Genomic DNA, 120,838 nt, shown 5'->3' with positions numbered 1-120,838 from the left:
TGGTAGTGTTTTGGCCGAAAATCATGATGAACTAGGTTTGGATTTGGGGCTTTTGATCTCTGCGTGTTTAGTAATGATCTTGAGTTGTTTCTGAGATTGTTTAAAGCTTGGGTGATGATTAGAGGGCCTGTTTTAATTTTATGAGAATTTTTGGACGAATTTTCATTGAAATTGTTATCTTGGCCGTGTGAGTTTTTAAGACGTGTTTTCAGATTTGTTATTAGTTCGTTGAGGCTGTGATGATAAGTTTGAGACTCTGGAAGTTTGGATTGAGTGGTTATTTTGGCTAAGTATATTGTTGGCCGTGTGATTAGTTTGGTTTGAAAGTTTGATGGTTGTTGTTTGGTTTGGTTCTGTGTTTTGCCGTGAGCTATATTGAAACATGTGAAATGTTGAGACTGTCTTGTGATGATGATTTCTGAGCCTCCGTTTGAGTTTTTGTGATCGTTGTTGTGTTAGGACGGTTCCGGTTAATTGGATTTGTGTTGAGTTTGTTTGATTTGGTTATGGGTTCGGGTTTTGAGTTGTAATATCGGGATTTGGATTCTGAAACTGATAAGGGTTTGGAATTTAAGATATTAACTCGTTATCGGGTTCCAGGTTTGGATTACAGATCTTGATGGACGAACGGGAACCAGACGAGTCAAGAGCGACGAGATCAGTTTCTGAAGATATCAAGTGGAAGAGTTATCGAAATAAAGCTCGATTACTCGTGAGTTTTAAATCGCTTATAGCGTTTAAATACTCTTAGATATGTACTTTCAGTATTTAAATAAATAATTTATAAATTATTTATTTAATGATGCTTATGAATTTAATTTAATTATTCATTTGGAATTCTCGGTTATTTTAATTTCGGATTATTTAATTTATTTAAGACTCATGATTACTCGTTGAACATTATTTCGTATCACTCTCGATATGAGGATACGTGAGTCTTGAATAAACTTCCGAAAAACCGGGGAATAATAAATTAAATTCCCGAATTCCGAACCAACTCTAATCCCGACAATGAACCCTATCCTCTTTAAGTAAGCTCGAATCCATTAACTAACAGATGTTCAACTCCGGATGCTAGTTCTCTCGACGTTCGACAAGTGCCAAGTGTCTCGAAAAACGTGTGAAGCAAGACATCTTCGGGAATCGTCAAGCTTTCTGCCGAACAATTCCGGGTAAGTGTGGAGACATAAGTCAACTACTTACCAAGGGTATAACCCTGTTTGTTTGTGCATTTGCTTGCTAGTAAACAAGAGTAGGTAAAAGCCTAAAAATGAATAAACTCGAAAGTTAAGGCTTCGGCCACTCTTGCTTGAAAACTTAGCTCGGGTTCGCCCGTTAGGTTCAAACGCTAACTTGAACCAGCCATGTTTGCTTTGTGTGTGGTTAGACATCTCTTCTAACTCTAGGAAGTAGGTTAGAATCGAGAGGACGGAAGAGCGATAGACTCTCAAATTCAATCGAGAGTAGAGAGTTCGAAAGTCACATTTCGAGCTTTCAACTTAAAACACTAAACGAGCTTCAAAGGGAAACAATAATTTCTTTCGGGGTTTATCCCGTCACGCTCTTCCGTATATAAGTTTAACGTGTACGCTGCTAGCTGCAGTGTACCCAAACTTTAAACTCGTGTCGGTGGTACTCACAAGTCCCTGACTTGTGCTTGGCGGGCCATGCCGGTCCGTGCGCCGAGTACTCGAAGCAATGGGTGAAGGTCGCGCATCGCGAGCTCATTGCTTGCTGGAAGACTCACCGGGAGCTGCCTTGAGCACACCGGGGCGTAGTGGGTGAAGGTCGCGGTTCGCGAGCTCACTATGCCAGAGACCAGTGGCGCTGACGTCATGATGAAAGAAGTACCACTAGTGGATCCCAGACATGTGTTAAAACTTAGATCAGTTGACGACTGCTGCTCAAAGTTGGAAGCTGGTCTCTAGTCGGACCGGAGGTTATAGCAGTGAGGAGTGTATAACCTTGCGGGACGGCTAGTATTCTAGGATGCACGCTCATTAGTCACTTGTAGGTGATAGCTGCATCCTGCATTCTTGTTTGTTTGTTCGCACGTCACATGCTTTGCATTAGCTGCTTTTCTTTCATAGGCTAGACTCCCGCTTGCTGAGTCATTCGACTCATAGTTTTATGTCCCTTGGTAATGTAGATAAGGGCAAGGCGGCAATGTAGACGATCGAGAAGGAAACTGAGACGGGACGCGTATCTCTTGACCTACGGGCTATGGGTTCTGGCTCGGGAAGTAGACCTCTATATATATAATGTTTTGAATAATATCGACTCTTCCTTAAATAATATCCCGTGTATATATGTAAAGTCGGGAGCTTCTATGTACATATATATGTATGTATAAGGGTCGATATACGACTTCTAGTTCTGAAAGATAAAACGAAAAATTTCCCGAGATTTCCGATAACCACTTTTGTTGTAAACGTTTCCGCACTTTTAATAATATTGTATTTCGGATATCATATGTTTCATAAATTATATATTTACTTTAAATGTCTTGTTTACATTTCATTATTCATATATGATATGCTCCCGCTACGTGATGTTGGTTCCGTCGAGTCGCGGCTTGCGGGCGAGGTGACGACGCTCGCGGGTCGTGACAACGTCTGACGCACATAAGATGTCAAAGTGGCCCACTTAACCTAAGGAGCCCATGTGGCGCATTAAAGATGCCTAATGGCGCACGTCGTAAGACGTCAATGCGGCACTCGCAGCGCACGCAACGTGTCCACGCCACACACATAAAATCCATGCGGTGCACCTAAACTCGCAGCACACGCAACGTGGCTTCAAGGATACAAATTACATTATATAATATTAAACCTCGCGGTCTATTCCGTATATTCCTCCAATATGCACTGCCTCTTGTACCGTCTCGACAATCAAAGCAAGAAAAGTAGTCACGTTAACCAATATTTGATATTTCAAGTGAAAATAAAAATAAAAATAAAAAACTATTGCCTCTATTATATCAACATAATGGAAAGAAATACAATGAAAAATAAAAGACTTTCCATTTTGGTAAGACTCTATTAAGCTAGTAAATAAAGATAAGAGAAGACTAATGAAGAAGAAACGTATGTGTTTGAGTGACGAAATAGAGTATTTATATTGTTATAGAATATTTACCTTATAAATATCTAAGGGCTTTCAAAATGAAACATTTATATCTCTCAAATAGAGAAGACTTTAATTCATTGCATAAGATACCTTATCAAATAGTAAAAAATAGCAACAAAAACACGATCTCCGGACTTAATGATGCTTGTTTATATCTCTCAAACTAATACAATATAGGTGAATGAGAGAGAGGTAGTTTGACCATACTGAAATATGAGAAAGAGATTGTGTGTAACGAGGTTCGTCTACCGTATGTAATTTCTCTCTTCTTGAGTACTCTGATTCTCCCTCGTGATGTTGAACACGCTATGATCTACCATAGTGTCATTGATATTGAACACAATTTATAACAGCGTTAGAGCTTTTCCAATCACACGACATCTCACTATATTTTCCGTGTAATTTGCTCCAATTGTACTCTATATGTAAAAACATATTTAGTATTTGATATAGTATCACGCTATATTTGTTGTGATACTGCATCACACATAATTTATTTATTTATTAATTTCTTTCATTAACACATTAAAATATATATATATATATATATATATATATATAACCTTATAAATATTTACAAAACACCAAAACTCAGGAATTGACTACAAAAACATATTAAAACAAAGTTCAATTAAAATATAAAAAATTTAAACATAGATTACAAAACCAAAAGTAAATACACAAAATAAACATAAAGCTATCACAATAACAATAAAGTAAGACGTCTACCCGGCGCACCTAAAACACACATGCGGTACACTTAAGACTCTCAAGCGCCGCACGTAAAACGCCCAAAAGGCGCACGTAAAACACTCAAGCGCACCAATTAATATAAGGCGTACGTGTGACGCATAGTAGACATGTGGGTACATACACAAATCATACATTTGTTGTAATTTCTACTAGTATAATGAATGTGTGCACTCAACGAGTTTTATCCAGTCCTTGGTTGATAATAATATGGATGCGTATTATATAATAAAATTAGGTTTTTCTTTCGTCAACTTTAACCAGTGCTCACACTCTTCAAGTCAAAAACACTATCCAAATTCTACATTCCTCACCGAGCTCCGAATCTGATCTTCCTTTCGACAAGCATTGGGCTTTGAAGTAAGCTTTTGATCAACCATATACTTCTCTTAGTTTTCCTCTCATATTGCAAATACTCATCCAATTTATTTGATGTGTTATATTATGTTATGATTCGGACCATAAATGGAAGGTTCGTCGTCGTCGGAGCTACTTATTGCTACTCGCAAACGAGATTTGGAAGCAAATACAAGTATTTAATCAACCATATGCTTCTCTTTGTTTTCCTCTCACATTGTAAATACTCATCCAATTGATTTGATGTGTTATAAGATGTTTTGATTCGGACAAAAAATGGAAGGTTCGTCGTCGTCGGAGCCACTTATTGCTACTCGCGAACGTGATTTGGAAGCAAATATAGGTATTTACTGATTATTATTTGTGCATGCTTAAGATCACTTTTTAATTCTATTGATTGACTTCTATGGACCTGTTGGATATGATTATGAATCTCAAAGACAACTTTTTTTTTTTCAATATATAGAGTATGTGAGACATATATATATATATATATATATATATATATATATATATATATATATGTATTAGGATGCTTCTAGGCCCAAAATTATTGGCATATATTTTGCTCACATGATATGTGATGGTATGTATTCTTAATGGTTTTTTTGAAAAACAAGTAATGATCTAGTGGCATAATACAAAGAAGCGGTTAAGTGGGATAAAGATGAAGGAAAATCTACTATCACTCGAAATGCGAATGTGATAAACTCATATGTTCAGTCGTCAACAAGTGATGCGGCTCTTCACGTTGCGACCATGAATGGACATGCTGAATTGTTGAAATGCTCTTAAGCTTAGGTGATGATGCTAAGTGGATATTTATAATTGGAAAAACACATTTGTGTTTAGTACTTGAAGTAGAAGAGTCAAAAGTCGCAAAGGAGCTCAGCTCTCACCTTTTGAGAGATCACTTTATGGCAGATTACTGGTAGATCACACCAATATATTTTGTCTTTAATATAGCCGAACATTTGTCTTATATATTTTGCTTTGTTCACAAAATATTTGGTTTGTCATTTATGTAATTTATAAGACATCCAAATGGTGACGCAAAACGCCAAGGCGACACACGTAAGATGTCCAACTAGCGCACCAAGACTCTCATGCGGCGCATATAAAACGCCTTTGTTGCACACGTAAGACGCCCATGCAGCGTTCTTATGACTATCATGCATGCGTCATGACTCACACAAAGGCGTCTCTCATGACACACACACAGCCGATTCTCACGACAAACACAAATTTGTCTATTATGATCATGTAAGTCGTCTCATCCGTGACAATCATTCGCCGCATACGCCATAGAACTAGCCGCCGGTAAACAACCATGTGCTTATGTTCATCCACAAGATCATGTGTCAATGTTCAACCATATGCGCTGCAGATGCAATAAAACTTGTAGACGAAGTACGCTCCGCATTTGCATGTACAACGTGTTTGAGAACTATTGTTTGGATGTCGTAGCGAAGTTAGCTTTAAATGGATTATCACACTTTTTCTTCTTTTTTTTTTGCTCTATTGTTATTTTATGTGAGATTAATCTAATACTAATACATAAATAAAAGTAGAGCAAGAAGACAAATTTGTTTAACTTCATTTAAAGCAAGCCCTATTATGACATCCAAAATACGTATTTTTAAGGAAAAAAAATTGTTGCACTCCATTTCCCTATGGACCGTTCTCTATGTTATTTTTCAAGTATGAATTCGGAGGTCTAAGGTCTAATTAAGATAAGTGCTCTCTTCATTATTACTCATCTTCTATCTGAATTTCTCAAACATTATCTACCATAATTATACTTAGCCCATCTATATCTCTCACCATGGAGCCGAAAGAAAGATTGTGCGATTTCATCGTCCTTTGTTATTTGATGTTATACCATGTAGTCGCCATTGACCTAGTACGCGATCTCAAGGCGGAAGAAATACATTTCATCATTGTAACTGGTCTTACCGCCATTGCCTTGACCGTCGAGAGTTATTTCGTTGTATAATTCTCATTCTAGTCCATATGAGTAGCAGACCGACTAATGTATATGAAAAAAAAAATAGTTTGGTTTTACTATTGTTTTTGCGATTGTTATCTCATACGTCTATTCACTTGTGTTCACGAACATGATAAAACACTTAGTAGAATCAAGGTAGATCAGTCTGTGTGCGCGTGTGAAGTTTTTGCGAAGCCTAATAGAAAATAATATGTAGAATCGTAAAGTCTCAGTGCATGTATTTAGTATTTATTGATGTTACTTTTATTAAGTATACACTAGAATGGTTGAGTTGCGACGGGAAATTAGGGAAATGCTAACTATGTCCTAACGTTTGTTGCCTTTTCAAACTTATCATCGAGTTGTAAACCATACTCTTAGAGGTGGAGCTCGAAGTAACCGTCATGAACCTATGCCGTCGTGGACCGTACTCTTGGATGTCGCAGTGGCTTAGCTTTAAATGAAGTTCCACATTTTTTTTCTTTGTTTTGCTCTAATATGAATTATGTAAGATTAATCTAATACAATTTTAGCTAATACATAAATAAAAGTAGAGCAAAGAAGGAAAAAAAAGTTGAACTTCATTTTAAAGCAAGCCTCACTATGACATCCAAACAATGTTTCGTTAAACTCTATTTAAAGCAAGCCCCATAGGATAAAGCATACGTACTCCGTTTACAAATTTTGTTGCATCTACATCCAATGGTTGAACATCGGCAGTTGGTTCTGTCGCATCTGCGGCGCATGGTTGGTTGGTTCGCGTGACACTTGCGCCGAATGGTTGTACTCCTCCAGCTGTTGGTTTTGTTGCCCATGCGGCACATGGTTGACCTCCGGTGGTTAGTTCCAATACCTAAGTTCATCATCCACTCGCTCACTTAAAAAAACTAAAACATATTACTTTACAAGTCCAAAGAAAAATGAAATTCTAAAATGTAAACAAAAAAAAATTATTTCATATGTGGTTCGAGTCCATAGTTTTCGAAAAGACATGAGATTCTCTAGACACAGTGTTGAAATGTCACCAATTACCGGAGATGAAGGTAAAAGAATGGCTATGGTTTACAAAGATAGGTGTCTATTATTACGTCCTCAAGCAACTTCAATACAACGCCGTACTCGACCTTTTGTCGTTGTTGTTGATCACGTAGCTCCATTGGACTAGACATTTGGTGATATTTATAATTTTATACATGATATGAATGATAACAGTAATAATAACCATAACAAGTGGGGTAAATCTCACGCAATGTAATTTTTTTTTTTCTGGTGCGTCGCTTATATTTGACCTCGACGTTCTACGTCTATTTTAGCCGAACGCGCTTGTCAAATTCCATTTGAAGTTTTATCTAACTCTTCTTATAGCTTCAAAGATTTTTTGAACAACTCGTGTTTGCTGATTTAAGCTCCAAACTCTTAAATTTAGCAAAAAACTACATAAGATATTAACAAAAACATTTAAAAACTAACCACTAATCAAGCTTAAAAGCAAGTGTTAAGTGAGAAATACTTGTCAAAATGCACACATTTTGAACTATGTTTTAAGTATTTTGCTATTTTTTATTGCTTTATATTTTGTACTCTTAAATTAAAGACCGGTAATTATTTCGTTTTAACGAGTTTATGACATTTTGCAATTTGACTTAAATATTTATTATTTTTTAACTCATATGTTTTTATTTGGTTACTTAGTTAGAGAGCCCTATTAAAATTAACAAATCATTCAATTTATATAAATTATTTAAGTTGTCAAAAACTCTAAATTTCATAAATAAATAAATGCAGAATTGATCATAATAGTACTCCGATTTTGTAATCAACGCACTAGAAAAAAAATATGAAGAGACGTTAATTAATAGATTAACGTGAAGGACTTTAGTCATTCTAGATAGCTGATTGCTAACTAAAGCGTTTTGACTATTTATTTCACATTTTCTAAATGTTGGCTACAATGAAAATTCAAAGTTTCATGTGGACTTGATTAGAAAATTCTTAATTAAATATCTAAAAACAATTAAACTCGAATAAGTATAAAGTAATTTCAGGGCCTCCAATTGGGCCCACCGTGACGTGAATCTTCTACGACGCAGGCGAAGGCCTTTAATTTGAAATGAATGGCTCAGATCATGTCACGTCATTAGAACCCGCCCGACGATAAAACGCCGTCGTGTTTTGCTCACGTCAGCTAAAAGCATAACATGAAGCCTGGAACTAAAACGGCATCGTCTGTTGGGCTTCGGTCAAAACGTCATCGTTTGAGTGGACCACCAAGCGTATATTTGCCGTCTAAATAAAGTTAACAAACAGTTCACTCATGTTCTCTCTCCTCTTGATTGGATTTGGGCTCTTTTATTTTTATAATTGTTTTTTTGTTTTGGTTTTTAATTTTCATTCTCTTTCTTTCCCTCTTCACCAACACAGAAGATATACACAGAAGAATAATTAAAAACAAAAAAGAACGAAAACAAAACTCTATCAGTTACAGAGAGAAAGAGAGCGTTAGGTTTCGAAAAGCTTCGTGCTCGAATCGGATCTAAAGCTCTGGATCTTGAAAACTCTGTGCCGTTTCGCTCAATCGGCTTCGTTGCACTGGCATTTCGTCGTAGAGATCCGATCGTTAGGGTTTAGAATCGGGACATGTCGTCGGAGGAAGAGAAACTTTTGAAGGAGGCAAAGAAGCTTCCGTGGGATGATCGTCTGTTTCACAAGAACTGGAAGGTGAGGAATGAGGCTAATATCGACCTCGCCGCCGTCTGCGACTCCATTTCCGATCCCAAGGACGCTAGGCTCCGCGAGTTTGGTGAGTCATGACTGTCATGTCGGTTTTAACGTCCTCGTGTTTGGCGGAGTTAGATTTTCGGAGCTCTCTCCGGCCACGAAATGCCAGTTTCGAGGGCATGCATTGAGGTGTGAATTATTTTTTGTGTGTGGATTTTCAGGTTCGTACTTTAGAAAGACGGTGGTGGATTCTAACGCGCCGGTGCAAGAGAAGGCATTGGACGCCGTGATTGCCTTCCTACGAGCCGCCGACGCCGACGCTGGAAGGTGAGTTTGTTTTTTGTGTTTCAGGTGTTTTGATGGTGAAATGATGTATTGTGTTTGGGTTTGGTATTGAGAAGTGCTGTTTCTTTTTGGTAGATATGGGAAGGAAGTGTGTGATGCGATTATAACAAAATGCCTCACGGGTAGGCCCAAGACAGTGGAGAAGGCTCAAGCTATTTTTATGCTTTGGGTTGAATTAGAGGCAGTGGAGGCTTTCTTGGTACCGCATTTTCTTTTATTACCTTTTTATGTTTATTTTCTGCTTTGGGAATGGTTATCGGCCTTGGTTTCAATTGCAGTGAGATTAAATTGTTTTTTTTTCTTCTTTGTATCTTAGTTTATTGGTCTTGTATTTACTATGGTGTTCTATCCAGGATGCAATGGAGAAGGCAATTAAAAACAAAGTAGCTAAAGCTGTGGTACCTGCAATTGATGTCATGTATCAAGCCTTAAGGTTTGTATCTAAGATTTCTTGATGTAAAGTGAGCTGCACTTTTTATTTATTTATTTGTGTTTTCTTTTTTATTATCACAATGGTGTAATTGGTATACATAATGTTATTTTGATTAGTGAGTTCGGGTCGAAAATTGTTCCACCGAAGAGGATTTTGAAGATGTTACCAGAACTATTCGACCATCAAGATCAAAACGTTCGTGCATCTTCCAAGGGTCTTACTCTTGAGCTTTGTCGTTGGATAGGAAAAGACCCCGTGAAATCAATATTGTTTGAGAAGATGCGGGATACAATGGTATGTTATATTTTTTTCTTCTATATGCACCATGTTTAATGCAAGTTTCTGTGTTGGTGCTGGAATCATATTCTACTTTATTTACTATTTTTTTTAACTCAATTGTGAAGAAAAAAGAGTTGGAGGCTGAGCTTGTCAATGTAACTGGGGGAGCTAAGCCTACTCGCAAAATAAGGTGAAAATTAGGTCTTTTAGTTTCAAAAGCAGGATAACAAAAATTGGTGGTCTTATTTTTTATGTCCAAGGTATTAATTTCTGTGTATCGTCAAGGTCTGAGCAAGACAAAGAACCAGAACAGGAAGCCACATTAGAAGTTGCAGGCCCTGGCCCAGTTGAAGAATCTGCAGATGACGGTATGTGATTTCGAGTTAAAAATGCAGTGGGGTTTTTTTTTTTTTTTTTTTTCCCCATTGAATGATGGACAATGGAATCCTTTTAACTATTTGTCTTTTCTATTAACACGTCAATCTTGCGTATCTCGGGGTGCAGTTCCCCAAGAAGTAGACGAATATGAACTTGTTGATCCAGTTGACATATTGACTCCTTTGGAGAAATCTGGATTTTGGGACGGAGTGGTCAGTATTCTTTTACCTTCCCTACACGTTTGAGGATACCATTTAATCAGTTTTTGGTTACCAGAATATTATTAATATTATCGCTCACATATAACAGTAAATAAACAAAATATTTTGCGGTGATCTCTTTGTTTATTGTTTTTATTCATTTTGTTATATCATCGTTTGTTTCAGAAAGCAACAAAGTGGTCCGAAAGAAAAGAGGCTGTTGCAGAGCTGACCAAGCTTGCTTCAACCAAAAGAATAGCACCTGGTGATTTTTCAGAAATTTGCAGGACCCTAAAAAAGGTAAGTTTTTTTTTGTAGTGTTTTAAGTTTAGATTACAAGCTGAATAGGAAAAGACCGGGTATGACGATTCACCTTCACAGCTTATTACAGATGTCAACATTGCTGTAGCAGTTGAGGCTATCCAAGCCCTTGGCAATCTTGCTCGGGGACTAAGAACTAACTTTTCTTCGAGTTCACGTTTCTTATTGCCTGTATTGCTTGTAAGTTCGATATAATCTTGTTAAGATTGATATGTTTTACTTTAATTGAATAGACTATATTTCTTCTTTTTTATAATATTTTATAACTTAAATGCGGATTCAACTCATAATATGATTCTAATAGTTCATTTCTTTACCAAAAGGAAAAATTGAAAGAGAAAAAACCTACTTCGACTGAGGCGCTATCTCAAACACTTCAAGCAATGCATAAAGCTGGTTGCTTGAATCTAGTTGACATTGTGGAAGGCAAGTATATATTTTCGCCAACCTCGAAGTTTTGAGAATCCTCAGACTTCAAAATTTTGATATTTTGGGTCTGAAATATATCTTGTTTATTGCAGATATCAAGACGGCTGTAAAAAATAAAGTCCCGCTTGTGAGGTCACTGACTTTGAACTGGGTGACCTTTTGTATTGAAACGAGTAGCAAGGCTATTATTCTCAAGGCTCACAAGGATTATGTCCCTATCTTTATGGAGGTAGGTGCTTAATTGTTAGGAGTAGTGTTGTATGTTGTAACTTCTTCACAGTAGAATCAAAATAATTTTTGCAACTTCCCGTTTATATAATCAGTAAAGCACTTGAATAACTAACAAAAAAAAAATAAGAAAATCAGTTCAAGCACTAGCTAACTAGTTAATATCATTCTTGGCTGCAGCATTTTAATGAATAAAATAATATGTGAAATTATGCAGAACTTCTTGTCGTTGCATATTCCACTCTTGACTCTGTATTATAACTATAACTAGTTTCCGAGGTCATAGAACTTATGCGTTATGTACCTTCTATGTGGATTATATAAACTATTTAATATTATTTTCACCAGTGTCTCAATGACGGGACCCCAGATGTCAGGGATGCATCATTTTCAGCGCTGGCAGCAGTAGCTAAGGTGGTGTTATGATTTGTCTTCTTTTATTGAATGCAGAAATTTGATGTCTCAAATGTGTTTACTAATTTCCGAATTCTTTATTTCTATTTCATGCACTTCGTTTAGTTGGTTGGTATGAGACCATTGGAACGATCAATTGAGAAACTTGATGATGTGAGGAGAAAAAAGCTCTCTGAAATGATCACAGGGGACGAAGCTGGGACATCCACCAGTGGAAGTACAGGTTTCTAGTTTATTTTTGTTCAAATTGTTATTAATGTTACTAATTTACCTAGTTCACAAGAGTTGTCATAAATTCATGCAGAGTTACCGGCTTTTTTTTTTCTTTATGAAATTTACTTACTATATTGTTCTACTAGGTACAGTACAAACTGCTGGTGCAACTGTGTCATCTCATGAGGTAAGTCCCCACAGCATTTTTCTTATATAGGAAGATGGAAATGGAATGTCTGTTTCCTACCGTTTGTGAATTAGTTCTTTGGGTTTTTTTTTTTATAGCGGGTCACATAACTAGGCGCATATAATTATGCAAGAATATTAAGTTAATATTTACGTCGGTGTTTGTTAGAGGTTTAATGAGTAGGTGTTTTTTTTTTTATACTGCAGACATCAGAAGGCTCGTTTGTTAAAAGGTCCGCAGCAAGTCTGCTTAGTGGAAAGAGGCCTGTTCAAGCAGCTGTAAGTCTTGATGTACTTTTTTCATTAATGTTTCCCATGCTCACTTTGCTAGAATCATATGGATCATAATTACTTTTATTCTCAGCCTTCCAACAAAAAAAGCACTACAGCCAAACCAGGTGGGAACAAAAAGAGCGATGCACCTGCGCAACAAAAGGCTTCGAAAATGGAAGCACCTGAGGATGTTGAGGTATGCCTTAATTTATTGACACAATTAACTCGCTAGACATCATTTGCTTCAACCTTCATATATGTTGACCTTTTCTGCTTGGAATATTTTCAGCCATCAGAAATGGGTCTTGAAGAGATTGAAAGCAGATTAGGTTCTCTAATCCAAGTTGATACCATTTCCCAATTGAAGAGCGCTGTATGGAAAGACCGACTCGAAGGTTTGTTCTGAATTTGATGCGTATTTATTATTTCAATTACTATATATGATTGTTTACGGCTAAGAATGTTTGGTGGATATGCGCGATCTTGCTATTTGCTGTCAATGTTGTGATTCGCATGTTTCGCATATTTATTATTTCAATTACCATATATGATTGTTTAGGGCTTATAATGTTTGGTGGATATGCATTATTTTTCTTTTTGCTGTGAATGTTGTGTTTTGCATGTTTCATGGTTATCTAATTGGCTAATGTTTTCACAGCTATAACGTCATTTAAACAGCAAGTGGAAGCTATACCTATTCCGGACATTCAACAGTGGACTGAGTTATTAGTTCGTTTGCTATGTACTGTACCTGGCTGGAATGAGAAAAATGTTCAGGTATTAAAAGTTTCATCCACACCTAGAGGTTTTGTGGTTCTTTTAGTTGCTTTGTTGCCCTTTGCCAATTTCCTTAGTTCTACATTTCCACTCTTACCCTTGTCAGAACAATCTCGAAACTAGTTTAATGCATCATAGCTTGATCTTTCTTTAGCCCATGTAAAGCTTTCTTTCCCTTTTTTTTTTTTTTTTTTTTTTTTCTTTCATATATGTATTGAGTTTCTTAAAAAAAAAGATACTAAGCATAGTTCAAAAAGTGCAGGTTCAACAGCAGGTTATTGAAGTTATTACCTTAATAGCCTCCGCTCCACGAATATTTCCGAAGAAGTGTGTCGTTCTTTGCCTTCTTGGTGAGTGACATTCTTTGGTTCGATTTTACAGCAAGGTCCTCTCTGGTTTTGTTTGCTTGAAACCATGATCTGTCGTGGTATGATTGTTGCAATCTCTTAATTGACCCATTCCTGAATTGGCAGGCATAAGCGAGCGGGTTGCAGACATTAAGACCCGTATTCATGCCATGAAGTGCCTTACCAATTTCTCTGAAGCTGTAGGTCCTGGATTTATTTTTGGAAGAGTAAGTGCTTAGTTTTCATTTCCACGTCTATATGTTAAAATGCTTTCTGTTACTCATTCAAACTAAACTAGAAATTTTTTTGTTTTTGTTTTTATAGCTTTATAAAATCATGAAAGAGCATAAGAATCCCAAGGTTCTCAGTGAGGGATTATTGTGGATGGTTTCAACAATAGAAGATTTCGGGATTTCAGACTTGAAACTCAAGGTATTCAAGTTCTTGCGTGTGCATTTCTCAATTTTTTTAATTCATTATTGATCAGTTGTTTCAAAAAGTTATATATATATATATATATATAATATTGTTCAAGGAAATTTAATACGTTGTCTTACAGGATTTGATTGATTTTTCCAAAGACACTGGACTGCAGTCTAGTACACCAGCGACCAGGAATGCTACTGTCAAGCTTTTAGGTGTTGTACATAAATATGTTGGTCCAGGTAATGCTCTGCAACTATGGTATATAGTGAAACAAAGGGTTTCTAGAAGTACGAGAATCTAAAAAATTCTCATCTTTTACAGATATCAAAGGGTTTCTTACTGATGTTAAACCTGCATTACTCAGCGCACTTGACACAGAGTATGAAAAAAATCCGTTTGAGGTATGCAACGTTGATGATTCAAGTTTGCACTGATTTTTCTTTATTTGCATATGATTAACCGATGCGCTCCTCTTTTTATTAAATTTAGGGTGCTTCAGTTGCTATCAAGAGAACTGTGAGATCATTAGAACCTACTTCATCAGCACCTTCTGGGGGTCTAGATGGCCTGCCTCGTGAAGATATAAGTGGGAAGGTCACACCTGCTTTATTGAAAGGTCTGGAAAGCACAGATTGGAAGGTGATGCTCTGAACTTGCATAGAGAAAATTTGTTTTTTTCAGAATAATTATCTGTACAAGTATGTGAACTTTGTTAGTTCCCACATTCTAGGTTCGCTTAGAATCAATTGAAGGTGTAAATAAAATATTGGAAGAGGCTAACAAGCGCATCCAACCAAATGGGACTGGTATGTACTCTTTCTTAGTAGATAAGTTTGAGTTTAGTTTTCTGGTTCCTTATGCATTGCAGATCCTCCTTGTTTCTATTTCCTACTTTGTTGATCAATCTTGTATGTCTCTTTCAGCTGAACTGTTTGGTGCCTTAAGGGGGCGTCTTAGTGACAGCAACAAGAATTTGGTCATGTCAACCTTAACATGTGTTGGTAATGTTGCAACTGCAATGGGTCCCGCTGTGGAGAAGGCAAGCAAGGTTGTTGATTCAAACTAAGGAAATTCTTAAAAGAAATGTAATATATGAAAAGTTTTTTATGCTTACGTTGGTCCATAATTTCAGGGATTTCTATCAGATGTTCTTAAATGTCTTGGTGACAATAAGAAGCATATGAGAGAATGCACATTGACCACTTTAGACTCTTGGCTCGCAGCTGCTCATCTGGACAAAATGGTAACATCCCAACTTTGCATTTAGGAACCTTAAATGTTTGGCATCATAAACCACGACAATATGTTCTTGTAGGTTCCGTATATCGCAGCCGCTTTGACGGACACCAAGCACGGTGCAGAAGGGCGCAAGGATCTTTTTGAGTGGGTGTCAAAGCAGCTCTCTGGGTTGAATGAGTTTCCTGATGCTGTTCTTTTGCTTAAACCGGCTGCCTCGGCTATGGCGGTTAGTTTTTCTATTCTTTAAAAGAGACTACATATGTTGTTTAATAGATCTTAGAGCGAAAAAAATGCTGAGAAGCTTTCCAATCAAAGAACAACCATAAGACTAGATCACTGTGCCCTTTATTTTATGTACCATACAAAAATGTAAATGATCAAGATTTTAGATACATAACTGCATCAAGTGCGTCCAAGCACAGAACTATAGGGTTGCGTGACTCGTGTTTGCTTTTTACAGGACAAATCCTCCGATGTTCGTAAAGCAGCTGAGGCGTGTATTACTGAAATTTTGAGAGTTAGCGGGCAAGAATCTGTGAGTGAGCTAGTAATGACTTGCTTATCTGCTGTTTCTCTGCCATTTGGTTAGTTTGTGAACATATTTGTGAAATATGAAATTCAGGTTGAAAAGATCGCCAGAGATATTCAAGGGCCGGCTTTAGCTCTTGTGCTTGAACGGTTGAGGCCTAATGGTTCTTTTCAAGGTGAGCTCGATTGGTATATTCATATTAGTGTTTTTCATGGCTTTTTGTATACTCATTTTTTTTCTTCTTCCAGAATCTTTTGAATCTGCCAAGACAAATGCAACCAGCACCACAAAATCCATATCCAAAGCGGGAAAATCAGCATCTAATGGTGTTTCGAAGCATGGAAGTAAAGCTATGTCTTCGGTATGTTCTTATTCGATAGCTTCTATTGTTTTTTTTACACTAACCACTTTACAGAAGAGTTAACTTCCCCCACTTATGCGATCGTTATTTGTGAAGAGAGTTGCTGTTACGAAGGCATCAAGATCTGAATCAATTATGTCTGTGCAAGATATAGCTGTTCAATCGCAAACTTTGCTGAATGTAAAAGATTCAAATAAGGTATTGGCCGCAGAAGCAGAAATTTTCAAGATTTATGTAATGCTATGGACAACTTAATAACCTATTATTGCGCCGACACGTATGCAGGAAGAGAGGGAAAGGATGGTTGTGCGCAGGTTTAAATTTGAAGAGCCACGGATTGAACAGATTCAAGATCTCGAGGTTTGTTATGGATTGAAGATAGACTAGTTTCTTGGGCTGCCTCGTGTTATACAAATATTTTTTTAATAACAGATGTACAAGTTATCTTATGAAAAAAATCAAACTTCCACTCAATGCAGACCGATATGATGAAGTACTTCAGGGAAGATTTGCATAAACGACTTCTAAGCACAGATTTTAAGAAGCAAGTCGATGGGCTTGAGATACTGCAAAAGGTTTTTCTCTTGTTACGCTGTTGATCAATTTCCTTGAATATCTCGTCTACTACTTTTCTAAAGACAACAATTGTACCATAGGCGCTCCCAACCTTTGGCAAGGAAATTGTTGAAGTTCTGGATATACTGCTTAGGTGGTTTGTTTTGCAGTTCTGTAAATCCAACACAACGTGCTTGCTGAAGGTCTCTCTCTCTCTTTCTCTCTCTCTCACACACACACATACAATTTATATTTAGTTTGCTGATCATCCTCAACGTGTTCTCCCTTAATAACAGGTGCTGGATTTTCTTCCTGAGCTTTTTGAAACATTAAAGGAGGAGGGGCACTCTTTGACTGAGTCAGAAGCAGCCATATTTCTTCCGTGCTTGTCTGAGAAGGTTCTTTTATAGTTTTAATCACCAGCGCTAAATCACCACCACTACCATCCATTTTTTTATTATTGATATTAAAGAATACATATATATATATTTTTTTTTTCACGCAATATGAATTGAAGTACATAGTGACTTTTGTATATTCCAACAGCTGGGGCATAATATAGAAAAGGTTCGAGAAAAGATGCGAGAGCTAACCAAACAAATCATCCAAACATATTCTGCTGGAAAAAGCTTTCCCTATCTTTTGGAGGCTTTGCGTTCTAAAAACAATCGTACACGAATTGAGTGTGTTGATCTTATTGGTTGGTTAATAGATCATCATAGTGCTGAGGTAAAAGTGTAGACCTTGTGTTAATTTTGTTGGATTTGCATAGCACAGAATTTATTGGGTGATACTTACGTGCACTATCATACAGATCAGTGGACAATTGAAATCCTTGCAAATTGTTGCAAGCTTGACAGCAGAAAGAGATGGTGAAATAAGGAAAGCTGCGTTAAATACTCTAGCTACCGGTTATAAAATTCTTGGTATGTTGCAATTTGAGTTGAGCACTGTGAAGTGTTCTTTTGTAATGTTTAGTACATTCATGCTGTTTTCTCCAATGAGTTCTGGATGCGTGATATTTGCTTAAACTTTGGTGCCAATGTTTAGAGTTGATGGTTTAGAAATGGTTTTTGATTGTCATTTCAACATACAATTCTATTAGCTCTGCTTCACAGTTACACAGCTTGGTTTATATTGTGTCTTTTTCATCCCAATTTACTGACCTTCGATGGCTTTCTATTGTCAGGTGAGGATATATGGAGATACGTTGGGAAGCTTACGGATGCTCAAAAAAGCATGTTAGATGATAGATTTAAATGGAAGGTGGGTGTGTATGTATGATTTGTCTTACAAGTTACAAGAGTTTCTAGTTTAGTTTACTTTACCTGCCTCTGCTTTCCTCATATATTCATATAATCTCTAATTTAGGTTCGAGAGATGGAAAAAAGAAAGGAAGGAAAGCCTGGAGAAGCTAGAGCCGCTTTGAGACGTTCAGTCAGGGAAATTGGGTATGATGTTTAAAGTGTCTTTCACACCATACTAAAGAATTGTTTATTCGTTACTTACTGCTTTTCATGCGATATTTATTTGTGATCATTGGGAGCTTTACATCCCATGCATTGATGCCAATATATGGATGTTGTTAGTTTCCTTGGATGTGTATTTAGAAATTAAATAAGTATGGTGATACAATGATATGAACAAAGGTCACAGTTGGTGTTGCTTATAACTTTTACAATTCAGCAAATTGATTGGCTAGTAACTGGAACACATTTCCTTTCTATTGTAGCTCCGATGCAGCTGAACAAAGTGGGGAGGTCATGCGATCAATCTCTGGGCCAATAGTTGCAAGGTATTGAGAGTACAGACTGCTTAATATAATTTGCATTGGTGTGAATAACAACTGTTGCTTCCAAAGTCATACTGTTCTGACCTAGGAATAACAACACTTCAGGAAAAATTATGGGAATGCCGAGCAACCCATGGAGAGACAACAAATGATGCCGCGTCCCTTTGCTGGTGCAAGCAGTCCCACTGACTGGAACGAAGCCTTGGATATTATTTCTTTTGGTTCCCCTGAGCAGGTGGATTGACTGATTTTAATTCTATCCTCATCCTTGACAAATTAATATAGACAATACTGAGAAACTGACTCCTAGTTATGTGACTTTTTTTTTTTTTTTTTTTTTTTTTTTTTTTTTTTTTTTTTTTTTTTTCAGTCTGTTGAAGGAATGAAAGTTGTTTGTCATGAGTTGGCGCAAGCTACCAATGATCCAGAAAGCAGTGCATTGGATGAGCTTGTCAAGGATGCCGATAGGCTTGTTTCATGCTTGGCAAACAAGGTAAACCACCGTAGCTTCATTCTAATGCTTAGTTCAGAAGTCATTTTTGAAACCCATTGTCTGACTATGTCCTTGATCCATTTTCCCTCAATTAGGTGGCCAAGACTTTTGACTTCAGCTTGTCTGGTGCTTCATCTAGATCTTGTAAATATGTCCTTAACACCCTCATGCAGGTCAAAATTTCTTCCCTTTAATTATTATTTTTTTCTGTACTAAAGCTTTTTTTGTCATGTTGTCAGTGAATTCAGTTTAAAGTCCATAGGCTGCAGTCAAAATTAATGATGTTTACGTGCTGTTAGCAGACATTTCAGAACAAGAGACTTGCTTATGCTGTAAAAGAGAGTACGCTTGACAGTCTGATCACCGAGCTCCTTCTCTGGCTCCTGGATGAGAGGGTTCCCCACATGGATGATGGCAGCCAGCTCTTGAAAGCGTTGAACGTTCTGATGTTGAAGATTCTGGTTAGATTTTACTTGCTATTTTGTTTTGTTTCATCTGCTCTTTTATTTCCTACTTTTGCTGTTCATTTTTGTCATGTTTTACTTAGTTTCCATTGGTTATTTAATGTGCAGGATAATGCAGATCGAACATCTTCCTTTGTTGTTCTCATTAAACTATTGCGCCCACTTGATCCCTCGAGATGGCCTGCGCCCTCATCAAATGAGACATTTGCTGTCAGAAATCAGAAGTTCTCTGACCTGGTTGTAAAATGCTTAATTAAACTCACCAAGGTAAATTGCTGTCTATCGTCTTTTTTTTTTCTTCTTTCTTTACAGTCTTAAGGATTTTGGTAGAGGATTTAGTAATGCATACGGAAGTTGGCGGCGGGGTTGAAAATTTTACTGAGTTGGGTGGATACATTTAATAAAGTGCACCTTTTTTTGGTTGACTTGTTTATAGCCGAGAATTGGAATCGTTTGTTATACTGTCTTGAAATGTTGGTCTTTACTCAATGTAACCCATTCCAAGATAGTTGCAATCATTAGAAAAATATGGCACATAATTATATTTGAATGTGAAGTCGTGAACCAACATGTCTAGATTTGAAAACGAATCATTTTTAATCTGGGTCTTCATTTTCTTAGGTTCTTCAAAGCACCATATATGATGTCGATCTTGACCGAATCCTGCAAAGCATCCATTTGTACCTGCAAGACTTGGGCATGGAAGAAATCAGAAGACGGTATATCTCTTTGTTTCAATGTGCTCTAAAGCAAATAGTTACTTCCTTTTTGCCCCCATCAGCCTTATATTCTTGTTATCTGATCTTCCCTTGTTTGTGGGTATTCTCTCCAGTGCTGGCGCTGATGACAAACCATTAAGGATGGTAAAAACTGTTCTTCATGAACTTGTGAAGCTTCGTGGAGCTGCGGTCAAGGGACACCTTTCAATGGTTCCCATAGACATGAAGCCCCAGCCAATTATTCTTGCCTACATTGATCTCAACTTAGAGGTGGAAAAATGAGTTCACCAATTCAGTTTTTTTGTTTTTTTGTATATTTATTCTTCAACCTCTAATTTAACATTAATATATCCTGTAATTTGCAGACTTTGGCTGCGGCTAGAATGTTGACAGCAACTGGACCGGTGGGCCAAACTCATTGGGGTGATTCAACCAACAACGCATCATCTGCCACACATTCTGCTGATTCTCAGTTGAAGGTACTAATATGATTCCTAATACTTAATCCCCGTCCTTATGATACATTGATTTCTTAATATTATTGGTTTTGTCCTCTTAATATTTGGCCTCTATTCACCTTGTAGCAAGAACTTGCGGCCATATTCAAGAAAATTGGGGATAAGCAGACTTGCACCATTGGTTTGTATGAGCTATACCGAATCACTCAGTTATACCCAAAAGTAAGATATTCCATTCCTCTTAAGTGTAATTTTCAAGAGTTGGCGTGGATCAAAAACTTTTTGCTTTCCATGTATTTGTGTCGATTTGTTTATTTTCCTCTTCAATGAAAACTACAGGTAGATATATTTTCCCAGCTTCAGAATGCTAGCGAGGCGTTCCGCACATACATCAGAGATGGTCTATCCCAGGTATCGTACGAGAACAACACCACAACAACATCAATAAGGAATTATAAAGGATCTGTACTGAAATTTTATTTATTTATTATTTTTTTTTTCCAGATGGAGAAGAACGCTGCGGCTGGAAGAACACCAACGAGTCTGCCATTATCGACCCCTCCACCGTCGTCGCTGAGCCCTTCATCTCCGGAATTCGCTCCCTTATCCCCTGTACATACCAATTCATTAGGTGAATCCAGGGCATTGAACACGAAACCTGAACCCACTAACTTCAATCTACCCATGTCTTACTCCGAAGACGGTAGACCCAACAACTTCCATCCGAGAGGTCCGACCACGGAGAACTCGATGGTTGACCACAGATTTATGGGCGGAGGTAATTCATCGCTCCCCTTAATTTCAAGATTCCCTTTTCTCTTCTTATAGTTTCTGTTAAAAAGTGTGTTGAGTGGAATTTGCAGTGACGAGTGGGACATTAGATGCGATCAGAGAGAGAATGAAGAGCATGCAATTAGCGTCTTCTGTTGGGAACTTGGAACCGGAAAGTAGATCGGCGGCGACGAATATGTTTGTTGTGAACCAGGAAAGTGGTTATTCAGAGCAGGTTATTCCTGAGCATCAATATCACCGTCCGTCGGATGAGCCGATTGTTGAAAACCCTGGTCGCGGTGGCGGCGTTCTTCCTCTGGACGAGAAAGCCCTATCCGGCCTTCAGGCCCGCATGGAGAGACTCAAAAGTGGGTCGCTCGACTCTCTTTAGAGAACCGTGAAAATGTCTCTCGTTTATGACCGTTTTTATTGTTACTGTTTTACCACCGTACATTCTTTGTTTCTCGTCCGGGAGCGACGGCGCAACCAAAATTCAGTTGGTGTTCAAGGTTTTCTTGCATTGATTGTATAAAAAGAGCAATATGGGGTTTGTAATTTTTTTTTTATAATGTATAAACTGCGCTACAGTTTTAGGGGAAGAACTAGCTGTTTATTACCAATTGCAATTGCGATATGCAGTTTGGCATTTGTATATTGTAACAGCTTTGATATTTTTTTTCTCCCTGGGTATATAGTTATGCCTTTATTATATGTAGTGGAATATTTCACCTTTCGTAGAGATTTTTTTTCATTACTGACTAAAATTTCCACACATTCGCTTGATAATTTACCCTGGTAAATGTTTGAGTAAACCGGGGGACGGTTTGTCTGTGAGGCATAATGAATTTAAAAAATTTCTTCTAGAAAATTGTTTGGTTTTACCATTTTATTCGGAGTAGCAGTGTATTGATCGTCTTTCATAAACGATCACATAGTTTGTGACAATTGAAGTGATCCCAATTTCTCTCCTCTTAAGTCATCAGATTTCTAATAGTTGGTGGTGGTCTTGATTGAGATTCTTGTGGCTTGTGTGATAGTTCTCAGAAATATATGCTGAGAGTTCATTAGAGGCAAAGAAAGAAAGAAGGTTCGGTCCAGAAGAAATTGTTTCGGAAATTTAGGGATTGTCGGACATTAACAAATTAATCCTACCACGTGCAAGCATCGTGATGATTCCGCTAAACATTTAAATGTGCCCAAAAAAAAAAAAAAGTTGAGGACAATTTTGCTCCGAAAAGAAAATTAGGGACTAAATTACCTCAAACTCAAAACTATGAGGACCAACAAAGGCAAAAAAAGTTTGGCATATTTAGGCAGTTCACGTGATGGTGGATCTAGGTCAAGAAGGCGATATGAATGCAATTTTCAACATGTTGTTTTTCGGAGTAAAAGAGCCGCTGTTTTTCGGAGTGAAAGAGCCTGAGCCTGAGCCTGAGGCAGAGGCAAAGGCAAAAGCGTTTGTGTTTGTCCCTGCGGTAGAGTGGGAAGAGCCTGAGGAAGGGTACACGGAGCATGACTCGTGTGAGTACCTGAGAACGGTTTTCCGGCAAGAGAACCTTCGAGCCTATAAAAATTCCATATGGAAAGTGGTGGCGACGGCGATCCACGGGCTTCTTCTGGAATCCGGGCTGGTCGGGTATGACCCGGAGAAGAGGACCCGGATGGATCTCTTGAGCATCCCCGAAGACGACATCTATAATAAGCCCTTCATGTACGCCTACACTCTGCGCGAGGCCCGCCAAGAGGACGACCCTGAACTACACGTCGTTTTGAGGTACTGGATGGTTCCGTACGGGGTCCAAGTCTCCGGCCCACACTCCGCCTCTTCTCCAGGTCAGTTGTTTTTTTTTTTTTTTTTTTTTTTTTTTAATGTATTCGATAGTGTATGTTTAATGCTTTTTTTTTCTCGATAGATATGAAGAGCCTTTACAAGACGCAGATATTACTTGTGCCTTGTTCAGCCACAATGAATCTTTACGAAGAGGGAGACAGTTATGAAGCTTTTGAGATAAGGAGGACCGTACGGGCAGAGCTGGCTTTGAAGCTCATAGTGGGCCTTCGAGCAAAAGCCGGACTGCCCGGTCCTCCGTTGCTCGATCTTCCCCGAGATCTTCAGACCAGCATTTTCGGCCTTCTTTCCGACACAGATCTTGCTAGGCTCCGCTGCGTGTGCCGAGAACTCAACCATCTCTGTTGCCCAATTTGACATTGTATGCTTTTTATTGATTTTATACTCTTTGTGCTTCAATTTGTTGTTTTTACTTCATTCATTCAATCGTGTTCATTATCACTTTGGTGATGGGACAGTGACAATAAGAAGCCACACCAAAAAATCCAATCCAATAAAGTTGGAGCTTGAGAAAATCAAATGGGATTCTCATCAAGTGGGGTTCTGTGCGGCCAACACTGAAGAATGATGGTGTGGAACAAGTCGAGACTTTGACTGAGACCGTTTTCCACACTATGGCGCGTAAATGTGCTTTGTTCGATGATGTCTGTGGTATGTAATTTTTCAATCTATGCATATATTTCTAACTAAATTACTTTAGAAATCAAATTTACACTTTGATTTTACATGCATTTTAAACTATATTCGTAATGATTTAAGGTCGGTAGTGTTCATATCAACATTTAGAATATATATATATATATATATATATATATATATTTAAATATTAATTGCTAATATAATTTGCTAGATTAAATATCATACTCAAGTGTAATAGACTTAAAATTGCATGAGGCCTACATGAGATTTATCTTTTCAACATGGTAAGAGTTTAATTCATGTATTTGATATTTGTAACAAGTTGTGTTGAAAATAATGACACTAAAAACTACTCATTTGTTTTTAGATTTGTATCACTTTAATTTTCTATGTTTAGGTTTGTGCAACTTTTCTTTTTTGTGCATTGTATATATCCAACTAGTTTTAACATTGATGTGAACCATTTTTTCTTCTCAAGATACATGCAAAGTCTAGCATTAAACACTTTGAGAAAGTTTCTAGGCCAACTTGCTAAGCGTGATTGACACAACATTACATATATTATTCGACGATCAAGCAACTTCATCTTTGATGCTACGAAAGCAAGAAATTATCATTTTTTAGTAGCATCAATTTAGAAAAACCACAACCTAATTTGGGAGCAAGAAACCGAAGGCTCATTGTTTCGTTTGGCAATTCAGGCGTGAATCTCAAGATTTTCTACTTGATACACCGAACCAAATTCGGCGTGAGCTCAATTCTACTTGATGTAGACAAAGAAAGAAATAACTTTTTACATCTAGCTAATCTTCCGGATGAAGGCATTTTAAGCAAAACAATTGGAAAAGTTATCAACTACAAGATTAGATAAAATGGTTTCAGTTATATATTCACATTTTTAAGTCTTTAGGTTGGTCTGCTTAATAATTAGACTCGATTTATAAATGCAATTCATGTTCATAGAAAATGGAGAACCTTTTCACTCCGGCACAAATGAAGCGGATGAACATTCATCACAAAACTCCCACGGATATTTTCGACGAAGAGCACCAGGAATTAATGTTGATGGCTACAATGTGCATCAAAGAAAAAGCTGCATACTGCCTAAGTATTTCAACTGCGTTGGTGTCTTTGATCTTTTCAGGTTCGATTCGGTTCAAGCGAAAGACATTGTCGGAATCTACGATATTTTTTTTCGGCTTGCTCTCGTTGATCAATTTGCTAACTATCATCGCGCAACCATACTTTAAGTTTGATGCGAAAAGGGCTTTTCCTCTGAGACTAACAATATTGGTTTCTCTCATCTTTACTAGACTACTAATGGCGTTGCATATCTGCAGAATTGTTTAAATATTTTTTTATGGCTATAGATAGATTAATGACACCGATTGAGATATTCTTGTGGAGATTGTCTTCAATTTCGGTGGTTTGATAATTGATATCAATGATATATATATTCGTGTTTGTTGTCTATCCGCCTCCTCTGTGATGTTTTTCGCTCGGTCACAGGTGTACGTGTGAGGAGAATACGTTGAAATAGAAGAACAGTTGTAATTAGAATTTGAAGACATTAATATTTTGCCTATGATTTTTTTACAGAACACTTGAACAGAGGTGATTTGGACTATGTAATGAGTTCTGATGAAAAAATCTAGTATGAATTTATATTTTGTGTATTTTGTTTTGTAATAGAAGATTTGAAGAGCTTATGTGACCACCATGTGATTTTCTCAAGCTTCAACTTAATTTGTAGTCACATAAGCTCTTCAAATCTTTTATTACAAAACTAAATATGCAAAATATAAATTTATACTTGAAATTCTCATCAGAACTCGGTACATAATTCAAATCACTTTTGCTCAAGTGTTCTATAAAAAAAAACATACGTAAAATATGAATCAAGTCTTCAAATTCTCATTGCTACTGTTTTCTTACTTCAATGAATTCTCCTTACACGTATACCTGTGGCTGAGCGAAAAACATCACGGAGGAGCGAATAAACATCAAACATGAATATATATATTTATAATTGATATCAAACCCCTGAAATTGAATGCAATCTCCACTAGAATATCTTTATCGGTGTCATAGTGGAATCTATAGCCATCGATGGATATGAGAAATATTCCGCAGAAATGTAGCGACATCAGTAGTATGGTAAAGAGGAGAGAAACCAATATTATTGTAAACCTCAGAGGAAAAGCCATTTTCACATCAAACTTGCAGTATGGTGGCGCAAGGATAGTTAGCAAATTGATCAACGATAGCAAGCCGAAAAAAAATATTGTGGATTTCGACAATGTCCCTAGCTTGAACCGAATCGAACCTGAAAAGTTCAAAGACACCAACGTAATTGAAATGCTTAAGCAGTATGTAGCTTTTTCTTTGATGCGCGCTCTAGCCATCAACATCAATTCCCGATGCTCTTCGATGAATACATCCCCGGGAGTTTTGTAATGGATGTTCATCCTCTTCATCTGTGCCGGAGTGACAATGTTCTCCATCTCATATAAACATGAATAACATTGATAAATTGAGTCTAATTATTATGCAGACCAACTTAAAGACTTAAAAATGTGAATATATACCTGAAACCATGTTATCTCCTCTTGTAGTTGATGATCCTCTCCAACTGTTTTGTTTAAAATACCTTTATCCGGAAGCTTAGCAGCTAGATGTAAGAAGTTATTTCCTTCTTTGTCTACATCAAGTAGAATTGAGCTCAAGCCGAATCTGGTCCGGTGTATCAAGTTGAAAATCTTGAGATTTCGCGACTGAATTGCCAAACGAAACAATGATCATTCGTTTTCTTTCTCCCACATTAGATTGGGGATCTTCTCAATTGTTGCTACTAAAAAGTGGTAATTTTGTGCTTCCGTAGCATTAAAGATGATGATGCTCGTCGAGTAATATCTTTGATGACGTTCTGATCATGCGTAGCAAGTTGACCTAGAAGCTTTCTCAGAGTGTCTAAAGCTACATCTTGCATATATCTTAAGAAGAAAAAAAGTTTCGCATCAATGTTAAAACTAGGTGGATATATACAAATGCAAACAACAAATTAGTTTAGTATCATTATTTTCAACACAACTTGGTTACTAATATCAAATACATGAATTAAACTCTTACGATGTTTGAAAATATTAATCTCATGTAGCTCTTATGCAGTTTTAAGGCTAACTATATTACACTAGAGTATGGTATTTAATCTAGCATTATATATGTAGTGAATCTTGCAATAATCTAGTCGACAAACCCTAGATTTCTTCCAATGCAAGCAAAAAACCAGGAAAGCGATAAACCAGCAAATCAAACGCGGAAAAGTAACACGACACAAGTTTTACCCTGGTTCGACAATGTGCCTACATCCAGCAACGAAGATCACGATCACTATCAAGAAGTCTTTACACACTCGTCCTCACTTTTGTCCCCAATTGTGTTTCCCGTACAATAAGTCTCTCGAAAGTGTTTCCCCAAGTGTTTACTACAACTAACTGAAAAATTGAAGTTACAAACAGCCTCACTACAACCCTCTCTATTTATACACAGCATAGGACTCACCAAAACCACTCGATTAACCTCAGCCGTTGATGCCTTGCGCAAGAAGCAACCTCAGCTCGCCCAGCTCGCTCCAGCTCGAGTACAAACTTGATCCTGTGATGTAGTTCCATGACTGATATCCAACAATTCTCCACCTCAGTCTTGAACTCACATGTAGCAATCGTTATCTCCAAGTCACTGATCCCATCTTATGCCTTACATTTATCAGTTCTGGACAATGAGTGAACTTATGTCCAGGAACTGACTTTGTAAGCATATCTGATGGATTGTCTTCAGTGCCAATCTTCTCTATCTTCACTTCTCCTGAGCTGACAATGTCTCTCACAAAATGCATCTTGATGTCAATGTGCTTTGACCTTTCGTGAAAGACCTGATGCTTAGACAAGTGAATAGCAGACTGATTGTCACAGTATACTGCAACTTGTTTCTGAGTGAAACCAAGTTCAGTCACTAGACCCTTCAACCAAATGGCCTCTTTCACAGCTTCAGTAACTGCCATATACTCGGCTTCTGTTGTTGATAGAGCCACTACAGACTATAGATTGCTTTTCCAGCTAACCACTCCACCACCCAATAGTGAACAGATAACCTGTGAGAGATTTTCTGGTATCTATGCTCCCAGCATAATCATAGTCCACATAACCTTCAACCTGGAAGTCTGTAGATCTTTTGCAGCCATAGATGATACCAGTATTCACTGTTCCCTTGATGTATCTGAGAATCCACTTCACTGCTTGCCAATGTGCTTTTCCCGGGTCACTCATGAATCTACTCACTAGACTTATAGCATAGGCTATGTCTGGTCTAGAACAGATCATTGAGTACACGAGGCTCCCCACTGCACTGGCATAACGTACATTATTCATGTGCACTCTTTCTTCTTCTGACTCAGGTCTTTGGGATGCAGAGAGTTTGAAATGTTGAGCTATAGGAGTGAGAACTGGCTTTGACTCCAACATGTCAAATCTCTCCAAGACCTTGGTTAGGTACTTTTTCTGGAAAAGGCCAAGCTTCTTCAGTTTCCTGTTTCTCTGAATCTCCATGCCTAGAATGACCTTAGCTGGTCCTAGGTCTTTCATCTGAAACCTTTTGCTGAGAAGACTCTTCAACCTGTTTATCTCTAACATATCCTTGCATACAATTAGCATATCATCAACATAGAGAAGGAGATAAACATATCCAGTACCCTTTACATCCTTGAAGTACACACACCAGTCATACTGACTTCTCACAAAACCAATCTCCACCATGAACATGTCAAACTTCAAGTACCACTGCCTAGGTGATTGCTTTAGGCCATACAGGGATTTATGAAGCAAACACACCTTTTCAGCTTTATTCCCTATCTCATATCCCTCAGGTTGTTGCATATATATGACTTCATCTAAATCTCCATACAAGAAAGCTGTTTTTACATCCATCTGTTCTAGCTCCCAGTCAAAAATAGCAACCATAGAAAGAATGATGCGAATAGACATGTGTTTGACCACTGGAGAGTAGATTTCATTGTAGTCCACACCTTCTTGCTGTGAAAAACCCTTTGCAACAAGCCTTGCCTTGAATCTTGGCTGTTCAACTCCTGGTATGCCTTCCTTGAGCTTGAAGATTCATCTTGATCCAACAATCTTCTTGTTGTGTGGTTTGTCAACCACTGTCCAGGTGTGGTTTTCCTTAAGAGATTTCAGCTCATCTTCCATAGCAAAGCTCCACTGCTCTCTATTCTTGCTGAGACAAGCTTGCTTGTAGGTCCTTGGCTCATCTTCAAGGATATCTGAACCTATCATGAGGGCATAAGCAGTTAGATCATAGCCAAACCTTTGTGTGGGCTTGGATACTCTCTTAGCCCTGTCTCTGACAAGACTGTAGTTGGTGTGATCTTCTTCTTCATTTAGATGCTCTTCATTTCTAGCTTCCTCATCTTCATCATTCTCAGGCTGTTGAGGTTGATCTTGAGCTGCTATCTCTTGTTGATTGTGATGGTCTTCAATTTCTTCATATACAGCAGGAGATCTGTTATCTTGAAGCTCTACCTCAACTGATGGTTGTGGTTGATCATCTTCTTCAGACAGGATGTCCAGATCTTCATCAGCTTTTCTTTCTCCAAAGTCTTCTTCTCTGAAAGTTACATCCCTGCTGATAATGAACTTCTTGTGACCATCTTCAATACACCAGAGCTTGTACCCTTTCACACCATCTGGATAGCCTATAAACACACATTTGAGAGCCCTTGGCTCTAGCTTTCCTTGTTTGATGTGAGCATACGCTGTGCATCCAAAAACCTTTAGTTTTTGATAATCAGTGTCATGACTTGACCACATCTGCATAGGTGTCTTCAGATTGACTGCTGTGGAAGGACACCTATTGATGAGATAAGCTGCTGTTTTTACAGCTTCAGCCCAGAACTTCTTTGGCAACTTGGCATCAAGAGACACCTCACTCTCTCCATGATTGTCCTGTTAAACCTCTCAGCTAACTCATTTTGTTGTGGGGTGTGGGCCACAGAATGATGCCTTTGAATACCATTCTCTCTGCAGAAACTGTCAAAAGCCTCAAAGCAAAATTCTAGACCATTGTCTGATCTGAGTTTCTTCACCCTTTTGCCAGTCTGAGTTTCAACCATGGATTTCCAGGTTTTGAAAGAACTCAGGGCTTCATTCTTGTGTTTGAGAAGATAGACCCACAACCTTCTTGAGTAATCATCAACAATGCTCATATAGTACCTACTGCCTCCAAGAGATGCAACTTTTGCTGGACCCCATAGATCTATGTGGATATAGTCCAAAGTTCCCTCAGACCTGTGAACACCTTTGCCAAATTTTGTCCTGCAAGCTTTCCCATACACATATTCTTCACAGAAATCTGTAGTGTTAAGGTTAGTGGTACCAAAAAGACCTTGTTTTGACAATTCAGACATCCCTTTTCCACTGACATTACCTAATCTCAAGTGCCACAGTCGAGACAAATTATCCTTTGACACAGTAGCAACCAACCCAGTAGTAGTTTCACCAGACAGAAAATAAAGGCCATTTCTTCTAACTCCTTGAAGAACATATAACCCTTTCTTAGACACAGTCAAGATTCCATTTTCAGAGGTAAACTTGTAGCCAGCCTGATCTAAGACACCAAGGGATATGAGATTTCTCTTCAATTCAGGAATGTACCTTACTTTCTTGAGGATCTTGGTTTGTCCTTGGTGATTTCTGAGTCTGATTGATCCTATCCCAAGAACAGCACACTGCTTGTCGTTTCCCAGGAGCACCATGCCATCCTCAGGTTTGTAGTCTTCAAGCCATTCCCTTTTAGGGGTCATGTGAAAGGAACACCCACTGTCTAGCACCCATTCAGTGCTTGATCGATCACATGTCACCATTAGAGCTTCAGCACTGTCATAGCCTTCATTTTCTGCCAATGAGGCCTTTCCAGTTTTTGAAGTAGAAGCTCCTGGATCCGTCTTCAGTTCAGGGCAATCTTTCTTCATGTGGCCCTCCTTGTGACAGTTGTAACATTTGTACGCGAAATGCTTCTCTGGATCCTCAGCCTTTTGCTTCCCTTTCTTGGAATTCTTGGAGTTTTTCTTGTCCTGTTTGTCTTTGACGAAAAGCCCTTCAGACGTGCCTTTCTTCTCTCCCTTTGATTGCAACGCCTTTGCCTTCAGGGCCAATTGAACTTCCTCAGAAGTGATAGAGGATCGGCCATATTTCATAGCATCTACGAAGTTAGCAAAGGAGGGAGGTAAAGCATTCAAGATCAGAATTGCCTGATCTTCATCAGGGGTATCAACTTCAATATTGGCGAGATCTATGGCAATTCGAATAAATTCGTCAAGATAGTCTTCAATTGGCTTGTCTTCGTGGATCTTGAACCCAAAAAGCATCCCTTTGAGCCAGATTCGCCTCGACAGGGATTTCTTCATGTACAGGCTCTGAAGCTTCGTCCACACGCCAATGGCGGTTTTCTCCTTAGCGACTTCTCGCAAGACCTTGTCTCTAAGATACAGAACGATTGTGCTGTATGCGAGCTCGTTCATCTCTGCAATTTGTTCATCCGTCACCGATTCAGCGTGTTTGGCTTCGGCATCGATTGCCTTCGAGACTTTCATCTGTACGAGAATCGCCTTCATTCTCTGTCGCCATAATGCGAAATCGCCTTTGCCATTGAATCGTTCGATCTCCATCTTCGTGATCCCCATCGTGTCGCAAAGATTTGGTGGTAATGGCTCTGATACCAATTGTAGTGAATCTTGCAATAATCTAGTCGACAAACCCTAGATTTCTTCCAATGCAAGCAAAAACCAGGATAGCGATAAACCAGCAAATCAAATGCGGAAAAGTAACACGACACAAGTTTTACCCTGGTTCGGCAATGTGCCTACATCCAGCAACGAAGATCACGATCACTATCAAGAAGTCTTTACACACTCGTCCTCACTTTTGTCCCCAATTGTGTTTCCCGTACAATAAGTCTCTCAAAAGTGTTTCCCCAAGTGTTTACTACAACTAACTGAAAAATTGAAGTTACAAACAGCCTTACTACAACCCTCTCTATTTATACACAGCATAGGACTCACCAAAACCACTTGATTAACCTCAGCCGTTGATGCCTTGTGCAAGAAGCAACCTCAGCTCGCCCCAGCTCGAGTACAAACTGATCCTGTGATGTAGTTCCATGACTGATATCCAACAATATATATATATATATATATATATATATATATATATATATATATTCTAAATGTTAATATGGAAACTACCGACCCTAAAATGCATGTAAACTCAAAGTGTAAATTTGATTTCTTAAGTAATTTAGTTACAAATATATGCAGACTGAAAAAATTACGTTCCACCGACATCATCGAACAAAGCGCGATTGCGCGCCATCATGTGGAAAACGGTCTCGGTCAAAGTCTCGCCTGGTTTCGCAGTATCTTTCTTCGGTGTTCGCGCATAGAATCCCACATGATGAGAGGATGATTTGTCATCGTAAGACACATATCTGCATGAAATAAAATAAACAACTAATTAAATAAACCACCGTTAACATTAAAAGAAGACAATAAAAAAAAAAACAAGTTAACAACGTTAAAAGGATTTCGGTACATTTAACTCACCCACATAATCGATATCGATACAAACAAAGAAAATACTGATCAAGTCAGTCTCTTGAAGCATATCTTTACTCGCACCATACAAATGCTCCATGATGTCCCAATTCATCAAATAAATTGCTTTGCTTAAGCAAGCAAGTCCATCGTCTGCCGCGTGCATAAAGTCGTCTCTCGAAATGAGAGGGCTGAGCTTTTTCACGACTTTTGACTCTCCCGTTTCAATTGCAAAACACAAAGGTGTTTTTCCAATTGCATTCGTCTCCTTAAACATTAGCACCTAAGCTTACGAGCATTTCAACAAATCCGACATGTCCTTTCATGGCCGCAACATGAAGAGCCGTATCCTTTGTTGACAACCGAACATGTGAGTTTATCACATTCGGATTTCTAGAGAGAATACTTCTTCCTTCATCTTTATCCCCTTTAATCGCTGCTTTGTAGAATGCCACTAGATCATTACCTTTATTTTATAAAAAAAAAAACCATAAAGATACATACCTTCACAGATCATGTAAACAAAATTTATGCCAAGAATTTTGGGCTTAGAAGCATCCTAATGCATATATATGTCTCACATACTCTAAATTATTGTAAAAAAAAATTGTCATTCAGATTCATATTCATATCCAACGGGTTCATAGAAGTCAACCAATTGAATTTAAAAGTGATATTGAGGGCACATATAACAATCAGTAAATACATGTATCAGCTTCCAAATCTCGTTCGCGAGTAGCAATAAGGGGCTCTGACGACCACGAACCTTCCATTTCTGGTCCGAATCAAAATAACATACAACACATCAAATAAATTTGATAAAAAATTACAATTTGAAAACTAGGAGAAACATGTGGTTAATCAAAAGCTTACCTCAAAGGAAGATCATATTTGGGGCTCGGATTTGGGGAGTGTTTTTGACTTGGAGAGTGTGAGCACTGTTTGAAGTTGACGAAAGAAAAACCTAATTTAATTATTTATTATTGGCCGTTAATGAAATTTATTCCAGGTTCTTATTTAATAAGATATAGGCCGTGAATGAATTTTTCCAAGCTCCAAACATACCCCTTAACAGGGTTACTGAAATATTTTAATTTATACCTTGTTCGAAAGGACACCGTGTCGGATCTTCTCCAAAGTATTGAGAAAAGGATTCTGCACTTCTTCCTAGCAAGAAACTGTAGAAGTACTTAGTTCCAAACCCAGTATAAAGTTTGTTTAGAAAAAAAAAAAAAAAAAATTAGCACCCAACTCACCACTTCAGAGTACGAGGAAATTAGCGAGCGAACTACGGCTTCATCAGTGTCAAGAAAGTCCTTCAGAACCTACAAGAACAACATCCACTTCTTCAAGTTGATTCGATGGAATCTGAGCCTAACATAACATAGGCTCATACAAATTCTAGTGCAATCACAGTAGTTTAAGACATCTTAGAACAATGGTCACACACACACACTAATACATATTCTTCTAAGAATATATTTACGGCATTGGACGGACACGAACAGAGTACTACGCGCCAAAAACAATGATAGCGCAGTAACGTATGAATTATTTTCTTGCTTTTTTTTTTCGCTGCTGTGTCTTATATATATATATATATATATATATATATATATATATATATATATATATATATTTATATTAAATTAAGAGGGTTATTAGCTCTGTTTGGTCTAAGTCTCACTGAGCAAGGCATGGGAATTTAAATGGAATAGGCATATGAGAAATCAAATGTTTTGAAAGCTAAAATCCCCTTTGCATTCATGTTTGGTCACTTGCAAAGCCTTTTAAGCAATTATAGAAGAAATCTTAGGCGTGCTATTTTCTAGGTTAGTACAAAAGAAATGATGGGTTTGGTTTTGTTCCAGTTTTTACTGCTGAGATTGATGGCGGCATATTTTAATTCATTTTCATTGTTTCTTGCAAATGTTAAGACTAAAAAAGTTAGAGAAATCGTGAACAAGAGTTAGAATCTGACGAACACCCAAATCATACTCATCCAAACACTAAAATTCACAATTCAAACACGCAAAAATATTCAATCAGAGCTCAAAAACCTAGAATTCGCAAGGGAGAAGAAGAACTTACACGAATCAAGTGAGAGAGCTAAGCCAAGGAACTCGCAGAGGAGAAATGGGGTGAGAGAGGGAGCGGTGAGGTGAGATTAGTTCTAAGTAGCTAAGGCCCGCCAACTCGAATCCTAGTCCAACCATCGTCAATGCTGAGCAGCTTTAGCTCATGCAATATCAGCATTAAGTAAAAATAAAATAATAAGAACAAGCATATTTATTTATTCTATAGTTCATCATGCAATTATTACCTGTAATGTAAACACCAAGAGTGAATTCCAAAAATTAGAGCCCTGGAAGTAAATTACTTCAATTTCTGTGGTTTCATGTTTTCCTGTCGTTTTCTAATTTATGTCGTTTTTTTTTTTTTTTTTTTTCCGTCATTTCTCGTGTTCTGTCGTTTCTTTGTTTCCTGTCGTTTCTCATTTTCCTGTCATTTTATTATTTTCCAATGTTTTTTTTGTCGTTTCTCGTTTTTGAGTGTTTATTAGCTTCTGTCGTTTCTCATATTTCTGTACTTAGTTTCCTGTCGTTTATTATTTTTCTGTCGTTTTTCTTTTTTCTGCCGTTTACTTTTTTTCTGTCGTTTTTCTTTTTCCTGTCGTTTCTTATTATTTTTGTCGTTACTTTGTTTTCATTAGTTTTTTTTTTTTTTTTACTCTTCTTTCATTTCCGTTTATTTTTTTTTTTACATATATATATATATATATATATATATATATATATATATATATATATATATTATTCATAATAAAATACACATCCCTATTATTATAAACACCGCAGTAACAAAAATAATAAACGGTAGTTCTGTTTTTGTGCTTAAAAATGGTAATTCTATTTTTGTGTTTAAAGGGAAAAAAAGGTAAAGGAATCAGCCGACTTATGAGGCTACGGAACCAACAAGCATTTAAATCAAACATATTTTTTGATTTTCAGAAACCAGTTAATAAAAACATAATTACCACTTATTCTTTTCTTTCAAAAATTCTAAAACGTGACCACCAAACATGTGTGTTCTTTTTTCAAATCATAACAAGAGACAGAATCTGTATTTATATTTTAAATGTTAACAAACAACATGGACACCTAAGTACAACAAAGAAGAATAGATAATAGCGTTTTGTATATAACCGCTGAGATTAGTTCTAAGAAGCTTAATCGAATCCTAGTCCAAATATCGCGTCCTAGTCGATGCCGAGCAGCTTTAGCTGACGCACGATCAAAGCCGCTGCATTAAGTAAATATAAAAGAATAAGAACAAGCATATTTATTCTAAAGTTCATCCTGCAATTATTACCTGTAATGTAAACACCAAGAGTGAATTTTAAAAATTAGAGCCCTGGAATGGCTGATTCGCAGTTATACCAACAAAAGCAAATTGCTAACCATGCATCCGGATTTACTCTCTTGGCGATTCATTTGAAAGACCTTCATTTGAGTTTCTAGACACAATTTTGGTCAGTCCCTAGATTTCGTAGAACGTGCTGTTTATCGTCTTGAGCGATTCAAGTTCTTCCCCGTTACTTATTCCATCATCAACATAACACAGCTGAATGCAACAACCATGTCAAACCACATCCTTAAAAAAAAAAAAAATTAAAAAAAAATTCAAACCTGGTATTGTGGCTTCTTTAGCGTATGAACTCCTCTCTTTATAGCCGTTTGCCATCCTACATTTTGCTTCAACGATTTCTCCAGGGCTGCAGTTTTCTGAAACAATAGAAAAGTAAAAACCAACGATTGACATTTTAAGCCATCATGTGGAAAACGGTCTCAGTCAAAGTCTCGGCTGGTTTCGCAGTATCTTTCTTCGGTGTTCGCCGCACAGAATCCCACATGATGAGCGGATGATTTTGTTGGAATCGATCTAGGGTTTAAGAAAATAATTAACGCTTCGGGAAGCGGCGGAATTTTAAAAATTTTCTTTTACAAGTAAAAACGGTTTTTTACTAACCTAGACAAAAGAGCAAGTACACGTAATTAAAAACTATTATGAGCTAAGAAGTTTACTAACCTTTCTTGAAGCTGGATCTTTGAGAAGCTCTTAGAAAGTTGCAACGCTCGTCTCCCCTCGCAGCACGTCCCTCTTTCTTTCCTCGGCACCTCGAGCAACCACGAAAGTTTCTATCACTAAATCACTCGAGAGAAAATGAATTAGTGAGTGGGCACTTTTAAACACTACGACTTAAGAACGAGTCTTGAAGTCGCAGAGCTAAACACTAGGTCAAATGAGGACCTAGGTGCCAAAACAAAATCGAAAATAAACTAGAGAGAGAGAGGAGTTCGGCCACAATGTCTAGAGAGAGAGTCTCTCAATCTCTAACTTGTGTGGAATGAATAGAATGAGAGGAATGAGAGTCCTATTTATAGGAGAAGGGTTGGCCTTGGAAAGAAGTAGTTTCCTCTTATTTTCCAAACTTTTATGAGAAAATCTTATTTCCTATTTTTCCCTTGCTTTGCACGTGCAACATGTGCTTCAATAAGCCTTGGATTTGTTTCCTCATTTAGTTTGTCTCTCTCTTTCCCTTGTGTTGGCCGAACTTATGTTTTCCTCATAGAGGAAATTTGTTTCCTCTTTTTTCTTTTGGCAAGTATCTTGATACATTTATGCACAAAATAATCTCTCTTTCTCTTGGGTATTTGGGCGCCCATTTCACATCTAGAAGGAGCTTCTAGAAACTTCTTCATTTGTTCATGACAACATGTGAAAGACCCATTAAGAATTTTCAATAAAATTCTTATGAAATGAAATTAATTCACAAGGCCCAATGATCAAGTCATGGTCGAGCGACATTAAGTCATCAAATGAACTTGTCAAAAAATGTATTGACATTCATTTCATCCTTTGTCTCAAAAGACAAAAATACCCTTTTGACTATTTTCGTTTTTGTTTTGACTTAGCTTCCAGTTTAACTATTTCTACTCGATGTGATTCGGGACAGTGACCTCATGGACCCAAATGAACAAAGCTTGAGCTAAACACTTGGACTCAAAGGTTCACAAACCTTTTCCAAGTTTAGCTTAATGCCAACTGACTCCACTAAAGAGTTGACACTGAAAATCTCTCGGTTCAAATGAATTTATTTTCTACTCAAGAATTCAACCTAATTATGATGAGCGGATCCACTGAATATTATATATGTTTACCCTTCATGAATGTCATCAGCTAGTCGGGATTTACTAAATTACCATTTTACCCTTCTAGCTGTTATTTCCTCAACTCCTTTGTCGCTTGTGAATAAGTTAGAAACAATGTATTGACGAGGAGCTAACAAGTCACATTGTTTCATCCAAAAGAGTCAGGACTCAATTTGGACACTGGCCAGTTCATTTATTCACACTCCAAGGAACAAAGCATGAGGTGACATACATTGCATTTCAGCAATCTTGTACATGAATTCCATATCTATGAGAACTTCACAAAGTTACTCATGACATTCTCACAACTTAGTACTTCACCTAGAAGAACTATAGAGTCTCAACTCTCAATGGAAGAGTTTGTTCATGCAAATCTACATTTGTCTCTTCGTAAGTTGTTTAGTTTGTTTATGGACTAAAGACTAATGTTTTATCATAAAGCTTCAGACAAGGAAGATTGAATGAACGTTTCAACTTTTTATTAATGAATAAGCAATTACAAGCAAGAGTCTTCATGAGACTATATTACATCAAATGTACACAAATAGACACTGCTACTTTTCTTGTGGGCACCATTGACAACAAACTCCCACTTGACTCAAAGAAGATGTGAGTAGTCCTACATGCCTAATCCCTCTCGATGTTGGTCGAAGACCCTGTTCGCTACTTCACATCTACATCTCCGCGTTGCGCGATCTCTCGAATCAAATGGTATTTCCTCTTAATATGCTTAGAGCGCTTATGGCTTCTAAGTTCCTTTGAGTTAGCGACAGCCCCACTATTATCACAATAAAGGGTCATGGGCTCGTCGACGTTTGGAACAACTTCCAAATACTTAAGGAATTTTCTAAGCCATACAGCATCTTTGGATGCTTCACAAGCAGCCACATATTCTGCTTCCATTGTGGAGTCAGCAATGCAAGATTGCTTAATACTTCTCCACACAACAGCTCCACCATTAAGGATGAACACAGATCCCGAAGTGGATTTCCTGGAATCCTTATCCGCTTGAAAATCAGAGTCGGTATATCCCGTCATAGTCAGGTCAGTACCTGAGTATGTAAGCATCAAATTCCTAGTTCTTCGAAGATACTTAAGAACATGCTTAACAGCAATCCAGTGCTCGGGTCCAGGGTTGGATTGGAAACGGCTAACTACGCCAACGGCGAAACAGATGTCAGGTCTAGTGCAAAACATAGCATACATGAGGCTTCCTACGACATAGGCGTAAGAAATTTTCCTCATGTCTTCAATCTCTTGTGCAGTCTTGGGAGACTGGTCCTTAGAGAGTGAAACTCCATGCCTAAAGGGTGTTTGGCCCTTCTTGGAGTCTTGCATCGAGAAGCGGTCCATCACCTTATCAATATAAGATGCTTGAGAGAGCGACAGGGTCCGATTTTTCCTATCTCGAAAGATTTGGATACCCAGAATGTACGCGGCTTCTCCTAGATCTTTCATATCGAATTGCTTTGCCAGCCAGACCTTAACCTCAGATAACTTACCCACGTCATTACCAATTAGTAGTATATCATCGACATATAGTACCAGAAACACAACTTTGCCTTCGTGTATTAACTTGTAAACACAAGGCTCATCTATTGACTGTTCAAAGTCGAAGCTTTTCACAGTTTCATCGAATCTTATATTCCATGACCTAGATGCTTGCTTTAATCCATAAATGGACTTAAGCAACTCACAAACATTGGTCTCTTGACCTTCTTCCACGAAACCGTTTGGTTGAGCCATGTAAATGCGCTCGTCAAGATTGCCATTCAGAAAGGCTGTCTTGACATCCATTTGCCAGATCTCATAGTCGAGAGCTGCAGCTATGGATAGGAGTATGCGGATGGATTTAAGCATCGCGACTGGCGAGAAGGTTTCTTCATAGTCAATCCCTTCTTGTTGGGTATAACCCTTCGCCACAAGTCGTGCTTTGAACGTCTCGACGTTCCCATCAGGACCCATTTTCTTCTTGTATATCCACTTACACCCTACGGGTTTAATCCCTTCAAGAAGGTCTACAAGTTTCCAGACTTTGTTGACATACATCGAGTGCATTTCAACTTTCATGGCGTCAAGCCAAAGGTTTGATTCAGAACAAGTCATCGCTTGGCTATAGGAAACAGGATCATCCATGTCAGAGACGGCTACAAGAGAGTCTCCATAAGACATGTACCCGTCAGGCTTTTAAGTAGCCCTCCCACTACGTCGAAGTACTACTTGACGAGATTCTGATGAGTTAGGTTGTGTTTCAGTTGGGGTAAGAACAGTTCTTACAGATGAGGTAGAAGCTTCCTCACCCAACTTTTCTTCAAGCACAATTTTGCTTCTAGGTTTCGCATCCTTCATGAAGTCCTCCTCAAGGAAACGAGCATTCGTGCTAACGAAAGTCTTATCGTCCTCAGGACTATAGAAAATGAAACCTTTGGTTTCCTTTGGATATCCCACAAACAGGCACAATTCTGACCTACTAGCCAACTTGCTAGTCTTTTGCCTTAGCACATGTGTAGGGCAACCCCAAATTCGGATGTGGCCCAAACTTACTTTACGGCCAGTCCATCTTTCATAAGGAGTACCAGGAACCGTTTTAGACGGAACTTGGTTCAGAATGTAAGTGGCTGTTTCGAGGGCATATCCCCAAAAGGAAGGAGGGAGTGATGAGTAACTCATCATTGATCTAACCATCTCCATTAGAGTTCGGTTCCTTCTCTCTGACACTCCGTTTTGTTGAGGTGTGCCAGGTGCGGTAAGCTGAGAAGCGATACCTTCTTCTTTAAGAAAGTCATCGAACTCTCCAGACATATACTCACTACCTCGATCAGATCGAAGAGTTTTGATCACTTTGCCAGTTTGCTTTTCCACTAAAGCCCTAAAGACCTTAAATACGTTAAAGGTCTCGGATTTGTGTTTGAGCAAATAGACAAAACCATATCGCGAGTAATCATCAGTGAAGGTAACGAAGTATTCGTATCCCCCACGTGCCTGTTGGCTGAGCGGACCACATACATCAGAATGTATTAGTTCCAGCAACTCAGTGGCTCTTATCGGAGAAAGGTCGCTTAGTCATTTTTCCTTCTATGCAGGATTCACAAGTAGGTAGTGAACCTATTGCAGAGGCTTGGAGTGGACCGTCCCTCACAAGTCTCTTAATCCTATCTAGACTGATATGACCACACATTGATAATGCATTTCGTAGAGAGAGAGAGAGAGATGCTAGATCCGGCGAACGATCTCGTTCCTCCTCCTTCCTCTCCCACCAACTCTTCAATCTCCTCCTCTGATCTCGACACCGAGGTAACCACTTTAAATATATATATATATATATATATATATATATATATATATATATAATATGCGTGTATTTGACTGCTTGTGCATATACATACTCTATAGATTCACTCTCCTTTGATTCGTGGTTGTAGTCGACGGGGTCGTTTTTCCATGACCGGAGCACAACCCTGGGCACGCTCATGGGCGTCACCTTCGCCGCCGCGGCGTTCCGCGTCCCATCCCAGCGCCGCCGAGAAACCCCCGCCGCCACAATCGCCGCCGGAGCAAGTCGGCGGAGAACCAAGGCGGCTGCCGAGAGGCGCCGCGGGTGGTGGAGCCTCTGCCGCGACAACGATGACGAAGACGGCGGCGGCGCGGCGAGGCCGTCGTCGCTGGGGGAGTTTCTGGAGGTCGAGAGGAGGTTCGGCGATTTCTACGGCGCTGAGGACACGGAGACGGACACAGGGAGGGTCATGTTTGCCGACGGGAGGGTGCTTCCGCCGGCGGTGGAGGCTTCTTCGCCGGCCGCGGATCTCTGTAGGTTCCCGGTTTTGATTACTGGAATTTGCAGTGGCTGTGTAAGATAACGTTTTTTTTTTAAAAAAAAATGTAATATTTGGTTTTCTTATTCTGGCTTGTAATTAATTATTTTATAGAAGGGAAGGGCTGTGAATTGGACATGTATCACCAGATTTGGACATTAAATCTTATTTTGGACATTTTGTTTGTACGTTGTGATCGTAACTTTTAATCATAAAATGAAAAATCTTTATTACTACTGATACTTTAACATTCTTTTTAGGTTGCTTTGCTTTGGTTGTCTGTTTTTCAATTTTTTTTTAAAATCACGGGATGGTATCCAATTCATATAATTTGATTCCACTAAGTGTGTCATTTCCGAGTTAATATGCTATTTTCATATGTTATATTAGAGTATTATTATTATTATTAAATAGATGAATATATGAAGAGTGAACACTACATTATATATTTCGTTTGAATATGCAGGAAAAGTGCATTTTTAGTTCCTGAAACTGAAATACAGATATGCAAACGTCACATGATATCTCAGTTACTGTATTTATGACAAAGAGCAGGACTTGTGAGTTGATATACAATTATTCCCTATGTATTAAAAAAAAAAGAGTTGATAGATATACAATTATTTAGTGAACATAATTTTTTGCTTATAAAAGAACTACCCTGTTTTATGCTATTTTGTAATCTATCGAGAAACAGAATCCCTGTGGTGTTAATAGCGGCTTAGGATTAGAAGTTAGTAGAATAAATAAATTATCAGTTGATTGATTCGTTGTGTCAGAAGTCTCTCTCAGGTATAAACCTGGCTTATCGGGAGTTCCCGCGCCTCCCGTCCCACCCCCGCCCGGACTCCCGTTAATTCGCCGAACGGGAGTCCCGTCCCGTTATATAACGGGACGGAGGCGGTAAATGTCTAACGGGATCCGCGGATCCCGTTAGGCATTAAAAAAAAAAAAAAATTTAAAAAAAAGAATTTAATAAATAAAATGAAAGGATTAAAGTGAAAAGATTTGGAATAAGTGGGTAGAAATGAAAAATATGAATGTTGTTAAATAATTAAAAATGGGTAAAAAAAACAATAAAGAAGAATGTGAAATTAAAAATGGGCCTCCTAAAAAACCTCACCGACCCCTAAAAAGGTGCGACGGCGAGGAAAAAGAGCACCCCTTTCCTCGTTAAATGTTTGAAAATGTATCCCGGACAAGGGCCGGGATATCCCTTTGTTATACACGATACTTTAACCATTTATGTTTACGTTTGCAAAATCAACTTCAAAATCGTCTAGAATATCGAAGCACATGAATGTTTCTTGTGCTCGATTTCGATGTTGAATCCAATCTTTTCCGCACGTCAATGCTTCGACCATCTCCGGTTTCAGGCTGCATCTTCTATCGTCGATGATCCGGCCCGCGCTGCTAAAAGCCGCCTCAGAGGACACAGTTGAAACTGGGATGGTGAGGATGTCTTGTGCCATAGATGACAAGATCGGAAACCTCCTCGCATTCTGCCTCCACCAAACCAAGAGGTCGATGGCTTCGTCGTCCGACCTGACCCAATCGTTCCTATCGTACTCTTGGATCTCCGGATGGGACCGTGCGTCGGTTGCGCTTGACCTCGTCTGACTTGTCCCAGCTTCTTGTTGTTGAGGAGACGGGCTGTACGCGGGCGCGTTGACGAAGACATTCGTGTATTGGTGTCTTCTCGGATATTGCGTCTGTGATTGAGAAGGTTGCGCTCGGTATTGCGGTAGAAGTTTCGCCTCGTAAACCTTGAAAAGATCAAAAAAAGCTTGCACGATCCTCGGAAGATCAAGTGCAACGTAATCTTGGTCCACAAAATGGTTTCTTATGTATTTCAAAAAAAAATTTAAACCTCCAATTTTACATCGGACGTCTAGAATGGCTCCAAAACCGTATAGTAATGGAACCTTTCCAGCCCCCCAATATTTTAAAAACTTTGCTGTCATTGCTTGAATAGAATCTTGAAAAATAGTTTCGTTTTTATTTTTATCAAGATGCACAGCTATTGCGGTCATAGTATGAAGACCGAGAAAAGAAGTGGGAGTGTAAACAGCAGAAAGATAACAAGTTTCTTTATAAAAAATGTCGAGAAAAGAAACAAATGATTCAGCCATCCTAATATCCAAATCAGATATAGCGTTTTCGCCATGTACGCTGTTAATGTAAGAAACAATAACATCGACGTATGAAGACCGAGAAAAGAAGTGGGAGTGTAAACAGCAGAAAGATAACAAGTTTCTTTATAAAAAATGTCGAGAAAAGAAACAAATGATTCAGCCATCCTAATATCCAAATCAGATATAGCGTTTTCGCCATGTACGCTGTTAATGTAAGAAACAATAACATCGACGTAACGCTCGGATAAGAAGTTGGTCAGCATAAGAAAGGTTGAATTCCACCTAATTTTGTTATCTAGGTGAAATGTGCGTTCTTGAAGGCCGTTTAGTCTAAGCCGTCTCTTAAGCTCATCTACTCTAGAGGTTGAACTATTTATCCAACTTATGTAATTCCTAATCTTGTTTATCGAAGGGTCGTAACTAGCGGCTCCGGCTTGAACTATGAGGTTGATGATGTGGGTAGCACAACGTTGATGTATAAGGGTTTCGTCTGCGTTAAGTTTTTGGGTCAACTCCCTAATCATGGCGTTGTTGCTAGTGGCATTATCTAAGGTCACAGATATAACCCTATTGTTGAAACCCCACTCAGCTAAAACACTAACTATGATATCTAAGATGTTCTCACCAGTGTGCGAACCTTCTATCCTCCTAAACGCTATGATACGTTTGTTCAGGTTCCAATCGTCGTCTATGTTATGGACTACAACGCTCATAAAGTCCATCTTAGATTGACCGGTCCATATATCCGATGTTAAGGCTACGCTATATCTACCAGAGGATATTGAGTCTTTCATTTGTTCCTTTTCTCCTAAAAACCATTTTAGGATATCGGATCTCAAGGCTTTCCTAGACATTAGTTGTACGTTTGGAATAAAAGAACTAATGAATCTAACAAAGCCTTGAGATTCGATATGACTAAAAGATTGATCGGTTGATACAAAATATTCAACTAAATCACGTCTAAATCTTAAAGGATCGATGTTACTTACTTGGGTTGTAGAGGCTCCAGATTGTGTCCCCCCCTAGCAGTGTCTGTGATGACTCCACAATAGCGACGTCCCAACTCTAGTGTTATGAGCGCTAAAGATTTTGCCACAAACGTGACATTTTCCGGCTTTTTCACCGTTGGCAACCACCTCTTCAAAGAACGTCCAGACAACAGACCTCGCTCGACGTCGTGATGCTTGTGCTTGTTGAGGTTGTTGTTGTTGTTGCGGTGGTTGTTGTTGTTGAGGTGGTTGTTGTTGTTGTTGTTCTTCTCGGGCACGTCGTCTTTGTCGGGTCTCCTCTTGTTGCTCACGTTGTCGAGGTCGTGGAACTTGAGTTCGAGGCTGAGGTGGTGGCGGTGGGACGTCTTCTTCTTCATCCTCCTCCTCCTCGTCATCATGTTGTTCATTTGGATCTTGGGTTTCGTCGTCGTCTTCTTCTTCATTTGGATTTTGGGATTGATGATAATGTTCCTCGAACACTTGAAACTCTTGAAAAGCGGCTTCGGATGGCGGTATTTGTGCTTGATATGCTTGCTCGGGATCCATTTGAGGATAATATGGCATTTGTGTGTTTGGAATTTCGGTGAATTCCGTATTGTGGAAAGTAGGAGCAACATAATTTGGATCGAAAGAGTATTGGGTGTTTGGGTCGGGGGCGTTTTGAGACAAATGCAACCAATTTTCTTCAAAACGGTGCATTCGTTCTCCTCGGGAAGCTCTTCCCCTTCGACCTCCTCGGTTGTGGGATGATGATGCCATGAGAAAATGAAAGCTTTAGAGAGTAAAATTGAGAGAGTTTGAGAGAATTAGAGAGAGAGATTGAGAGAATTTGAGAGAGTTTGAGAGAGTTTGAGAGAGTTTGAGTGAAAGGTGTGAAGAAAATGAATGAAATGGGGGGTATTTATAGATTTTAGAAATAAGTGGGAAAAAAAAAAAAAACCTCATTTTCGGCTCCAACGGCATAAAACCAACGTTCATATTCAAACGGCTCTTTTTTTTCGGCCGTTGGATCTTTGATCCAACGGCCGAGATTAAAAAAAAAATAAAAATAAATAAATAAAAAGCAACGGTCGCTAACGGGATCCGCGGATCCCGTTAGCTACAGTAACGGGACGGGACTCCCGTCCGTTACGCTTAACGGGACCTCCCGTCCCGTTACCTTCTTTACCGGTAGCGGGGATTCCGTCCCGTCCCGCTACCGGTAAGCCACGTTTACTCAGGTATAGAAAATCATCGACATTTAATAGTCTTATTTAATACTACGATGGCAATAAATGAACCACCTTGTCGTTTACTTTAAACATGCTTTCTAAAAAGCTAAATGGGCAATTATGAAACCAGCTTTGGTTAGTTGTTTAGTCAGTAGTGTAGTGCTGTGTTAAGAGAGAGAGAGTGAACCAAAAACAATTTTAGTATATAGTTTTGTTCATGACAAGACTTGGGTTCTTTAGAGTCCCTTCCAAAATCATAATTGACAGTAAGAAATTTATTTTTATAGGTAGTTAAATTGGAATCACTCATTTTAGATTCAGTAATAAGAACATGAAAATAATCATAACTTTTTTCTTCCTTTTTTTTATAATGACAAGGGAAAATAAATTCCACCATATTTTTAACCGCTTAAACCAACTAATTTAGTTAAAATTGGTACCGTCAAAGAACAACCTAGATCTCACTAGGCAAACCAGTAAGTCTACTTGGGAGCCGCTGACGTATCTCTTTTTTCTCCAAAACAATCAAGCAATAACCATAAAAAAAAAAATTCCTTTATTGATTTCAATAAGACAAAAAAAAAATAATAAATAATAATAATTAGCATCAATTAAGCGAAATGGAAGCTCAAGAATTTGAGATCGAAAAACAACCCAACATTTTTACTTTAAAGATTTGGACCTACGGTTCCAATAGTTCCAATAGAAACTTTTGGAAAACACACCAAAAACTTGGAAACGAAGCCACAACTAATTAAAGACCGAACTCACACAGAATACTAATTTTATGAAAGTACAACGCGGATAAACCAAGGTTCAACTTACTTCTAACCGTGGCTTCAACTTTACTAGTTCACCTTATCAAGGTTTACCGCGAGTTATTACATAAATAATTAGTAAGTATAAATGATCTATACGGAAGTTACGTCTCCAAAGCTGGCGAGGAGCTGAATGTGGTAGGAAATTTGGCTTTTCATCAAACCGTATATACAAAACTTGAAAGAAAAAAAAAAGTTAACAAATAAGGTTGAAATCACTACAAGTCTTAAGAAAATGTGTGTTATTCCATGATACACACGTATATGCTTTAAGACGAATATAAATTACGTACCTTTCTTTATGCTGGACAATCCCGTACCCTTCTCGCGGAAAATGAGCTTTTCATCAAACTGAGCTACAAGCAAACAAGTGTGGCTGCACTCATAATTGAGCTGCCTACATACCCTCTCGGGATCAAGCCATTGTAGTTCATATATTGACAAGACAAGAGTAAAATATGTTAGAAATCTAATGCCAAAATGATATACAATTAATATGAAGACAATACATCTATGCATACTTTTAATCAATATCCTCAACTCCAATCTCCAACATTAGATTCTTCGGTAGAAAATATTTTGGGGAATATAACAATACACATACTTTCAGCAAAAAAAAATATAGTTTTATTTGAAAATCATACATATATATATAGTTTTGTTTGAAAATCATATGTTGCTTATGCTCCCCTATATTTTGACTGACCAAAAATAAAAAGAAATTTTTTTTAAAACATTTTGGCCGGCCGGCACTTACAAAAAAAAAAAAAAAAAAAAAAATTAGAGCCAGTCAAAACAGCTAGGGGAGGATAACCAATCATTTTTTTTTATATCTATATATATGAAAATATTAGAAAACCAGAAATTATATGACAGTTATATTCCCTTTTGTACGTAATGTAGGAACTAAATCAGGAGGTCAAGATTGAGAGTACTGATTAAAATTATGCATAACCTAACTATATATGAAGAGGTGTTAGGGAAAGAGCAAGTCGCGTACCCGATTAAGTGGTCGTGGAGCTTTCTTGAACGCTAGAAGAGTCTGTGTTTACCAAGCTGTCCGGCGATACCGATCTCTGGAGCAGAGCCGCGTATGGGTTCAAAAACTCCAGGTCCCTGAACTTAGTCAAGAATGGAAATATGTAAAAGTAGGTCAGATTGGAAACAAAACATTTGGTTCTGGGACAATCAAAGAATTTGCTAATCTGACCATTGAAACTCTCTTGTAAGCCTAAAGGAGATTAAGTAAGGACCTGATTTAGCCTCTTGATTGCAAAAGCTGCCATCTCCTTCACTTGTGAGCCTCAAGACTGAAGCATCGCAAGCAAATGGCTTCACAGCTCCCCTTTGTACAATGTGAATCTGTTCCAATATTGATGACAATTCAAATAAGAAGGAACACAAAAAAAACACGAGAAAAGAAAACAGAGAACAATGAGAGAAGTCGAAATACGGTTATTTACCAGACAGTATAACTTCCTTCTTAAAATCCGGAGACGAGTGGACAAGATTACCAATCACACCAACCTGCAATACTTGACCACTTCAGATAATGCTCAAAAATGCTCAAACCATAAGAGTATTGCAGCATTAGAACAAGGGTGGGTAATGCCAAAATCTGCAATACATAAACTCGATTTTGACCCAGGAACATTGAATATATCTTCCAGCAAGAGAAAATGCAAGGATATTAGTTCTAATATGATTTTTAGGCACAACAATCTTATCTTATTTCTAGTAAAGACAAACAAAGCCTATTCAATCTTAACATGTTTCGAGAATGAGCATTACCAGAGATGATATGGACTTCACGGACTATGGAAAGTGACATTCACCGCCACACTGGGATCCCTTATTGTCTCTGTAACCTTGTTCACCCACGAATGCACTGCCACAAAGCACCAAAAGCTCTTATTAAAAACAGCACTACTGCTTTAATCTTCTTTTCTTACAATCCATTTAAGCACTCTACAAAACAGCCTGTGATAAATCCCACTAAAAGCTACAGATTCATGTAAATCCAGCACATCTTGAGAATACAAAAAGCACAAATTAACTCACATTCTATACCTCTCAGTAATAAACAAAGCGAACTCCACGGGAAAGACCATACACACCTTTGAATGCAGAGTATCAGTTAAGAACACATTAGTTATCAATGCATGCACTACTATTGAAGAGACATTAGGGACAAGCAAGCATTGTACCTGATTCGCTGGTGTTGATTCATCCAGTTGTCAGAACGGCCCGGCTTGACCACCGCCATGGCCTTTTCCGGACCCCATTCAGACTCCGATGGGCTTCTCTCTGACCGACTTGTCCGCGATCAGCCGCACCAAAACTTCTCGATCAACCACTCCGATTGAAGTTTCGAGTGATAGCAAAGAGCTGGTTATTGCGGCATAGAAGATCAAAATATGTGAAGTAAAAATCCAAAAGAAAAATACCACTTAATAAAACAACATAATGATATTAACCAAAAAGGAGAAAGAGAGAGAGAGAGAGAGAGAGAGAGAGAGAGAGAGAGAGAACCTGCATTGAAGGTGGTCATCCTCGCAGAAGGAGCTTGAGAGCCGAGGAATTGTCTCAAGATAAGAATAGCGACTCAATGGCTGTTGTTGAAGCAAAGCAACAATCTTTTTTGATGCATCTGCAAGAATGGCTGCACTCAAGACTGAGCTGCCTACGTACCCTCTCTCCTCTATTTAGAAGAGAGAGAGAGAGAGAGAGAGAGAGGGATCAAGCCCTTGTAGTTCATATTTGAGGTGTGGGATAAGAAATAAAACGTTGTTAGAAATTTGATGTAACATAATAGTCTAACAATAAGTATATGTATGATGTACGGCAATAATACATCAACCATATATCTTAATAATTAAAAGTACATAAATGAATGCAACTTCATACAATTTTTTTTATTTTTTTTTTAAATAGATATTGATTAACATCCCCAAAGCTTTGACAGACTCTAAAAAATAGACGCCTAAACACTCGTCCGGCCCACCAACCTAAACCCACTACCAAAAAAAAAAAAAAAAAAAAAATCCTATGACAAAATTTTTTAGAACCAGCCAAAACATTTAGGGGAGAGGTTAATCAATAATTTTTATACATATGTAAAAAAATAATAGACCTTGAAAATACATGAAAGTTAAATCCCTTAACCTAACTAGGAGATCGAAAGTGAGAATATGATACTTCGTATTAAGATTATCCATAGACTATGATGGAAAGAAAAAAAGAAACGAACATTTTAGATGGAAATAAGCATACCTTCTGATTCGAGACTCCATTCCTTTGACAACTATGTCAGTTTCAGATTGTGCTCACACAGAGCGAGTGAGGTTGGGTGCTGATCGGCGGCGAGAACCATTCGATCACAATCTGACCCGGAGCTTCTTCTTCGCCTCAACGATGGACCGGGGGAACAGGTTGAGCTGCGAGGCACTCGAAAAAAGAGCGTGGGCTTCGTGTCCAGGCTGAGAGAAGAAAATAAAAAATATGTAAGACAAAGTGTATATATAACATTATACACCACAACATTCAATCGTGGTTGATTCTTGATAGTAATATAAACATTGAGGTTCACGTCAGCCTATATGAAAAAAAAATATAAACAACAATTATCATACAAAAATAAAATAAATAAAAAACGACCACACTTCTCTGAATCCATTTTCAAGTTAGCAAACAAAAAGAAACGAAAAAAAAAACCTGCTTGATATTGCAAACGCCTTCGCACACAGAGAGCAAACACGACGTCGTTCCGTCTGAACCAAAAACAGTCAGTTAAAGAGATATACAGTGAGATATATATATATACACAGTGCGATATATACATATATATATATATATAGAGAGAGAGAGAGAGAGAGAAAATTACCATTGGTTGCTGGATCGATGATGTGGAAGGCAATGACTCGGTCTTCCTGAGCGTGGCAGAGGTTGATGTGTTTGTAGCTGTAATGTCTGCCTCGGCGCTCTGTGAGACGATCCTCCGCGGCCCGGATCCTGAAGAAAATCCAGTAACCCTTCCCGTGGAAAATGTGCTTTTCGTCGAACCCCGGAAATAGATCTGCAAGTAAACAAGTGTGGCTGCACTCATAATTGAGCTGCCTACATACCCTCTCGGGATCAAGCCATTGTAGTTCATATATTGACAAGACAAGAGTAAAATATGTTAGAAATCTAATGCCAAAATGATATACAATTAATATGAAGACAATACATCTATGCATACTTTTAATCAATATCCTCAACTCCAATCTCCAACATTAGATTCTTCGGTAGAAAATATTTTGGGGAATATAACAATACACATACTTTCAGCAAAAAAAAATATAGTTTTATTTGAAAATCATACATATATATATAGTTTTGTTTGAAAATCATATGTTGCTTATGCTCCCCTATATTTTGACTGACCAAAAATAAAAAGAAATTTTTTTTTAAAACATTTTGGCCGGCCGGCACTTAAAAAAAAAGAAAAGAAAGAGAAAAAAAAAAACATTAAATTTTTTTAGAGCCAGTCAAAACAGCCAGGGGAGGATAACCAATCATTTTTTTTTTATATCTATATATATGAAAATATTAGAAAACCAGAAATTATATGAAAGTTATATTCCCTTTTGTACGTAATGTAGGAACTAAATCAGGAGATCAAGGCTGAGAATAATGATTAAAATTATGCATAGATGCATAGCCTAACTACATATGAAGAGACGTTAGGGAAAGAGCAAGTCGCGTACCCGATTCAGTGGTCGTGGACCTTTCTTCAACGGTAGAAGAGTTTGGCGATATCCGAAGCAAAGCCGTGTATGGGTTCAAAAAGCTGCCATCTCCTTCAGTTGAGAGCCTCAAGACTGTAGCATCGCAAGCAATGGCTTCACAGCTCCCCTATGTACAACATGAATCTGTTCTAATATTCATGACAATTGAAATAAGAAGGAACACCAAAAAACACGGGAAAAGAAAATAGAAAACAATGAGAGAAGTCGAAATACGGTTATTTACCAGACAGTTTACCTCTTTCTTAATATCCGGAGACGAGTGGACAAGTTTACCAATCACACCAACCTGCAATACTTGACCACTTCAGATAATGCTCAAAAATGCTCAAACCATCAGAGTATCATGGGGGAAAACATGTGGCAAGTGCAAACCGCTTCGTAGTATATGGCAGCATTACAACAAGGGTGGGTAATGCCAAAATCTGCAATACATAAACTCGATTTTGACCCAAGAACATTGAGTATATCTTCCAGCAAGAGAAAATTGAGAATATTAGTTCGGGTTTTGTTTTATACCTGTTTTTTGTTCTCGTCCGTCTTAAAAGCGACGGTCCAAATGGCAGCACCAGAAGCTATCTGAAGCACCAGAAGCTATCTGAACCTTTGCGTCTGGATAGTCAAGAAGCTCAACGAGAGGAGGAATAACACCTTTGATTCTACACAAGCAAAAAAGACATTCACAACAATTCCAGGAGAGTCCATCGCTGAAACACAAATATATTTAAAAGCCAAAGAAACAAACCCGACTCTTCTTTTTATGGCATCGGCGGCTCTCCTCAAAATGTTGTGTACACTTTTGTTCCTGCAAATAAAAAAGGGGAAAGAGGTGGCTGCACTCATAATTGAGCTGCCTACATACCCTCTTTTTAAGAGGGATCAAGCCATTGTAGTTCATATTTTAATAGTTAGAAATCTTTTCAACATAAATATTGATACTAATGAACAGTATATAAATGACAATGCATAATCTTAATTAACTACAATATATTTACATCTACAGTACTAAGCTTCACCAGCCCTTACTTTCTATTTTCAGTAAACTATTACTACCAAACTTCATCTCTCCCCTAAGAGAGACGAGCTTATTGTTAGACTAGTACTACTAAACTCTATCTCAACCCCAGAGAAAAGAGGCGATCTTATGTTTAGAAATTACTATCTGCACATACCTGCAAAAAATAGACATAAAAACAAGAGAATGGTTTGTGCGATTCTAAAACTACCAAGCTCAATCTCTCCCCCGGAAAGAGAGTCGAACTTATTGCTAGACTAATACTACCAAGCTCTGCCTATCCCCCGGGAAGAGAGACGAGCTTACTACGAGATTCTAATACTACCAAGCTCCATCTCCCCCACGGGAAGAGAGACGAGCTTAATTGCTAGATAGAGTTATGTGCGTGCGCTTCTAATTCTAAATACCAATGTCACATACATACTCCATTTATTCTAACCTGTGATAATGTACATCAACTATTGTTTAATCGAATGTAGCACAGTACCTGCAAAAAATAGACATGAAAAAAAGGAGAGATTGGTTGCACAAGTTGTACAGACCATTATAGATATAAGCTGCTATACCTGCAACCAACTATTATACAATCCAGCTACTATCATATTTTACAGCGCACCTAAAAATTTAATAAGGAAAAAGAAAATGGCAGTTGCACAATTTGAACAAACTGCTATTCTGCTTGTATTCTAATTTTTTATACTAACATTTATCCTAACTAGTCCCTCACACGTTCTATTGTTATTGTTAGTAGACTAACACTACCAAACTCGATCTCTCCCCCGGGAAGAGAGACGAGCTTAATTGCTAGATGTTACTATGCACATGAGAACATAAATGAAGTAACACAAATGGCTGGCAAACAAAAAGGGGCATTTTTATTTACCTTGTTTTTTAGTCTGCACTCCATTGTGTGGATTTTTCTGGTGGCTTAACCATCTGCCCATACGCAAAGACAGTATAGTTGAAGGCATTGAGAAGTTTGTTGACCATCAATCGTTTGGTCGTAGAAGGACCTTTGTTGTGCTTTCAGACAAGTAACCTATACACGTGGTCATGTGAGTTTGAAACATCATATAAAAGTAGAACAGGCTCAATGTTTCATTGACGAAACTAAAGTTAGAATTTTGAAAGTTGAAGTAAAATAATAACCTCTTTCAGCTTGTGTGTGCACGCTTCAGGATGAACATAAAAGTAATTTAAAATAAAGATGAACATAACGTACATACCTTTCTTTTGTGGGCCGAGCTATTCAGACCAGTAAGATTCTTTATACCCGCAGCTTAAGATGTGAATCGCTTCTTTAAGGGGACGCCATCGGTGGCAGGAAATCCACGTTTCCAGAGCTGGCCAGGAGCTGAGAAAAAGACCTCTCCGGATATCATATTCTCGAGCTTCGCGTAGGGGCGGATGGCTTCTTCAATATCAATCTGTATTGGTCCTACAGATCATGAACCTCGTAAAAAGATAGAGAATTAACAATACACGTCTAACTCAATTTGCAAACTACTCTGAGTCAAACTCCATAGCACTAAACACTAAAACTTACAACTACACTAACCAAAGTCTTGTCGTCCTCGAGCTGCTTCCCATCGCCCCTGCTGGGATTCCTACCTTGTCTTGAATTCTCGGGGGAAACCGTCTCACAGATCCATAGTGCTTCCTAGCTGAGTATTTACACACGAGATTAAATGCAACACCAATAGAAAATCAAATCTGTATGGGTATCGAGAGTCCATACCAAGAGCGACCTGTGAGTAGCGAGTTGTCTTCTCTCCAGCAACTTGCGGTAGTAGCAGCAGAAAAACCTTTGGAGACTCAGCCGCCGACGAGTGCAATTCGGCTTCTCTCATAAGACCTTCCTGACAGATTTGCCCCTGCAAACCAAGAGCTTCAGGTCAACCTAAATAGAAAAAATATAAACAATAACAATCATAAACAAAAATAAAATAAATTAAAAACGACCACATTTCTTTGAATCAGTTTTCAAGTGTAAAAAACAAAAACGACAACAAAAAAAAAAAAAAAAACCTGCATCAGATTCTTGAAGAAAATTCCGTACCCTTCCCACGGAAAATGAGCTTTTCATCAACTCTCATGCAAACATGACGTCGTTCCATCTGAACCAAAAACAGTCAGTTAAAGAGATATACAGTGAGATATATATATACACAGTGGGATATATATATATATATATAGAGAGAGAGAGAGAGAACTAACATTGGTTGCTGGATCGATGACGTGGAAGGCAATGACTCGGTCTGCCTGAGCGTGGCACAGGGTTGATGTGTTTGTAGCTGTAATGTCTGCCTCGGCGCTCTGTGAGACGATCCTGAAGAAAATACAGTAAACCATCGCGCGGAAAATGGGCCTTTCGTCAAACCCCGGAAATAGATCTGCAAGTAAACAAGTGTGGCTGCACTCATAATTGAGCTGCCTACATACCCTCTCGGGATCAAGCCATTGTAGTTCATATATTGACAAGACACGAGAAAAATATGTTAGAAATCTAATGCCAAAACAATATACAATAAATATGAAGACATTACATCTATGAATAATTTTAATCAATATCCTCAACTCCAATCTCCAACATTAGATTCTTCGGTAGAAAATATTTTGGGGAATATAACTATACACATACTTCCATAAAAAATATATATATATAGTTTTGTTTGAAAATCATACTTATATATAGTTTTATTAGAAAATCATGTTGCTTATGCTCCCCTATATTTTGACTGACCAAAAATAAAAAGAAATTTTTTTAAAACATTTTGGCCGGCCGGCACTTAAAAAACGTCAAAGACAAAAAAAAAAAAAAAAAAAAAAAAAAAAAAAAAAAAAAAAAAATAGTCAGTCAAAACAACCAGGGGAAGATAACCAATCATTTTTTTATATATATATATATGAAAAAATAAGAAAGCCAGAAATAATATGAAAGTTATATTCCCTTTTGTACTTAATGTAGGAACTAAATCAGGAGGTCAAGGCAGAGAATAATGATTAAAATTATCCATAGATGCATAACCTAACTACATATGAAGAGACATTAGGGAAAAAGCAACTCACGTACCCGATTAAGTGGTCGCGGAGCTTTCTTGAACGCTAGAAGAGTCCAGCGATATCTGAACACAAAGAAAGAACGTGATAGATGTGATAATGATAGAAAGCAGAAAAGAAACTAATCATTTACCTTGATATTAAACAAAGCAATTCCAGCCCGGCACCATAACCGACCTGAGGAAAAAAAATAGCAAGCATCAATGTTGGCATCAACATAACTGAATACATTAACAAGGAGCCAATGTTGGATGAAGGGCTTTTTGCCTATTAAGTTGACGAACCCATTGTCGCGGAATTCCTGGCTGACCTCTCCGTACTTCTGGTTGTTCAGCCCCTTGAGTGGCAAAGTAAAGAAAATTATAAAAGAAACAATGAAACATTACTTGTATTTGATATAGTTGTGAACAAGTCTGAGAGGAAGTAATTAATTAACTCATCGTCTCATCCTAGTTCTTACCTTTTTAGTGATGAAATGACTTGGACTAAGCTGAGATCCAAATCCCTTATCCTCCCTAGCCAGAAAAAAAAAAAAAAAAAAAAAAAAAAAAGTGTGGCCTTTGTTTATTAGATGCTTTGAACTTACTGTAAAAGCAGGAGGTTAGAGTGCATGGTGAAAGCAAAGAGCTCAGCAAAGGAGCCAAGGATCGAGAGTGTCACGCTGGCAGATTTTCCTTGCTGGGTTAAGACTTACAGTCGATTTGGGCGACGATCCTCGGAACGACGTTGACACGATCATTGGACATTACCGATACTGACAGGTTTATTGGGTTATCAACTCACACAAGCAAATAGAAAAAAAATACATTAAATCATCATGAATTACAACTACCTTTCTCTGAGGAGTCCTCATGCTTCTACCCCTGCTGGATGTGGGACCGCGTTGTTGGCTCGGCTAATCTGATCTCCAAGATCGGCTTCGTCCGCAAACCGTGACTCGGCTTTCTGGAACATCCGCGGGGCTGTCATATCAAGAAGAGTAACCGCCATACTTGGGGCCGCCTAAGAACAATCATTTGAACGAGTAACCAAAATTCGGGTACGTTTGTTTTTAAAAAATCGGAATTGAAAACTAAAAAAACTGGATAAAAGAGTGGCGATAAGGTTTTCATTACCTTTTGGGTTTTGCTTTGAAGTCGACTAGCACAGAGCGAGATAGGGTCGGGTTGTTGACTCGGCGGCTCAGATTTCTGAGATCGGCTTCAGCAGCTGGATGCTGATGAGTTGGCGGCTCAATCGGATTCGTCACGGTAACGAGGCAATGTCTCTTGTGTGGGAGCTTCTATGCAAGTAAAGAATGAAATTGGGTGGCTGCACTCGGTGATCGAGCTGCCTACATACCCTCACTCCTCTTTTTAGGAGAGAGAGAGAGAGGGATCAAGCCTTTGTAGTTCATACTTGAGGGGTGGGATAAGAAACAAAAAATTTGTTAGAAATTTCATGTAACAGATAGTTGAACAAATAAGCATTTTTTTCACAGAAAGTACGTAAAGGAATATGCAACTTCATATAATTCTTACCCAAAATAATATAATACATATAGTTTTATAAGTATTTTTTAATTTTTTAAGAAATAAATATTGATTAACATCCCCCAAAAGCTTTGACAGACTCTGAAAAATAGACTTCTAAACACTCAGCCGGCCCAACAACCTAAACCCTCTACCTAAAAAAAATAAAAAAAAAACCCTATGACAAATTTTTTTAGAACCAGCCAAAACATTTAGGGCGAGGTTAATTAATAATTTTTTTATATAAAAAAATAATAGACCTTGAAAATACATGAAAGTTGAATCCCTTGAGTAATCCATGAAAGTATCGTTGGTATTAAGATTATGCATAGATGATTGTTAATTAAGATGTATGATGAAAAAAAAAAAACATTTTAGATGGAAATAAGCATACCTTCTGATTCTAGACTTCTTTCCCTTGACAATTATGTCAGTTTGAGATTGTGCTCACGACGAATGAGCGTGGGCTTCGTGTAGTGGCTGAGAGAAGAAAATAAAATCATAGGTAAGAATAAGTGTATTTATAGCAGTATACACCACAACATTCGATTGTGGTTGATTCTTGATGGTAAAAAGGAAATTACTTACCATAACATCAGATGGTGAAGATCAGCTACTCCAAGAGGTTAAAGTACTGGTCGTGGCAGCAAAGTAGAACAGCATCTGTGTAGTTGAGAACAATACAGAAGAAAAATCACTTAATATGAAAACCTAAAGATATCGATCAAATCAGAAGAGAGAGAGAGAGAGAGAGACTGAAATTGGACCTTAATAGCCGAGGCAGTGCTGGGTAGCTGTTGTTTTATCATAAAAACAATCTCCTTTGGTGTTTCTTCCATACATCTGAAATTATGGCTGCACTCATATTTGAGCTGCCTACATACCCTCTCTCTCTCTCTCTCTTGTTTTTAGGGGAGAGAGAGAGAGAGAGAGATCAAGCCCTTGTAGTTCATATATCGACAAGAAAAAACAAGTAAAATCTGTTAATAATTTACTACTAAACAATATACAATATATCATCTTAATCAATACCCTCAACTCCAATCTCAAAAATTAGATTCTTCGGTAGAAATTATTTGGGGGAATATAACAACACACTCTTCCAGCAAAAAAATATATATTATACATATATAGTTTTATTTGAAAATCATAGATAGCTTATGCTCTCCCAACACTTTTGACTGACACCAAATATTTTGGGCCGGCCGGCACTATTAAAAAAAAAAATTGGAGCCAGTCAAAAGAGCTAAGAGGGAGGATAACCAATCATTTTTTTATATATATAAAAAAAAAATAAGAAACCAGAAACAATATGAAAGTCATTTTCCATTTTGTAATTAATGTAGGAATTTAATCAAGAAGGTCAAAGTTGAGAATCCTATAGACTATCTATGAAGAGGTGTAAGGGACAGAGCAATTAGCATACCTTCTTCAGTGGTTCTTGGTCAGCTCATCAATTTTCTTTGAACGCTGCCTCGGTCAGAGAAACTCCAGCCATAAGTACCTGAGGCAAGGAAACAAGACCAAACTAAATTCTATGATGGCCAACACTCATGGACTATTAATATCATGAAGACTAAAAAGAGTAAGATTATACTTACATGTCTCACTACTTGTGATTACAGCCGTGTCTTTGCTGCTTGAAATCATCGACACTCAAAACACCAGCACGGTCCCTGCTTCCGGGGCCAGGTCACATCAGCGACCCTGTCATCCAGGCAAGTTCATGAAGGAATAAAAATAGGAATATAGAGTAGAAGATGAAAGTAGCTGTGTTTGGTGCAGCGGAGAAGTCAAAGGGGCTGTCAAGCATGAGCGTGCACGTCAAAGGGGCAATCCAAGAGCTAACAGGACCCATATTCGGTTCCCTTAACCCTTACTCTCGAAATTATGCGTTGTCTGAAACAATAATTAAGAAAAGTTAATCACCTCAGTTTGGTTATCTACAAGAAACTTCTCAACAGTACTCCGCATTTGTTGACTTTCTGTAGTCGAAAGAGTGGAGGTCTGAATGTAATAGAGCCCCATATATAAGCGTAGTCAAAAGATATTACATGATGCATAAAGAGCTAGGGAATTCATTTTCTTGCCAAGGAAACTCAAGAGTACTCACCCGTATGTAAAAGTTCCTTGTTTCCCAGTTTGAATCATCAGCCGAGAAAACCTCTGCTAGATGAGTTTCCCAGAACACCTTCCACTTCAACAGCTCAAGAGTAGCCTGGCCTAGGTAGAAAAGCCTTGGTTTGACCTTTATAACAAAAAATAAAATAATTGATAATGCATCGCACACTACACTTTTGTTTGCTACTAGAAACTCAAAGAAAACCTGGAAAAGAAACAATGTATTTCATGCAACACGATCAATACGCACCTGGAGTGACAAATACTAAAAGAAACAAAGTAGTTGGAACGTGCCTCCTGTGACGGTCGGGCAAAACTCTGACTTCAGCGACTGAGGCACGAAATTGTAGATCAGCAGGGTTAGCTTCGGCTTCGGCTTCAGCTTGGTCAGCATGGTTTTTTCTTGATCACGGGTTGACCATCATTGGGTTTCACAGTAGTTGAGGGTGTAATTCAGAAACACAGGCAAGCACTCGTGGGACTTGTGTGGTTCAGGGCCTACAACACCAAAATAAAGCAAAGATCAGTTCCAAATTCTCAACCAAACAGACAAAATTTGAGAGAGAGAGAGAGAGAGAGAGGGGACGAGACTTACGTATGACGTTCATGTCAAATCAGTGGTTAGAGACATACCCTCATTGGAACTTTCTTGAACATCGGCCAGTGAACTCAGACACTCCAGTAGTACCTGAGACAGGGAAACAATTCAGTGAATATGAACTGGAATTGATACTCATATTAGTTAAACAAATTGGTTTTTACATAACGGAAGAAGTAAAATACTATTGTGGATGGGATAGACCGTGGACGGAAAATAATATCCAAAATGTAACCTGATTAAACAAGGGTCTGGAATAACAACAAACCTTGGCGTGGGATTTTCTTTTGGTGTATCGGAAGAGATTTTCAGAAGAGGACCTGAGACGGGGAAACAATTCATTGAATATGATTTCTAGTAACGATCAAAGTAAGATGCTAACAACAAGTTCTTATACAAAGTAAGCATTTCATCATAAAATTGCAAGGGTCTTAAACTGTTATTGAAACATCTCAAATCGGTTTATCATATATCGAGCAATATTCCAATAGATTTTACCTAGGTTTTCCCTCTCGGCCCCAACCAGATTTCGTAGCGTAGAACCCTAGCCCCACGATCCTCTCCACAGAACAGAGATGGAAACCCCGATTCAAACTAGCATCACCAACATTTGAAGGTTAGGACAAACGATAGAATCTGAAACCAACGGCAAAGATCGTCGGGAAACCATAAGATGATCGGAGAAGGAACTTACCGGCGAAGGAGGACCACAACAGAGAGAACGACAATGTTACATTTCTCAATCGCCGCGCTTTCTAAAATTTCCCTCTAGGGTTTCCCGTTGCTTCGATCTCTCTCTCTCTCTCTAAAACCCTCTCTCACTCTCCGACTCACAGTGGTCCGAGAATGTTACATTTCTCGATCGCCGCACTTTCTCGATCGCCGCGCTTTCTACGGCGAAATATTTCCCTCTAGGGTTTCCCGTTGCTTAGATCTCTCTCTCTCTAAAACTCTCTCTCACTCTCCGATTCTCTCTTCTCTTGTTTTTCTTTTGGCGCTATAATATGAAATAGCGGAGTGGGCTTTATATTTCCTCTTTCTTTCCTCTTTTGTTTTTTTCGCTCAAAAAGAAAAGGAAACTTTGAGCTTTCCTTTTTTGTAATGCCAGCTGTCTTTCTCTTTCTTGGGCTGCTTAGTCCTCACGCTAAAGGTGGCCATATGGGATCCCGCGGGACCCCGTTTCCCGTATTATTGGTACCATGTGGGAAATGGGAAAAATCCATATTATAAAATATGGTACCGGGACTTTTGTCCCGGAACCATCCGGGAAATGGGACGGAACCGGGATCCCCGTTTAGCACCGTTTAGTACCGTATTTTTTATATTGTATTTTTTTAATTGAAAATATATGAATTTTTATTTATTTTTAAATGTATTTATGATTAAAATAAAATAAAATAAATAAATATGGGAAATATGGGAATCCCGGAACCGCGAAATATGGTACCAGGAATTCCCGGTACCGTGGAAAATGGTTCCGGGATTTCCCGGTACCATTTTTTACGGTCCCGGGAGTCCCATTTCCCGCAAAATATGGGACGGGACCAGGGGATCCCATTTCCCGGGTTCCATATGGCCAGCTTTACCTCACGCTGTCCTAATTTTGAGACACCTGTCCTGTTTAATAACTTTCCTTTTTTTTTACTTTAAAAAAAATAAAATCAGTGTAGAGCTGCTTGGTCTCCAAGTCACACACAACAACGAGTATAGACCCTGATTTTGTATTATGGACTCACTCTATTGGCAATATAAATTCGGGCCGTTATTTTATTCTACCCACGGATTCATTATTTTATGGAATTGATACAGTAGGCAGATTAAAAATAGTAATGTTTCAGTAGAGAAAAAAATTACATAATCCAAATTCATAGGCATTTAACACTATTTAGAACATGTCTTCCAAATAATCCATGTTTATAACTAATTTAGTTACACATCTCGTCCAAAAAAATTGTCATTTCATACAAACAACAAATTACCTTGTTCTAATACTTATAATATAAAAAAAATAAAAATAAAAATCAATTACTTATAATAAACTAGACAAGAAAAATACAAACAACAACCAAAAAAAAAATGCAGGCAATAGCAAATAAAAATGAAGACATTATCAACAAAAAAATGCAGACATAAGCAAAAAAAATATATAGCCATTAGTCAAGAAAAATAGTAACAAAGATAAATGCATACAATAGCGTAGAAAAATGCAAACAGTAGCGTAGAAAAATGTTAACAATAACATAAAAAAAAATGCAGACAGTAGCAAAAAAACATGTGAACATCATCGAAAATATTTATATAACATAATTTGGGTATTGGCTGCAACTTGGTACCCATCTCTAATCTAATTGGACATAAATTTGTTAAAGTTGCAAATAAAAAGTGATATAGCTAGTAGCCAACTAAAAACAATTATGTCACAGTAGCATAATATTGCATAATACAAAGATCATAGGCATTTTACAATAATAAAATTGTATAATGAATAACAATTATACATATAATATAATACTAGAAAAATGATACAAAATTTAAAAATACTATAATCTATAATAATATTTAGAGAGTTAAGTAGGTATTAATAAGAGTAAAAAAAAAGTAAAAATATAAATTAATTAGTACATAATAAAAACAGTTTCCCATGTTTGTGACTAGCTTCATTCTTGGATATTAAAAACAGTTTCCATAAGAAATGAGTATTGTAACAAACATTTATGAGCACAATTAAAGTATATAGAAATAAAGTAATACCGTATGAGGAAAAACAAGAATATTTTTATTTTCCAATAGATTGCTAGAAAATTGCTCAACTTTTGGACTAACTATGCTTGCGATTGCCTTCCACTTTTGGCTTTTGCATTCATTTATTCCTACCTTTTTTTTTACTCGAAGATAATTCTACATTTCTTCCACTAGTGTTGAAAAGTGTTCCTTGTAATTACTTTACATTCATCTATAGTTTGATTAATAAAATTAGCGCGAAGGTATTTTGTATTTATATTTCAAAAATAGTAATATTCACACTGCAAATTAATTATAAGCTTACCCAAATTTATTTATTTATTTATATAATACCAAATTAATAATTTTTACCTTCTAAAAGTTTATTTTTAGTGTCTAGCTGGAAATGCATACCAATTCTTTCGGTTAGGTTCTTTTAATTTTCATGCTCATCTTGTACGAGAAATAATTTGCATATGATGAACTAAAAATGCAACACAAAACTTCGTGGGTTCAGTACAAGTACAACTAAAGTAACTACAACTAAGATTGTGTTTTATAAAGGAAAAGAAAAAAAGAAAAAAAAAACATAATATTGGTTCATTTTACTAAAAAAAATGCTTGAAACAAAGGCTCTTAGAATAGTAGACAACGAGACTCGGAAAACTGGAAATGAAGCTCAAAGTGCACTATTGGGAATAAATTATGGGAAAAAAAAAACAGATAAACCTAAGGATAGATATCGACTTTATATCCGATTTGTTTGCATCAGAAATTATACAAACCTAAATTTTCTCTAAAACCAGTCCTAATTCCCGGAGTGAGAGAGCTATTAATGTCCCGCAAAAAATGAAGTCTCTCGTCGTCAACAGACAAATGAAATAAATTACACATACATAAAAATAGTAATGCAAGTGATGACAGAGAGGCAAAGAAGTCTCAGCAACGCAACGGCAGACCCGAAACATGTTTATACATTCCAATAAAAAAAAAAAGAGAGAAAAGGTAAAAATTTAGTGGACAAGCCATAGACGATGTCAAAGTGGGGACGCTGGAGATGTCAAAGTGGGCCGCGGCGTCCCTGGCCTCGTCGATGTCGGCTTTGAGGAAAACGAGCCTCGGGTGCTTCTTTGCGAGGCCGACGAAAATCGGTGCGACGGCCCGGCAAGGATCGCACCAAGCCGCGGTGAAGAATAGATAATGACGTTTTGTATATAACCACTGAGATTAGTTCTAAGCAGCTAAGGCCCGACTCACACCCCCAAATCGAATCCTAGTCCAACCATGGTCAATGCTGAGCAAGCTTTAGCTCATGCAATATCAGCATTAATCATGCAATATCAGCATTAAGTAAAAATAAAATAATAAGAACAAGCATATTTATTTATTCTATAGTTCATCATAAACACCAAGAGTGAATTCTGTAGTTCAATTTCTGTGGTTTCATGTTTTCCTGTCGTTTTCTATTTTATGTCGTTTCTCGTATTCCTGTCGTTTTTTTATTTTTCCGTCATTTCTCGTGTTCTATCGTTTCTTTGTTTCCTGTCGTTTCTCATTTTCCTGTCATTTTTTATTTTCCAATGTTTTTTTTGTCGTTTCTCTTTTTTCAGTGTTTATTAGCTTCTGTCGTTTCTCATATTTCTGTACTTAGTTTCCTGTCGTTTATTTTTTTTCTGTCGTTTTTATTTTTCCTGTCGTTTCTCTTATCCAGTGTATTACTTTTGTCGTTTCTCGATTTTCTGCCGTTTACTTTTTTCTGTCGTTTATTTTTTCTGTCGTTTTTCTTTTTCCTGTCGTTTCTTATTATTTTTGTCGTTACTTTATTTTCATTAGTTTTTTTTTTTTACTTTTCCGTTTATTTGTTTTTTTACATATATATATATATATATATATACATTATTCATAATAAAATACACATCCCTATTATTATAAACACCGCAGTAACAAAAATAATAAACGGTAATTCTGTTTTTGTGTTTAAAAATGGTAATTCTATTTTTGTGTTTAAAGGGAAAAAAAGGTAACATATTTTTTGATTTTCAGAAACCAGTTAATAAAAACATAATTACCACGTATTCTTTTCTTTCAAAAATTCTAAAACGTGACCACCAAACATGTGTGTTCTTTTTCCAAATCATAACAAGAGACAGAATCTGTATTTATATTTTAAATGTTAACAAACATGGACACCTAAGTACAACGAAGAAGAATAGATAACGGCGTTTTGTATATAACCGCTGAGATTAGTTCTAAGAAGCTTAATCGAATCCTAGTCCAAATATCGCGTCCTAGTCGATGCTGAGCAGCTTTAGCTGATGCACGATCAAAGCCGCTGCATTAAGTAAATATAAAAGAATAAGAACAAGCATATTTATTCTAAAGTTCATCCTGCAATTATTACCTGTAATGTAAACACCAAGAGTGAATTTTAAAAATTAGAGCCCTGGAATGGCTGATTCGCAGTTATACCAACAAAAGCAAATTGCTAACCATGCATCCGGATTTACTCTCTTGGCGATTCATTTGAAAGACCTTCATTTGAGTTTCTAGACACAATTTTGGTCAGTCCCTAGATTTCGTAGAACGTGCTGTTTATCGTCTTGAGCGATTCAAGTTCTTCCCCGTTACTTATTCCATCATCAACATAACACAGCTGAATGCAACAACTATGTCAAACCACATTCTTAAAAAAAAAAAAAAAAAAAAAAAAAAAAAAAAAAACCTGGTATTGTGGCTTCTTTAGCGTATGAACTCCTCTCTTTATAGCCATTTGCCATCCTACATTTTGCTTCAACGATTTCTCCAGGGCTGCAGTTTTCTGAAACAATAGAAAAGTAAAAACCAACGATTGACATTGTCTTAAGTTTTTTACCCACATAGTTTGGGAAAAGCTTGTAGATAATTTAGATTACATGAGCAGGGTCCAATATCAAGAGATTGTATTGTGGCATTCCTTTGCGTTGATAGCTTACTTGAATTCCGACGATGGTCCTTGAATGCCCGTTGTGTTGGAAGTACAACGGCCTATCCACAACACTCAAAATATCAACCTTAGTAGTAAGTCAAATAAAAGTATAATCAGAAGATAAAGACTCACGCTTTCTCGGTTTCAATTACCCGGCGGCGATTGCCAGAATTAATCGTTTTTTTACCAGCAAAGTAATTCCATATCCAGTCAATCAGAATCTGCCGACCTTTACTTTCTCTCGAGGAATTATCACCACCACCACTATTGCTATTGCCTGAAGATTCACCGATCTCCATAGTCGAACCGTTATTCTTTCGCACCACAAATTTATCCATCGGCCCGCGTACCTCGACCCCTTTCTTTTTCTCTCCAACGCTCGAGCCCGGAACGCTGAGATAAAGCGACTCGGACTCTTTGGGACCGAAATCGACGACCATCGCTCGGAGCCCGAAAGAGCGCAAAAGAGCGGCGCATTCGGTGGTACCGATCCACTTCTTGGTTCCGTATATTCTCTTCTCGAAGTGCTCTGAACCGGGCTCATCGAAACCCCTCTCCCAAGCGATCTCGAGCCATCTCTGCAGCGACGGGATATCGGGAACGAACCCGGACCCGCCGAACAAAGCTTGCCTGGTTTCTTTCCGTCGGGAAAGCAAGTGCGAGCTCAGCATTTGGACGTTGCGATACCCACAACCCCATCCGATATCTTCGGACTCGAGGCTCTCGAAGTGGTCCACGTGGCCCGACAAAATGCTCGTCGTGTTTTCGGGTTCCGATTCCAAACGATTCCTCAACAAGACCATTAGACCGCCTTCGATTCTACGAAATTCGCTTCTGATCTGCAAATGAATTAGCCGATTGGCCTTCTCGCCGAGACTACCGGGCCAGGAACTAGAAATTTCCTCGAACCCAAAGTCACAATTCACTTGATTTTTCTGCAGAATTAAGTTTTTTTTTTAAAATCAACATCTAATTCATCGAACTTGTGCGTCACCAAGTAAAACGCCCTCAAATTGGGATATTCCTCGGACATCACTTATAATAATAAGTTTTTTTTAGTAGATGCAGGGCTATGGATAAAATGAATCTTAGTTAGCTCAGACTGATATCCAAAATTCAATTTCTGAAGTCGAAAGTACCGGAGATTGAGGAAAATTAGAAGGAGAAGAAGCCAATTGTTGAGCCAATTCAAAGTCTATCGCGAGTTGTTGCTGTTCTTGCTCGTCCTCAAAATGACTATTGGCGTGTCTGCAGATATATACATATATATATATATATATATATATATATATATGATATAAATCTACCATTATATACAAGATACGCATAGTTATACACTCAAACGTAGACATACAAACACGAGAACGCAATTGATTCGGAGTAGAAGACAAACCGTTGTATTTCTGAAAAAGGAACACGAAGGTCGCAGAAAGGGCAACACGCGGACTCCATTGTCGTTTCTTCAACGACTAGTTTAAAGCTATGACTCGATCAAAACGCTAAGTTTTGAACGCAAGAAGATGAAGAAGAAGAAGAGGGAAACTGAAAGGGCACGAAATAGTTTCAGCAAATTATATTGCAAATAAAAGAGATTTAAGCTACAGGATTATCGTTCCTAATATGTACTTTATTAGGTCAATGCAATTGAGTTATGTTCTACTAGCAAAGAATGTACTACACTGTGGTGAGATCACCGCCTTCTTTGGCCACGTCACCCACGAAACATCCCTTCCTCTCCAAACTACTTCAATTTCTGTGGTTTCATGTTTTCCTGTCGTTTTCTATTTTATGTCGTTTCTCGTTTTCCTGTCGTTTCTTATTTTTCTGTCATTTCTTGTGTCCTGTCGTTTATCGTTTTCCTGTCATTTTTTGTTTTGTCGTTTCTCGTTTTCATGTCGTTTCTCGTTTTTCACCTTATTATTTTTCTGTCGTTTCTCATTTTTCTGTCGTTTCTCATTTTTCTGTCGTTTTTATATTACTGTCGTCTCTTATTTTTTTTGTCGGTACTTAGTTTCCTGTCGTTTTTTATTTTTCTGTCGTTTCTCTTATCCAATGTATTATTTTTGTCGTTTCTCATTTTTCTTCCGTTTTTTTTACTTTTCTTTCGTTTCCGTTTCCATTTCGTTCCTATATTTTTCTTTCACTCTCTTCCTCCATATTTGAAACCCACTTCTCTCTCTCAGCGTCAATATATAGAATGAGTTTTGCTTCTTCCAAGGATCCAATAAATATTATTTTTAAGGGGAGGACCCAATAAAGATACCTTCTGTTTTTTTCAGAAATAAAGACAAGACTATTAGAGATTATTATTTACAGGAAGGATCTGCAACCTTGTAATTGGTCTATGGATCTCGATGTTTTTTCCTATTAATCCACGTGGTTAAATCAAAATAATAAGCTATGTGCTCCATATATTGAGTGTGCATTATTATCTTATGTTTGCTTGCGTTTAAAAACAAAAGTTACAGTGCATAAATTTTGATTCCATATACCTTTTATTTTGTGGATTTTGAACCCCATTCTCTTAAATATGATCGACTCACAAATCCATAACAAGTTATTGTTGGTACCACCCAGACTAAGCCTTTTTTTTTTTTTTTTTTCTCTCTTTTCAATTGGGTATAAGCTTTGGAGTATATATCTTACTGTCATATTTTCATATACTTTTCCATGTTCTGATGGGATTCATAAAAGATTATAACATTAATACATAATTTTTTTTAAGTATTTGAATTCAAATCAGATATTTATATACATTGAAGATAACATCACTGAGATTAATTTGAAAATTTATTGTCGAAGTTATAATTTGGGGGTTATTTGTAAAATGTATGTATATATCAAGGCCAAGTAAGAATCTGAATATGTATTTTATATTCAAACATTTTATTTAATTTGTTGATTTTGCATCAAATTTTTTATACTATGTCTTAGTTGTGCTTGCGTTCACTGTGAATTCTTCTTCAATATGCGCATGCTTATTGATCTGTAGTGTTTATTATGCCATTTTAATTTAAGAGTTCAAACTAAAATTACCATTAAATAGAAATGATCAAACTAAAAAAATAATATTATTGCAGATGTTATGGCCTTGCGGTGTTTAAAATATAAAATTTCAACTCAATTGATAAGATATTAAGTTGAACATGGAGGGTTGAAATATAAGAATCAAACCTTATTTTATTACTCAAATAAATGTTGATTTAACGTCTACGGATTTTTTTGAACAAAAGCAAAGTCAGCTAGACATTTCAAAACTACTTTAAAATGTTAAATACAAAGCATAAATATACTAATTTAATCAAGCTTTAAACTTGTCGCTCTAATTGCACGAAATATTTATAAAAATAAAAAAGTCTTCAAGGTTTCTCGGAAATTCGAATGCCACCGCTTTCCCTTAAATCTCTTCAATTCGCAAAATAGTTTCGGCAAATCATATTGCAAATAAAAGAGATTTAAGCTACAGGATTATCGTTCCTAATATGTACTTTATTAGGTCAATGCCATTGAGTTATGTTCTACTAGCAAAGAATGTACTGTACTGTGGTGAGATCACCGCCTTCTTTGGCCACGTCACCCACGAAACATACGTCTCTCTTCCCTTCCCTTCCTTCCCAAACTACTTCAATTTCTGTGGTTTCATGTTTCCCTGTCGTTTTCTATTTTATGTCGTTTCTCGTTTTCCTGTCGTTTCTTATTTTCTGTCGTTTCTTCGTTTCCTGTCGTTTCTCGTTTTCCTGTCGTTTTTTGTTTTCCATTGTTTTTGTTGTCGTTTCTCGTTTTCCTGTCGTTTCTCGTTTTCCAGTGTTTATTATTTTTGTGTCGTTTCTCATTTTTATGTCGTTTTTATATTACTGTCGTCTCTTATTTATTTGTCGGTACTTAGTTTCCTGTCGTTTATTATTTTTCTGTCGTTTTTTATTTTTCTGTCGTTTCTCTTATCTAATGTATTATTTTTGTCGTTTCTCGGTTTTTTGCCGTTTATTATTTTTCTGTCGTTTCTATTTTACTGTCGTCTCTTATTTTTTTGTCGTTACTTAGTTTTCTGTCGTTTTTCTTTTTTACTTTTCTTTCGTTTCCGTTTCAATTTCGTTCCTATATTATTCACTCTCTTCCTCTTTCACGTTTGAAACCCACTTCTCTACTCTCAGCGTCAATATAATAATATATAGAATGAGTTTTGCTTCTTCCAAGGATCCAATATATATATATATATATATATATATATATATATATATATATTTTAAGGGGATGACCCAATAAAGATACCTTCTCTTCTTTTTTTTTCAGAAATAAAGACAAGACTATTAGAGATTGTTATATATAGGATCTACAACCTTGTAATTGGTCTATGGATCTCGATGTTTTTTCCTATTAATCTATGTGGTTAAATCAAAATAATAAGTTATGTGCTCAAAATTGAGTGTGCATTATTGTCTTATGTTTGCTTGCGTTTATGAACAAAAGTTACAGTGATTAACTTCTAATTCCAAATATCTTTTTATTTTGTGGATTTTGAACCCCATTCTCTTAAATATGATGGACTCACAAATCAATAACAAGTTATTGTTGGTACCACCCAGACTAAGCCATTTTTGTTCTCTCTTTTCAATTGGGCATAAGCTATGGAGTCTATTGTTGGATCTTTGATCCAATATGTTGGATCTTTAATCCAACGTTGGGCTTATATGTTAAATAATTATGTGTTGTGAACTGTCAATAAAGATGGCCCGTTAAAAGTGATCTAATTTGGTGTACGGTTATTGGGCTTTAATGTATCTAACAGGTTGTGGGCCTTTAATGTGTAGACTAATTATGGGCTTCTATTTCAGTGATGGGTTGAAATAGGAAGCCCACTAGGGTAACCTAGGGTTTCTCTATAAATACGGCTGGTCCCCAGGTCACACGTAACATTCTTGTCATTCCTGATATCCCGTCGTCAGAGTGAGCCAGAGAGAACTAAAGGGACTCTCAGAGAAATACGTGTTGATCTGGAAGACCAACCGTCATGGATTCATCAGGTACGCTTCCGCTATTGTTTTATGCTTTCTTAATTATTAAACATGATTCGGTCATGGAATTAGGTGATGGTTTTCACCCGTGATATTCGGATCTAACATCTATATCTTATTGTCATATTTTTCATATACGTTTCCATGTTCTTGTGGGATTCATAAAAGATTATAACATTAATATATCATTTTTATTTTTGTTTGAAAATGTATTTGAATTCAAATCATATATTTATATACATTAAAGACAACATCACTGAGATTAATTTGAACATTTATTTTCGAAGTTAATTTGGGGGTTATTTGTAAAATGTATGTATATATCAAGGCCAAGTATGATTCTGAATATGTATTTTATATTCAAACATTTTATTTAATTTGTTGATTTTGCATCAAATTTTTTATACTATGCCTTAGTTGTGCTTGCCTTCACTATGAATTCTTCTTCAATATGCGCATGCTTATTGATCTGTGGTGTTTATTACGCCATTTTAATTTAAGAGTTCAAACTAAAATTACTATTAAAAAGAAATAATCAAACTAAAAAATAATATTATTGCAGATGTTATGGCCTTGCGGTGTTGAAAATATAAAATTTCAACTCAATTGATAAGATATTGAGTTGAACATGGAGGGTTGAAATATAAGAATCAAACCTTATTTTATTACTCAAATGAATGTTGATTTAACGTCTACGGATTTTTTTTCCTAAAGGAAAATACAACTTTGAGAAGTTTCATCAATAAGTACATCAGAAAAAGAGATTAAGCGTAAATTGGGAAACTCAGCACATTACATCAACAACCAATGTATTAAACATTTGACGGGCAAGCTAAATTGGGATATTAGTGGCGTGGTGGGGTCTCATGCTCTTGTTTTTAACCTCTCATACATACATTTTACCTCTATTATTTTTGATCTCTTCCTTCTTCTTTTTTCCTTCAAATTATTAACTCCAGATTTTTTTATTCAATACTAGCCAATAGCATCAGATAGACTTGGAAGAAATTCCTATTTCAAGATAAAGATATAAATAAACTAAAATTATAATTTTTACCTCTCCTTCTCTCACACGGCTTGCTTGTGAAATGGCCTCATAAAAAAAAGACGCAATTCAAACTTTACAAAATGTAATAACAAAATTGTAGAAATTGCAAGTAGTGGGTTTTTTTTTTCCTTTTTCTTTTTTCTTTTAATTACAAACACCTTTAAATTCTTTACCGTGAATATAGTTTTTTCTCAAGTTTTAAACAATATTTTTTTCCGGCCAAGTAACTTTTTTTTATAAATGTATTTACTATTTTAAGCTTCATTTAGGTTTGTTTTTTAATATATTTTCCTCTTTTTTGGGAAAAAAATCTTTATTTTTTAAATGACTCCAAATAATTTTTTGTGAAAGATCGTAATGTTGTGACGGATCGGTCATAAAATTGTTGGATTTCAATATTGGTCTATCACGAAATTGTTGGATTTTATAATATGTCGATCACTAAATTCAACGGCCAATTTAATTAAAAAGTATAAACGTATTTTGAAAAATAATTTATTAATAGATCCGTAATTTTTTTTTATGCTTGCTTTTGGTAAAAGGATGTTGAAATGGTAATATTCATGTAAAATGTCCATGAGTTGGACTTAAAAAAAAAATTCAAAATCAAAGCATGGGTTGAGAAGTTCAACAAATAAGATGGAGCAAATTAAGAAAACTTTTGAGGTGCACTAAAAAAATAGAAAAACTAAATTTGAAAGGTTCCAATTAAATTAAAGAGGCAGTTTTATTTTTAAATGGATATTTTCAAAAAATAAATAAATTAAACAATAGAAATGTATGCTGGTGGTGGTGGGGTTTGTTTTTATTTTCACCTCTCATATACATTTTACCATTATTATCGTCATCCCTAACTTTTTTGTTTGTTTCCCTATCTCTATATTATTACCTCCGGATTTGCTTTTTCCAATACAGGGGATGATATTGGATAATCTTTTAATTAAACACAATATCCTATTTAAAAGCTATTAAAATGAAAGACAGTGTTACTTCTTATCTTCTTAGTTAATTTAGGCATGTTAATTAAAATTTAAATAAAGATCCAAGTGCTTCGCTGGCTTTTTTTTATTCACAATATTTTTCTTCCTTAACCCGTAATTAAGTACTTGAGATTTCGAATCTGACAAAAGCAAAAATGAAAAATAAAAATTGAAAAAAAGTAAAAATAGCTGAGTCCCCGCATGATTGTGTATGTGTCTCTCAAGTCTTTAGAGAAGGAAAAAAATCAAACTAATTATTACATTAAACGGAATATTCCATTAACAGAAGCCAAAAAAACTAAAATAAAAACGTCATTGCCGAGCAATATCTAGATACATTGAACCTGGACACCTTGCTTTTTGGCGCTATATAAACCGTTAAAACTTCTCATACGTCCACACACCAATAGAAACACAATCAAAGCGAAAAAGAAAAGAAAAGAAAAGAAACACTCGAGAGCCTCTGTTTCTCTGACCTATCATCTCTCTCTCTCTCTCTCTCCAGAAATAGTTCGACCATGGCGGCAACGAAGAACCAGATGGTCGGACACGAATTCTCCGACGAGTCTACGAAATCGGTGTGGCTGAAGAGGATGAACGAAGAGCTGGAGCGAGAGCTGAGGGAGAGCCGAGCCAGAGAGGAGCGGATGAGGAGCGAGCTAGCTAGGGCGTGCGATCGGCTCAGAGTAGCCGAGGAAGCCGAAGAGCGGCTCTGCTCTCAGCTCGGCGAGCTCGAAGCCGAAGCCGTGAACCAGGCTCTCTCCGATCGCGCTCGCATAATCTCCCTCGCCGAACAGCTCTCCCGAGCTCACCTTCTTCTCCAATCGGCTTCCGTTTCCGCTTCTGATTTCTGATCTCCTGTTTGCCGGTGTATAATAATGACTAATGAGATCGAATCTCGGCTGTCCGTTTTTGTTTTTGTTTTTTGTGTGTGATATAGGTCGTGTTTTTTTCGTTCCCTGTATTACTCGAAAAACATGGATGCGATTCGCTCACATAGAGTTTGATGTATAATTTTTCTGTGGCTGTAAAAATTGGGAAGAAGGTTTTGTAATTTAATATTAAGTATTATTATTACTGTATTATCAATATCATCGTGTAACATAACATCTCGCAGAAGATGCATTTTTACAAAATTAAGACTGTACGCACATAATTTTCCATCTAATAATTTACTAAGCCTGTCCAATTACTATTCTACCCCTCTTTGGAATTGCCTGTTATCTGTAACGTGCACGAATACGTATTGGAATTGAAGGGTTGATCGTTATGTTTGACATATTGTCATCTCAAAGGGGTAGTTTTCGTCCAAAAGAAAAAAAAAAAAAAAGCCGAAGAGTGGCTCGTGCTTAGTTTAGTAGTATTGTTGTCGCATTTGTCGTTTCTGCCAGCAATTTGATACGAATTTGGTTTGATTTTCGAATGGATTTTATAATAATGATTATTATAATGATTTTATATTTTTTTTACAGCAGATGATTTGATAATGGTAGAATAATAAATAGAGGTCGGTCATGCATCGCAATTGGAGTGATCCGACTCACCAACAGCACGCGATGATAAATTGGTTTACTAGTAATTCTAATATTGTCACGGGAAGAGCAAATATTATTTAATAAAATAGAATAACATTAAAGTGGTTGGTGGGGTTAATATGTACAAAATAAAACATCAATGGTTGGAATTGAAATGAATGTTTGCTTCACAAGTCGTATGTAACACCACGCAAATCCACATAAAAGATTTGGGTGAGGTTTTACTTGGAAAAGGGCAGAGAGAGAATCCACTAGAAAAAGCAGAGAAAACGATTAACAACGTCACTACCAAAAGCAATGGTCCCAAAGCAAGTTGGGCTGCTCTATTCTCCCCTATTCTATTGAATTATTTTCTTGTATGGACGATCATAAATCTCTTTCCAAAAGAATTAATCTAGACAAAAATATCTGTTAATATCATAATATCATCCTTTGATTATAACATTTGAAAAGTCCGGAAAGAGATTATTTATTTTTAGTTTTTTTTTTATATTTTTTTTTACGATGAGAGACCTTATTTTTTTTTTTAGGAAAACGATGAGAGAGCGTTGGTAAGCTCCGTCCCCAAATGAGAAAATGGGTTAACACAAAAACGATTTGCTAAAAAAAAAAGAAGAAAAAATCAGGGTGATGAATTAATTAAAAGAAAAGAGTAGTATATTCTCATCTACTCTAAATAAATAAAAATTTGTAATGTTCTCATTTTTTTATGCAAAACGTTGATAAAAATAACTTATTTTTTTACAGAATGGTATTGGGTTGAGATCACAATTATTATAATTATCTATTTTTAAGGAAAACATCCCAATATTATTAAGGTTCCTTGTTATTATCTACACAATACGATTGGATAGACAATTTGAGTATCGTTTATCAAATCACTTCTTCTTCTGTAACGGCAAGTGAATTATAAATTTACTCTTGGCAACTTTATCTTTATAGAACCAAGCAAAACACTAATAATAATAATAAAATAAAATAAAAGGTGGACGTTATCTCATTTCAAAACATATCATTTGTTTCCCTGATATAAAGAAATAGTCTAATGACACCAAACAAATTTGACTAAGTAAAGTAGAGATCACTTTCCTCTTCTCCCCTTGAATTCTGGGTCCCTGAAAATAATAGGGCAATCATTCAAACAGAGAGTGAAAAGTTTGTTCAGTCTTTATGTGTATACATGTAAAAGCATTGTATATATGGGTTTGTTTGTGTACCTCTGGATGTGATCGAGGATGAGAAGCCTCGGTCCTGGTGGGATCTTCACATCTCTCAGCGCACTGAAACAACACAAAGACACAGCAAAGTAAGATTATATACGATTCAGTGCATAATCTTCATCATCATCATCATGGTATGAAGATCCGATCCAAGTGCTTGCCTATCGGTGAGCAAAGGCAAAGTAGTGTCAGCCAAAAGACCGTTCTTGAAGTTCTTCTCGTAATTCTGGAGGCCGAGTTTACTCAACATGCTTCTTGTTTTGGAGTAGAAGATATCTTCCACCGGTGGCTGAGAAAACTTTTGCCCCAACTACATAAACACACATAATGAAGCGCTTTTAGATATACGTATAATGAATTAACTATACGACACAACGATTTGATTTGATGTTTATGCTTTACCTGGAAAAGTCCACCTTGAACGAGTGCAAAGAAAAGACCGGACGTGGCTGCATTTGCGACCTGGTTCGGACCGCCCATACCACTCACCAATGAGAACATTGCCCCCGAACCAAAAGCCGCTACCATACTGTACAATAACGTCCATTTATTAATCAATAAATGATTATAATACTGCAAAACCTTTCGGATAACTCGATTGCAAGCAAATGAACTGCAACAAGTACAGTGACAGTACACGCTTCTCTCTCGCCACTCATAAGAATAAGAATGAGTGTCCTCAGCAAATACTAGGGATTCAAATGTACTTGACACTACTATTATAATTATTCTCTCCCAAATAGCATAACCAAGTGTACTTGACAATACTATTATAATTATTCTCTCCCAAATAGCATAACCTCGTAATTCATTATCACAAGTCTCTAGATATCGCTCAAACCAAGGGTGAGTGACGGGTTTTACTCTCCAATACGGAGCATATGTCCTATCCTAAAGTTGAAGATATCTATCTATCATCTTCATTTCTCTATATCAACTTAAGCTAGAGAAGACAGAGCTTTCCATAGATTTTAAAGAGACCGAAAAGTAATGACAAAACTGCAAAACCTTTCGGCTGACTCAATTTCAAATGAACTGCATTAAGCACAGATACACTATAGCATAATAATACCAAAGAGTGTGCTTAGCAGAAACCATTGGGAATCCAAATATACTCTTATCAATATTATTCTTTCCCAAATAGTAAAACTAAAGAACTCGTTATCATGAATCTGAAGATACAATAAGCACACACCAAAAGACTATGAGGTTGTTATATGTATGAAGCAAAATAAGCACTCGGGTTTTACTCTCACAGATAGAGATCCTACAATTGAAGATATATATAGGCAGTCAACACAGATAGTCCAAGTCTCCGGTGAAAGAAAAGGTCCAAAGCCAAGACTTAGACACTAACATAAGCACAGAGAAACTTACAGAAAACACAAAATTAACAACTACACACACACACACACACACAAATTCCTGTTTAAGATTCTAAATCCTCACAAGTCACAAAGCTAGCTTAGAAATTCAAAGAACATCATGAACAAAAAACAACTAACATATACAGCGTCGAATTCTTTTAGCATATCAGATCAAATACAATAGAAAATAAAATCTGACCTAGACTGAACATCCTCTTTGCCTCTCACTCTCTTCATGATGCACGATATCCCGGCATTCACACCAGTCATAACCGCGAAATTACGAGCTTGTACCAGTGGACCTCCAGATAAAGCCTACCATTACACACCAAAAAAAAAAAAAAAAAAAAAATCATCATCGCAGCGAAGCAATTCTACTATTTGTAAGAACTTATCTTAAAGACGACGTTTCTTTACGTTGAGAGATCAAAACCTAGAACTAAAAACAAAGAGAAGCGATTCTCGAATTTCGAGAGCAGACCTGAGCTTGCTTGAAAGAAGCCATGGCCTGAGGAGTGAGAGCGGCGTTCGGAGGAGGAGTCGGAATCGGAGAAGCAGCGCCGTCGGTTAGGGTTCCCATGAAGCCTCCGATGGCGGCGCCTTGGGCGGCGCTGGTGGCGGTGACCACGGCGGCTTCGACGGCCAGGGATTGCTTTGAGAGCCAACTCTTGAACTGAGATTCGAACTCTTTGTACTTGCTCTGCAACTGCTCTATCGGATTCTGGTTCGTCGCCATAACCACCACACCTTGCTTGCCTTGTTCCATGGCCTTCTTCGAAATCTCGTCGCTCTTGCTTCTGAACCGAGTCCGAGAGGATAATGAAAAAGAACAAAGGGGTTTATGAGATTTTCCTTTATTTTTTATTTTTATATTTATATTGGCAGCGTTTGTTTGTTTGTGGGTATAAGCTTCATGCACATTTTGGGATTAAGTATATAACCCTAATTTTAGTCAAAAATGTAATAAATTCAATTCTCAAGCTATTGGTTAAAGTAATTAGCAAAATGATTCAATATCTCTTTTTGAAAATTTAAAAAGAAAATGCCATTATATTTCAGTTGAATTTATGTTCATGCATTTTTTAATATTCAATCTATTTGTACTTTCATAAAATAATAGCATAACTTTTATTTATTTTTTGAGTAGATAGAAGTGCTCGCCACTTCACTATTGAAATATCACATTTGGCCGCAAAATTATCCTTTTAGTTTAAAGAGTCCTTAGTCCTTAATTCTGAAAACATATGGGTCCATGACTAATTTAATAAATAAATTTGCCAAAGACGTTTAAGGAGGATATTAACATTTTGGGAAAATTTTAACTAAAGTTTTCTATCGACTTGAAAGTTGAAAGCATTAGTGTAGAAGTAAACAATGATATCTTCTCTATTTTAAACGTATTAAATTTGACATTTGTTTGAGAGTTTCTATATTTATTGATGAAAAAAAGTTGCTAAAATTTGATATGATATTTACATCAAAGAAAATTTCACAACGTATCATGATGCAAATGGTAATTGCTAGGCATCTAGGACTAGGACTAGGACTAAGAAAACTTAACTTTACACAAAATAATGGCTAATAAAATTATGAATTTAAAAAAAAATAATTAATAAAATCCTAAACAAAGAAGAAAAAAAATTGTGATAATGCAATTTAGAGATGGACACCCTAATCTTGGGCGGTAATAGTACAAGCCTCATTAAAAGTCCCGCGTTTTTTTTTTTTTTTTTTGCAGAGCATTTAATTTTTTGGCGGAAAAAAAAAAAAAACTGGATTCCAAGTCGAGATCACGTTCTCTGTAAGAATCCCTTCCAAGTCGAGATCACCTTCTCTGTAAGAATCCTCTTCTCTTTTACTCTTTCATTTCATCGAACACTTGGTCTGCGCAGATAGTTTCTATCTTCTAATCTGGATTTGCGATAGCATTACCATCTTAGGGCTTTAATTTGTTCTTGTAATGGCTGGAGATTCATGTAATCAACGGAATTGGGATCTCAATCTTTCGCCGATCGTTTTTTCTTTGTTTGATGTTAGAGTATGGAAATTGTTGGTTAGTGAATTGTGGTTGTTTCTGATATAAATTACTTGATTAGCGTCGGAATCGAGTTACTTTGGTAGTATAGTCTGTACTTGGATTTCGAATTTCTCTGTGAAAATTTTGGAAATAGGTATCTAAACATTTCGAACTGATAAACTCGCTATTTTCAAGTGCTTTGCTGTTAGTTAGTTCTCTTTTACCAGCATTGCTTGGAAGCTGGGAATCTAGTATTTAAAAAATGAAGAATTACTCCATGTTTTTTTTAGGTTACGGTGAAAGAAGTTATATTAGTAATTTATTTTTCCATAGAAGAGTCAAATGAGCAGCTCCAGAGAGGACTCCCCAGATTGGCTTCGTAGTTTTCAGGTACTTTGAAGAGATTTTCAATCTTAGTTTCTATTGTGATTATGGAAATTCTTTAAATTCTTTGTTTGCTTGGATTGCTAAGTATCGGGATTTTTCTTTGTTTGATCAGCCACCAGCTAGCTCGACGCTGGTGTTGTCCTCCGATTCCGAGCCTGCTTACGATGGCAGTCCATTGAAGGAAGACAGAACCGATTCCGAAGAACTGTCTATTAGGAAATATTCTGAAGGCGAGGACGATGATGAGAATCTTGGGAAAGTTCTGGGCGGAGATGGTGATAAGAAGTCAAAGTTGAAGTCCCCGGAAAAAGGGAAAAAGTTAGAAGATGACACGTCCCCCATAAAGAATAAATCCGACAAGCCCAAGAAAAGAAAAGGTATGGCGAGGAGAATGTAAAATGGGCGTTTTTCATCATATGATGAGGAAGAAGTTTATAACTTAGCTTGGTAAAGGAGAGAGATTATATGCTTAGTGTTTTGTTCAAAAGAATATATATATTCGTAAATAGATTCTGAAATTCTGATATGATTTTATGATGCAGGTGACAATGACGGTGACAAGAACGCAGCGAAGAAAGTAAAAGTTGGAAGTTCTTCCGATACAAGTTTAATTTTTTTTTTTGTTTCTGACACGTCGTTATTTTCGTTACCCTTTTAATTTCTCTGTCATAATATAAGTAACGAACGGCATGTACAGGGTTTGAAACATGAAGTGCTGTCGTTGTCATCAGATTCCGAGCAATCTTCCGAAAATAGCCCTGTAAGAAGGAATCGTACGGCTCGAGGTAGATCTTCCGAACGAATAGGCGAGACCAAGGATGAAAAAAGTCCCTCTAAGATGGCTGCTAAAGATAAATCTTCAAGGAATGAGCCAGAAGGTGATGCCCATCCGTCTACAAAAGAAAAGAAAAAGAGAGATGTGAAAAGAGAAGGTACGAACTAATTGGACTTTTGTCAGTTGGTTGTAATAGATAGATAGAGTACTGAACTACAATAAGTTTTGCATATCGCTCTCTCACGCACATAATATAAAATGAAAAATAGGAGATGGTAGTGACGTGGAAGTCGCAGAGGAAGAAGCACCTGAAAAGCTAGTCGAATCTCGGGTAAAAGCATGATTACCAAGAGATTCATATCAAATAATCTTATTATTGTCTTACATTATTATGGGACCCGATTGTTTATTTTTATTTATTTTATTTGCAGGTCTCCTCTGCAAGATTGCCTTTGATGCTCTCTGATAAAGTCCAACGAACAAAGGTTTGTTTGGTTGACTTTTATTCTATTATTCTATATGAGAACGCCTAGTGATCTCAGTCAGTATATCATAGTAAGTAGTTTGAAGTGTTGGGTGGCAAGCTTTACTGTTCATATAAAGTTGCAAAAAATTATTTGATCATGCAAACACCTGTCCTTTTTCTATTTTTGTGTAGGCACTTGTTGAGTGTGAAGGGGATTCAATAGATTTGGCTGGAGATATGGGTTCTGTTGGACGAGTTGTAATTTCTGATACACTATCTGGAGATCATGAGATGTATTTGGATATGAAAGGCATGCTTTCTGTCATTCTGATTATGATTATGATGTTTGATTGCGTAGTGGCAGAATGTTGGTGGGCATGTGATAGGAACCTTGGTAATGTATTACTAACAAACTAGGAAACAAGAAGATGATTTTCCTGACTTTAGGTTCCTAACAGCATGTTAGGAATTTTAGACAAAACCAAGGCTTTTTCTGTTCTTTTTTAGTAACAATCATGAACCAGTATGTGTCTGCGTAAATTATTTTGTATTGTTTGTCTTTCTTTTTTGAACGTCTTCGTACCCTTTCAAAGTGTATTCCCTAGTTCATTACCCATGATCTTCCAGAACCATTCTAACCAATCTTTTTTCATCTAAGCCAACAAGTATCTAATTTTTCTAGTTGGTTTTTATTTCAGGAACCATTTACAAGACTACAATCGTTCCGTCCAGGACATTTTGTGTTGTATGTATCTGTCTCCTTTTCAAAGCCATTCATTTCATTGCTTATAACTTCAAAACTATATTACCCTATTCATATTCAACCTCATCACGTTACACATTCATTGTACTTATTGTGATTCTTAGACAACATTATGCTGTGCATGTGTCACTAATTTACTGTTTTACAGGTTAGCTTTGGTCAATCAGAGGCTAAGGTTAGGATTTCTTACTTTTTGTATTCTCGTCTTTGCTCCTGTTAATTTGTTAATTGGTAAAGCACTTCCAAGCTCCATTAGCCATCGTTTCTTACCACATCAGTTCCATAGCACTTCCAATCATTGGAAAAGAGCGAATAGAATGTTAAGTAATTGACCCTGAACTGTTTATGTTGCTCAGATAGAGGCTATCATGAATGACTTCATTCAGCTGAAGCCACAATCAAATGTCTTTGAAGCTGAAACAATGGTAGAAGGTATGACTTCTTTTTTATGGGCCTATGGTTTTGTCATTCTCCTTTTTTCTTAAACTTTACATTTAACGTTAAAATACATTAAATGTTTGTTTTGTTCATGTCTCACTGATTTCTATGATAGGAACATTGGATGGCTTCTCATTTGACTCGGATGAAGAGGCTGACAAAGTTCCAAAAGGCATAGGTCAGGAAACCAACGAAGATGGCGAGACAAAGGCTAATGGAAAGAGCAAAGGAAAACCCGAGAAGAAATCAGTATGTTTTTTTTACTTTTATGATATTCCGAGTATCTTCAAATAATTAAAGAATTTAAATCCTTATTACATATATATAATATTGTTGGCAGAGTGTTGGAAGGAAAAGAGGTAAAGCCGCTGGAGGAAAGTCGCAACCACAGAAGAAAAAGAAAGCTCAGCCTTCCAAGAAAGCCAAGACCAAGAAATGATAATTTACATCCACTTTATCATTTGTTCTTGTTCAATAATCATAAGTAACGGAATTTTTACAACTCATAGGTGACAGGAGTGGTTGGTCTACAACATATAAGCTTAGGAACAGCTTATGTTGTAATAACAGCATTTGATGCTATGCATTTCCATTTATAGATGCCAAGTTATTTCAGTGTGTAATACATTTGTTTTAGTTTTAATTAATTTGATCTCTCTCTACTTTTAGTAATACCAATAAAAATTGATCTCTCTATGAGTACACATCTTAAAACATTTATCTGAAGCTTTATCTCTCCTAAAAAGTATGTTGTCTAAAGAATTGAACTAATGGGACTGTACATTTATGATAACAGGACACAAGCCAATGGATCGGTTCCACTGCACTTAATGCGAACAATTAGACGTCCTTGCTCCTTCTGTTGTGCTTCGTCTCTTGTTCATGTGACAATGTCCCTTTTTTGCAGGACCACTCTATGGCTCGCAGGCTTTCTAGTGACCCGACGAGATCAGAGTAACAATCAGAAGAAGAGTCAGCTTCAGAAGAGGCAAGTGCGTCACGGAAGACGAAACCATCCTCACAGACTCCCCGTGCCTTGGGTCTTCTATCGGTATTGACGGAGGAGTCAACGAGTCGATCAACGGAGGAGTCAATGGATCGATTAACGGAGGAGTCAACGAACCAATGGATGGTGGTGGCAGCGATTGGTCGATTGGCGGGATCGATGGAGGCGTCAATGGATCGATTAACGGAGGAGTCAACGAACCAATGGATGGTGGTGGCAGCGATTGATCGATTGGTGGGATCGATGGAGGCGTCGATGGATCGATCGGTGGAGGTGGAAATGAACCAATCGATGGGATCGACGGAGGAGTCAATGGATCGATCGTTGGTGGTGGCAATGAAGCGATCGAAGGAGGCGACAATGGGCCGTCGGAGATTCTCTTCCTGTCCAGAAAACAATCAGGTTTCCGAGTTGCAGAGAAAATTGGGTTAGAAAGAAGAACACAATTTTTTTTTTTTTTTTTTTTTTACCTGGTGTCGTACGGACAGAAAACGATGGAGTACTCGTAAGCCTTGCAAGTGAAAGTGCTGGTTCCGTCGTCGAAAGCGTAGCTATAAGCTCTCGGGCAAGCCTGCTTGAAAAGGGCCGAGTAGAACGAGGGACGGCAAGTCGTCGGGTTCGCGAACTGTCCGCTGCAGCAATACTGGTCGAGCCCGAACGCTTCGCACGCGCTCTTGCACGCCACCACCGCCCCTTCTTCTCCGCCCACCACTTGAAGCTCTTTCGGGCAACCTGTTTCACAACTGTTATCTTTCAACGGGTCGACCCGAAAAGCTAGCTCGCTATTCTTCGAAAACCCGGTTTAGTTTTTTTTTTTTTTTTTTTTTTTTTTTTACCCGTGTTGATATCGGAAGCGCAGCCCGTGGCGTTGCAGCGCCCGAAAGCTCCGACGGGGGCGGCGACAAGTGGCAGATTGTAGCCGTCGACGATGCTGACATCGTAGAAGTCATTGTCGTCGCCCATTCCGAGGGTTATCTCGAAGAGCGAGGCCGGCGGGGACGCTCCGTTGCCGCTGCACTCGAGCCTTCCGCCGCAGTCGCCGGTGAGACATTTTCCGGCGCCGGTGGCGTCGAACGTGCAGCCCGTTCGGGCCCATATGCGACCCGACCAGCCCGGGACCGAAGGAATTCTCACGCTTTGTCCGGAGTCGAGTCGGAGCCCGGTTGTGGGGAGCGGGGGCGTCCCCGACCCGGCTAGCGTCCCCGGCCAAATGGTGTGAGGGCAGTTGTTTTTTACGGTGAATGTGGCAGAGTGAGACACGGAAGAGAAAGAAACGAGGACGAGAATGGCACAAGAGAATAGTCGACCTTTTGGAACCGGCATTGCTCGGCTAAATTTAGGGATCCTTTTTTTCTTTTTAAAAAAGGATTAAGTGGGAGGGAAGAGGAAAAGTAAAAGGGTAGGATAGGAGGCTATAAGTAGATTGCTTTTGAGGAATATGCAAGTTATTTAATCTGCCGAAAGAGAAACTTTTTTGGGTTTAGCATCATTTCTTCTTTCTATCTTGGATGGTCTCGTTCAGAAGAAATTCCTTTCTTTTGCAGTTTAGGGGAACATAATATGCAAAATTAACGCCAAACATCTCCCATTTTTCTTCTTCTCTCCCAAGATAGAATCATTTTAGTTTCTCATTAGGTAGATAAATTTTGCAGCCTTAGTATTTAGCTTTGGCGATGCTAGAGGCATAAAATAGGCTGATTCTCGGAATAATGAATGCTACTGAAAGAAAGGTATAAAAGTTGAATAGTGACTACATCAAAATGAATGCGGACAAACATCATTGTTATTTAGTGTGCTAGGAGGAATAGGATCCATAGCTTGTAATGAATTAGCTCTTGCTCATATAACATTCTAGATACAGTTTCAGAGCAGCTCGATGAATGTTTAAAATGCGTCCCATGAACCTCTTCTCACTAGGATCAATTATACTTTTGATGGAATAGTTTTGGGTACACAAGCCGGACTGTCTCAGCCACACAAAAAATGTGTATCGGGGTTTAATCCGGTTCTCCAAGTCATGAACCAAAAACCTCGGGAAACTATCCAGATACTTTATGGAAGAACCCATTTCATTGCACAAGTACTCGACTTTCTTCTCCACGAGCTCCGGAGTTAAACGGATGACCCTCGGTGCTAATTTCATCATCAAACAGAGCTCCGAATATCTGATTCCGAGCCCGAGAAGTCGGTCGAAGCGCTCTGGTAACCAAAATCGGGCTGGCAGCACCGCACGCAATACAGCAAGAGTCGATTCATTCTCTCCGAATCCGAGCCCCATCAAGAAATCTAATTGGGACGCTTTATGATCGTGACATCTTTTGTTGGACTCGATCTTCTTCACGGCATCTTGGAACCGTTTATCCTCTTTATCAGAGGGATCGATGGCGTATGTTATAAGCATTTGGCAACCAAAACTCTTAATCTTATCGCAGAACCATTCGCGTAGATCCAAAGCCCTAACTATACCGGGCAAGTTAGCCATTCTATTTCTTCCAAATACATGAGGGTACTTCAGACGCAAGTAACCCAATTCTTCCGAATCCAATCCAAAGTGTTCCAACAATCCCGACACAGATATCACCGCAGCTCGAAGATCGAGAGCCCACCACTCGGGATTCCGGAGGAGCAACGGACCCACATTATCTTTCCCGACACCAAACTCGTGAAAGAAGTTTACTTTATCCTCTAAAACCTGCTTTGGGCACTCTAATAGAATTCGATTCCCTATCGCAGACATAAAATCCCAGGCTGTTCCCCTCTCGCACCCCAACTCATAAAGAAGTCGAATTTTACAACAAACCTCGTACCAACCTTCCTCGGAACCTCCGTCGTCGAATTCCTCGAAAGCCCTCCTCAGATCCGCAAAGCACGCACCGCCCAAATCGGCTTCCCCGACCAACAATGCAGGAAAAGCCAAGCACACGCCGAGAAACGGCAAACCGTGGGAATCGCAGCGGTCTCTGATCAGGCCAAGCCTCGCAGTCAGTTCCGAGGCGGGGTTGTCAAAGATCGAAACTTTCTCGGCGTAGAGCTTCCCGAGAGTGTTCCAAGGAAACCCGAATTGGAAAAGCGCCACGGAAGCTTCGAGAACAGCCCCGCCATTGTCGGACAAGAAGAACCTGTCTCGGGGCAAGTGCCGGGGAATGTCACGGTGGTCTATGCCTATGCTTTCGAGGAAGAACTCGAACTCGTTGATGACTTTGTACCTGAGGGCTTTCCGGATTGTGGCGGGAAAGGCCGGGACGGAGAATCGGAGATTTCGGATGAGGTTGGAGAGGCAGAAGCGAGAGTTTTTGGCGATTTGGTCGGCGAAGAAGAAGGGAATGCCTTGCGTGGTGTGTAGATACTCAGCGAGAGCCTTGTGGGACTCGTGGGCGACGAAGAGCTTGTACTGAGGAGCGATTTGGTTGGTGCATCGGAGAGCTGGGCTGCTGAAACTCCGCCGGAGAACACTGAAGAGCTGTTTTCTGAGGATGGGCATTTATGTGCTTCCTCAGAACGACGACCAGTTCACAGAATTTGGGGATTGGCATAATAATAGGTCGATGAAGCCATGGAGAGTCAAGTGTTCGATGAAAGGCTATTATTTACTCTAATTCATAGTTCATCACTATTTTTTATTTATTTAATTTTTTTTTGAGACTTGGTTCGGCAGTGAAGTCATTTATAGGGCTTGTCGGTGTAATATTTCATCTTTTTATGTTTTTATGTTCAAGTTTGAGAGCGAAAAAGATTGAGTTATTAGAGCATCTTAGCTAAATAGTATTTTTGCCACATAGATTTTCTAGAGCTAAATAGTTAAGCAACTAGCTTAAATTAGCCAATTTGCTTAGATTTGCTTAGCTAAATCAATAGCCAATATGCAAAACAATGGTTAAGCAACTAGCTAAACATTTTTGATATTTGCAAGCAAATCCCTACAATTCTTAAGCAATAAACCATTAAAGATGCTCTTATGTTTTTTTTTAGAGCGAAATGGAAAAAATGATATATTTAGCTTTTTTTTTTAATTTATTTACCGGTGGTCCTCAATTATTCTAGTTATGGCACATCAGTCCTTGAAGTATTTTTTTTTTTTTGTTATTCATACTTATCGCTAGATTTTGGCTTAATTCAACAAAAGGTTAGCGATGAAAGTTTGAATGTCTACTAACTGAACATTGGATGTAACGACAAAACATGAAATGAAAACTATCTCCTTTTTCAAATGCTTGGCAAAGATTGAAGCTGTAGAATAGTATGTCTCTAAGCTCATAGAATTATGAACATGTTGGCTGGTACATACAAGTACAACTACAAACAAGTAGAGTGATAAACTAAATGCACCAAGTTGATAAACAATAAACACACATATACCAAAGAAAGTAAACTATTAGCTCTTTCTCAGATAACATTCTAAATACAGTTTCGGAGCAGCTCGGTGAATGCTAAAAATGCGTGCTATGAACCTTTTTTCACTAGTATCAATTATGCTTTTAATTGAATAGTTCTTGGTGCACAAACCCGTCTGTCTTAGCCACGCAAAAATTCTGTGCCTGGGCTTAATCCGGTTCTCCAAGTCAAACAGTAAAAACCTTGGGAAACAATCAAGGTACTTTATGGAAGACCCCATTTCGTTGCACAAGTACTCGACTTTCTTGTCCACGAGCTCCGAGTTGACGCAAAAGATGCACGGTGCCATTTTCATCATCGAACAAATCTCGGAGTATCTGATACCGAGGCTGAGAAGATACTCGAACCGTTCTTGTAATCCGCTATTAATTGCGTGCAAGCCACACAATACATAAAGAGTCGATGCATTCTCTCCGAATCCGAGCCCCGTCAAGAAATCCAGTTTGGTCCTTATATTACTTCGAGATCTTTTGGACTCGAGCTTCTTCAAAGCATCATGAAACTTGTTATCATCCGAGTGATCAATGGCATAGGTTGCAAATATCTGGCCACCCAAACGCTCGATCTTATCGAAGAACCACTCGTGTAGATCCAAAGCCATCGCTATACCGGGCAAATTACCCATTTTATTTCTTCCGAAAACATGAGGGTACTTCGCACTCAAATACTGCGATTCTTTTGCGTCCATTCCAAAGTGTTCCAACAATCCCGACACCGATATCGCTGGCGTTTCGAGGTCGAGACCCAACAGCTCTGGATTCCGGAGGAGCAAATAGCCCACCTTGTCTTTCGGAGCACCAAACTTGCAAAAGTAGTCTGCTTTATCCTCTAAAGCCTGCTTTGGGAACTCAAAGAGAATTCGTTTCTCCCACACAGTTCCTCTCTCGCAACCCAACTCGTAAAGAAACCGAATCTTACAACAAACCTCGTACCAATCATCCACACAACCTCCATCATCGAATTCCTCAAAAACCCTCTTCAGATCCTGGAACAATGCCGCGAAATCGCGACTCAGTTCACCTTCTTCCCCGACCAACAGCTCAGGAAAAGCTAAGCACACACCAGCAATATGCAAATTGTGGAAACAACAATAGTCTCTGATCCCATCAAGCCTAGCCATCAATTCTCTTCTGGGTCTGCGAAAGATCGAAACTTTCTGGGAGTACAACTTCCCGAGAGTGTTCCAAGGAAACCCGAACTGAAAAAGCGTCACCGCTGCTTCGAGAACCGCCCCGCCATTCTCGGACAGGAAGAACCTGTCGCGAGGCAAGTAGCGGGGAATATCTCGGTGCTCTATGCCTATGCTTTCAAAGAAAAACTCAAACTCGTTGATGACTTGGTACCTGAGGGCATTCCTGATTGTGGCGGGAAAGCCCGGGACGGAGAATCGGAGGTTTCGGACGAGTTTGGAGAGACAGAAGAGAGAGTTCTTGGCGATTTGATCGGCGAAGAAGAAGGGAAGGCCTTGCGTGGCGTGGAGATACTCAGTGAGAGCCTTCTGAGACTCGTGGACGACGAAGAGCTTGTATTGGCGATGGATTTTGTTGGTGCAGCGGAGAGTTGGGGCTGAAGCCACGGCGGCGGAGGAGAAACTCCGGCGGAGAAGAGTGGAAAGGTGTTTTGTGGGAAAGGGCATTTATGGCTGTGCTTTGTTTTTTTTACAGTGAAAAGTGGCTGAGTGAAATACTTGAGCTTTTCTTTCATACAGGCATTGGTCGGGATTCAGCTCTTTTTTTTTTTTTGGCGTGTGATCTTTAGCTATTTAGGGCTCCTTTTTCTTTATATATAAAAAGAAAAAAAAAATTAAGTAAGAACCTTTGAATAGATTGCTTTCGAGAAATATGCAAGTTATTTATCAGCCGAAGGACGACCTTTTTGGGTTTGGCATCCTATCATTTATTATTCTGAGATTCCTTTCTTTTGCAGTTTAAGGGAATATAATGAACGCCAAATATCTCCCACATTTCCCAGCAAAAAAAATATATCTCCCATATTTCTTCCTCTCTCCCAAGATAGAATCATTTTAGCTTCTTTGCAGCCTTAAAATTCCCATTCTCGGAATAATACTGGCCACTGAAAGAAAGGGCATAAAAGTTGAACACTGACTACATCAAAATTCCTAATCTGTGCCTTTCAGAGAAGCAACTACTACTTTTTCATCATATAAACAGTTCAATTATCCAAGACGATGTCAAAATACAACCAAGTTTTGAAGAAGGTAAAAAAAAGGTATACATATCTCACAAGAGAAACTATGTGAACATCTGAAAATTACAAAATTTGAACATCAAGCTTTGTGCCCATTCGCGACTTCTAATCTCCTTCAGTCATTTTGCTCGAGACTTGGTTTGACTAACAGCAACGCCCTGGCACTCGTAACTTGGTTTCTTTAGCACATCAGTCGAGAACATTCAGATCATTGGTCATCTTTGCCACCAACACATTTCTCTTAGGCCTACACGCTGAAAGAATGTTAAAAAAAAAAAACAGTGAGAGTTTGCAGAACATTTTCGTGAAATTTTGAGTCATATTCAGAAATCCAAATTAATACAAGTTTTGTATTTGATAGTTAAATGGATGATGAGATGAGACCTGGGATTTATCCTTTCCTACAATCATCTGTTTACAATCCAAATTTTGGATTCAAACATACATTTCTTCCTACAAAAAAGACGAAGGAAAAAAAAAAGAGACACTAAACAAAGTAACAGAGAAGAGCGTACCATTTACTGAGCTCCACTCCGCGCCGAGAATGTCAAGCTTCGTCCTAGGTTCTGAACACAGAATCATTGCCTGAAAGAGAAACAAACAACAAATACACATCAGGAAACAGAGCTCATATCAGAAAACCAGACATAAACTATATTTGCACGTTCAAAAAAACTTATCATATCACAAATCCAAACATGAACGAAATCAAGTTAGCTTATACAACAAAACTTTTTTTGGTTTCTCCACAACAGCGCTTCCTGCGAAAAAAAGGGAATCAATTTAGAAATCCACACACTAGATCAAATCAGGGCCAGAAGACATGAAATAGAATTAGCAGCATTGGCACAAGTCTTGGAAACATCTTCAACCTGTGTCACACTGGTAAGAATATTACAATATCTTCCAATCAAGATAATCCCACCCAACTTAAATTACAGCACGGAACCTTATACATTATTCAAAAGCCCCACATAAACAAACCTGAAAATAATTCAATCATACATCATACAGAAAACGCAGACCATCAAGCATAAATCAAAGTAACAAAGGCAAAAGAATCCCAACCAAATGCGAGGCAATAGAATCCTAATAGATCAATACTACAAAACCAGCAGAGAACATAGCCCAAATTTTGGACTAATAAGAAAGAAGGGAATACGAGTATCATAAGCAATCGAACGCGCTCTAACTAATACGGCAAATCAATCTATTTGATTTTGAAAAGCTAGAATTGCATTAGAGAAGGCTAGAAATATAGATCGTCCCTACATACGGGCCGGACACATCAGGTCCACCACTTTAAGTTCTCACATAAAGTTCTATCATCAGAATGTCTCACAGAAAGAAAGAAAAGAAAAAAAAAGGACTTGAAAAGGAAAGACTCAAGACGATAAGCAATATAGTGTCTTTGCGATGTAAAGTAAGTGACTCTAATCTCAGTTAATGTCCATTCCGTCTCCGATTTGGCTGCAGATCGGGCTGACGGCGGAGAAGGATCTCTCGAACGGGGAAGGGTGAAACTGAGCGCTCCTTCTGCGCTTGAACGAACAGCTGTCGGCGGCGGACGATGATGAGCTGTCGGCGGCTTCGAACTTCCTGCGAACGCCTCTGACGGCGAGTTCTTCGATCTGAGTGAGAGGGAAAATCTTACCGCTGGCGCGGCATAGCGAGCTGTGGTTGTTGTCGCAGAGGATCCTCTGGTCGCAGTTCTTGTCGCAGATGTGGGTCAGCCCTGTGAGCTTGCAGCGGTACATGTTAGCGCAGATGTGCTCGTTCTCGCAGTTGGAGTCGCATTTGTGGGCCGAGGCGGGCCCGTCTCTGCCCAGAATGGTCGACAGGAAAACCACATTCGCAGGGGCTGCCACAACGCCGGTTACGCCACAAACCTCCATAGAGCTACTGCGAAATCGACAAGCTCTATATGTCAATTCCCCGGAGAATTTTCCCTTTTTAAATTTTTTTTTTTTTTATATAATTAATTCCATGAAATTTCAAGCTTCTTCGAGCCGGTAACCCCAAAAGAATTACAGATCCATCAAAAGTTTAGACCTTTCAGGCTTAAAACCCATTCGATTATCTCGGCAAGAGCAATTTTAGGCAAGTTTGTCTCTGCAGTCTGAATACAATTCCTTGTCTTCACAGTCCAAATTTTGTTTTCCTCGAGGAATTAACTTGGATCCATAGCATTATCAATCCAGAGAATCGCAGTACATAACGACTATATAATCAAGACACCAATAATAGAAAGAAAACACTCACAGATCACTTCTATTTTATCAGATCTGAAACACAGACGCAACTATATTGCAATTCCAAAGCTCCATTATAATTTAATGCTATTATTCCAACCACAAAGTTCGTGTTCTTTACATTTTTAACCGTGAAACGGACAAATTATACCTAATAAATTAAACTTAACAAAGCGCAGGTTTCAATTAATTCATATCACTATCAACCAACCACCTAAACACAAGTATCTCAAAAGTAAATTCTACCAAAAAAAATCAAATACAGAAAATCGACGAGAAAGGTAAGTCAAGCAACATACCTTTACGCGTCGAATCTGAAAGCCTGAAACTCCGAGAAAACTCCGAGCGTTCACCACCAAACTCTCTCTCTCTCTCTCTCTCTCTCTCAACAAAACCTAATTTCAACTAACTCAAAGAAAAACGTGAAAACAGAGCAGTCTGATCGTCCAGTATTTATAGCGGTTTTATTTTTTGGATCTTTATGCGTGTTGACGACGACCCAGTCTCTCACTAATTTACTGTTTTAGACACGCACTTCTTTCTCTTCTTCACTCCCAAATTCAGACACCAATCAGGGGGTACTCTTGTACTTTCAATTTCAAATTTAAGCATATTTCAAGTGATAATCCGTTTGGGCTTGACTTTTGTGTAAAGTGCACAGCGTTAAGGCAAAAACTTCGGATATAATTGCGATGATTTTTATTTGTATTTTTCTTAAAACATATTTTATATTAGTTTGGACCACTGTGTGTAGTACTATATTATCTCATGAATTATTTAACCATAGATTGGAATAGGATAGTCCTTTATTATTATTTTTTTTAATTCATAATATTGTATTGCTTGCAATTGCAACACTTTTTTTAATCTATATAAACTCACACACTTCAGTGGCTGGTGTTTTTATTCGACCCAATTGCTATAATTGCGAATTTTGTGGAAAAGAAAAATAAAACGTGGAACGGCTATCTCGCTAGAAAAGAAAAACTTTTAATTCAAAGGAGGATAACAATAGTAATAAAAAATAATAAGGATACAGTTTGTTTATTTAAAGCTGGAGAGTGAGAGTAAGACGGAGTTAGGATTCTCTATCACGTGTCCTATCCAACGGTTCTCTTTCGCTTTTCGGAGACTTTTTGTTTATATCTTTACCAGTCTTCGCTTGCCACGTGTAACACCTCTGCTGTTTGTTTACACCCACCAGATTTATCAGTCGGACACTTTATATTATGGGCCTAAATATTGGGCTCATGACTCTGCATGTTTGGGCCTTATCTAGAGAGAATTACATTTCCCTTTTAGAATTCCTTTCAAAAATTAACATTTCAAAACATATCCGAAAATATATAGCTTTTCAAATATTTAGAACAATATTACAGGGTTTTCAGTATACATACAATTAGAATAAATGTATAAAATAATGTATACTGATAAGAATGGCATAGTATACAAAACGATTAAATAAGAGAAAAATTGATACTTCACTATACACACGAGTATTTCGATATAAAATGACAACGCACGCTCTTTTCACAATAATTTCTAAAAATCCACTTTCGCGTGTAAGAGTTTGGATATTAGAACTAAGTAGATTATTTAAACAAAAATAAAAAAAAGCCAAATGAATTGCCTAAAAGGTTTAACATTTCTTATCATGTTTGTTTATTCATACATATTTAGATTTATGTAACACATTCCAAATACAGATATCAAATGTAGTTATTGGCCATAGCTTTAGAATGTTCGGAAACTGGAGAGTTGAGAAAACCAATTCTCTACCTACTCGCATATATATATCCGTAGTTTTTGTCGTTTGAGTTAAGAGGGTTGTTCAAAATCTCAATAAATTGTTTTGGTAGTGATTTAAATAGGTTCAATCCACCTACAATCGAAGCTTTATTTGCGGTTGTTAACTTAAAGCCAAATGAATTGTCAAAGTCATTTCTCTATTAGCATCACAATATGGTGTACCTTAATTAGAGGGGTGATAAAAAAACGGAAGTATTGAGTTATGGTCTTAATATTCGGTATTTTTCTTGGTCCATCACTATATGTTTGTAGACAAAAACTCATAGACTTTAGTTAAACACCTAAAAATAAAATAAAGAATCAAATAAAATAAAAACTCAATGAACTTTTGTTTTTTCATTACCGGAACTCACATTTTTTATTTGAGTCACCTAGTAGTGACCTATCATTTGTTTAAAAAAGACACGTGATTACTAGCACTTTTTTAATATAGTGGTAGTGATACACTACCTTCAAAGTGCATATCGTGAATTTAATTTCCACCGAGCAGGTGTAATTAGAAAGAAAAAAAAATAATACATGCATGGAATTACTAGTCCCTTTGTGTTCCCTAAATTTTTCTTTTACGCCTTCACAAGTAGTCCATGTACTTCAAATTTTTTGTACATATGGGAAATTTCTTAAATTCCCTTCATAATTTTTTTTTAAAAACAAAAGATCAATTGTTCCATCTGTTTAACCTTGTTTATTGGGGGTAATAAAATGGTAATTTCATGTATAAAATTATCATGAAATATGTTATATCAAGTTTTTGTTTAAAATAATTGGAAATCGCACACTCAAGATTTTGTTCAAATATTTTTTTGTTATGATTTTGGCACATGAACTAACCATTTTACCTTGATGAAAACTACATAGTATGTCACATACTCTTGTGGGTGTTGCTGCGTAGTTGATAAGTTGTCTATATCTTAATTATTTAAATAACTTATTCCACCATATTTTGCGTCTCGAATCTCAATCACTCATAATTACACATGTTTGTGTCTCGATGATTTTTAATGCATTTAAGGGTGATTTGCAGGAGATGAATAGATAAGGCTTTTGAGCTGGAAGAAATAAAAGATACATGCAAAAGAGAGAGGGAAAAGAGCAAAAAAAAAAAAAAAAAAGCCCCACAAGAAGAATTGGGCTGGGCCCAAAGCAACATCATGGGCCCATGTACAGAGATGGTCAAAGGGAAGTGATTTAAATCGATTTGGCCCAACTAAGATTGTTTTGTTATTTGGTCGTTTTGCTAATCTCAATTTTCTAAATCGCTTAGAACAATCAAATTTAACTTAGAGAGGGATTTTAGAGCGGACAGAACCACACGCCCCTCGCAATCTTCAAGGAATGATTATGAAATACAATTTTCCTTTTATTGCTTAAGTGATAACTTGACTATCATATTATTATTCATTATGAAACAAATCTTCCATGAAGAGAGATGGTGATGATTCATGACATATTTCAAAATATAAAATGCGCAAACTGTGCAGATACAATGCATTACTAACTGGCAGGTCAGTAATAATTCCTGTAATGGAAGCCCCACTGAACGGTAATAAATAATATATATGTTAAATTAACGATTGTTAATGTGTCGCACGAGATTTAATTGATTTATAATAAGCGAGAGGGAAAGCGCAAGGAAAGTTCTGTATGGCACGCACTAGGCTATTATTCCTACTTTTGCTGTGGCGGTAATTTAGTCTAAATTCCAAACTCTAAATGAACACATCGTCAAAATATTACATCAAGTCAATCGCTAAAGTGGACTGTTGTTGAGTTGAGCCATTAATTGAATATATAAATAAATATAAATATAAACTTTATTATGAGGCGATTACGTTCAAAGTGGATTCTCTGAGCAATAAATAAACATATCAGAATATCCCAATTTGTTGTATATGAGTGTACAATATTCCAATGTGGGGTGTTGGTTGGTGGTGCAGATATTATATTTATTCCGATTCTATTTCTAATATGACTGGCAAAATCTAAATAGAAAATCTAAAATTTATGAGTCAATTTATTTGGGCATATATAATATTATAGAAAGAAATCGAAAAAGCAAATAGAAAGAAAAGAAAAAAAGATGAAGTGCGTGCGTGTTTTGGCGAAAAATAACACGTATGAATCCCATGAATATGTCTCTATCGTTAATGTATTTAAATTTAATAATTAAATGAAGGCCTAAATATGTGTGAACTGTGAACTCGCTCTCTCTCATAAAATCATAATAAGTAGAGATAGCATATTTACAGGCTCACAAAAGTCACACACGTCTTTCTTTTCTCTTCTCTCTTATCTCTCTGTGCGTGTGTGTGTGTGGAATTAATACAACCAAAGAAGATCAATGGAGAGAAAGGTTCTTGATTTCATTCTGGTTCCGTTAGGTCTGTTAGTTATGACGGCGTATCACGTGTGGCTCTTCTACAGAGTCGTCAAACACCCCGCCAAGACCGTCATCGGAGTCAACGCCATCAACCGCCGTTACTGGGTCCAAGCCATGATGGAGGTAATAATAATCTGATTCTCTCTCTCTTCCCTTTTTTCTTTTTCTTTTTTTCTCTATTTTCAAGAATGAATTGAATCCCATGACGTCATACAGGACACGTCAAAGAACGGGGTTTTGTCGGTACAGACGCTTCGGAACAACATAATGGCGTCGACTCTGTTGGCGTCGACGGCGATAATGCTGAGCTCGCTGATCGCCGTCCTGATGGCCAACGCCGGCAGAGATTCCGCCGGAGAGAGCTTCTTCAACTTCGGCGGCGGAGACAAGAGCCTCGCCGGGTCGTCGGTGAAGTACTTTTGCATTCTGTCGTGCTTTCTGGTCGCGTTCTTGCTCAACGTCCAGTCCATCAGGTACTTCAGCCACGCCAGCATTCTCATCAACGTCCCGTTCAAGAAAATCTTCGCAGGCATGGCGTCTGAGGATCACGCGCGGTTGACCGTTGACTACGTGACCAGGAGCGTCAACCGAGGGAGCTACTTCTGGTCGCTGGGCCTGAGGGCTTTCTACTTCTCTTTGCCGCTCTTTTTGTGGATCTTCGGCTCTGTTCCCATGTTCCTCTCTTGCTTCGTTCTCGTGCTGTTGCTCTATTTCTTGGACGTCACGTTTGAGTGCCAGTGGGTCGTTGCCATCTCCGACGAGCCCAAATCTTGTCCTGCTGACGTGGAACGTGGGAACTGACCAACTTCCTTCTCATTGGTCGACCAGATTCAAAGAGTTTCAATCCAAGTTGAACCATCTTGAGTCTCTCTCTCTCTCTCTCTCTCTCTCTCTCTCTCTCTCTCTCTCTCTCTCTCTCTCTCTCTGCCTCCTCCTTTATATACATTATATTACATGATATGTAGTTTTGATAATAATAAATAAAAGTATGTGATCTTTTCTTGACCTCTAATGTTTTCTTGGAAGGTATACATTACATACTATGTATATAATGCTCTCAAATATACATATATATATATACACAGTGACGGAGCCAGAAAAGCCCATCAGGGGGCTAATTTGAAAAAAAAATTTCAAGAGAGCTTGATTGTAAAAAATTTATAAAAATTAGGCCAAAAGTATAAATTTTCAAGGGAAAAAAATGTAATTTTTTTTAAAATAGGTAAAAAGTGTAAAAAAAAAAAATTGAGGGGTGGCTTAAGCCCCTGCTGGGCCTATACTGGCTCCATATATATATATATATATATATATATATATAAAGTATCAAACACAACGAAAAATTCAAAACTAGAATAGAATAAGCGTAAAACTTCTGACCAATGGAATATAACTACACATTGAAATTTTAATATTGGAAGGCTAATTTTTAATGTAAGATAAAAAGGAAAAAAAAGTTGAATAATGTTAATAATATATATTTTTTAAAAGGTGGCTATAAAGCCACATGTTATTCTAAAAGCATATATTAAGTCATATGTTAAGACTCCTAACAACATATATTAAGTTATGTAGTTCTTTTTTATTGCTATTAAATTTTGAAACAACTTTTGTTTAAACTTTAAACATGGTATTATTAACAATCTATTGAATAGTTAAATTCTCTATTTCTTTGTTTCTAGTACAATAGTTCTTCTAGTAAGCATTGGGTGTATGTACAGTGTATGAGAAGAAATAAAGAGAAACGAAATATTCTGAGTTACCTGGAGACGGGTTCATATATACAAGAAAACATCGAATGAATATAGACTCAAACTCAATACTTAATGTGGACAGCTTTTTAAATTTTTGGGGGGTGTGTAAAGAGTGACATTGACCACGGAGATTCCGTTTTAATTGCATGCGTGTGGTAGAAAGAAATAGGCTTAGACTCCTTTATATCACTGTAAACTAGGCTTAGGCTAATTAATAGGGCATACGTTTCCCATTCACATCGCATTTTGGGAACCAAACATAAAAAAAAGGCTGATTTTGGCAGATTTGTTGTGGTGATCAATCTATGGGGTTTCATTAGCTAAAAACACATAGATTAATTTATTGATATCTTAATATAATCTGATTTTATTTCATGATAATGATGTTGTGTTCTTCTAGTTCTTCTACCTGCTGAGAGTGACAAGAAAGTCTTGCATTGCAATTTATTATTCCTTTACACGTCACTCTCATGCATAGGAGCTATTCATTTTTGCCTCTCAAGTCTCGATGAATACATTCAAAAAACAAAAATGACAATTGCTGATTTTGTAACCCCAAGAATTTGAGCTTTTTTCGTAGACAGTGGTATAATTTGTACAACCCCGACGAGTTGATTACAGTATTAGAATTCAAGTCGGTAATCAATAGTTAGCTCAGCCTAATGGGCTCGGAATTGTACTATTTCATACTTGACATTGACTGACTATTGTTGTATGAACTCGTCTTTGGGCAGCCTCAGCAATCTCATGTTTGCGGACCAAATTTTTAACTTGCAAATCTGAATCTGAACGGTACAAATCGATATCGGTGTTGGAATTTTTACAACTCATCAATCAAGATAATCGGTATATTATAGTCGGTAACTTCGATATCGGATATCCGGTATTTTAATCCTTACCATGTAGCCACAAAGTCCTACATTACATTGAATTATTCTGTACAATTCACTCTCATTCGTCGTTCAGCAAAAGTGCTAAGTAAATTTGGCTCTCAATAAATAAATTTATAAAACAGGGTACTCTAAAGTCTAAAGTCTAAATCAGATTTTACTTTCCGTCGAACTTTAATCTTCCTCTGTAAATTCCGGACTCTAAAACACAACCTTTATCTCTCGGGCTTTCACTCGAGTAGGTGCTCCGATGGGAAATATAACTTGGTTAAGTTTCATGTATCATATGTTGTTAATAATGTTTTGGAGGTGTAAGTAAACTCATCTAAAATGGGACATCAATGTCATGTAAGTGAGAGAGTTATGTGTGAACATCAAACAGTTTAAGTTTCAACCTCAAAACACCAGCTTGAACCACAATCTCTTGTCTGTCAATGTCCATTCCCACCACTTTTCCTTTCTTTCCCAGCGACACAATCGTCACCATATCCCCGACTTTCGGAGCCTTTGCTTTCCCTCCAACTTCATTAGATTTACCCGATAAACCTTGTTTCACAGAATTCGCCTTTTTCAGGGCTCGTTTACTATCCGGGGAAGAAGGTGAGCTCATCCGCGGCGGTTGGGGCTGAATCGCGGACGATCGCAGCTCTCTCGCCTTCCTGTGGAGCGCAGAGCGTGACATCGACGCAGCCTCGGAGATTACGCGCATCTTTCGGAATCTCTGATCGGCGCCGTGATCCGCGATCTTCCTTTTGGCCACCAAAAGCTTCTCGTAAAGGTTCCTCGAGATCCTGATAATCCAATAATGTATTACGACGGCAAACGAAACCAGTATTAATGATAACAAGAGATTTAGACGAACGCGACGTATGCTAAATTAAATAAATGTCTATTGACTCTCCTCATCGAGTCTAAAGAAATGCATAAATCGTGATCTATAACACCATTTTTTTTAAAAAAAATTGGTACCAGCGTGAAGCTGATTATTTTGGCCTACTTCTCATACAAGGTATATTTTTTTAAAAATTAACCGCAGTCAATAAAAAATCAAATTGCATATGAATTTTAAAAGAAAAGGAAACTAGACATTTATTTAATTTTTAAGACTTGCGTACGGACTTTTACCCACTCATCCCTTCTGATAATATTAAGACTAAAACGTGTTTAATGACTCACGAAAGGTAATGACGGGAATCTTCTAATAGCTCTCGATGCCTCTGCTTTAACCTCTCCATATTTAGTATGGTCTGTGTTAAAAAAAAATGTTAGAAATGAACCGATTTAGCAAGTGTGAACATATAATCTATCACACCTCATCAATCTCTGCACTAGCCGAGCCGTATAGTTCCCGGGCTTTCTCTACCACGGCGCTCGGTAGTCCTAACCTTTCAGCAATGTTTATCGCGTTCGAACGCCCTGCAAATCAGAATTTCGCTTTGGTTAAACAGTTGATAAAAAGTCACACATCGGTTTCGCATCGACAAAGTTTCAGTGTCATCGGAGCCAAAAACCTGGTACTCCCCAGAGAACCTTGTACGTGGGTTTGAGGTTCACATCATCGAATTCCATGCACGCATTTTCGAACACGTCGTTACTGCCAAAGAAAAATCTCGTAAAAAATCATAGTCTTCCAGGTTCTGCGTCGAGATTCTGGCTTTACCTGTATTTGAGGGTTTTGAGCTCGCCATGGTGCGTTGTGGCTATCGTCAACAGAGATCCGGACTCGGCAAAAGATTCGAGAAGTGACATTCCTAATGCCGCTCCTTCCACTGGATTCGTACCAGCCCCAACCTAAAATTGTTTTAAAATTTAACGGCACGAATGAAAATATTCCAATACATACAAAATTTTAATTTCTTCATCATAAAAAAAAAAAGAAGAAAAAAAAGTTGGTACGTTTCATCAACAATACCTCGTCTAAGAGCACCAATGACTGACTGGTCGATTGTGATTGAATGTCCTGCAATATGTATATTGTAATTTGTATGGATATTATACTTGAATTAATATACTTGTTTCCAAAAGAGAATATAAAAAATTATTGGCGTTAATCAGAGAACAAGATTTTACTGACGCTAATTTGTTTCAAGTGGCCCGAGAAGGTTGACAGAGATTGAGTCAAGGACTGTTCGTCACCGATGTCCGCAAACACAGAATCAAACCAAGGGAGTTGTACTGATTCAGAAGCTAAAACGTGAAGCCCTGAAATAAATAAATAATTAATAAATATGTATAGATACACACACACATATTATTGTATCTTATCATCAAGAACCTCGAAAGAAAGAAAAAAAGAAAAAGAAACATAAACACCTGATCTTGCCATCAGAGCAGCCAAGCCTAAAGTTTTCAAGCAGATAGTTTTACCGCCAGTGTTCGGCCCAGTTATAACCAAAACTCGAGTTTTGTCTTCTACAAAGAAATCTACAGGAACGGGGCGAGCTTGTTCGAGAGCAGAAACCTTAAAACAAGGAACAAATATACATAAATTTACACAACGCAGAGCACAAATTAGTATGTTACATATACATATCATTACCACAGAAGCGTTCTTTTTATCCTTCTTTGCCTGCCTTATCTTTTGCCTGTGCTGTTGAAGTAGCAACGGGTGATAAGCTTTCGGCATATACACCAACCACTCTCTTTTACTATCTATTTTTGAATTCTGGACTTTTGAATCCTCATTTCCCGATGGTGGAAATATACAAGGACATGATCCTCCGTATGAGATGCCAAAAGTCGCCCGGGAATTTACCTAAAACTCGAAAGAAATATCAAGAAAAAAAAATATTTTTTTAATATCAAAAGTACCTGAATGGTGGGGTCACTTACCACATCCAGTTCGACGACATTGTTCATCAGCATTTCGATGTCGTCGAGATCGTTTTGCATCTGAGAGTGAAGCAACAGAATTGAAATAGAATAGTGAGACGATTATAATTTCAAGAAAAGAGAAAAAGAGAAGCGTGATAGAGAGACCTTTGAGGCAAGCATTGAAAGTGCTTCAGCCTCGGCTTTAGCCACGGACTCTCTGGCTCGTTGCAAATCGTCATTTATGGAAACTACAGAGAGCGGCTCTACAACACTTCCACCGCCTGAACCACTACATCAATATGTTATGATTATCTCTCAGCTCAAAATAACAAAAATGAAAATACTTTTAACAAGAAGAAGATACAATAATGACCTCTTCTTACTAATCATGCTCAGGCACAGTACCTAATTCAAGATTGGATTTTAAGTTGAAGAGAAAAGTTTACTGACCTGGATAATAATAGACCCCTAAAACTAGTAGATCGATCAGAAGAACTCGACTTTACGCACCACCTTCCATTGACGTTGCACACTTCCTAAACCATTGACAACAGATTTAGAAAGAAAGAAAAAAAGGCCAATCTTTTCATTGCAAATTAAGAGACGGTCTTGTACCATTGAGGATGATTCACTCTTTTCGTTTCTAACCAGGCTGTCAATTACTTGATATACCTGAACCAAAACAGGATCGATCAGACGTATTTTTCGTTGCCTTTGTTTTTTCAGCATCGAAAACCGATGACACAAAGAAAAAGGACATGTTCGATTGAGCTCTTGGTTATTACCCTTCTCTCTAGTGTACGAACTTCTTCACGAGAGCGCTTCAGGTTTGGACTCTAAATCGAGGCGAGAAAGTTGCATAGTATACTAATATCACTATCCAAAATTAGAAATAAACAATAATATCGAAACTAGATTCACGAGTGACAAACCGCAGAGTCTTTAACAGAGCCATCTTCGTCTATTACTTTCTGTATCAACTTAACTAACGAACTATTAACAACAAATCCCAATATCTGCGCATAAAAGTCAGAAAAATCACATTAATTAACCAATGAGAGAAATTTGTGTTCTCTTAAATCCTCACTCACCACTTCAGTGAGAGGCATGAAACGCCGATGCCAATCGGAGTCTTCTTTGAGAGCCATTTTCAAGCCGACTTGTAAAGCATCGGCGTACTGAAGAAGAGACACGATCGCCATCGCTTCGTTCCCTTCCACGGGCAAGCTCCGGCGGGCGTGTCTCACACCGGATCGAACCTGTTCTCTCACAGAGACAATTCATCAAACACCTGGAAGGAAATAGTATATTTTCTCGCCAAACAAACACAAACGCGAATTCGAACCAGAGAGACATCGACGCCGGTGAAATCCAGAGAACAGCCTCCGTGCTTGATGATCTCGATCGCCGCGTTGGTTTCGTCCAAAAGCCTCAAGCTTTCTTCGTAGCTCTGGCCCAGAGACCATAGCTTTTCCTATCGAAGAAAAAAAAAAAAAAAAAAGAGAGAAAAAACCAATTAAAAAAACGCGAAATTCTCTGAATTTCAGCGGAAATAATTGTGGTCCAACTCCAAACCCTAGTTGCTTCACGTCCAAGCGAAGTTCTGGCGAAGGAAGCGACGGAGTCGCAGAGCTTGTCCCATTCCAAGACTCTGAGACTGTCGCGATGGACCGAATGCGGTTTCTTGGTGTCGTCTTGACGAAGAAGAGTCGTTGAAGAAGAAGGAGATAACGAAGAATGTGTGAAGAAAGCTCGGTGCTTGAGTCTGATAATGGCGGGACTGAAGGTTATGGAGATTGAGATTGATGATAGCATTTCTTCGACGGTTAAAAATGGCGGGTAGTTTTCATGTTTGAGGGAAGAAAGATTAGAAGAGAGAGAACGAGTGGCCTATAAATAAAGACCCTATTTTTAGGACTCAAAAACTCAAATTTTGGTTGGAGACATGTCATTTTTTTAATATTTTGTCACTTCAAGCAAGATGGTTTATTTTAGTGATCATTGATTTGATATATTTTCAATTCAACCGTATTAGAGTAGAGATGGATCGTTGGAAAAGCAAATCCGTGCAAAGACAATACAATTGTGAAGTAACAAAACATTTATTTGTCTAAGTTACATCATGTGTATGCAAAAAAAGAAAAATGAATCACAAATTAATTGCAAGTACAATGTAGCCTCGTATATCACCTCATTTCATTTTCCCTTCCCTCTCACTTCCAACAACAAATCAAGCAACAACACAAGGCTTAATTAGATACAACTTTGTCCTCCGATGAGGTTGGAGCCGGAGCCAAAGCTTGTTCGTCGACGACAACATTATTTGAATCCTCCGTCGGCTTGGTGTCCTCTTTTGGCTTTGTCTCTTCGGCCGGCTTTGTCTCATCGGCTTTAACTTCTTCTTCGTTTTCATCGGATTTGACTACTTCTTGAGCAACTTCTTTAGACACAACCTCAACATTAGCAGCCTCAAGCTCAATTGGCTTCTCGGCGCCGTCTTCGTCTTCTCTTTTTTGCTCAGAAACGTCCAACAAAACCGCTTCATTGCTATCACTCTTGATCTCCTACAAACAAAATGAAAATGACACGTCAAACGTTGAATTCTGTTAGGGAAAGAGAGATGAGAAATGTGCGAAAAAAATACTTGATCAGCAACAATAGGAGGTTCAGCCGTGGTGGGGACGGATGAGGATTGAGTGACTTTGGCGAGGAACTCCTTAGGCTTGCTCGCACAACCTCCCATTATTTATTCACAAAACACAAACACAAAGCACTTTTTTTTCTTGTTTTGTTAAGCCTCGGTTTGTTGAGGAGGGAATGTGTTTGTGTGAATAAGAGAGGATTTTGGAAGGCAGAGAGAATGAAAGAACTCAAATGGGGTTATTATAGGCACACGGTTGTGTTGTGTTTGTGCTATTTTTAGGATTTTGACAACTTTGTGGTCAAACCTTCTTCTTAGCATGGGAATCACAACACCATAGATTTCGCTGCCGATTTACAAGCTGGTTGAGAAAGTTAGTTATTACAGTTGGTTTATGTGGTGGTTCCCGTAATATATATTTGTCCACTACGAAATCCTAATTGCGTCAATAATTTATCACCTTAAAGAACTCTTTTTTCTACGGTGGATAATGCCAATTTCCAGATTAACGAGCCAATATTTTAAAACGTAGTATGATTTAGCATTGACAAGTGTACAAGAAATCATAGATATTATTTTATTTTTTAAAGTGTAAAAAAAATCTAGAATTAGTCCTGCAGCGAATTGGATATATACAAGAATGTGCAACATTTTCCTTCACCGTAGGCACATGAAGTCAAGTCTCATATTCATACAACACCATCAATTTTAACCAATAAATTATTTATATAAGAGAACTTGCTCCATTTGTCACCAATTTCACAACATTTTCACACTTTCCACCAAAAGACTAATTTATCCCAAAATACCACCATCTATGTAAACGATGTTGACATCTATTTTCGCTCTTCACTATGAGATGTCAACATTGTTGACATAGATGTCAATACTGTTGACATATCGGTGGCATTTTGGGCAAAAATAGTCTTTTGATAGAAAATGAGAAAATATTATAAAATTGATGACAAATTGGACAATTTCTCTTTATATAAATCTAGGTAAATAGTGAAATGGTTAAAGAGAAATTGCCCAATTTGCCACCAATTTCATAACATTTTATCACTTTCCACCAAAACATTAATTTGTCACAAAATAACACCATCTTTTTTTTTTTTTTGAAGGGAAAACTTCTCATTCCACAGAAAAACTAAGCACAGTCTTTCAAGATAGGACCAGCTAACCACGCAGGGATAGCCTCAGCCCAGATACCAGTACAGCCATGGGACAAGCAATGCTTAACAATGAAATCCGCCACTTTGTTACACTCCCGCGGTTTCCAGCAGCACTCCACCTCCAAGCGCTCGAGCCCCTCACAGATATCATAAATAATCGGCCCTTGGGGACCCAGAAACCTCTTCCCCCAAACCAGCTGACAGGCGCGGAGGCAGTCTGACTCTACCAAAGAAGCCCGAAAACTGTGCTCTTCCACAAACCGCAGTCCTTCCCGAAGCGCCAAGCATTCCGCTGCGACCGCCGAGTTAACATCGCTAAGCTGACAAGCCCAAGCACCCATCACGGTCCCCTCGCTGTCTCTAACTACTCCCCCGATCATCGCCGCGCTGGTGGCTTCGTTCCAGCTCGCGTCCACGTTCAGCTTGAGCCCCCCCCTCGGCGGAGCCTCCCACCTTCCTGGCATCGCATCTCGTTGGTTTTCAGTCGGCCCCGCTGTGAGCCTGAGAGTGGACTGGAACTCCCCAATGGCCGACGCTGCCTCTCCAACCCAGTACGATGCGGGTTTAGCCATCGGTTCAAAGATCGCGAGGTTTCGACTCCTCCAACACACCCACGCCAGCCCGCAGAACAGCGCCAGATTCGCCGACGAGAGGTCTCTCACCGCCCGGAGACAGAGGTCCTCGAAAGTGGATGCACTCGACTTCTCCGCCCACCCCGCCAAGCACGACCCTCCCCACACCTCCCTAGCTCGTTGACAGTCCCATAGGGCGTGGAAGGCTGTCTCCGGGAGGTGGCCGCAGAACGGGCAAAAAGGAAGACACGCCACTCCTCGCCGTCTTAGATTCCCATATGAGGGAAGCACCTCCAAAAAGCCTCTCCAGATAAAATGTTTGATTTTCGGTGGGATCTTGAGGGCCCACATCTTCACCCACCAGTTGCCTCGACCCCCATCCTCCGAGCACGACGGTCCTTGCTCTTTGACTTCCCTCGCCACACGATACCCCGACTTCACCGAATAGAGCCCATTCTCCTCAAAGTGCCAGACCATCTCGTCATTCCTCTGTGCTAAGCTCAGGGGAATCTTCATAATCGCTTCGACATCATACGGGTAGAACGTCGATTCAAGCACCCCTCGATCCCATCTCCTGTCGCTGAGAAAATCCGCTACAAGGAGCGGAGCCTCACTTTCCGGTCGTCGAGCCATCGGCGTAAAAGACCCTCTCCTAGGGATCCAGGGCTCAGTGAAGGCATTGAGGTCCCCTTTCCCAATCTGCCACCTAATCCCTTTCTTCATCAACTCCAGCCCCCATCTGAAGCTTTGGCATAACACCGACGACCGGTTATCGCATCGCAGGTCAAGAATCGATGAACTAGCATGGTATTTAGCCTTGAAAACTCTCGCCATAAGGCAGTCCGGGTTTCTAAGGATCCTCCACACTTGTCGCGCTACAAGAGCTTGGTTGAAACATTCCATGTCTTTGAACCCCAAGCCCCCCACCTTCTTGGATCTCGACACCAGTTCCCACCTTTTCCAGTGGATCTTCCTCACGTCCTCATTCCCTCCCCACCAAAACCGGGCCACCACTTTCTCCAGCTCGTCGATAAGAGTAGAGGGCAAACGAAAAAGACTCATCGAGTAAGTTGGTATCGCCTGGGCTACTGCCTTGACAAGTACCTCTCTTCCTCCGGCCGAATTTTTTTTTGCTCTCCACGCCTTGAGCTGCTTCTCCACTCTACAGACGATCGGGCTAAAAACTTCCACCTTCCGCCGCCCGACAGTCAACGGTAAACCCAGGTACTGTTCCAGCTCACGGTTGTGTGCCACCCCAAGCATGTGGGCGAGAAGCTTAGCGTCCTCATCACTCACGTTCGGAGAGCAGCAAGCAGCCGATTTAGCCCAGTTGACCATCTGCCCCGACCCTCTTTGGTACACTTCAAGCACTCCTCGGAGAGCGAGACAGTTCTCGTAGTTAGCCTCGCAAAATAAGAGACAATCATCAGCAAAAAGGAGGTGGCTCACCGGAGGGGCTGAGGAGCAGCACACAAAGCCTTTCAGTAACCCAAGCCGCTCTTGGCTCCGAAGCAACGCAGAGAGGCCCTCAGCGACGAGAAGGAACAGGTACGGTGATAGCGGGCATCCTTGACGGAGGCCCCTAGAGGGGGTTACCGAACCCCCCACCCGGCCATTCACTACAAAGGAAAACGAGGGGGTAGAAATACACTCCAGAATGACTCTTACGATCCTCGGACCAAACCCCACCCGAGTGAGCATAGCCTCTACGAACCCCCACTCGACTCGGTCATAGGCCTTGCTCATATCCAGCTTCAAAGCCATAACTCCCTTCCTTCCCCCGGTTCGTCTTTTGAGAGAGTGAATGAGCTCGAAAGCCGTCGCCACATTATCCGAAATCAGCCTCCCCGGGACGAAAGCACTTTGATTCTCGGCAATGATGCAGGAGAGAGCCGATTTGACCCTGTTCGCCACCGCTTTCGTGACTATCTTGAGGAGGACATTGCACAAGCTGATTGGCCGGTACTCAGACATTTTCCTCGGGTTCTTGACCTTGGGGATAAGGACCACATTAGTCTTGTTCCAATCTCTGACCGACTCTCCCTCATTAAGAATGCCAAGGCAGTCTTCAACCACAGCCGGCCCAACCACGTTCCAGTGTTATTGGAAAAAAAGGGCATGATACCCGTCGGGCCCCGGGGCCTTTGTAGGACCCATAGCAAAGAGAGCCCCCTTAATCTCGTCCTCTGTAAACTTCTCCTCGATGCCATCACGCATCTCGGAGTCAATCTGCCTGAAACCACAACTCGTAATGGCCTCGAAATCTCGCGCCCTTCCTCCATTGGACGAGTAGATGCGAGCAAAGTAGCGATAAATAACCCCCCGGATTCCTTCCTCGCTGGTCTCCCATTCGCCCTGTTCATTCTCAATACCTCGAATAGTATTGCAACTTTTCCTCCTCGAGGCCCTCGCGTGGAAGTACTTAGTGTTGCGATCTCCCGCTTTCAGCCAGTCTGCTCTCGCTCTTTGTCTCCAATAGTACTCCTCCAGCTGCAGCAGGTTGTCTAGCTTCTTAGTCAACTCTCGACCCTTGGCATGGTTCTCCTCCGAATCCCAACCAGAATTCACTCGAGCTAAGGCCTCTTCTGTGTCGCGGATCTGTTTCGCCCTTCTCCCAAAAAGTCTTGTACCCCACTCGGTAAGAGAATATTTGCATCTCGCCAGCCGCGCCACACATTTCAGCTGGGGCCCTGCCTGACCCGACCCCGTCCACCCCTTCGTAACAATCTCCTCACACTCGGGGCTCAACACCCACCCTGGTTCAAAAGCCCATCTTCTCCGGCCCTTCCTAATTTCCGAGTCTCTGCCAACACCCACATCCGTGTCTATGAGGAGCACCCTGTGATCCGACCCAAAAAAGTCGAGGTTCTCCACCCCCCCTCTCGGGAACAAAACCTTCCACGCCCGGGTCGCACAGGCTCGGTCAAGCCGACACTTTACATTGTCATCCCCGACTCGCTTATTTCCCCACGTAAGCATCTCGCCTTTGTACCCCAAGTCTATCAGGCCACACTCGTCAAGGGCTCTCCCAAAATTCTCCATATCTCTGGGGCACCTCCGTCGAGTGCTCACGTGTTCAAAATCAAAAAGCACCTCATTGAAATCGCCGGCGCAAATCCACGCTTCCTCTCCCCGGTGCTTCAGCCGCCTCAGCAAATCCCAAGACACCTCTCGATTTCCGGCAACTGGTTCCCCATAGAACCCTGTGAATCGCCACCTATCTCCCATGTCGTCCAGAACTCCCACGTCAATATGACCCCTGTTGTAGCTCCGAATCTCGACTGCAATCTCATCCCGCCACAGAATGCAAAGCCCTCCACTCAACCCCTCAGAAGGCACTGCTAAGCCACACTTGAACCCCAGTAACCACTTTAACCGTTCCGCCTTTTTCCCTCGGAGTTTTGTTTCCGAGAGAAAAAGGAGGGACGGACGCCGCTCACGGATAAGCCTCCGCAAGCGGTTCACTGCCCGGGCACTTCCCAGCCCCCGGGCGTTCCAGCATAACGCGATCATGGCGTCCGGACAGCCTGCCCCTTGGCGGCCGCCGATATCTGTTTTCCAACCAATTGGAATTTGTCGCTCTCATCTTGTCTCGTCTCCTTTCCCCTACTCTCGTCCCCAGACCCGCCGGCCACCCCTTCATCCCGGTTAAGCCGATTGGCGTGGGGGGAAGGTGCGTGCTGGGTGTTGTTAGCTATGTCAACAATGTTGACATCTATTTTTTCTCTTCACTATGAGATGTCAATATTGTTGACATAAATATCAACAATGTTGACATCTCGGTGGCATTTTGGGTCATATTAGTCTTTCGGTGAAAGTGGGAAAATGTTATGAAATTATTGGCAAATTAAGCAATTGCTCATGGTTAAAATGAAAGAAAGGTATTTATTATTAATATTTATTTAAAAGCGAAGAAAGGTATTGAAAAAAGTGTGATGTTCTTCTGGAAAACAAATGGCGGGACCCACATAACAGCTATAACCCAACGGACGACCGAACCACATTACTTCCTTTGATTCCCACACTTTAGTCTTTATTTCGACTTTCTCTATTCGTTTCATTTGAATTATTCAACCAAAAAAAAAAAAATCCCCAATTCCGCAAAAGCCCTAGAAACTGAAAATTCCCAAACTCCCAAAGATGAAGAGGATCGGTCCTATCTCCGCGACCATCCTCGTCCTCATCGCCGCCATGATCGTCCTCCCCGCCGCCGTACGATCCGACGGCGGCGAGATCCGGCTTCCCTCCGACCACGGCGAGCCCTGCGCCGCCGAGCCGGAGAATCGCCCGAACTCGTGCCCGGTGAAGTGCTTCCGAACGGACCCCGTGTGCGGCGCCGACGGAGTGACGTACTGGTGCGGCTGCGCCGACGCTCGATGCGCCGGAGTCAAGGTCGCCAAGCTCGGCTTCTGCCAGGTCGGCAATGGCGGCGCCGCCCCTCTCTCCGCCCAGGCTCTGCTTCTGGTTCACATTGTATGGCTCATAGTCCTCGGATTCTCTCTATTGTTCGGTCTCTTCTAATTGTTTCATTCATTCTTGAGATATAGCTAAGAGATTGATTCATTGTGTATTCATTCATTTTACCACAAGTTTTTTTTTTATTTTTTTTTATTTTATACTATAGATAGATTCTTTTGTTCTGTTCATATGAATATTATTGGTTTTTATTTCCAGTGTTCTACGAAGGCTTCGCTTTATTGATAAAATTCTTGACTTGGTCACGTATGAATTTCTTTAGGCTTGTGATTAAAGCTGAGATTTTTAAACTTTTATTTTGAAAATTTAATTTACTTTGTCATTACAGAGTTTGATTAACCAAAGGTTTGATGGAATGCAAATCACAGAGTGGAGGAATGATCCTACCAAAACAATAATATAATGTTTATAAAGTGAAATTTTTTATTGAAGTTTCCCAGTGACACAATTGACACGCTATCTGTTCAATCTGCTATTGAAAAATACTTCCTGATTGCTCATACAACATGGACAAGTCTCTACATTTCTTTTCTTTTTTTTTTGCCTAAAAATCAAGTAACAGAAGAAACTTTTGATGGGATCTGAAAAGTTGACAGAAAAGTGTATTAAAAGAAACACAATTAAATGAGTGCTGTATTCCGATCTTGGGACTCTGACTTGGGTCCTTGAAAGTGATCGGCGCTTGATGTTCGAGTTGTAGAAACATCAAAGTTACGGTTTTAAATCTGTGTAGATCTGCTCTACGGTTTAAATACCTAATTTGAGTCCCTCCATAAACTCTTTTACTCTGTTTGAAGATGATTTCGAAGAAAAGGTAAGCGCCCAAAATCAGAGTTGGTCAAACAGTCGATCTCCGGACAACCCTTTCTCCGTCGCTGCTGCTAGTTCCTTTGCCGTCCCTCATTCCTCTCATTCGTAAGAGCAAAGAAGCCTGTGCTTTTTTAACCTGCAATATAATATAATTAGGGGTTCGTTGTGGTCTTAGGACCTTCTATTGTTTTATTATTATTATGATCATTTCGGTGTTGAGCTTAATTTGTGTTCTCTCTCCGATACGGCGCTTTTGGCTCTTGCTATACAACAGGTGACTTTGACATTGCTTCAATTTTTTTTTTTTGTTATAAATCAAAATCAAACGAGCTTCGAACTTGCTTCATTTTCAAATTAGTGGGAATTGAAGCTTAGGTCTTTTTTTTCCAAACCTCGTTTGTTTCGTAATCTGCTATACAGCAGTGTCAACCTGCCATGGACGACCTCGAGTTAGCCTTTTTTTTTGTTTTTAAACTAAAAACCCGTATAGTTCACATTTTACTCTTTTTTTACCAGCTGTGTGATCGTAAAAGATGAGATTGTCATTTCCTCCGGTAGAAATCGCACCTCCATAAGGACCACTTGTTTTTTTCCTTGATACATTTAAAGCCTCTTTGAACTTTTGGAAGCCGGAGCTTGTTAATGTTTGAAAAAAAAAAAGTTTGATAGATACAAGTTGAGAAGTAGCAATTTTATAGAAAGTATCAGATGTGTAACACTGTTTTCATACTCTAGCTCTCTTTCTTTTCTTTCTTCCCTTGGCTGCTATTTTATCAGACGCAAGTCTCCACTGCTATTTTACAAGGACAAGGTCAAAGCAAAAGCAAGATTTGGGGAAAGATTCTAAGGATATTAGTTACCAATTTAATTGGCTTACCTTTATTATTCTTTTATTGCATATTATTTGCTGAGTTATTTCTCTTTTATTGCTTATTTATGAGAAACGACAGAAAGCCGAGAAAGGAGGAAATCGAGAAACGACAAGAAAACGACATAAAAACGAGAAACGACATAGATGATCAAACGACAGGAAAACAAAAAACGACAGAAAAAAAGAAACGGCAGAAAATAAGAAACGACAGGAAAGCGAGAAACGACAAAAAATGAGAAAGGATATTTAAAAAAAAACGACAGAAAACTTAGGGTTAGCGATTAAATTGCTATATGATGTGTTAATATGCTATTCTACATGAGCTCAAGTCAACTAATTAGTTTTGTGATGTGCTATCCTTGCTCGTGCGTGTTATGGAATGTCACATCCATCCCCGTAATGTCCACACCTTATACTTTTTTACAAGTCGGACTTTTTTCCATAGTAAAAAAATAAGAGGCAACTCTTATATAGTATACAAATTTTGAATTAATTCAAGTTATTATTGACATCTAAAGGTGTCAAAAGGGCCTGACCGGCCCAGCCCGACCTTTCTTCAAGCTCAAACAAGGCTTAGACCCGAGCCCGACCTAAACTTTTTTATTAGAGGGTCGGGCCTAATTAATATGACCTTAGGCTTAAATTAAGTTTGTCACCATATGTTTGAACCGAGCCCTTTATACGGCTATGCCATCTCTGTAGTGTCGTTTTCTAGTATGTGGCGATTTCCAAATGTATATATATATATTTAAAATCCATAACAAAGCTTTAAAATTGAAATAAGAAATTGTGCGCAGTGATTATAAAACATTTCATATCTATATGTATATATTTTATTTTTACATAGAAACCTAAAGTAATAAGGTTTCAAGCTCCCATTGATTTTTTTAGAGAATTCATACAAGTAATGGAGCGTAAAATTTTATTGTGGTGTTGATGTAGATTAGTGTTATCAATTGGGCTGGACCGCTTGTGGGTGAATCGATTCGGGCTGGCTTTTTTTTTGGAAAAGAGTCGGGCCAAACCGGACCTCGTGAAGGGTCTGGACTGGGCCTAAAGTATAGACCCTTAAGTCCGGTCCGGTCCGGACCCTAAAAAAAGTCAAACTTGGGCCCGGCCCGAACCTTAATTAGGTCCGGTTCGGACCCAATCCTTTTAAAATAAAATAATACGAATTTTTTTTTAAATTTATGTTTTTATGTATAAAAATACTTTTAACACATAATCCGAGAATGAAGTTACATAATCCGATCATCCCGTCCGTGGATGGCCTCCAGCAATTTGCTTGACTCATCCTACCAACCATCTTCTTCAATATAAAACGTGTCATGTTTCATGGACATAATAAAGAATTTCACAATACACGTTGTTATATATGGAAAGACTTATACACATTGTTACTCTATAAATAAGAGAAAGACACATAGTTCACAATACATAAGAAATTCAATTACGTTTGAAATGGAACTCAAAATGAGTATTATACTGTTTTTCATTTCTATGAGTTTTGTCAACGATACTACCAAGATGGAGAACCCGAACATTGTTAAAGAGTATTTAGGTAAGTAAATGTGTTTTTTTACGAACCATTAATTCATTAATATTTAATGTTCTTATGATTTTGAAGAGTAGTTGACTAACAAAACCCTGACATGTGGTGCTGCCGAAGAGTGGTTCACGTACGCGACATTGGCTTTCGTTTGTCGGAGTCAAAGATTTAGTCATCGAAGGCGGTGGTACTATCGATGGTAATGGAAAGGTTTGGTGGGTAGAGACATGTAAATGGAAAAAATCAAAGAATTAAATTGTTACCAATTTATTTACGCTATAAATGACATAATCTAAGTATTCATATACTGACTAATCTGTTTTTTGTTGTTGGTTTTATTTTCAGCCTTGCATAACAGAAGCTCCAATGGTAAGAGTTTATAAATAATTATATGAAGTTAAATAAATATATCATAATTTTAATATTCGTATATCGTATTCATTCTTTTAGGCTCTAACTTTTCAACAATGACGGTTGGAAATGAGAAACGTGAGCATACTAAACGCACAACAAGTTCAAGTCCAATTCGAAGAGTGCGTTGAGGTCAACGCTCACAATATGGCTGTGAGTGCTCCCGGTAATAGTCCCAACACTGACGGAATTCACATCACACGCTCCCAAAATGTAGACATCTCCAGCACAAACATAGGAATCGGTAACAATCATTTCTTATTGCATATTTTTAATAATTATAGCTAAAAAAATTCAAATAAATTGGTTATTGTATATATATACACAAATATATTATAGGTGCTGATTGCATATCTATCGTTAGTGGATCTACACAAATAAGAGCCACATATATTCAATGAGTATCAAATCCTTGTCACGGTTCTTGACGATGGTCTGAGGGTCGTCGACTAGCTTGATCACTGCACTAATCTATTAGTTTTTTTTTTATATAATCACACTAATTTTTTTGCATAAGTGGAATTCACATCAAGATGGAAAATTAGAAGAAAAGAAGTTCTACATTGATAAAATAACTCAACAAAGAGATTAGTAACACTTACAAAATGATCAAGCACCACTTATCAAGGGAATTTCTTATTTTAATGCAATTTGCAGCTAATTTCTCTAAATATAAGAAAATTTATTATAATGTTGTATTACATTATATTTCTACTTGGAAAAACACTTGGATCACGCTGAGCGGCTCGATGTTGTTCCTTGCAATCTCAAATGTTGTCTACTCATGATTAACGCTCATCGCCGTCACATCACCTTGTAACGAGCGATGTGGAATTCGTGGTCTATGATGGACAAAAGTGGATAAGCAATTGAATTCCACCATGCCCTCGTTCTAATCTCGTTTCAGTACTCCTATTTAAAAAGAAACTATGACGTCATTAATGTCAATTCTAAAAAATTAAAAAATCGAATATACAAATCAAATAAATACATTTGTTCAAATTCCTCTTCAGCCAGCTTTGCCTCGTACCTATAAAAACAAAGTCGTATAGATTAAAAACATAACAAAACAAAACAAAGCTTTAAAATTGATATGTAAAATCCATAACAAAGCTTTAAAATTGATATAAGAAATTGTGCGCAGTGATTATAAAACATTTCATATCTATATGTATATATTTTATTTATACATAGAAACCTAAAGTAATAAGGTTTCAAGCTCCCATTGATTTTTTTTAGAGAATTCATACAAGTAATGGAGTGTAAAATTTTATTGTGGTGTTGATGTAGATTAGTGTTGTCAATTGGGCTGGACTGCTTGTGGGTTAACCGATTCGGGCTGGCTTTTTTTTTTTGGAAAAGAGTCGGGCCAAACCGGACCTCATGAAGGGTCTGGACTGGGCCTAAAGTATAGACTGGGCCTAAAGTATAGACCCTTAAGTCCGGTCTGGCTCGGACCCTAAAAAAAGTCAAACTTGGGCCCGGCCCGAACCTTAATTAGGTCCGGTTCGGACCCAATCCTTTTAAAATAAAATAATACGAACTTTTTGTTTTAAATTTATGTTTTTATGTATAAAAATACTTTTAACACATTATCCGAGAATGAAGGTACATAATCTGATCATCCCCGTCCGTGGATGGCCTCCAGCAATTTGCTTGACTCATCCTACCAACCATCTTCTTTAATTTAAAACGTGTCATGTTTCATGGACATAATAAAGAATTTCACAATACACGTTGTTATATATGGAAAGACTTATACACATTGTTACTCTATAAATAAGAGTAAGACACATAGTTCACAATACATAAGAAATTCGATTACGTTTGAAATGGAACTCAAAATGAGTATTATACTTTGAAATGGAACTCAAAATGAGTATTATACTGTTTTTCATTTTTATGAGTTTTGTCAACGCTACTACCAAGATGGAGAACCCGAACATTGTAAAAGAGTATTTAGGTAAGTAAATGTGTTTTTTTACGAACCATTAATTCATTAATATTTAATGTTCTTATGATTTTGAAGAGTAGTTGACTTTTAAAACCCTGACAGGTGGTGCTGCCGAAGAGTGGTTCACGTACGCCAACTTATGGTGGCAGTACACACACTCATACAATAATAATAGAGCTTCGAATATTATCAATGTCGATGATTTTGGAGCCAAAGGGAACGGAAACGACGATGACTTCGACGTAAGAACAAAACTAAATTACAACATTCAATTTTTTTTAACAATTTTGTTTAGTTAAACTTAAATCCATATTAACATATTAATATTTTAATGGGGTTATTTGTATAGTCGTTTAACAAGGCTTGGCAACAAATTTGTGCTTCTAATGAAGAGACGCTCCTAATCGTTCCTCTAAAGGATTACATGGTTGGGCCAATCAAATTTAGTGGCCCTATATAGAACTATACCTTATAATTTCATATTATTGGGAGAATAATAGCATCAAAGAATCGGTCAGACTATAATTCGGACACTCGACATTGGCTTTCGTTTGTCGGAGTCAACGATTTAGTCATCGAAGGCGGTAATACTATCGATGATAACGGAAAGGTTTGGTGGGTAGAGACATGTAAATGGAAAAAAATCAAAGGTAAAAGAATTAAATTGTTACCAATTTATTTACGCTATAAATGACATAATTTAAGTATTTATATACTGACTAATCTGTTTTTTGTTCTTGGTTTTATTTTCAGCCTTGCATAACAGAAGCTCCAACAGTAAGAGTTTATAAATAATTATATGAAGTTAAATAAATATATCACAATTTTAATATTCGTATATTGTATTCATTCTTTTAGGCTCTAACTTTTCAACGATGTCAACGGTTGGAAATGAGAAACGTGAGCATAGTAAACGCACAACAAATTTAAGTCCAATTCCAAGAGTGCGTTGAGGTCAACGCTCACAATATGACTGTGAGCGCTCCCGGTAGTAGTCCCAACACTGACGGAATTCACATCACACGCTCCCAAAATATAGACATCTCCAGGACAAACAGAGGAATCGATAACAATCCTTTCTTATTGCATATTTTTAATAATTATAGCTAAAAAAATTCAAATAAATTGGTTATTATATATATACACACACATATAAGAGCCACAGATATTCAATGAGTATCAAATCCTTGTCACGGTTCTTGACGATGGTCTGAGGGTCGTCGACTAGCTTGACCACCGCACTAATCTATTAGTTTTTTTTTATAATCACACTAATTTTTTTGCATAAGTTGAATTCACATCAAGCACCACTTATCAAGGGAACTTCTTATTTTAATGCAATTTGCAGCTAATTTCTCTAAATATAAGAAAATTTATTATAATGTTATATTACAATATATTTCCACTTGGAAAAACACTTGGATCACGCTGAGCGGCTCGATGTTGTTCCTTGCAATCTCAAATACTGTCTACTCATGATTAACGCTCATCGCCGTCGCATCACCTTGTAACGAGCGATGTGGAATTCATGGTCTATGATGGACAAAATGGATAAGCGATTGAATTCTACCATGCCCTCGTTCTAATCTCGTTTCAGTACTCCTATTTAAAAAAGAAACTATGACGTCATTAATGTCAATTTTAAAAAATTAAAAAATCGAATATACAAATCAAATAAATACATTTGTTCAAATTCCTCTTCAGCCAACTTTGCCTCGTACCTATATAAACAAAGTCGTATATATTAAAAACATAACAAAACAAAACATAAAGAAAAACAAAACAAAAAGAAAACAAAACATACACGTAAAGAAATTCTTGTCCATTGATCTCCAAATCCGTGCGTAGTTGATTTGACCCATTATCACGACCAAATTCATAATTTTCAAAAGCCAGCATTCCCACTAGCCTGTATAGGAAGTGTGTCATTCCAATACCGTACCAGGCAACCAAACACGATCAATGATAGTCAGAGATGTGAAGCATAGCACATTATAATGTACATGTAAATATAAGACATTTTCAAATATATACACATTATAATGTACATGTAAATATAAGACATTTTCAAATATATACACATTATAATTATAATGTACATGAGAATATATTCATATAAAAGATACATATATTCATTTTGTTTTCGTGGAACACTTCCATGTCGTTTTCTAATTTATTTGCTCATAAAAATCATTATGGAGATTCCGGTAAACAATTATATTTCTTAATATTTAGTTTATATATAGATATATCATACATGTGACACGTTTTATCTAAAACCAACGAGGCAAAATTTAGCACAGCCGCATGCATCATTGCAGCAGTAGAACTGAGCGTCGAAATGCCACTGCCTGAAACCCCTGCCGTGCGTGTCACGTCCATCCCCATAACCCTACCCTTTCTCCGCCTACACCTTATATTTATAACAAGTCAAAGACTTTTTTTCATAGTAAAAAGTTTAGAGGCAACTCTTATATAGTATACAAATTGAATTAATTCAAGTTATTATTGACATTTATATATTACCAGACTTTAATTAAATATCTTACAACTTTCAAACTCGGCCAATTCTATCTATAAGTTATTTGTACATACAATTTACCTAGTCTTTTAATTAAGCAAACAATTTGGTTAAATACAAAATAAGAAAAATAGTGATGAGCGACTTATTATATATATATATATATATATATATATATATATATATATATATATATATATATATATAGCAATTTACTTACAGAAAGTGGCGGAATTAAAAGTAGGATAAATTACATAAATGCCCCTTGAACTTTTGACCATTTAACAATGTGGTCCTTATTTTTATTTTTCTTACAGCGTCACCCTTGAACTTTGACAATCTTACAAACTTAGTCCTTCCATCTATTTTTCTCAACAATCCATCTATTTTTGCCCATGTGATTGGCATGTGACTATTTAAACAGGGACTAAATTGTAAAATAACAAAAAAATTGATTTTATAATTATTTAATATTATTAAAAATTAATATGTATTATATAAAAAAATAAAAATAAAATAATTATGTAAAATATGAATTTTTAATAAAAATGAATTGTAAAAATGAATTATTATTTATTATAATTTTCTATTATCGTGAAAAAAAAAGTATAATGGAAATGTATAAAAAATAAGTATTAAAAAAAGACAACAAACAAAATGAAAAATGAAATTTTTTAATTTATTAATTTTAAATATAAAATAATTAAATAAAGGATATATAGGTAATTTTAAATATTCAAGTTGTAATATGTCAATTACACAAGTTAAAATAGACGGAATATAGAAAAAGTTTGACGGAAGGACTAAGTTTGTAAGAATATGAAAATTTAAGGGCGACGCTGCAAGAAAAATAAAGGGCCGACTAAACAATTAGCCAAAATAACACCCCTACTTTAAAATTATAGCCCAACTATTTATATATTTAGGAAAATAGCCAATTTATCATGACAACATTTCAATATTCTAATAATACCCTTAAGTTAATATTATTAACTATCATAGTAAATAATATCATCCATAACAAAAAAAAATAGTAAATCTAATTAACAATAACAAAAACTACAGTAAATCTTATTTGTCGTAACAAGAATAACTGTAAATCTTATTTACCGTAACAAGAACAATAGTAAATCTTATTTACCGTAACAAGAAAACAATAAATCTTATTTACCGTAACCAGAACAAAAGTAAATATTATTTACCGTAACAAGAACAAAAGTAAATTTTATTTACCGTGATAAGAACAATAATAAATCTTATTTACCGTAACAAGAACAATAGTAAATACGATTAACCGTAACAAGAATAATAGTAAATACGATTAACCATAACAATTTTTAGTTAATCTAACAAGAAAAATATCAAAAATGAGGACTAGTTAATCTAACAGTAAATACGATTTATTAATTATATCCGTGAACAATCGATGACAGTAAATCCGACAGTAAATCATATTAACCATTGAGTAAATCATTCCTTATAGATTATTGTCTTGCTTTCAAAAATTAGATCTTATTTACCGAAACAAGAACAAAAGTAAATCTTATTAACTGTAACAAGAACAATAATAAATCTTATTTACCGTAACAAGAACAATAGTAAATACGATTAACCGTAACAAGAACAATAGTAAATACGATTAATTATAACATTTTTTAGTTAATCTAACAAGAAAAATATCAAAGATGACGACTGGTTAATCTAACAGTAAATACGATTTATTAATGAAAAGCTTATTCTACAAAAAGTCAAAGAATTTACGCTAAGCTACGTATTCATCTGTATTCTCTCTTTCTAATGGCCTAATCCTTTCTTTACACGTGATCTTAACATTTATTAGAAAAGTGATTTTCAAAAGATATTAAATTATTAGAGAAACTTCTTCTTGGCCACCACTCTTTCCCAATTAAGTTCTCTTCCCTTTTCCCTTTTCCCCAAAAAACCTTCGGAGATATTTTTGTTTCAATTAATCACGTTGCCATAGCTATCCGACGCGCAAAAAACCAATAGGACTGGTTAATCGCCTCCGACGCGATCCTGAGATTATCGATCGCGTCGCCGTAGCTATCCTTGCACTGCGCCAGCGCCGCCGCCGTCTCCTCGTCCGTCGACTTCGCCGCCGCCATCCACGAGATCGCCGCCGCGGCGTGGTGCGACGCCGCCTTGATCGCCGTCGCGAGGAGCGACGACGGATCGTTCCGGCCGACGAGGATGAACGGCGAGAGAGACCTCTCTGACTCTCAGAAACGCAAATGGTAGACGAAAAGCAAGACTCGGAGCCCTGGGAAGCCCTAGACGTAGACGACTCCGACCTCCCATTTCTCCGGCCTTGCAAGCGCCGCCATAGCCAACCTCTCCTTCCCGGCCCCGCCGCCGCCGTGCAGTCCGCCATGCACCGCCGTGACCTAGCCGGCGATCCCCTCCCCACTCAGGAGTACATAAGGAGAGCTATCGACGGCGATGGTCTTTGCGCCGACGACGATTTCTCCGCCGATCCATGGCTTTTCGCTGTGGACTTTCTTCGGTCGCATCGTATGCAGTTTTTTGTTTTTTGTCAATGGAATTGAAATATTTGTTTGAGATCCTGAATTCGTATTGATGAATGTTTTTTTTTTTTGGTGGCGCTAGGTTTTGTTGAATTTGACCGTGAAGTTCATCGAACGCCTTTGATTTCGAT

General features: G+C 38.0%; 14 protein-coding genes, 7 long non-coding RNA genes and 2 pseudogenes across 36 annotated transcripts; 7 read left to right on the top strand and 16 right to left on the bottom strand.

Moving 5' to 3' along the window:
- The first annotated feature begins 8,595 nt into the window (after window positions 1-8,595).
- On the top strand, window positions 8,596-22,325 carry MOR1 (ARM repeat superfamily protein). Of its 2 annotated transcripts, none has more exons than XM_089602703.1 (54): window positions 8,596-9,023; window positions 9,163-9,268; window positions 9,362-9,485; window positions 9,640-9,719; window positions 9,836-10,013; window positions 10,124-10,188; window positions 10,284-10,366; window positions 10,503-10,588; window positions 10,763-10,876; window positions 10,958-11,077; window positions 11,221-11,323; window positions 11,419-11,555; window positions 11,903-11,968; window positions 12,074-12,191; window positions 12,334-12,368; window positions 12,575-12,646; window positions 12,732-12,836; window positions 12,930-13,035; window positions 13,299-13,417; window positions 13,680-13,767; window positions 13,891-13,991; window positions 14,089-14,196; window positions 14,324-14,429; window positions 14,512-14,591; window positions 14,680-14,829; window positions 14,921-14,996; window positions 15,114-15,238; window positions 15,323-15,433; window positions 15,506-15,655; window positions 15,890-15,964; window positions 16,052-16,133; window positions 16,207-16,319; window positions 16,416-16,517; window positions 16,605-16,679; window positions 16,799-16,894; window positions 16,976-17,077; window positions 17,171-17,272; window positions 17,421-17,603; window positions 17,689-17,800; window positions 18,064-18,140; window positions 18,246-18,325; window positions 18,607-18,669; window positions 18,772-18,901; window positions 19,037-19,159; window positions 19,255-19,332; window positions 19,462-19,620; window positions 19,732-19,890; window positions 20,245-20,342; window positions 20,456-20,612; window positions 20,708-20,821; window positions 20,927-21,022; window positions 21,140-21,211; window positions 21,305-21,578; window positions 21,664-22,325. In XM_089602703.1, the coding sequence occupies exons 1-54, from the start codon at window positions 8,861-8,863 to the stop codon at window positions 21,960-21,962; spliced, it is 6,096 nt and encodes a 2,031-aa protein (XP_089458829.1). In that variant the 5' UTR covers window positions 8,596-8,860; the 3' UTR covers window positions 21,963-22,325. The 2 variants fall into 2 exon arrangements, with proteins under 2 accessions (XP_089458829.1, XP_089458828.1); XM_089602702.1 differs by having other exon boundaries at window positions 12,328-12,368.
- A 149-nt stretch (window positions 22,326-22,474) lies between these two features.
- Window positions 22,475-24,193, top strand: LOC149380541 (putative F-box protein At1g23770). The gene is made up of 3 exons (XM_089602704.1): window positions 22,475-23,404; window positions 23,485-23,781; window positions 23,879-24,193. The coding sequence occupies exons 1-2, from the start codon at window positions 22,897-22,899 to the stop codon at window positions 23,775-23,777; spliced, it is 801 nt and encodes a 266-aa protein (XP_089458830.1). The 5' UTR covers window positions 22,475-22,896; the 3' UTR covers window positions 23,778-23,781; window positions 23,879-24,193.
- Window positions 24,194-29,227: 5,034 nt separating this feature from the next.
- On the bottom strand, window positions 29,228-29,944 carry LOC149380540 (uncharacterized). Its single transcript, XM_089604169.1, has one exon. It carries the CDS (start codon window positions 29,942-29,944, stop codon window positions 29,228-29,230), a length of 717 nt encoding a protein of 238 aa, XP_089460295.1.
- Window positions 29,945-32,310: 2,366 nt separating this feature from the next.
- On the bottom strand, window positions 32,311-34,966 carry LOC149380539 (uncharacterized). The gene is made up of 6 exons (XR_016294133.1): window positions 34,810-34,966; window positions 33,975-34,043; window positions 33,820-33,896; window positions 33,592-33,682; window positions 32,728-33,184; window positions 32,311-32,612 (listed from the first exon to the last, which is right to left on the bottom strand). It is a non-coding gene; the product is annotated as an uncharacterized LOC149380539 (long non-coding RNA).
- Window positions 34,967-35,699: 733 nt separating this feature from the next.
- LOC149380538 (uncharacterized) lies at window positions 35,700-36,519 on the bottom strand. Its single transcript, XR_016294255.1, has 3 exons — window positions 36,408-36,519; window positions 36,091-36,342; window positions 35,700-36,021 (listed from the first exon to the last, which is right to left on the bottom strand). It is a non-coding gene; the product is annotated as an uncharacterized LOC149380538 (long non-coding RNA).
- A 4,244-nt stretch (window positions 36,520-40,763) lies between these two features.
- On the top strand, window positions 40,764-41,983 carry LOC149380537 (uncharacterized protein At3g17950-like). Its single transcript, XM_089603409.1, has 2 exons — window positions 40,764-41,225; window positions 41,354-41,983. Exons 1-2 carry the CDS (start codon window positions 41,115-41,117, stop codon window positions 41,786-41,788), a joined length of 546 nt encoding a protein of 181 aa, XP_089459535.1. The 5' UTR covers window positions 40,764-41,114; the 3' UTR covers window positions 41,789-41,983.
- A 4,685-nt stretch (window positions 41,984-46,668) lies between these two features.
- Window positions 46,669-47,843, bottom strand: LOC149380536 (uncharacterized). Its single transcript, XR_016294300.1, has 2 exons — window positions 47,190-47,843; window positions 46,669-47,073 (listed from the first exon to the last, which is right to left on the bottom strand). It is a non-coding gene; the product is annotated as an uncharacterized LOC149380536 (long non-coding RNA).
- A 5-nt stretch (window positions 47,844-47,848) lies between these two features.
- LOC149380535 (uncharacterized) lies at window positions 47,849-51,804 on the bottom strand. Of its 5 annotated transcripts, none has more exons than XR_016294299.1 (10): window positions 50,780-51,804; window positions 50,611-50,666; window positions 50,170-50,375; window positions 49,429-49,597; window positions 49,104-49,284; window positions 48,967-49,013; window positions 48,688-48,784; window positions 48,360-48,514; window positions 48,150-48,258; window positions 47,849-48,012 (listed from the first exon to the last, which is right to left on the bottom strand). XR_016294299.1 is itself a non-coding variant. In XM_089604513.1 (3 exons), the coding sequence occupies exons 1-3, from the start codon at window positions 51,132-51,134 to the stop codon at window positions 50,274-50,276; spliced, it is 513 nt and encodes a 170-aa protein (XP_089460639.1). In that variant the 5' UTR covers window positions 51,135-51,804; the 3' UTR covers window positions 49,638-50,273. The 5 variants fall into 5 exon arrangements, 1 of the variants encoding a protein (XP_089460639.1); XR_016294297.1 differs by having other exon boundaries at window positions 47,850-48,012; window positions 48,360-48,423; window positions 48,958-49,013; XR_016294295.1 differs by having other exon boundaries at window positions 47,850-48,012; window positions 48,360-48,423.
- A 46-nt stretch (window positions 51,805-51,850) lies between these two features.
- LOC149380534 (uncharacterized) lies at window positions 51,851-52,257 on the bottom strand. The gene is made up of 3 exons (XR_016294064.1): window positions 52,203-52,257; window positions 52,059-52,108; window positions 51,851-51,972 (listed from the first exon to the last, which is right to left on the bottom strand). It is a non-coding gene; the product is annotated as an uncharacterized LOC149380534 (long non-coding RNA).
- Window positions 52,258-52,266: 9 nt separating this feature from the next.
- On the bottom strand, window positions 52,267-55,542 carry LOC149380533 (uncharacterized). Of its 3 annotated transcripts, none has more exons than XR_016294061.1 (7): window positions 54,916-55,542; window positions 54,727-54,815; window positions 54,437-54,572; window positions 53,925-54,362; window positions 53,582-53,737; window positions 52,429-53,185; window positions 52,267-52,342 (listed from the first exon to the last, which is right to left on the bottom strand). It is a non-coding gene; the product is annotated as an uncharacterized LOC149380533 (long non-coding RNA). The 3 variants fall into 3 exon arrangements; XR_016294063.1 differs by having other exon boundaries at window positions 54,758-54,815; XR_016294062.1 differs by lacking the exon at window positions 54,916-55,542 and having other exon boundaries at window positions 54,727-54,893.
- A 42-nt stretch (window positions 55,543-55,584) lies between these two features.
- Window positions 55,585-57,095, bottom strand: LOC149380532 (uncharacterized). The gene is made up of 7 exons (XR_016294259.1): window positions 56,874-57,095; window positions 56,591-56,760; window positions 56,453-56,512; window positions 56,219-56,263; window positions 56,026-56,095; window positions 55,892-55,935; window positions 55,585-55,823 (listed from the first exon to the last, which is right to left on the bottom strand). It is a non-coding gene; the product is annotated as an uncharacterized LOC149380532 (long non-coding RNA).
- A 40-nt stretch (window positions 57,096-57,135) lies between these two features.
- On the bottom strand, window positions 57,136-61,071 carry LOC149380531 (uncharacterized). Its single transcript, XR_016294191.1, has 12 exons — window positions 60,683-61,071; window positions 60,487-60,582; window positions 60,257-60,308; window positions 59,986-60,078; window positions 59,641-59,888; window positions 59,383-59,517; window positions 59,199-59,276; window positions 58,871-58,976; window positions 58,696-58,773; window positions 58,037-58,124; window positions 57,858-57,932; window positions 57,136-57,749 (listed from the first exon to the last, which is right to left on the bottom strand). It is a non-coding gene; the product is annotated as an uncharacterized LOC149380531 (long non-coding RNA).
- A 3,692-nt stretch (window positions 61,072-64,763) lies between these two features.
- LOC149380530 (Peptidase C78, ubiquitin fold modifier-specific peptidase 1/ 2) lies at window positions 64,764-67,257 on the bottom strand. Of its 4 annotated transcripts, none has more exons than XR_016294291.1 (7): window positions 67,068-67,257; window positions 66,814-66,922; window positions 65,807-66,609; window positions 65,622-65,733; window positions 65,432-65,527; window positions 65,111-65,362; window positions 64,764-65,041 (listed from the first exon to the last, which is right to left on the bottom strand). XR_016294291.1 is itself a non-coding variant. In XM_089604501.1 (6 exons), the coding sequence occupies exons 1-6, from the start codon at window positions 67,124-67,126 to the stop codon at window positions 65,279-65,281; spliced, it is 1,263 nt and encodes a 420-aa protein (XP_089460627.1). In that variant the 5' UTR covers window positions 67,127-67,257; the 3' UTR covers window positions 64,764-65,278. The 4 variants fall into 4 exon arrangements, 1 of the variants encoding a protein (XP_089460627.1); XR_016294292.1 differs by having other exon boundaries at window positions 65,200-65,362; XM_089604501.1 differs by having other exon boundaries at window positions 64,764-65,362.
- Window positions 67,258-73,088: 5,831 nt separating this feature from the next.
- LOC149380529 (protein RESPONSE TO LOW SULFUR 2-like) lies at window positions 73,089-73,885 on the top strand. The gene has a single exon (XM_089602289.1). The coding sequence runs from the start codon at window positions 73,233-73,235 to the stop codon at window positions 73,566-73,568; it is 336 nt and encodes a 111-aa protein (XP_089458415.1). The 5' UTR covers window positions 73,089-73,232; the 3' UTR covers window positions 73,569-73,885.
- Window positions 73,886-75,223: 1,338 nt separating this feature from the next.
- LOC149380528 (Mitochondrial import inner membrane translocase subunit Tim17/Tim22/Tim23 family protein) lies at window positions 75,224-77,717 on the bottom strand. Its single transcript, XM_089602342.1, has 6 exons — window positions 77,318-77,717; window positions 77,036-77,151; window positions 75,872-75,998; window positions 75,631-75,779; window positions 75,467-75,529; window positions 75,224-75,364 (listed from the first exon to the last, which is right to left on the bottom strand). Exons 1-6 carry the CDS (start codon window positions 77,600-77,602, stop codon window positions 75,331-75,333), a joined length of 774 nt encoding a protein of 257 aa, XP_089458468.1. The 5' UTR covers window positions 77,603-77,717; the 3' UTR covers window positions 75,224-75,330.
- A 768-nt stretch (window positions 77,718-78,485) lies between these two features.
- On the top strand, window positions 78,486-82,318 carry BIN4 (double-stranded DNA binding protein). 3 transcript variants are annotated; one of them, XM_089603113.1, is made up of 13 exons: window positions 78,486-78,672; window positions 79,187-79,243; window positions 79,353-79,617; window positions 79,783-79,823; window positions 79,938-80,172; window positions 80,285-80,346; window positions 80,447-80,500; window positions 80,674-80,791; window positions 81,180-81,226; window positions 81,393-81,419; window positions 81,601-81,676; window positions 81,798-81,931; window positions 82,023-82,318. In XM_089603113.1, exons 1-13 carry the CDS (start codon window positions 78,499-78,501, stop codon window positions 82,119-82,121), a joined length of 1,389 nt encoding a protein of 462 aa, XP_089459239.1. In that variant the 5' UTR covers window positions 78,486-78,498; the 3' UTR covers window positions 82,122-82,318. The 3 variants fall into 3 exon arrangements, with proteins under 3 accessions (XP_089459239.1, XP_089459240.1, XP_089459241.1); XM_089603114.1 differs by having other exon boundaries at window positions 79,144-79,243; XM_089603115.1 differs by having other exon boundaries at window positions 78,621-78,637; window positions 79,144-79,243.
- A 37-nt stretch (window positions 82,319-82,355) lies between these two features.
- LOC149380526 (Pathogenesis-related thaumatin superfamily protein) lies at window positions 82,356-84,233 on the bottom strand. Of its 2 annotated transcripts, XM_089603116.1 has the most exons (3): window positions 83,525-84,226; window positions 83,159-83,420; window positions 82,356-83,071 (listed from the first exon to the last, which is right to left on the bottom strand). In XM_089603116.1, the coding sequence occupies exons 1-3, from the start codon at window positions 84,009-84,011 to the stop codon at window positions 82,615-82,617; spliced, it is 1,206 nt and encodes a 401-aa protein (XP_089459242.1). In that variant the 5' UTR covers window positions 84,012-84,226; the 3' UTR covers window positions 82,356-82,614. The 2 variants fall into 2 exon arrangements, with proteins under 2 accessions (XP_089459242.1, XP_089459243.1); XM_089603117.1 differs by lacking the exon at window positions 82,356-83,071 and having other exon boundaries at window positions 83,155-83,420; window positions 83,525-84,233.
- Window positions 84,234-84,516: 283 nt separating this feature from the next.
- On the bottom strand, window positions 84,517-86,169 carry LOC149380525 (transcription termination factor MTEF18, mitochondrial pseudogene; annotated as a pseudogene).
- A 718-nt stretch (window positions 86,170-86,887) lies between these two features.
- On the bottom strand, window positions 86,888-90,227 carry LOC149380524 (transcription termination factor MTEF18, mitochondrial pseudogene; annotated as a pseudogene). Its single transcript, XR_016294159.1, has 2 exons — window positions 89,804-90,227; window positions 86,888-89,542 (listed from the first exon to the last, which is right to left on the bottom strand). The product of XR_016294159.1 is annotated as a transcription termination factor MTEF18, mitochondrial pseudogene (transcript).
- Window positions 90,228-90,507: 280 nt separating this feature from the next.
- LOC149380523 (cyclic AMP-responsive element-binding protein) lies at window positions 90,508-91,983 on the bottom strand. The gene is made up of 2 exons (XM_089603118.1): window positions 91,840-91,983; window positions 90,508-91,190 (listed from the first exon to the last, which is right to left on the bottom strand). Exon 2 carries the CDS (start codon window positions 91,181-91,183, stop codon window positions 90,728-90,730), a length of 456 nt encoding a protein of 151 aa, XP_089459244.1. The 5' UTR covers window positions 91,184-91,190; window positions 91,840-91,983; the 3' UTR covers window positions 90,508-90,727.
- A 3,645-nt stretch (window positions 91,984-95,628) lies between these two features.
- On the top strand, window positions 95,629-96,640 carry LOC149380522 (TRP-like ion channel protein (Protein of unknown function, DUF599)). Its single transcript, XM_089603592.1, has 2 exons — window positions 95,629-95,852; window positions 95,946-96,640. Exons 1-2 carry the CDS (start codon window positions 95,691-95,693, stop codon window positions 96,528-96,530), a joined length of 747 nt encoding a protein of 248 aa, XP_089459718.1. The 5' UTR covers window positions 95,629-95,690; the 3' UTR covers window positions 96,531-96,640.
- A 1,981-nt stretch (window positions 96,641-98,621) lies between these two features.
- Window positions 98,622-103,075, bottom strand: LOC149380521 (DNA mismatch repair protein MutS, type 2). Of its 2 annotated transcripts, XM_089604248.1 has the most exons (18): window positions 102,760-103,074; window positions 102,530-102,658; window positions 102,276-102,443; window positions 102,117-102,200; window positions 101,970-102,020; window positions 101,800-101,856; window positions 101,635-101,720; window positions 101,350-101,473; window positions 101,203-101,262; window positions 100,910-101,125; window positions 100,684-100,831; window positions 100,445-100,572; window positions 100,283-100,330; window positions 100,031-100,161; window positions 99,882-99,964; window positions 99,683-99,786; window positions 99,547-99,617; window positions 98,622-99,161 (listed from the first exon to the last, which is right to left on the bottom strand). In XM_089604248.1, exons 1-18 carry the CDS (start codon window positions 102,997-102,999, stop codon window positions 98,732-98,734), a joined length of 2,358 nt encoding a protein of 785 aa, XP_089460374.1. In that variant the 5' UTR covers window positions 103,000-103,074; the 3' UTR covers window positions 98,622-98,731. The 2 variants fall into 2 exon arrangements, with proteins under 2 accessions (XP_089460374.1, XP_089460373.1); XM_089604247.1 differs by having other exon boundaries at window positions 100,684-101,125; window positions 102,760-103,075.
- A 6,505-nt stretch (window positions 103,076-109,580) lies between these two features.
- Window positions 109,581-110,310, top strand: LOC149380520 (serine protease inhibitor, Kazal-type family protein). The gene has a single exon (XM_089603600.1). The coding sequence runs from the start codon at window positions 109,710-109,712 to the stop codon at window positions 110,088-110,090; it is 381 nt and encodes a 126-aa protein (XP_089459726.1). The 5' UTR covers window positions 109,581-109,709; the 3' UTR covers window positions 110,091-110,310.
- Window positions 110,311-120,838: the final 10,528 nt, after the last annotated feature.

This window comes from Urtica dioica, chromosome 12, assembly GCF_054948205.1.
Source record: "Urtica dioica subsp. dioica isolate 48M chromosome 12, U.dioica_male_clone48M_v1_H2, whole genome shotgun sequence".
Lineage (NCBI taxonomy): Eukaryota > Viridiplantae > Streptophyta > Magnoliopsida > Rosales > Urticaceae > Urtica > Urtica dioica.
This window is presented reverse-complemented; position numbering and strand designations above follow the sequence as displayed.

Bases quoted from the DNA above. Each gene is read 5' to 3' on its own strand.
- LOC149380521 (XM_089604247.1), bottom strand. From the start codon at position 102,999: ATGCTATCATCAATCTCAATCTCCATAACCTTCAGTCCCGCCATTATC. The intron at 101,263-101,349 runs GTCTCTCTATCA...CTTCACTCTCAG, and splicing joins TTTCAATGCTTGCCTCAAAG to ATGCAAAACGATCTCGACGA. The intron at 99,965-100,030 runs GTAAAGCCAGAA...TTTCTTTGGCAG, and splicing joins CTCAAAACCCTCAAATACAG to TAACGACGTGTTCGAAAATG.
- LOC149380526 (XM_089603116.1), bottom strand. From the start codon at position 84,011: ATGCCGGTTCCAAAAGGTCGACTATTCTCTTGTGCCATTCTCGTCCTC. The intron at 83,421-83,524 runs GTAAAAAAAAAA...GTTGTGAAACAG, and splicing joins CGCTTCCGATATCAACACGG to GTTGCCCGAAAGAGCTTCAA. The intron at 83,072-83,158 runs GTAAAAAAAAAA...TTTTCTGGACAG, and splicing joins TTCTGTCCGTACGACACCAG to GAAGAGAATCTCCGACGGCC.
- LOC149380530 (XM_089604501.1), bottom strand. From the start codon at position 67,126: ATGGAGTCCGCGTGTTGCCCTTTCTGCGACCTTCGTGTTCCTTTTTCA. The intron at 65,734-65,806 runs GTGAGTCTTTAT...TGTTGTGGATAG, and splicing joins GTAATTGAAACCGAGAAAGC to GCCGTTGTACTTCCAACACA. The intron at 65,363-65,431 runs GTTTTTTTTTTT...TGTTGCATTCAG, and splicing joins TAAAGAAGCCACAATACCAG to CTGTGTTATGTTGATGATGG.
- MOR1 (XM_089602702.1), top strand. From the start codon at position 8,861: ATGTCGTCGGAGGAAGAGAAACTTTTGAAGGAGGCAAAGAAGCTTCCG. The intron at 16,680-16,798 runs GTTTGTTATGGA...CACTCAATGCAG, and splicing joins AACAGATTCAAGATCTCGAG to ACCGATATGATGAAGTACTT. The intron at 19,891-20,244 runs GTAAATTGCTGT...TCATTTTCTTAG, and splicing joins GCTTAATTAAACTCACCAAG to GTTCTTCAAAGCACCATATA.
- LOC149380535 (XM_089604513.1), bottom strand. From the start codon at position 51,134: ATGCATAGATGTATTGTCTTCATATTAATTGTATATCATTTTGGCATT. The intron at 50,667-50,779 runs GTAATTTTCTCT...TTTTTGGTTCAG, and splicing joins CATCGATCCAGCAACCAATG to ACGGAACGACGTCGTGTTTG. The intron at 50,376-50,610 runs GTTTTTTTTTTC...TTCTTCTCTCAG, and splicing joins GCGTTTGCAATATCAAGCAG to CCTGGACACGAAGCCCACGC.
- LOC149380520 (XM_089603600.1), top strand. From the start codon at position 109,710: ATGAAGAGGATCGGTCCTATCTCCGCGACCATCCTCGTCCTCATCGCC.
- LOC149380537 (XM_089603409.1), top strand. From the start codon at position 41,115: ATGCATTTCGTAGAGAGAGAGAGAGAGATGCTAGATCCGGCGAACGAT. The intron at 41,226-41,353 runs GTAACCACTTTA...TCGTGGTTGTAG, and splicing joins CCTCTGATCTCGACACCGAG to TCGACGGGGTCGTTTTTCCA.
- LOC149380541 (XM_089602704.1), top strand. From the start codon at position 22,897: ATGGTGGATCTAGGTCAAGAAGGCGATATGAATGCAATTTTCAACATG. The intron at 23,405-23,484 runs GTCAGTTGTTTT...TTTTCTCGATAG, and splicing joins ACACTCCGCCTCTTCTCCAG to ATATGAAGAGCCTTTACAAG.
- LOC149380522 (XM_089603592.1), top strand. From the start codon at position 95,691: ATGGAGAGAAAGGTTCTTGATTTCATTCTGGTTCCGTTAGGTCTGTTA. The intron at 95,853-95,945 runs GTAATAATAATC...GACGTCATACAG, and splicing joins GGGTCCAAGCCATGATGGAG to GACACGTCAAAGAACGGGGT.
- LOC149380529 (XM_089602289.1), top strand. From the start codon at position 73,233: ATGGCGGCAACGAAGAACCAGATGGTCGGACACGAATTCTCCGACGAG.
- LOC149380540 (XM_089604169.1), bottom strand. From the start codon at position 29,944: ATGCAGATGTGGTCAAGTCATGACACTGATTATCAAAAACTAAAGGTT.
- BIN4 (XM_089603113.1), top strand. From the start codon at position 78,499: ATGGACACCCTAATCTTGGGCGGTAATAGTACAAGCCTCATTAAAAGT. The intron at 80,173-80,284 runs GTACGAACTAAT...AATGAAAAATAG, and splicing joins GAGAGATGTGAAAAGAGAAG to GAGATGGTAGTGACGTGGAA. The intron at 80,792-81,179 runs GCATGCTTTCTG...TTTTTATTTCAG, and splicing joins GATGTATTTGGATATGAAAG to GAACCATTTACAAGACTACA.
- LOC149380528 (XM_089602342.1), bottom strand. From the start codon at position 77,602: ATGGAACAAGGCAAGCAAGGTGTGGTGGTTATGGCGACGAACCAGAAT. The intron at 75,780-75,871 runs GTAAAGCATAAA...GTGTTTATGTAG, and splicing joins TTCAAGGTGGACTTTTCCAG to TTGGGGCAAAAGTTTTCTCA. The intron at 75,530-75,630 runs GCAAGCACTTGG...GTGTTGTTTCAG, and splicing joins TTGCCTTTGCTCACCGATAG to TGCGCTGAGAGATGTGAAGA.
- LOC149380523 (XM_089603118.1), bottom strand. From the start codon at position 91,183: ATGGAGGTTTGTGGCGTAACCGGCGTTGTGGCAGCCCCTGCGAATGTG.